Source organism: Rhinopithecus roxellana, chromosome 9, assembly GCF_007565055.1.
Source record: "Rhinopithecus roxellana isolate Shanxi Qingling chromosome 9, ASM756505v1, whole genome shotgun sequence".
NCBI lineage: Eukaryota > Metazoa > Chordata > Mammalia > Primates > Cercopithecidae > Rhinopithecus > Rhinopithecus roxellana.
Genome location: NC_044557.1, coordinates 38,726,048 through 38,870,226, shown reverse-complemented (window position 1 = coordinate 38,870,226; position 144,179 = coordinate 38,726,048). Strand labels below are relative to the sequence as shown.

The 144,179-nt window shown below is 38.6% G+C and overlaps 1 protein-coding gene across 1 annotated transcript; it reads right to left on the bottom strand.

The window, feature by feature from the left end:
* Positions 1–31,952: 31,952 nt before the first annotated feature.
* Positions 31,953–143,195, bottom strand: LOC104681666. The gene is made up of 17 exons (XM_030937492.1): positions 143,112–143,195; positions 140,624–140,702; positions 136,069–136,144; positions 135,128–135,204; positions 134,991–135,022; positions 134,688–134,817; positions 117,857–117,960; positions 115,760–115,933; positions 110,402–110,614; positions 89,608–89,785; positions 83,419–83,550; positions 75,167–75,366; positions 70,888–70,974; positions 54,010–54,142; positions 53,185–53,336; positions 49,605–49,759; positions 31,953–32,190 (listed from the first exon to the last, which is right to left on the bottom strand). Exons 1-17 carry the CDS (start codon positions 143,193–143,195, stop codon positions 32,118–32,120), a joined length of 2,079 nt encoding a protein of 692 aa, XP_030793352.1. The 3' UTR covers positions 31,953–32,117.
* Between the last annotated feature and the right edge of the window lie 984 nt (positions 143,196–144,179).

Below are 144,179 nucleotides of genomic sequence, written 5' to 3'. Positions count from 1 at the left end.
TAAATATTCATAGTTTGAGCTCAGAGATATAGAGAGTTGGAAGAGAGAGTCATTTTTACAACAAAGAAAAACCTGGAAAAACTGCAAATCAATGATTTTCCTGGAGAACTAGATTACAGGGTAAAAATCTAACCAAACTCTGGAGAGAGATAGGTTTCCTCAGGGAGAAACAGGACCTACGCACGTGCTCACCTGGAGTGGATGTCTACAGATGTCCTGTATACCGGTAAAGAATGCACCTAGAAATTTCCAACAAATTGCTTAAGGCTGGATGTGGGAAGCATAAGAGTTTGCACTCTCTTGCAGACTTTTCCTCCAAGAACCCCAACAGGCACTTGCAGGGAAGATTGGGGTGAACAGTGAGAAAGAGTCCTTCCTCATGCTGGCTGGGGGTAGGAACAGCAGCCAAGGCTGAAGCCCTGAATCTGTCTCCTCTATCTCACCTATGGAACAAAAGATGTAATTTGCAGAGGGAAGAGAAACAGAAACTGTTATCTGAGGGGCACTGATAGAAATACATTGCAACTGAGAAAGGGCAACACTGGAAAAAAAGTCTGTGATTCTGAGGGGAGTGGCAGAAACACATCTGAGGCCCGCTACGCCCGGAGGAGAAGCAGGAACACCTGTGAAGGTTCGCAACACCTGGCTGAGACTGAAGCTTAATCAGAACATCTGAGAACATACACCTGCCCCACCCTCTCAACACTACATTAACAGGTGTTGAGGAAAAATAACAGGGGAATACAGCTGTGAGCTGCAACAGACAAACCAGAAGAGCCAAAGCCAGGTAGACACACCCAAGCCAACTGGGAAGCAAATATTGAGAAAAACTCTCTAATTAGACTATATCCTAAACATAAGGTGTTACTAAAGGAACCCAAAGTTACACTGAAAGTAACCATAGCAACAACAGACTTTAAACTCAGCTCAAGTAATGGTTACATTAGTACAAATTCCTCCACTAAATGCAGAGCAGAAGGAAAGTGTGCTTATCTCCAAGTATTAACAGTATTTATTTCACTATCTACCGTTCTATACAACACATCCAGCTTCTAACAACAACAAAACCTACAGGACTTGGGAAAAGGCAAGAAAACCACAATCTGAAGAGTCAAAACAATAATCAAAATCAGACTCAGATATGACACAAATGTTAAAACTATCATATAAGAAATTTAATGTAACTATGATTAAATGTTTAAACCTCTAATGGAAGATGTGGACAACATAAAAAAAACAGATGAGTACTTTCAGTAAAACAATTGGAAACTATAAGAAAGAACCAAAGAAATCTCTAGAAATCAAAAACACAGTTACAAAGATGGATAATTCCTTTGACAGCCTCATTGACAGATTCAACATGGCCAAGGGAAGAATTAATGAATATTTAGATTGGTTAATTGAAACACAAAGATTTTGTTAATGGAAAAATAATAGAACAGAGCATCTGGGAACATGGGACAATATCAAACATGTAGTCTCGTATACATACAGTTGGAATCTTGAAAAAAGAAGAAAGAGAACAGGGTATGAGAAATATTTTCAAAAGATAATGGTCAAAAATTTTCAAAATTAGATACAGAAACCAAATCAGCTAAGAAGCTCACCAACCAGGATAAATATTAATACGCACACACCCACCCACCCACACACACACACACACACACACACACACACACAGAGGCAAATTATATACAAATTGCTATAAACCAAAGACAAAGAGAAAATCTTGAAGGTGGTTAGAGAAAAAGATACATTATGAGTAGAGGGAAGAATAAGAATTACATCATTGCTCTTGTTGGAATAAATGCAAACAGAAGACAATAAATTGACTTCTTCAAAGTACTAAAGAACAAAAGAACTGGCAATCCAGAATTTCATGTCCAGTAAAAACACCATTTAAAAATGAAGGATAAATAAAGACTTTCTCATATAAACACAAACTGAGGAAATATATTTCTAACAGACCTATTCAACAAAAAATATTGAAGGTAATTCTTCCTACAGAAGGTTTGTGGCATAGGCCAGAAATCTTGGTCTACACAAAGAAATCAAGAACATTGTAAATGGAATAAAAGTAAAATAAATATTATTTTTCTTATTTTTAATTCTCTAAAATATAACTGACTATTTAAAATAAAATCAGTTATTATATACTGTATGATTACCCATAAATAAAGGTGAAATGTATGACAACAATGCTATAAGAAATGGGAAGTAGAAATTTGGATTATTCTAAGACCCTTATACTGCACATGGGGTGTCATATTATTTGAAAGGAGACTCAGATTATTTTAAAATAGACACCCTAAACCATGGGGAAACCAGTAGAATGTTTTTAATAAAGAAAAAAATGTATAAATAATTTCAAAAAAGGAGATAACATTGATGCATTTAAAAAGTTCAGTTAAATCTTGAGAAGGCAGAAAAAGGGGAGAAAAAGGAGAGAAGGAAAAAATAGAACAAATAGAAAACAACTAGCAAGATGGTAGACCTTATTCTAATTATATAATAATCACTTTAAGTGAGAATGGTCTAAACATAGTGAAATGACAGATTGCCAGGTAGGATAAAAAGCAAGACCCAACTCCATACTGTCTATAAGAAACCCATTAACTATAAAGATACAGAGAAGTCAAAAGTATCCATAAATTTTAAAGAAAGTAAAAGCTGTTGTCATGGTATTTGGTAAAGAATAGATCGCAATAAATGTTTTTTGAATGAATATATTTGGATTCGTGGGAGATTTATTTAAGTTAAAATGGAAAATTATTACAAAATTTATAGAGTATTAAGTTCAATCACATATAGCTTTCTATTATTTTACTTTTATATTATAGTAGCAAATAACATCACCAAGATATTTCAGGGTTTCATCTTTAAAACAAAAAGCTTTTCTAATTAATTAACATACTCTCAAAATACGTAGACATTTATTTTCACTATATTACTTACATATTATGCTGTAGGAAAAACCAAATCCAAAAAAAAGTTGAATATAATAATTGTATATAAAATATTAACATTTTTGCTATCACAGTTCTATAGAAAAAGAAATGTAACAAATATTGTATATGTTAACATTACATATGTTAAGAGAAGATGAAGATAAAAATAGAGACTAATATAGATGTACAGGTATGTGTGATATTGTCGAGCCAGGATAGGAACAACTTTATAATTTACTTTTTCTTCCTTAAGTGGCAACTAAAATGATGAAGAATGTTTCCCGTATACGTTACAATAATTGAAATATTCTGAGGACAAATCACTTCAAATTTACCTGGCTCAACATGCAATAAGAACACTAATGCCCTCAAAATAAATCATCTGAGGATAATGATCTTTTGCCTCTATTGTCTCATGCCTGAAAGTTACTTGAGCCATAAGCTCAATTTATTAATTGACAACCTACATGATACAATTTGTGAATTTTTTGATAATTAAGTTTCAGGGAACAAGTAGATAATAGAACCAACAAAATTAAGACAATGTGAAGACTTCAGTTTCCCTTGTTTCCTTAATGTATTTCTGTTGTCTTCATAGACTTTCTAGTCTATCACTCTCTTTGTTCATTACCTTGAGCAAATGAAATTCCACTCATAGAAATATTGCTGGCTTCTTCTATACTTTAGAAATCGAACCACCAGCTGGGCGCGGTGGCTCATGCCTGTAATCCCAGCACTTTGGGAGGCCGAAGCAGGCAGATCGCCTGAGCTCAGGAGTTTGAGACCAACTTAGGCAACATGGTGAAACCCCCTCTCTACTAAAATACAAAAAAACTTGTAAAAATATAAAAAACTGGGGCATGGTGGCATGTGACTGTAGTCCCAGCTACTCGGGAGGCTGAGGCATGAGAATTGCTTGAACCCAGGAGGCGGAGGTTGCAGTGAGCCAAGATCACACCACTGCACTACAGCTTGGGCTACAGAGTGAGACTCTGTCTCAAGTAAAAAAAATAAAATGAAAGGGAAATCAGACCATCCAGGAGGAGCTCCTGCTATAGGTATAACCAGTTTTATAATGTGACACGTGTCCCTAAAATCACCACGCTGGAAAATTTTACAATAAAAACCATAGGCTTATGGTAAAAAAAAAAAAAAATAAGTTGGGAAACAACACTTGGAAACTTCATCAATGACATCAGAAAAAAGATAGGAACCTAATAAAAATGGTAGCACAGTTATATACATGCTAATGGTTAAGAAATACATAAATACTATAATAAATATGATATTTTATTTTGAAAAGACACAAAGTTTTCTCCTGGAAGGGGTGTGGAAACAACTGCAGCTTGTAAGTTATTTTCAAGTTGTGGAAGAAGGAGTATTTGAAATTGGAAGGATAGTTTTAACATCAGATGTGAATAAGTATGGTTCCTAACACATGCAGTGAACTGAGGTAGCTGGTAGGTGTTTGAGGTGTGTGTGTGCATGTGTGTGTGTGTGTGTAGTCCTATGTGACTCAATTCAGCTAGGTAGAGTTTTCTGCACTCATCTAGTGGTTCTTATGGATAAAACGTGCATAAGCAAACGTGAAATTCCACTTATGCTCACTGTTCTTTAATATATTGATTATGTTGGAACATATTCAAATTTCTAAAGCAACTATTACAGCCAAACTGTACTTTATTTCTACCTTAACGTCTATTATTACAACTATTTCCTAGCTTAATTTCTAGGCTCAAAAATGATGAAGAGGTGCTGTCCTCCTCTATAAAAGCTATTCTTCCAACCGCATCCTTGGTAGCTGTTAAGAGAGTAGATCTCTTGACTTTTGAAGGATCTAACTCTAACACTTACTCCAACTGTCTTCAGCAGTCTTATATACAAAAATGTCTCTCCACTGCCACCTTCTTCTCATGCAAAAATGGATAATTTTTATATTCTTAAAAAGGGTCCTACTCTTTACACTGTTGTGCTCTAATACCTGTTTCCCTCTCACAAATGTAATGGGCAAGTGGCTCTATGTCCAGAACCACCATTTCTCTTCACCCCATGATAGATTCTATCATTCCCTATAATATCTCTCAGCAAGATTAGTAAAACAGCTCTTTTGAAAGGCACTAATATCCTCTTTGTTGGCAAATTGATCCATTTTCTTTCCATTTTTGTTCCTCATTTCTGTGAAGCATCTGACTGTTGGATTCTATATTCATTTCCTAGGGTTTTCATAACAAACTGGGTGGCATAAAACAATAGATACTTATTCTCTCACCATTCTGGAGGCTGGAAGTCTGAAATCAAGAGGTCAGTGAGGCCATACTCCCTCTGAGACTCTGGGTGGAATCCTTCATTGCCTCTTTCTAGCTCCTGGTGGTGGCTGTCAATCCTTGGCATCCCTTGGCTTGCAGTTCACCAATCTAATCTGTGCCTCTGTCACTAAATAGTGTTCTCTCTCGATGCCTCTCTTCTCTCTCATAACACCAGTAATATTGAATCAAGGCCCTGTCTACTCTAGTATGACCTCATGTTAACTTATATCATAATTAAATCTGTAAAGAGCCTATTTCCAAATAAGGTCATATTCACAGGTATCAAGGATTTCAACATATCTTTTAGAGGAACACAATTCAACCTATAACTGTCACCTACAGTTTCCTGAAACATTTTTGTCTCTTTGCTTCCCAAACACAATAAAAATACTTTAAAAAATTTTGAGTATTGACTACATGCCCTTTTATATGCTGAAAATTTTACGTTGATTTTATATATCCACATAATCCTCACAACAGTCCTCTTAGGTACTATTATTTTTAATAATTTTACAGAGAATAAAATGGTAAATGTGCACAAACACACAGGTGGTCAAGAAGCTAAAATCTGAACCCAGGATATCTGGTTCCAATACTCACATCTACCACTGCACTGTCTGTTCACCCAATAATTCCTTGCCTACCAATTGAGAAAAATAGTTGAGGAAGAATCAGAATCTCACTGCTGATCCTAGAAAATGTGGTTTAAATAGAGTGATGAGATAATATTCCAAATTGCAAGATTAGGAGAGAATGGAAAGAGAAAGAGGTAAAGGAATGAGTATGGGTTAGTACTTTGAAGATCTGCAAAGAGAAGGAAAACTGTAACTTAAGAGTAGAGTAAGGGTCATATTTAGAACAGGAAAAACAAGCCTGTTGGCAGGTTGAAGGCAAGAGTTAATTAGAATAATCCTGAAGATGCAAGAAAAAATAAGGATGGCTAATGGGACACAATCTTGAGAGATAGAGGAGGATATGATCAAGTCCACAAATAAAGACGTTAGTCTTTCAAAAGAAGATGTCAACAGAGAGAGATTAGAGAAAGACATTTTTTCTTTCATGTTTCAGTTTTGCTAAATATCTGTCATCCAGCTCAGAGCAGACAGCAGCAAACAACCTTAATCTTCCCTCTCCACAAAGGCTTTTGGCTTCTTAAGGAGTAGGCCATGCCATATTCTTTCAGTTGTCTTCCAATAAATAAAAAATGATTGATATCTGAAGCCAATAATATTTTTGTTCTAAAATTTAGCCTGAGAAAATTTAACCCTTCTGAAAATCAATGATATGTTTTCCATAATATATTCTGCACCTGTATTAGGGTTTTTAGGTCTTTTTTGGCTTTATTTATGTTTATTCATTCATTGATGGAGAAATAAGTTGTTTTCTTGTCTTGGTTATTGTGAATGACGCTGCGATGACCACAGGGGTGCAGATATCTCTTCAAGATACTGGTTTTGTTTCCTTCAGATATATACACAGAAGCAGATCATATGGTAGCTCTATTTTTAATTTTATAGGCCTCTCCTTACTGTTTTCCATAATGTCTGTAACGATACATTCCCACAAACAGTATACAAGGGTTCCCTTTTCTCCACATCTTCACCAAAACTTATTATCGCTTATTTTTTTGATGATAGCCATGCTAACAGGCTAAATGTGGTATCTCATTGTGGTTTCAATTTGCATTTCCCTGGTGATTTGTTATTTGGAGCACTTCTTGGTGTACATGTTGGCCATTTCTGTCCTCTTTGGGAAAATGTCTACTGAGGTCTTTTTCCATTTTTAAATTATATTATTTAAGTTTTTCTACTATTAAGCTGAATGAGTTCCCGATATATTTGGGATATTAATCCCTTATCAGATATTTGGTTGGCAAATATTTTCTCCCATTCCCATTTCATTTCAACTCATTGCCTTTTTATTTTGTTGATTGTTTTCATTTCTGTGCAGAAGCGTTTTAGTTTAATACAGCCCATTTGTGTATTTTTGCTTGTGTTGCCTGTGATTCTGGTGTCATAGCCAAAAACATCATTGCCAAAACATAGGGAAAAGTGGGTTTTTCCTATGGTTTCTTTCTCTTCTAGAAGTTTTAAGTATTTAATTGTTTCTAATCAATTTCTGTGAAAGGTGTAAGACATGGGTCCAATTTCATCCTTTTGCTCATGGATATCCAGTTTTCCCAATACCACTTATTGAAAAAGGTAACATTTCCCCATTGTGTATTCTCGGTGCCCTTGTCAAATATTGACAAATATTGTCAAATATTGACAGTTTGCTGTATATGCATGGGTTTATTTCTGGGCTCTTGATTCTGTTCCATTTGTCTTTGTGTCTCTTTTTATGCCAATAAAATAAAAATACTGTTTTAGTTATTATGGTTTTAGAATATCATGTGAAATCAGGTAATGTGATGCATCCAGCTTTGTTCTTTTTTCTCAAGAATGCTTTGACTATTTAGAGTTTGTTGTGGTTTCATATAAAATTTTGGATTGTATTTTATATTTCTGTGAAAAATGCTATTGGAATTGTGACAGGAATTTCACTGAATCTGTAAACTGCTTTGGGTAATATGTACATTTTAATAATATTAATTTTTCTGATCCATGAACATGGAATATCTTTCCATTTAATTGTGCATATTTAATTTCTTTCAACAATGGCTTATTGTTTTAAGTGTAGAGATGTTTCACCTCCTTGGTTAAATTTATTCCTAATTATTTTATTGTTTCAATGGTATTACAAATGGGATTCAATTTTTTTTCAGATAGTTCATTGTTAATGTATGAAAATGCAACAGATTTTTTAAATGTTGATTTTGTAGCCTGTAACTTTACTGAGTTTGTTTATTCTAACTGCTTTTTGGTGGAATTTTTAGAATTTTCTATATATACGATTATGTCATCTGCAGACAGATGATTTTATTTCCTTCTCTCTGATTTGGATGCCCTATTTTTTCTCCCCTAATTATTCTAACTAGCACTTCCAGTACTATGCTGAATCGAAGTAGCAAGAGTAGGCACCCTTATCTTTTTCCTGATGTTTGAGAGAAAGCATTCAGTTTTTCACCATTGAGTATAATGTTTGCTGTGGTATTATAATATTTGGTCTTTATTAGGTTGAGATACATTCCTTCTATATTAAATATGCTGAGAGTTTTTATCATAAAACCATATTGAAATTTGTCAAATGCTTTTTCTGTATCTGTTGAGATGATCATATTATTTTTATCCTTCCTTCTGTTAATATGGTGTTTCACAATTATTGATTTGTACATATTGAACCATCCTTACACCCCAGGGATAAATCCCACTTGATTATGCTAAATGATACTTTAATCTGCTTTTGAATTGTGTTTGCCAGTATTTTGTTGAGGAGTTTTGCCTCTATGTTCATCAGGAATATTATCCTGTAATTTTTTTTTCTTCTAATATCCTGTCTGGCTTCGGTATCAGGGTAATGCTGGCTTCATAAAATGAGTTTGGAATTATTCTCTCCACTTGAAATTTTTTAGAAGAGTTTGAGATGGTTTGGCATTAATTCTTCTTTAAATGTTTGGTAGAACTCAGAATGAAGACTAAAGGTCTTGGTTTTTTCCTTGCTGTGAGATTACTGATTCAATCTCCTTACTCATTACTGGTGTATTCAGACTTTCTATTTCTTCATGTTTCAATGTTTTTAGGTTGTATGTTTCTATAAATTTTTCTCTAAGTTATTCAATTTGTTGACACATAATTGTTCATAGTAGTCTCTTATGATCCTACGTGTTTCTGTGGTATGAGTTGTAATGTCTTCTTTTTCATTGATAATTTTATTTGAGTTCTGTCACTTTTTTTCTTGATTAGTCTAGCTAGAGGCTTGCTAATTTTATCTTTTCCAAAAACTAATTTTTGGTTTTATTGATCTTTTCTACTGTTCTTCTACTCTCTATTTCATTTTTTTTTTCCTACTCTAATCTTTATTGTTTCCCTCTTTCTGCTAACTTTGGACTTATTTTGTTCTATTTTTCTAATCCCTCGAAGTGTGTAGTTAGCTTGTTTATTTGAGATCTTTATTGTTTCATTAAGCAGCCATTTACAGCTATAAACTTTCCTCTCAGCACTGCTTTTGTATCACGTAAGTTTTGGTATGTTCTATTTTCATTTGTGTTTGTCTCAAGTTATTTTTTGATTTATTCTAATCAAAAATAAATCAAAAAGTTGATTTTGACTCCTTAATTATTGAGGAGTATGTTTAATCTCCATGTATTTGTAAATCTCCCAATTTTCTTCCTGTCATTTACTTTGAGTTTCATACTATTGTAGTGAGAAAAGATACTTGATGTAATTTCAATCTTCTTGAATTTGTTAAGACTTGTTTCGTGTCCTAACATGTGACCTATCCTGGATATTTTATGTGCCCTTGAGAATAGTGTGTATTCTGCTGCTGTCGGATGAAATGTTCTGTATATGTCTGTTAGGTTCACTGGGTTTACAGTATTGTTCAAACCCATGGTTTCTTCATCAATTTTCTATCTGGATGATCTATCCATCACTGAGGGTTTAATATCGAAGACTCTTACTATTATAATATTGCTGCTTATTTCTCCTTTCACTTCTATTGTTGTAATTGTACTCACTTTATATATTTAGCTGCTCAGTGTTGGGTACATAAATATTTATAATTGCTCTACCTTCTTGATAAATTGATCCCTTTATCATTAAGTAATAATCTTCTTTGTCTCTTGTGACAGTCTTCGGCTTAAAGTCAATTTGTATGATATAATTATAGTCACCCATGCCAATATTTGATTATCATTTCATGGAAAGTCTTTTCCATCCCTAACTACAGCCTATGTGTGTCTTTAAAGCTAAAGTGAATCCCCTGTAGGCAGCATATTATTGGATCTTGTTTTTGAATCCATTCAAATGTTGTACATCTTTTCATCAAAGAATTGAATCCATTTATATTTAAAGTAATTATTGATAATTAAAAACATATCCTTGCCATTTGGTTAATTTTCTGATTCTTTATATTTCCTTTACTCCTTTTTTCCTTGCTTACTGTCTTCTTTTGTAATTGATGAATTTTGTGTTGGTATTCTTTAATCTCTGTCTCTTAATCTTTTGTGTATCTACTGCAGGTTTATTCTTTGTGGTTATCATAAGACTTGCATAAAATATCTTACAACCAGATAATTTAAATTTAATTGTCTATAAAATGACACTTTTAACTCACACCTAATATTTTATGTTATTGATATTACAATTTATATTTTATGTATTCCATATCTAATAGCAAGTTATTGTTGTTATAGTTATTGTTAATACATTTTTAACTTCTCTACTAGAATTGAAATGAGTTATGCATCACCATAATAAAAGTTTAGATAATTCTGCCTTTGACTATATATGTTTATTTTTATAGCCAATTTCACACATTCATATATTTTAGGTTGTTAATTAGTGTCCTTTCATTTCAACTTGATGAACTTCCTTTAGCACTTCTTGTAAGGAAGGTAAAGTGATGAACTCCTTCATCACTTTGGGATGGGAAATCTTTATCTCTCCATTTCTGAAGGACAAGTTTGGTGGGTACAGTATTCTTGGTCGACAGTTTTTTTCTTAGTATTTTGAATATCTGATCCCAGTCTTTCCTGGCCTGCAAGGGTTCTGCTAGAAATCCACTGATAGTCTTGTGGAGGTTCCATTGTATATAAAGAATCATTTTTCTTTCATTGATTTCAAAATTCTCTTTGTCTTTGAATTTTGACAATTTATTTATAATTTGCTTTGTGTTTAACATTTCAGATTCAACACGTCCAGTGACCCTCGGGGTTCACAAATCAGAATGTCTATTTCTCTCCCCAAATTTGCAAGGTTTTCAGTAATCATTTCTTTAAGTAGGCTTTTTGTCTCCATCTTTCCTTCTTCTCCTTCTGGAATTTTCATAATGCATGTATTGTTTCACTTGATGGTATCCCATTAACTAATAACCTTTCTTTGCTTTTAAAAATTATTTTGTTTCCTTTTTGCTCCACCGACTGGATATTTTCAAATGACCTGTCTTCAAATTCACTGATTCTTTCTTCTTCTTTATTGAGTCAAATGTTGAAGCTCTCTACTGAATTTTTCATTTCATTCATTGTATTCTTCAGCTTTAGAATTTTAATTTTGTTTAATGGTTTCTATGTCCTTGTTGAATTTCTATAATAGTTTTGATCATGTGTTGCTTATCTAACTTCATTTAGTTGTCTACCTGTTTTGTTCTTGAAGTTCACTGAACTTGTTTAAATGGATTATTCTCAATTTCTTGTCAAACAGTTCCTAGATCTCCATTTCTCTAGGATCAACTATTGGAGCTTTATTAGTTTTCTTTGGTAGTTTCATGTTACCATGATTCTTTGTGATCCTTATATTCTTGCATTGGTGACTGTGCATTTAAGGAAGCAGTCAGGTCTTCTAGCCTTTACAGGTTCACATTGGCAGGGAAAGACCTCCACCCATCAGCCCAGCCTGGGGTTTTAGACAGACCAGCTGGTAGCATTCACGGGTAGGTGATGCTTTCTGTCAAGGTCTGCAATTGGGCAAGACATCTGTCCATGCTCTGATGTTGGGTGGAGCTGCAAGCTGGTCTCTGCAACCAGTAGGTCTGCTGACCTGGCTGTGGTCAGGCAGAACTTCTGGTTGGGCTCCTGGCAATGTGGGGCCACTGGTTGGGCTCCACAATTGCCTCTGGTTGGGCAGAGTTATAGGCTGCTTTCCCTGGCCAAGCAGTGCTGCTGCTTGGACTTATGATTAGGCAGGGCTATAGGCTGAGTTCCACAATCACTCCTAGTCAGAGACCTAACCAATCTCTCTGGCCAGACGGTGCTCATGGCTGGACTTCACATTTATGCAGACTGAGCTCTGCAGTTGGGGTTAGCTGCAGTCTGGGCTCTGCAATTGGGTAGGGTCACAGGCTGTGTCCCACAGTTGAGCAGGGTTATTGGGTGGGTTGCTTGATAATGCAGAGTTGTTGGCTGTGCTCCACAGTCAGTGAGGACCTCTACTGGGGTCTCAGGTTGGGAGAATCTGTAGATTGTGCCCTGCAGTTTGATGGGGTTATAGGCTGCACTCCACAAGTAGGTGGGTTTGCTGTCTGGACTCCCTGCTTCATGAGGCTATGCTCTACAATTTAGCAAGATCATAGGCTGGGTTTTATTATCAGGTGGGGCTATAGGCTAAATTTCACAGCTGAGAGGGGCCATAGACAGGGCTTCATGGTAGGCTGGATTGCTAGCCTAGCTCCCTGGTTGGGCAGGGACACAGGCTTACCCCATAGTTGCACAAGGTCACTGGCTGTGCTGCCTTCCCTAGTGGAATCACAGGATGGGTTCTATGTCATGGCAGAGTCTTTGTCTGGGCTTGTTGATCAGGCAGGGCTGCAAGATATGCTCCAGAGTCAGGCCGGGACTTTGGCTTGGCTCATTGCTCAGGCAGAGCTGTAGGTTAGGCTCCATGGCTTGGCCTGACCACTAGTTTGGAACCCAAGACAGGCAAAACTGCAGACTGTATTCTCTGGCCAGACAGTACCACTAGTTTTGCTCCATGGTTAGGCAGAGACACTGACTAAGCTCTCTGGTTAGTCAGTGATAATGATAACAGCAGGGATGCAGTGCTATCACCAAGTTCTGTGCACTGGTTGCTGTGAACCCTGCCATGCTTCTTTGTTCCTGGCTGACCCCATAGAATCTAACCCTGCCAATTCCCCCAGTATACCCTGTAGGGCAAAGCAGAAGTGAGTTTCCCATGAAGCACCCCAAAATGTTGGAAAAGCTGGATGTCCATCTAGGACTAGCTTGGTATGATGCCATGCCAGCCTGAGGGAGAGGTGAAGCAGTCAAAGTGTAACTGCTTCTCTTACCCTTTTAATGAGAACTTTTCTCATTTCTGTGGGGTGCATCAACCTCACCCCCAGTTTCTGGGATTTTCACAAAGGCACTCTTCTCTGTAGATAATTGTTAGTTTGTCTTCCTGTGAGGAGTACTGAAGCTGAGCAAATTTTATTCTATTATCTTGCTGATATCATCTGAACTGGGGTTTTATTTCTGCAATTTATTTTCTATTTAAGGGGAGCAACGTTATTAACTTTTCTTAATAAGTATTTAGAAGTGAAAATTTGTAGAAGATGTCATTTTAAAAATATTTCAACTTTTGTAACTAAGGAAAAAGTTTAAGTTAAATTGTCCCTAGGATCTGCCATCCACAGGAAAGTCAGTCATGTCAACAGGGAACTGCATAGTGCTGCCACTCCTAAACTTCTGAATGAAGTCAATGTAAAATATCACCAATCTCCAAGTTTTAGGATTCCAAGAAAAAAAAGAGGAAAGAATGGAAAAGAAGATAAAGAAGAAAGAGGACAAGAAGGAGGAGAGAAAAGAAAGTCATCCAGAGTTGTGCCAAAATCAAAATGACATGCTAACACCCATCTAGCTAATAATGGCTAATAGTTTGTAGGTCCACATGGACATCTAACCTTTAAACATTGAAAAGACCCAGATAAACATTCTTGATATTACATACTCACCGACTTGCTCTAGCTCAGCCAACCTAGTCTTGTTTTCCTATGTTTCTTCCTCCCACTCCAGCCTCCAGACATTTCTACACATACCCCCATGACAGAAATAGCCACCCACAAGCCATCTGCCAAGCTGCATTCCTGCCTTCATTCATCTGAAAAATTATCTTAAACCCCATCCTATCAGGAAGTCTCCAACAATTTGTGGGCAGTATCATAAGAGTCAGCCTAAAGAGCATAATGATAAGAGTGTTTTATACTTTATATAAAGTGCATTGATTCTTAACTCTTTCAATCTGCATAGATATAAAGTATTGTTGCACGCATTTTACAAAGGAGGAAATTAAAGTTTACAAATATTAAGTGCTTTGTCCATATTTCATTATATAGTAAAGGGCAGAGTTGGAGGTCAAATACAGGTCTTCTCTTTGCTGCTGATATAAATTGTTTTTACAAAGGCAAAACTGTATTATCCATTTCTGTTCTAAGAAGCATAAGGGATATTCAATGATTAGGCAAGTGCCCTAGGAATTCACAATAAATATTAAACCTATTCATGTACAAAATTAATTGACTTCATACAATAGTAAATCAGAAGGAGAAAACGACTTTCTAGGAGTGAATGGTGTAAGCACTAACTTTTTCCAAGCAACAGAGAATACTACTTAGATTTCAATTTGCAAAAATGCAATAAAAAGCCCAACTAAATCTCTGGGCAGGTTTATAAGTAAATAATATCCATATAACATACATGGGTGCTTTTATGATTCCCTCAGAGAAGGATCACAAGAAAAATTCAACAGTGAATGCCCCCAAGATAAAGCAGCCAATATTAAACAAATTTCAGCCAAGTAATTTTTATTAAATTTTCATGATTTCAACAGATATTCATGAGTGTCTAGTCTATGTCAGGCAATGAACAGATTCAAGGGTTAGCAACTGAACTAGGTCTAGCCCCTGTTTTCTAGAAACTCCTCTCTGCCTACTCTCTCCAACTTTCTGCCATAATGGACATTCTGCTCTTAATTTTGCCTTGATTGTTTTCCTGAGGATGTTTAATTTCCTTCATTTTGGCTCTCAGTGACATTCTAGGTGCAACCATAGAGCTGAACTCTATAGTCTATAGAGGGTGTATATCAAAATTGCTACAAAGCCACTGACACCATTTTGCAAGCCCTTTTTGAAACTAGAATCCTCTTCTTTTATGAAGTCCTACAATCAAGTTCCTCTTCAAGGCCTATGATTGGGTCAGGAGAATATTACAGTTACCCTATGTTGTCACCTACCATATGAACCAGTTATATAAAAGGAAATTTTCACTGTTCTGACAATAAGATAGTCAATGTCTCAAGAGCCACTTGGATGGTGGTTCTTCTATTCCAAGGATTTGGTCACATGACATAGCCTCGAATCCAAATTTATATTGGGCCAGTTCTTGTTTATCTTCAGCAAGTATGGAAATCATGGAAGATTTAATGGAGAAACAGAAACTTGAATTAAAAATAACAAAATATGATCAAGATAGTAAGAGCAGAGCAGGACTTCCGAAATGGCAGACTGAGACCCTCCATGAATCCAGTGCTCCACAAAAGCAATAAAAAAACTATTGAAATGAAATTATGTAGAACTCTGAAAAATAGTCAAAGGATTATAACAAATTGAGGAGTATGTATTCAATGAAAATGATGAACATTGGTAGAAGCATAAGGGTTTGTGTATTGTACATTGATCTACTCTCTACCACCCTCCCCAACTCCACAATAGTCTTGAAAACTGGCAACCTTGCAACCACAGTAACTATTAAAACCAACAATAAGGTGATCTACACCTAAACACAACACAGTAAAATTTTTGAAAGCCAAAAACAAGCAGAGAATCTTGAAAGCAGCAGAAGACAAACAACTTATCATATGTACAGAATTTTTAATAAGGTTAACTCCTGACTTCTCATCAGAAATCGTAAAGGCCATAAAGAAATGGGATGACATATTCAAAGTACTGAAAGAAGAAAACTGTCAACCAAGACTTGGATATGCAAATTAAGACTTTCCCAGAAAAACAAAAATAGAGAATTCATCACTAGCAGACCTGCCCTACAAGAAATACCAAAGGGAACTCTTCAGTCTGATTTGAAAGGACACTAGAAGGTAACTTAAATCCATACCAGCAAGAAAGTTAAAAGGCAACTCAAAAAATAGGAGAAAAAATTGTAAAACATATATGATAACAGATTCATATTCAGAATTTATAAAGAACTCTTAAACTCATTAATAAAAAGATAAATGATCCAATTAAAAATGGGCAAATCATTGCTTCTCAGCCCTTTGGCTAAGATCAAGTATAAAAATGGGCAAGTCATTTGAATGGATATTTTTCCAGTGAAAACACATCAATGGCCAACAAGCATATGAAAAGGTACTCAACATCATTAGTCATTAAAGAAATACATATCAAAATCGCAATAAGATACTATTTTACATCCACTAGGATGGTTAGAATCAAAAAACATATAATATCGAATGTTGATAAGGATGTGGAGAAAGACGAAACCTTGTACATTGCTGGTAGAAGTGTAAAACTGGTGCAGCTACTTTAGAAAACAGTTTGGCAGTTTCTCAAAATGTTAAACATATGATTCAGAAATTCCACTCCTAGGTATATACCCAAGTTTATGTGTGAAATGATACATACATAGTGAAACGATAACATGTTCACACAAAAACTTGTACATAGATTTTCATAGCTGCATTGTTCACAACAGCTGAAAATGAAAACAACTCAAATCTGTATCAACTGATAAATGGATAAATAAAATGTGGTTCATTCATATAATAGGATATTATTTAACCATAAAGAATAAAGCACTGATACATGCTGCAACACTGATTAAGTTTTAAAGCATTCTTTACGCTACGTAAAAGAGTGTCAGACACAAATACTCCATATTGCATGATTCCACATATATGAAATGTCTAGAACAGGCAAATGTATAGAGGCAGAAAGTAGATCACTAGTTTCCTAAAGCTGGGAGATAGAAAAATGGAGAGTTTCTGCTAATGGGTACTGGCCTTCTTTTTGGAGTGATGAAAATGTTCTAAAATTAGATTGTGGTGATTGTTTAGTACATTCACAGAGTTGTACACTTTATACACTTTAAATGGGTGAATGTTTTTTACCCTGATTTGATCATTATACAATATATGTATGTATTGGAACATCATACTGTACCCCATAAATATATACAATTACATATCCAATGTATTGAATTTAAAACAAAACTTTAAAACATAAAAAAATTTAAAAATATTAAAAATGGATGAATGTTATGATATGAATGTTAGGGTGAATTACATCGCCAAAAAGCACTTTTAACAAAAAGAAATGAAGACAACTTCCATAGATCCACAGTTACATACTCTAACTTGCACAAAGAAACTGATAAATTGTAATTGAAATTATTAAACATGTTGTATGGCAGAAATAGATAACATGACTTGGGATGTCATAGGGATTTAACAACCATTAAAATTTACCAGTGTTTACTATGTTTTGGGAAGCAATGTGCTATGTAAATCAGATACTTTCACAAAGTAGTTTTTCAAAATGGCTCAAGAGTAATACCATTTCTCAGAGTTTGTCATAGGAAAATAGGTAGCTTTGGTTAAAAAAATAAGAAGAAAGCTAAGGTTAAAAGTATGTTTGTTGCAGCACTATTTATAATACCAAAAACTTGAAAGCCATTTAAATGTCCAACAACACCAAAGTGTTCTCTTTATTCATAGCATATTACTTAGTATCTAATCAATAAAAATTTTAAGTGGGAAGACTATGTAGCTCCTTTCATAAATGGCCATATTACATGTAATACAGGGTGCTACAAAATTGCCTATGTAGTGCAATATTAATAGCAAACATTTATTGAGCATTTCAGATACTACACTGAGGATTAATTTAATCCTCATTCTAACCCTCTGAAGTAAAGATTATTGAAGAAAGTGAGGCACAGAAAGGTTAAATAATATGTCCAGGTCACTATGCTTGTAAGTGGCAAAGTCAGCATTTTAATGTTGACTATTTGACTCTTTGGCCCATGTCTTAGTCATTAGGCTGCACCACCGTTCCATCATACCATCATGCTCCATCATATGTGTTAGTGTGCTTGTGGAAAACATGTATGGGTATGAACAAGGACTGAGACAGATATTCAAAAATGAAAATACTCAGCATGATGACAGGATTAGTAGTAAATTATTCCACTCTAATTTTTAAATGTTCTAAAATGCATATACTTTGTTGCCTTTATAGAAATAAAAAAATGAAGAAGAAACAAAAATCTTATGTCCCAGTTGTTATTACTGTTTCCCAGCTCCCATGGGATAAAACACGCCACATATACCAAGCAAATTTAATGTGAATGCAATACCAAAAGAACAACAAAAAATTACTCTCCATTTCATCTGCGGGGATGTACGTCACAATATATCTCAGCAAACAAGTTATCGCTATATCATTTCTACCTTGAATATATCTGCAGTGTTAGAGTTAAACAGCTGGTGTTTCCCAGATCCCAAAATAATAGGACCTGAACATTTTGTTTCTCCATAGACATAAAGGAACACTGTTGCCGTGGTGCCAGCATTTTCAGGATCCCCAGTGACAATAGTCACCTTCCAGTCTTCATCTGCAAAGGAAAAAGGAAATCAATATAAAAGTATAGAGGGAAAACACATTAATATTAAGAAAATAAAGATTTCTACTTAATTTACTTGGTTATGAATAGTTTGTGAAATCAAGTGTGAAAATAATTGCTTATCATGGATTTCCTTCTTGAATGCTAGCATATAAAGAAGTTTTGGAAATATTGTAGCTTAATTACAAAACAAATAGCAGTGGGCTTTTGAGAACAATACATATTTTGGGCAAAACAAGGAATTGGAGGCATTTAGAATTAAGTGTTTAGCTGAAATACTTAGGAATTTATTTAGGCAAATAACTGTCAAATTTGGGGATGGGAATGAATGACAGGCATCCTGATAACGTGACGTTAAGGCATCATCTGTCCTAGAAGAGTCCTATCAAGCTACAGTAGTAACACAGTTTGGTGATCCTAGTAGATAGTGCTAAGGATGTAGAAGACATAAAAACAAGGCAAAAAAATTACTAACTTTCTTTCTCATGAAAAATTGCTGGAGTTCCCTGAGAGCTGGAACAAACCAACAAGTAAGGAAAAAAATGCTGTACTGGACAAATAGGTCTTGGCAGAAGGAGTTGGGCTTGGGGAGGGAGGATGAAGAAAAGACACGTTTGAAATAGAGAAAGACAATGCATCGGGAAAGCATAGGAGATCACTGAGCTTCCTGCTGCAGTGATACTGAGAGCACAGAAAGGCTGAGACAAGCAGAGCATGGCAGGAAACAATTAAAAAGATGTATAGTATAAGTTGTTTTATGATTGGTTTAGTTAGAAAGACAAAATAGGTCTTCATTTTATTATTTTGTGCACTTCTTTGGGAAACTACATCATCAAACCCACAGCAACGAACCCCTCTCACCCTGAGTTCACAACACACAGCCAAGCATAGCAAAGGACAAAGTCCTGCCAGTCAGAACTCTGTGCAGGGCATACACTTCTACTCATCACAGCTTGTCCCTAGAGTGCAGGGGTAATCTGAAGATGTTGTTACTGTTGTTTTCCAAGGCTCCATAAACCTACTACCCTGTGAGTAATTCTTATATTTCCAAAATACGATTAAAACCACCACACTCTGCCCACCAAGTTCTCAGCAATTCTTCCATTAAGATGTGATTTTCTTTTTAAAACAACAATGCCTCTCCCCACCCACCACTGTCCGTATATCCATAAACAGCATTTGAAAATCTCTAAACAGTTTGATAAAACTTGCATCAAGTAAATTTTGCATAATGTCATCTTTGTTAAGAAAGATGGACCCAGTACCTCAAATGGGCAGCAGAACTCAAGAGGGTGCACTGCTACTTCTACCCTGCAGCCAGCCAGCTTTCAGGAACTACAGTTCATGTGGCAAAATAAGAAACAGGCAAATCTAAAACTAAGTCCCATTGAGAATCCTATCATAATTTAATTCTTACAGAAAACCTCACACCTGTGCTTTGATGCATAATTCAAGAAGTTGAAGGATCTCTTTCCTTTTTTGTAGGCCTTCTTTCCTATCTCATCCTTATCTCCTTCCCGGGCCGTCTGGACCTGCTGTCTACTACTATCATGATCCCCCCTACTATCATGGGGGCAAGGACGGGAATAAGTTTGCACAGAAGCTTGGATGTCTTGTTTACTGAAATAGAGGCAAATAGCAAGGAACCACTGATTCATATAATATGTCTGTGTTCCTCCTTTTTGGAATTAGCATGTCACGATGACACAGGCCTTAAGGGTGGGATAACTAATGAAACATCTTCTGCAGTTATTTTTATTCACTTTCAAGTTTTCCTAAGCATGTTTTTCTCTTTGCAATTGGAAAAAAAAACAAATTTTATATTTCATGCTTTAAAAATCTAATCACTGAACTTCTCTAAGAATGTTTCACTACCTTAAATACAAAATAGTTGAGAACACTTGTAGAAAATAACATAGAGGAACATTCTGAGTTTATTTTTAAATTAAAAGTTCCACTGCCCTATGAAATAATTTATTTATAACAGGGCTAAAAGTATGTTTACAGTTTTTGTATTGCTTGTATATGTGCCAAAATTACAAGTATTTTCTGTAATTTTCTATTGTAAAACTTTTTTCATCAAAAAAATCAAAAGAATATGCCTTCAGATATTTTATCTATACATTTCTTTTTTTTTTCCTTTGCCTTATAGCTACTGTTTATTCAACCCCAAGGACTCATATCAAAAAATGTTGTCATCTGTTAATCCCTTTGGAAAATTACTTCTATTAGAGTTTTCAAAGGAAGAAAGAAAATTCCATGTAATTGAAGTCTAAATATTTATCTTACATTTACCAATGTTTTGAAAGATTTTTTTAAAAGTTCGTTGACTATGCAATAAGCCATTACTGACAATCTACCTCAGGCTGTGCCCTTTCATTCTCTTTTCCAAGCTTAAATTGGGGGAGATACTATAGCAATGCCTTTCATTTAAATAAACCCTACTGCAGATAAAAGGAAATTTTCTTGGAAATCACAGCCTTAGGAGGCTTACTTTCTTTTGTGTTAAAAATACTTTTAAAGTAGTTCGGATATACTCTATGATCTCCAAATATTCCATAATAAATTCAGATTTCTTCTCAACAATGAAGTAAAGTCTAACAGGATCTTCCATATTTACACTGAGAAGTATGTGCTCTGCCATTTCCATTCTCATGTAACCAGGTGCAATCAGTGTACGTAAAACTGACCTAGAGAATTCCAAACTTCAGCCTACAGTTGTTCCTCAGTATCTGTGGAGGATTTGTTCCAGAAATCCCCATAGATACCAATGCCAATAGATGCTCAAGTCCCTGATACACAATGGTGTAGTATTTCTGTATAACACACACACATCCTTTTGTATATTTTAAATCATATCTAGATTACTTCTAATACCTAGTACTATATAAATGCAACATAAGTAGTTGTTAGAATGTATTGTTTAGATAACAATAACATGAAAAAAGTCTGTACATGTTCAGTACAGACACTACCTTCCTTTTTAAAAATATTTTTATTTGTTGTTGGTTGAATCCATGAATGTGGAACATCAAGTGTAATGTAGGCCAACAATTGGAATTAAATTGATATCTGTTAACAAGTTGACTTACAGATACTGTGTCCACATTATGCACAAACATTGTGTTCAACATTTGAGAGACTCTAAGGAACAAGTGAGTTTGATGATCAAATCAAACTCCACACAGTTTATGCATCTTACCTAATACCAAGTTTACTAATGATTCACTAGCAGGACCCAGGACAAGCATTCTTCCCTGCAGAGATCATAGTCCAGGGGTTGGCAAACTATGGCCCATGGGCCAAATCCGGCCTGCCACCTGTTTTTGTAATTAAGTTTCATTGGAATGAAGCCATGCTCATTTGTTTATGTATTGTACATGGGTGATTTCACACTACAAGAGCACAGTTGAGTAGTTGCAACAAAGACCATATGGCCTGAAAAGCCTAACCCAGGCTCATCAGCTGGCAGCATAGGGGAGCTATCTCTTCAGATGTCTGCAATTGCAGCACTAACTAAAGTTGTGTGAGAAGTTCCAAGCAAAAAATCACCTAGCTGAGTCACATTAACTTGCTGAAAGGTAGAGATAATAATAAATTATTGTTTTAAGCCACTGAGTTTGGGGGTGATTTTTCACACAGCAATAGATAACTAGAATAGCTGCTGAAAGCATTTCACAGATAAGGACTCTCCATTATCTTTTTACTTATAAATACCATTAGCATTTTTATCAGGATGTCCAGTTATTAGCATGTATGCACAGGGATTTGACTGAGTCACCTCTTTCATGTATCCCAGGTAGAGGAAAAAATTAGACTGCAGACTTGTCATTAACTGTTTCCTTCACAATGTTTTCTTATCAAGTGGAAATGCATTCTCAGGAAAGCATGGCTGAGTTATTTTGGTGAGCAAAGTTGCTACAGCTAGTAAAGTTCAATAGCCCTTCCTTAGATCATAACATTTTTTTCTTTACCTTATTCTGTGTATTCTGTTACAGGGGTTACATGCATTTGACTTTGCAGTTCAGAAAATTAACCCTGTTGTTGAATATAGAAACATCTGTGTCTAGACACGTTTTCAGTTACTTGGCAACTACCCACTGAATACTCAAAGAAATGCAGAGAGGATGCATTTCTTCCACACAATTGTTAGTTGGGCATACTGAGGGAAAACACTCTTCACATCTGCTTGCCTTAAGTCACTGCAATGCAATAAAAAAAAAACAATGGAACAGTCTGCTTTGCCTCATTAGACAGCAAACGTGGTCCCCATGACTCTTACCTTAACAGAGTAGGACACAGGAAGATTCAGTGAAAGCAAAAACACCCAGCGCGTCTCTGCAGACTGCAGTCTCTCACTTCCCTGACTATAATAATCAGGGGTAGATTGAGACAGCCTAAAAAGAGCAAGAGCCCTGTGCATGAAATGTTTGGCTCTTACTTGGTGGAGAAGTTGAGGGTTGTGGCAGGGAAAGATGGAGAAGAACTGCAGGTGACTTGGGGGATAAAACTCAAAAGTTGAACAGATCTACCTCCAAAAAAGTCCTGCAGAGTACCCCAGATTTTAGGTGGTGAGGAAGGGTCAGAATAAATAAAACTTTCTCAATCATTACATCCATGCTGACATAATATTACATATAGGTTGGTATGCCTGTCAAATGTCTAATCTAGCTCTTTTTATAATATTGATGCCCACTGCCCATAACACCCACCTCCAAGTAGCCACTGGACCCCTCTACAGCCTCCCTCTCACACGGTGACCTTCCCTTGTGCCAGCCTTCAGCTATCCTGAAAGGCTCCTTTCTTCCTCCAGGACTTGGACTAAAATCTTTCAGCCAAAATGTCCTCTCTTTCAGCTCTCTCCTCTAACCTGGTGAACATCCTAGCTCAAAGGTCAGCTTCTCTTAAGAAGCATTAACGTGGCCAGGTGCAGTGGCTCACACCTGTAATCCCAGCACTTTGGGAGGCTGAGGCGGGCAGATCACGAGGTCAGTAGTTCGAGACCAGCCTGGCCAATATGGTGAAACTCCATCTCTACTAAAAATACAAATATTAGCCGGGCATGGTGGTGCATGCCTGTAGACCCAGCTACTCGGGAGGCTGAGGCAGGAGAGTTGCTTGAACCGGGAGGTGGAGGTTGCAGTGAGCCGAGATCGTGCCACTACACTTCAACCTAGGCGACAGAGTGAGACTCCATCTCCAAAAAAGAAAAAAAGAAGCATTGACAAAGAGCCCTCCCTGTAATCAGAATGAACCACTCTCCCTCTCATGCCTATACTGGACCCAGGCACACTTCAACATTTGGACGTGCAAGTAAGTGCCTTAACAGATCAGGACCCTCTCCACCCAGATTTTAAGCCCCTGAAGGGCAGATTTTGGCCTTAAATGTCTCTGTATTCCCAGTGCCTAATACAACATTTGGCACATAACAGCCTTTCAAAAAATGAATGGATGATTTATGAAACGTTTTGGGATCCGTTAAAATGTATTTTGAAAAGCAAGGCTGCCTGTATGAGGAAGGATATTCAAGATACTATTAAGATTATTTCAGCACAATATATAACTACTTACCAATTAACAAAAACAAGTCCTTCTGATGACGTGTCATTAGTGTCATTTTTCATACAAAGGACAAGGACATTATTATTTGCCTCATAATTGATCTTATTATTAGCACAAAGATAATCAAAACAAATATTGACCTTGTATGATCCACATTTTCAAGGTCATATAAATATATTTATATGATATTTAGCAAAGATACTATAAACAAGACAGATCATTCTGATTTTTATTAATTTTATCTCTAAATAATTCTATGTATATAAATTCACAAGTCCTTCAAAATACAACCTCATAAGAGGATCATGAGATTTTTTAAATTTTAAGTGCTTTACAAATATTTTTATTCTTTCAAGAGACAAATATCATTAATCCTATTATACACGTAAAGCAATAGAGAAATTCTGTGCTGACTACCACAGGAGTTGGGATAAATTTGACACCGAATTAGAAACAGCTATGCTTCCTAGAATAAAATGGTTTTGAACAGTGCTCAATTTTCTCCACTTTAAGTCCAGAAAACAATCATAAAACATTATCAGAAATGAATCTGTTACCTATTTTATCTTGATATTGGTCTAAGATGAATCTCTTGTTATTCCTGTGATTATTTACCACTGATTATTGTATGATGTAGTAAAGAACACTCCACTTTACAGGGCTAAAGAGAGAAGACTAAGAAGAGTGACAGAGTCAGCCAACAGGGTGGGAAGTGCTTGCTGTAGTCCAAACATGTGCACAGTGGGACTACAGCCGCAGCACTCAAGACAGGGATAGGTTCCATTACAAGTGAAACATACAGCTTAAAAGCTAATGTTTATTGGATACATAAGATGTACTAGGCTCTGTTCAAGGTACTTTATGGATATTATTTAATTCTCACAACAATCCCAAGAGTTTCTACTATTACCTACATTTTATAGGAAAGAAACTGAGGCATAAAGAAATACACTGATTTCCCAAGCCATGCAGTGAGTAAGTGGTGCAGTCAAGATTCAGAATCTGCACTGCTAACTGGAACACTCAGCAGCCTCCCGCATGTGAGAGCTTGTTGTATCACTATTTAGGTAGGACAACTATACTTCAGTGCAGTTTACCATGCATCCCCTGCCTATTTAGTACATCTGATTCCACCTCAAATCTTGACCCTTAACAGGGAGGAGAGTGTGAAAATTAAATATCAAATTCTTTCCAGGTGCCCTAGGTTCCCTGTGATGATTTTCAACCTGGATTCTAGCAGCTCAGCCTTGGCATTTCCACCTTGTCCTCATCCCAAATTCCCTTCCATTGTATCCTTGATACTTGCTGCCAAACCCCTTCCATGTCCCATTGCCTCTTTAATCACCCACCTTATCTTGGCTTACATGGAAAACTTGACTTGCCTTCCTTTGACTACAGTCATCCTTCGGTGTTCCAGGGAGATTAGTTCCAGGATGCCCCCTCATATCAAAATCCAAAGATGCTCAAGTCCCTTATAGGAAATGGCCTAGTTGGCCAAGAATAGTAGCTCATATCTGTAATTCCAGTGCTTTGGCAGGCCAACGTGGGAAGATCAAGCCCAGCCTGGGCAATACAGTGAGATCTTGTCCCTACAATTTTTTTTTTAATTAGCTGGGCGTGGTGGCATATGCCTGTAGTCCCAGCTACTCAGGAGGCTGAGGCAGGAGGATCCCTTGAGGCGAAGAGGTCAAGGCTGCAGTAAGCTATGATCATGCCACTGCACTCTACCCTGGGTGACACGGCAAGACCCTGTCTCTAAAAAATAAACTAACCAAACAAAAACAACAACAAAATGGCACAATATTTGCAAATAACCTGTGCATATCCTCCCATATACATTAAATCTTCTCTAGATTACTTATAGCTAATACCATATAAATGCTATATAAATAGTATTTTTTAAATGTGTATTACTTTCTGTTGTTATATTGTTACTTTTTATTATTTGGGTTTTTTCTGGAACTTTTTGATATGTGGTTGATGGAATCCAGGGATGTAGGACCTGCAGGTACGGAAGGCTGACTGCATTTGCTAACAATTCCTGAGTGCTTTGTGTCCCAACATCCTAAGCAATCTACTAGGTTCAAATCTACTTTTCAGACCCACATTACTGTGCGCTGCTCATTAGGAAAGTAATTCATAATCTTCAATATATTTAGAATCCAAGTCTTGACCTATGTATGCAGGTCTATAAGAGCCTATCCACTACCAATTCTACTGCTACCATGATCTATTGCCGCATAACAAACTATCCTAAAACTTAACGGTGCAGAACAATGACAATCATTTCTTATGCCATTGAAAGTACAATTTGGGCCAGGCTTAGCAGGGAAGGATTATCTCTGCTCCACATAGTGTCAATTGGGGCAGTTCAGCTGTGGCCAGGAGGATTTGCTTCCAACATAATTCTCTCAATGTGACTGGCAAGGTGGTGCTGGTGGCAAACACAGCCAGGGGTCAGAGCAATGGCCTTAGTTCCTTTCCATGCAGACTTCTCCATAAGGTCCAGGCTTTTTCACAGGACAGTGGCTGGATTCTAAAGACTAACATTCCCAGAAAGTGAGCCAGGCAGGAGTGGTGTCATCTTTTATGACCTAATAGTGTACAGCAAAAATGTCACATACTATCATTTCTGCTTTACACAGTTATTCAAGGCAGTTTCAGATGTCTGCCCAGGCTGATTCCACCTTTTGTTGAGTTCAGAAGGGCACAGAAAATGCTGCAGTTACAGACGTTTTTAGCAAACAGTTCCCCACATCCTCCTTCCCAGACTTCCCCATCTCCACACCCCTCTGACCACTTTTCCAGCAGAACCACTATTTTCTAGGTCAGCAGTTCTCAACTGTGGGTGAGTTTGCCCCTTAGAGACATTTGTTGATGTCTGGAGACATTTTTTTTTTTTTTTTTGTCATCACAACTAGGTGCGTGCTATTGCCATTCAGTGGGTGAGTAGAACCCAGGAAAGCTGCTAAATACCCTGATATTTATGACAGTCCCCTACAACAAAAAATTATCCAAGCTGAAATGTCAGTAGACCCAAGGTTTAGAAAACTTGCTTCAGACTAACAAGACATACCCTGATTAAGTCTATTTCACTCCAAACCATTCTATGCTTTCTGTGAATTATTTATAAACACAAAGTGGTTGAGGTGCAGGCTGTTGATGGTGATGTTTCTGCATGGCTGTTGGATATCTGAAGATGCTGAGTATTACTGTTTCAGTGTCAAATCCATTCCATTCCACTGCTATGTTGAGTTATGGGTATTTTGTCTCAAACCAAAAAAAAAAAGGGTATGAGCCAATGTTCTAGAATCAAACAAAAACTAAACACTAGCTACTTAATTTGGGAGCAAATGAAGCTAAACCCAGCCAGGGCATGAGAAACACTGCACTGTATTCCTGGTTGCTCACTTAACACTTCCTGGCATGCCCATACCAAAGGTTTCAGGCACTAAACAGTAAGTCACAGCATCTGGCTTCTGCTGGGAGAATTCCTCTTGGCTCACCTTCTCTCTTTTTGATTCTAAACTTGTTCACAAGTTGACTTCTCTTTTCCCACTTAGCCCTGCTGGAATTCATTAACCTAGTTTCAGGCTCTGTATGTTGGGACTGACAAGGCAATCCTGAAAATGGTTCCTCTGGCATCTCAGCTTCACAAATTATGCACACTCATCTGAGACACTGATTCCTGAGGCCTGCCCAGGCTCCCCGGTGCCACAGTGTGTCTTCCTGTGGAGGAAATAAGGCTGACACAACAGACAGAAGGCTCCAACACAAGAGGTAGGCTGTTACTCTGTCATTATCCACACCACCACAGGAAATTGTACCCTGAATGATCAGAGTAGAAGGCAATACAAAGCCATCTATAGTTGACTCAGAATGCATGATGATGTGATAGAATATTTTATGTTCTTAATCATGTTTAACTGAGACTAATCATTAAATTTAATTTTCTTTCTTTGAGCAGACACTATTTGGGCAGTGAGGCCAGCCAAGCATGTACAGGCAATAGAATTGAGAGGAGAGAGAAAATATTTTAATAATCTTTACCACATATAATCCACCAAATTGTTAATGATACTACAAAGAGTTGGCATTGCCTATAAATAAATAAGTGCTCCAAGAATTTTTAAATCCCTGAAGTCAGAAATCCTTGAGTACATGTAGGAAGCTGAGTCATTAAAATCAAGCAGTTTTGTATAATGGTTAAGAGCTAAGTTCCAATATCAGTTCTTTCATTTACTAACTGCTTGGCTGATGACAAGGTTCTTACACTTCCAAGCCAGTTTCCTGAGATGGTACTTTATTTATTTAGTTTTTTGAGACAGGGTCTTGCTCTGTTGCCCTGGTTGGAGTGCAGTGGTGCCATCTAGGTTCACTGCAACCTCTGAAACCTGGATTCAAGCAATTCTTCTGCCTCAGCCTCCCAAGTAGCTGGGATTACAGGCATGCACTACCACGCTCAGCCAATTATTGTATTTTAGTAGAGACTGGGTTTCACCATGTTGGCCAGGCTGGTCTCAAACTCCTGACCTCAAGTGATCCGGCCACCTCAGCCTCCCAAAGTGCTGGGATTACAGGTATGAGCCACTGCACCTGGCCCTGAGATGGTATTTTTAAAGCCATCTCACTATAATACAATGAGATTCTGGATAAATCACAAAAAAAGAATTGTTTTTAGTACATTATTCTAATCTCAAGGAAGTAAGAAAAATTATCCACTGCATATTAATAATAAAAGGGGCCACTAGCTGAAAGTGAGTGGTGAGCACTCAGCAAACAAGAAGGCGAGGACTGCAGGTGTGATGGATGCCAACACTCCAAGCCAGGAGAATGAGTGACAATGGCCACACGAGGGTGGGAGCTGGACCTGAGACTTTTGAAGTAAGCCAAACGGGGATACACCCTTAGCAAAAGGTTGGGTTCCAAATAAGGGGTAGTAAAAGGAGCTTATCAAAAACCCAACCTATGCCCACAAAGGTTCTGGTTGAGAAAAGAGTAATTTGAAATATAATAACAATAATAATCTCCCCTGACAATTAAAAACATCCTTTCACTTGGATTTGAAACAAGGCTAAAAGCTAAATGTAGCTTAATATGTTAAAAAAATAACACAACAAGATAAATCCAAAGATACAGAAGATAAATACTCTCTCACGCACACATTTTTAGGTGACTGGGGGCAGTGGGCAGTGAAAATCAGTCCCTCTAAAGCAAGAACAGTACAGTCCCCAAAGTTGAACCGCTTGCATTCAAATTCTAAATCTGTTTGTGTGACTTTAGGCAAGTTATAAAATCTTCTCTGTCCTTTAGTTTCATCACCTGTGAAGTAGAATAATGATACAACCTACTCCATAGGGTTACTGGAGGATGAAATATATAAATTTTTCTGGAACACTTAGACTACACAGCAAATAATATACGCATTCACTATTAATGTTACCATCACTGCTTCTATTCCACATTGTACCAGGGACCTAGACAGCATATTAGGATAAGAAAAGGTGTTGTAATTCACATATGATATGGTCTTCATAGATCATTCAAATTGTATCTTGAAAAAACTTCTAGAACTAGAATTTAAATTTATTTTTTATTATATAATTAATATAAATTTATTGGAATTAGTGAAGGGGTTTAGCATAGTGGCTGGATATAAGAGCAATATGCCAAAGGCACGGATAACAATGAAGAAACTCAATCCAGCAATGGATACTGAAATATTCTCTCACAACCAAGTTCAGTCTAACTCAGTAATGTAGGTAGTTTTGCTATGAAGAATGATTTTACCTATATGAATTATAAATATTTAAGATTATAAGGTGTCAAAGTTTAGAAAACATGGCCTAGATGATTGTGGGAATTAATTAAACATGGCTAGGAGTTAGTAATGGTGCATAATTGTACTTAGTGTTGATCACCTCAAAATGAAAGTGAAATAAACTTAGTTGAGTCCTTTTTCCTTTTCTCCTTTAAATTTAAATAGCATTTTGGTCTACTTTCTTCCCCCGAAGCTACATAGAAAGGCATAAATGACATACATGTGCTTCATATACTTTCAAAATCTAAGACTCATGTTTGCTTTTCAACATTCTTAACCACAATGTAACACTGCCTCAATAGATTAGACTGCTTAACATTTCAAGGTTCTTTCCACACCATAAATTAGCTCATTCACATAACTATGAGATCACTAATGTATTTCCAGAATCATATCCCAAGAAATATTAAAGGTCACATTATTTAGAATTTAAAAATGAAATAAGACAGAACCATTCACAAACAATGACAGTGTATCATGAACTAACTAAACTCATTAGTCTTTGACTAATCCACTTTTGAACTATAAAAAATATACATTTTAATGAGGCCATAAAATAAGACAACAGAAATAATTAATTACAAGCAAGCATTTTAAAATAACTTATTTTAATCAAATTTGATGAAGTATATCTAACAAAATCCTAGGTCAGCACCTTCCCTGTACATTGCAACTTCATGTTTGACATCAATGACAACAATGACAGTGTATCATGAACTAACTAAACTCATTAGTCTTTGACTAATCCACTTTTGAACTATAAAAAATATACATTTTAATGAGGCCATAAAATAAGACAACAGAAATAATTAATTACAAGCAAGCATTTTAAAATAACTTATTTTAATCAAATTTGATGAAGTATATCTAACAAAGTCCTAGGTCAGCACCTTCCCTGTACATTGCAACTTCATGTTTGACATCACTGATGTTGATTACATGGCTTACATTATTGACAAAGGACTTCTGATATTTTCTGCCTTAATTATAACCTTCATTTTAAAACTATTAGCCTTTATTACCCACATATGCCCCACCAAGGTCTGGTATTAATGGATAATTTTCCTCCTTAGAATATCATTTCAAGCCTTATTACTTGATGGTTTATTATAAGACACAGACCTCTTGAGGTCCTTTAAAATTATTAAGAAATTCTGGAACATTAGCAAAATTATGACCATACTAAGAATCTGACACATGAACAGACTTTTCCTTACCAAATAAACAACAAAAACTAAGCTGAAACACAGTTCCTAATATAAATAGATAAGAATGCTAGTTTAAGCTTGAACTGTTTATGTCTCAGTAGCCATCTTCATCATTATAGGATTTCATGAATAAAATAATGTTAGCACTAACCTTTGCCTAGTTTCAAACCACTGTAGAAAGTATATCCATTTTTGAAAACACAGAGATATGGTAACCTGGTATGCATACTAGTAAACAGTATTTATCCATTTCATTCAGATCAATTTTAAAAATGTAACATATTAATACTATAATTGCAGATTGATTTGAAGAGGATCTAATAGAAAAAGATAATTATAAAAACTTTAAAAGAAAACTAAGAAACCAATATGCAAATAAGTATTTTAAAAAGTACAATTAAAAGAAGTTAATATAATTTAACCATTCAGACAATAATTATTTTCCCCATATATTTAAATTATTGAAGAGAAGCATTAAGGAAAAAAGCATTTGGGCCTAAAGTTGCTGTTAGTTTCTTTATAAATCAACTATACTTTAATGCTTATTCCTGTATTCATTTTAAGTATTTTTCAATCAACAACAGTTAAACTCAGTAAGAATGTACTATAAAAAATGTGTAAGGTTGGTAATCTTGAAACAGAAATGGGTTATTTCAGATGATTAAAAGATGAAAAGTGGCAACAACATTTACCATTTGCTTCCTCTTGTATTTTAGGTTGATGATTTATTTGCATTTCTGCAAAAATAAAAGTGAAGTGCAGTTAATAATAGATCTGTCTGATGACATCGTAAGTGGGAAAAGAAGAAACATGAGTTTAACTCTTTAACAGCGGCAAATCCTTACGTTGATTTTTAACTTCAAGTAGGGCATGTAACATTTCTAAGACACAGATTTACATATGTTTTTATTTCACTGTAAGGAATACTATAAATCCAACAATAAAAGATAAATGATCAAAGGGGCTGTTCTGAGGAAAACTGGGGAATAGTGTTCCATGATGTCCAGATGTAACAAAATCATCTTGTACTTTCTTCTACCGATGGTTTCAGTAATCCTCACCTTGAAGATAAAGTTCAATTTCTGAATGAATTATGCCCTGAGACATGAAAGGAAGCCATCTGAGGAAAAAGAGAGAGAGAAAGAAAGAGAGAAGAGAAAATAGAGAGAAAATTAATTTCTGATTTTCTCCATTTTAAAATGAGGTTGATTCTGCATTAATTTTGCACACTAAATGTTAACTATAAAATTGCTTTTTATATAGTCAAACACAATCCATCCTATTACATACTCATCATAGCACTAAGAACGGTATCATACCTCTGGCTTGAAGAATGAAATATATACGTTGCTAATCCTGCTAACCACCCACCTCTCCAGATTTGTCAGTCCTCTATCACTATCACCTGTAAAAGCAAATGGGACTCCAGCAGAGCACTCCCAGTACCAAGCTGGAGCAAAGGGCAAGGGCGGGTTTCAGATTTTGAGCATGGTACCTGGGCCAGCCTAGAAAACATGGCCTGCACATTGGTTACAGGGAAACTTGGCACAGAAAAATAGACTCCCTATTTTAATATTTCCTGTAAGAGAGTTTCTGTCTTGCTTTCACCTGACTTCCTCTAAAATGTCTTCCTCAGTGTTTGCAAAAAGAATATTACCATTGGCCAAGTGTGGTGGCTCACGCCTGTAATCCCAGCACTTTGAGAGGCCGAGGTGGGCGGATCACAAGGTCAGGAGATCAAGACCATCCTGGCTAACATGGTGAAACCCCGTCTACTAAAAACACAAAAAATTAGCCGGGCATAGTGGCGGGTGCCTATAGTCCCAGCTACTCGGGAGGCTGAGGCAGGAGAATAGAATGAACCTGGGAGGTGGAGCTTGCAGTGAGCTGAGATCATGCCACTGCACTCCAGCCCGGGCAACAGAGTGAGACTCCATCTCATTAAAAAAAAAAAAAGAATATAACCATAAAAGTTGGTGAAATATTATCATGTTGGAAAACGTGCTTCGGGTGAGCTAATAGCCGATCCTCTGGGCAGCTTCCCCCTAAACCAGGTAAACTTTAGCGTTATAAGCTCCCTTTTTGAAGAAAAGGTCAGGAAACCAGCTTTGCCATTTACTGGCTTTGTGATCTTACCCTCCTGAAGCTTACTTTCTTCGACTAAATTACCTGCCTCATAGCAGTGTTGTGAAGCTGAAACAAAAAGTCATGTACAAGCATTTTTTTTGTAGTATTACATGGTATATCAATTTTATTATTACCCACAAAAAACATGGTTATTGCTATCCGACACACTTACGCATACTGTCATTCCTTCCATCCTTCCATCTATCCATTCAATAGATACTTAGAAAGTGCCTTGTGTGTGCAGGCATTTTCCTAAGTGCTGGAGCTACAAGAAAAACAAAAGAGAGAAGAAACCTGACCTGAGGAGCTTCCACTGTAAAACAGAAGAAAACAGATATGTAAAGATAGAAATGTAACAAAGTGCGATGAGTGACTTAAATACAGATGTTATAGGAGAAGAAAGAGACTGACCAACTGAATGGCAGGAATGGGGAAGTGCAAAGGAATGAAGAACAAAAAAATTCAACAAAGAGGTGATACTTGAGCTGAAGGCTGGACAATAAGTAGGTCAGGAAGGGCACCGCAGAGGGAGACAACAGCACTGGCAAAGGTACAGAGTCCAATGGGATTCCCTGAGGCTGACGCACAGGAGGCTGCTGGACAAGATGGGGTAGGGGCATGGGTTGTGTGTGGGTTACTCAAGGATCTGACAATGTCAAGGAACTTAGAGTCTGAGCTGTAGGACTGATGCCACCACACTAGCCTTGCAATCAGCAGATAATGGGAAGGTGTGGGGTATAAAGGCGAACTGTGAGCTCGCAGTCCTACCCAGCTGTCAGGATTGCTCATCTCTCCATTTTTCCAGAGTTAAGAGAAATCTCATTTCCTTCTGACCACTTTAGCTCACAGTGGTCTTTCCTCCTCTGGAACCTAATAACACACATACAATATATTTTGCACATTTAGTCAGCCCCTAATTATGCAATCTTACTTTATTAGTTATGTTTTGGTTTATGTAACCCATCTTTCCAGTTACATTGTTACATATGTAAAGAGTTTACTTTATATGCCTGAATAAAGGCAGTCAGCTTCATGTTTAAAAATACAGACTTCAGGGCCCAGCGCAGTGGCTTGCACCTGTAATCCCAGCACTTTGGGAGGCCGAGGCGAGTGGATCACCTGAGGTCAGGAGTTCAAGACCAGCCTGGCCAATATGGTGAAAGCCCATCTCTACTAAAAATACAAAAATTGGCCAGGCATGGTGGTGCACACCTATAATCCCAGCTACTCAGGAGGCTGAGGCAGGAGAATCACTTGAACCTGGGAGGCAGAGGTTGCAGTGGGCTGAGATCGCTCCACTGCACTCCAGCCTGGGTGACAGAGCAAGACTCCATCTCAAAAAAAAAAAAAAAAAGAAAGAAAGAAAGAAAGATAAAAGAATACAGATGTTAAATTTCAAGTAGAGTCAGATTGCCTTGTTTCAAAACCTGGCTTCAACATCTACTGCTTGTGCAACCTTAACCCATATTCTTAATCTGTGTAACCCTCAATTTCCTCATTTGTAAATTATGAATAATTGTAGCTACACAAAGGATACAGAATTATACATACATAAATGTATTACAGTATAGTCGTTACTACTGCATTTTCTGACTGCCAAACACAGTGCCTTGTACACAGTTGGTGTTACAGAAAATATATTTGGGGTGACCGCCAGTCAACCAACAACCACCCTACTTTTCTCAGATGTGCCATAAAACAGTAGGCCTTGGATAGTGAAGCAAGTTTTTGCATTAGGACAAGAAAATTTCCCCAAAGCCAGTGAACAGATGGGAGAATTGGAGCAGTATGGCTTGAGAGGTGCAGTGATGATATTAAAGGAGTGGAATAAAAAGCAAGCAGGAGAAGGTTGCTTGACCAAGAACACAATCCATTCTCTGCAGCCATCAGCTAAAGAATGGCTAACACGGTGAAACCCTGTCTCTACTAAAAAATACAAAAAACTAGCCAGGCGAGGTGGCGGGCGCCTGTAGTCCCAGCTACTCGGGAGGCTGAGGCAGGAGAATGGCGTGAACCCGGGAGGCGGAGCTTGCAGTGAGCTGAGATCTGGCCAGTGCACTCCAGCTTGGGTGACAGAGCAAGACTCCGTCTCAAAAAAAAAAAAAAAAAAAAAGAATGCCTAAACCCCTCGGTCACCAGGGAGCTCCCTTTCACTGGCCTAGCTAAGAAACACAAAGACAGGGGCAAAAATTCTCTTAGTCTTTTAAGATTAGAGTAGACAACTGTGGAATGTGTTGGGGTGCTCTTGCCTTAAAACATGTAGGGTGTTTTGCCGGGGGAAGATGTATAATAAGGTAAAGAGTAGTACAGATTATATTTAGTCTGAGATATATTTTATATTTGTCACACGTTCACATTGAAAATGGCAGAAGAAATATTTGAAGATTCTATGTCTCCACCCCCATCCCAAAAAAATGAACAAGACTCATTGCTGCACCTCATTCTGTCAGGTTCCCACCATCACTACTTGTCACTTTCGCACCAAGGAATGGCGCAAACTGACAAAGAAGAGCACAGAAATCTGCAGCAGCACAAATACATGCTCAGAATAGCAAGAAATGATTAATAGTGGCCTCTTTCAGGAAAAAAAAAAAATCAGTAAAGTTAAATGATTGCTCACTGCCTCATGATAATTTTTATTATTCCCTTCTGCCTATAAAAATTGTATTTTACATTTCTGTACTTTATCAAAATTTCAACATCTTTTTTATCTATATCATTCATCATCTCCCCTCACCCTTCCCACCCCCACTTTTCCCAGAAAGGGAAAATAAAACCATTTGTAGACAGGCTGAATTATTTTGAAAATAAATAAATGCATAAATTATTTGTAATGAGACATCTGAGTATGTTACAGAGGGAACTCATGCAAAGATTAGGTGACCTCTAAGGTTTCTTCCAACTTGGGATTCCATTATGTTTTCCATCCATTGTCCTTACCCCCATTCCTCCTTCCTTCCCTTCCCCATTCCTATCTATAAATATTTGCTAAATCCATACTCGGTACAAGAAACCATACTGGAAAATAAAGAGAAATTTATGAGACCCTACCCTTAAGAAGCATATCATCTGGTATGTGAGACAAATACGTTCACAAACAATGGCAGTGCACTCTTTGGCAAGAATTGCACAAAGGTCTAAGTCAAGTGCTGGAGGAATTTAAAGAGGGTAAGGATGAACACAGTTCTGGCTGGCAAGCAGAGAAAGCTTCATGACATGGATAACATTTTGTCCGGGGCCTTGAGGGATATGAATTTCAATAAGCAGAAGAAAGAATAAAATGAGCTAAAACAAATGAGGGAAAAGAGTAACAATATCCCTGGAGAATGTCTAGGGACAGAAGCAAAACGTACTCTACTCAGGAGAATTGGAAGAAAACCCTAGAAAGGTAAATGGCCAAGGTAGGGGGATAATTCATTTTTAATTCACCACACACTAACACCTTCAGTCAGAGCTGGCCTAGGTGTAAAAGTTCTCTTGCCAACTATACTTACGCAGAAGAAGGATGCTGTTCAAACAGGGCTGCCCCTGCTTCTTTTCCTGACCCTCTCCACAAATGATATACTCAGTCCTGTTCTGTATAAGGCTCAGCTCATGATTTACTCACTCATTCACTAATTTAGCGCACACTTTCTGAGTACCTATTATGTTCTGTGTATTTGTCCTGTGGACACAGAAGGTCTTGATTACAACCTCCTAAGAGCATGTGCCTCATGTTTGCTTTTCATGGAATAACCGCCAGAGTTGCCACAAGGCAATTAAGCAAGGAGAATGCTTTGTGAATAATAATGATGGGATGGTAGAAGGGTGATTATCAGCCTTGCTTCCACGTAAGAATCTCACGCATGGAGATGCGGCCCTGCTGGTATGTGAGGCTGCAGTGACAGAGCAGCAGAAACGCAGCTCTCTGCCAGGCCGTCAAGGTGGAGCCCCCTTGCGGTGTGGTTGGTCAACTAGCCACTTCAGTTTTTCAAGAGTGAGATCCTGAGACAAGTAAACTGCGTTTTGCTTAAAAATCTATACCAGTGGCCGGGCGCGGTGGCTCATGCCTGTAATCCCAGCACTTTGGGAGGCCGAGGCGGGCGGATCATGAGGTCAGGAGATCGAGACCATCCTGGCTAACACGGTGAAACCCCGTCTCTACTAAAGAATACAAAAAATTAGCCAGGCGTGGTGGCGGGCGCCTGTAGTCCCAGCTACTGGGAGGCTGAGGCAGGAGAATGGCGTGAACCCGGGAGGCAGAGCTTGCAGTGAGCCGAGATGGCGCCACTGCACTCCAGCCTGGGCGACAAAGTGAGACTCCGTCTCAAAAAAAAAAAAAAAAAAAAATTCTGTACCAGTGGGACACGTTTTGTTTTGTTTTTTTTTAACTCAAGCTAATTCTAAGAATCACTCTTTGGCTTTTTGTTGTCATTAACACTTAAAAATGGGTATTAAGTGACAATTTCGTTTATATATGTCTTAGTGAGGTTAAGATACAATTAAACCTTTTAAGTTTTTTTTTTTTTTTTTTTTTTTTTTTTTTTATTATACTTTAAGTTCTAGGGTACATGTGCATAACGTGCAGGTTTGTTACATATGTATACTTATGCCATGTTGGTGTGCTGCACCCATCAACTCGTCAGCACCCATCAATTCATCATTTATATCATGTATAACTCCCCAATGCAATCCCTCCCTCCTCCCCCCTCCCCCCTCCCCATGATAGACCCCAGTGTGTGATGTTCCCCTTCCCGAGTCCAAGTGATCTCATTGTTCAGTTCCCACCTATGAGTGAGAACATGCGGTGTTTGGTTTTCTCTTCTTGTGATAGTTTGCTAAGAATGATGGTTTCCAGCTGCATCCATGTCCCTACAAAGGACGCAAACTCATCCTTTTTTATGGCTGCATAGTATTCCATGGTGTATATGTGCCACATTTTCTTAATCCAGTCTGTCACAGATGGACATTTGGGTTGATTCCAAGTCTTTGCTATTGTGAATAGTGCCGCAATAAACATACGTGTACATGTGTCTTTGTAGTAGACTAATTTATAATCCTTTGGGTATATACCCAGTAGTGGGATGGCTGGGTCATATGGTACATCTAGTTCTAGATCCTTGAGGAATTGCCATACTGTTTTCCATAATGGTTGAACTAGTTTACAATCCCACCAACAGTGTAAAAGTGTTCCTATTTCTCCACATCCTCTCCAACACCTGTTGTTTCCTGACTTCTTAATGATTGCCATTCTAACTGGTGTGAGATGGTATCTCATTGTGGTTTTGATTTGCATTTCTCTGATGGCGAGTGATGATGAGCATTTTTTCATGTGTCTGTTGGCTGTATGAATATCTTCTTTTGAGAAATGTCTGTTCATATCCTTTCCCCACTTTTTGATGGGGTTGTTTGTTTTTTTCTCGTATATTTGTTTGAGTTCTTTGTAGATTCTGGATATTAGCCCTTTGTCAGATGAGTAGGTTGCAAAAATTTTCTCCCATTCTGTAGGTTGCCTGTTCACTCTGATGGTAGTTTCTTTTGCTGTGCAAAAGCTCTTTAGTTTAATTAGATCCCATTTGTCAATTTTGGCTTTTGCTGCCGTTGCTTTTGGTGTTTTAGACATGAAGTCCTTGCCCATGCCTATGTCCTGAATGGTACTACCTAGATTTTCTTCTAGGGTTTTTATGGTATTAGGTCTAACATTTAAGTCTCTAATCCATCTTGAATTAATCTTCGTATAAGGGGTAAGGAAAGGATCCAGTTTCAGCTTTCTACTTATGGCTAGCCAATTTTCCCAGCACCATTTATTAAATAGGGAATCCTTTCCCCATTTCTTGTTTCTCTCAGGTTTGTCAAAGATCAGATGGCTGTAGATGTGCGGTATTATTTCTGAGGACTCTGTTCTGTTCCATTGGTCTATATCTCTGTTTTGGTACCAGTACCATGCTGTTTTGGTTACTGTAGCCTTGTAGTATAGTTTGAAGTCAGGTAGCGTGACGCCTCCAGCTTTGTCCTTTTGACTTAGGATTGTCTTGGCAATGCGGGCTCTTTTTTGGTTCCATATGAACTTTAAAGCAGTTTTTTCCAATTCTGTGAAGAAAGTCATTGGTAGCTTGATGGGGATGGCATTGAATCTATAAATAACCTTGGGGAGTATGGCCATTTTCACGATATTGATTCTTCCTATCCATGAGCATGGTATGTTCTTCCATTTGTTTGTGTCCTCTTTGATTTCACTGAGCAGTGGTTTGTAGTTCTCCTTGAAGAGGTCCTTTACATCCCTTGTAAGCTGGATTCCTAGGTATTTTATTCTCTTTGAAGCAATTGTGAATGGAAGTTCATTCCTGATTTGGCTCTCTGCTTGTCTGTTACTGGTGTATAAGAATGCTTGTGATTTTTGCACATTGATTTTGTATCCTGAGACTTTGCTGAAGTTGCTTATCAGCTTAAGGAGATTTTGGGCTGAGACGATGGGGTTTTCTAAATATACAATCATGTCATCTGCAAACAGGGACAATTTGACTTCTTCTTTTCCTAACTGGATACCCTTGATTTCTTTCTCTTGCCTGACTGCTCTAGCCAGAACTTCCAACACTATGTTGAATAGGAGTGGTGAGAGAGGGCATCCCTGTCTTGTGCCAGTTTTCAAAGGGAATTTTTCCAGTTTTTGCCCATTCAGTATGATATTAGCTGTGGGTTTGTCATAAATAGCTCTTATTATTTTGAGGTACGTTCCATCAATACCGAATTTATTGAGCGTTTTTAGCATGAAGGGCTGTTGAATTTTGTCAAAAGCCTTTTCTGCATCTATTGAGACAATCATGTGGTTCTTGTCTTTGGTTCTGTTTATATGCTGGATTACGTTTATTGATTTGCGAATGTTGAACCAGCCTTGCATCCCAGGGATGAAGCCCACTTGATCATGGTGGATAAGCTTTTTGATGTGCTGCTGAATCCGGTTTGCCAGTATTTTATTGAGGATTTTTGCATCAATGTTCATCAGGGATATTGGTCTAAAATTCTCTTTTTTTGTTGTGTCTCTGCCAGGCTTTGGTATCAGGATGATGTTGGCCTCATAAAATGAGTTAGGGAGGATTCCCTCTTTTTCTATTGATTGGAATAGTTTCAGAAGGAATGGTACCAGCTCCTCCTTGTACCTCTGGTAGAATTCAGCTGTGAATCCATCTGGTCCTGGACTTTTTTTGGTGGGTAGGCTATTAATTGTTGCCTCAATTTCAGAGCCTGCTATTGGTCTATTCAGGGATTCAACTTCTTCCTGGTTTAGCCTTGGGAGAGTGTAAGTGTCCAGGAAATTATCCATTTCTTCTAGATTTTCTAGTTGATTTGCGTAGAGGCGTTTATAGTATTCTCTGATGGTAGTTTGTATTTCTGTGGGGTCAGTGGTGATATCCCCTTTATCATTTTTTATTGCATCTATTTGATTCCTCTCTCTTTTTTTCTTTATTAGCCTTGCTAGCGGTCTGTCAATTTTGTTGATCTTTTCAAAAAACCAACTCCTGGATTCATTGATGTTTTGGAGGGTTTTTTGTGTCTCTATCTCCTTCAGTTCTGCTCTGATCTTAGTTATTTCTTGCCTTCTGCTAGCTTTTGAATGTGATTGCTCTTGCCTCTCTAGTTCTTTTAATTGTGATGTTAGAGTGTCAATTTTAGATCTTTCCTGCTTTCTCTTGTGGGCATTTAGTGCTATAAATTTCCCTCTACACACTGCTTTAAATGTGTCCCAGAGATTCTGGTATGTTGTATCTTTGTTCTCATTGGTTTCAAAGAACATCTTTATTTCCGCTTTCATTTCGTTATGTACCCAGTAGTCATTCAGGAGCAGGTTGTTCAGTTTCCATGTAGTTGAGCGGTTTTGATTGAGTTTCTTAGTCCTGAGTTCTAGTTTGATTGCACTGTGGTCTGAGAGACAGTTTGTTATAATTTCTGTTCTTTTACATTTGCTGAGGAGTACTTTACTTCCAATTATGTGGTCAATTTTGGAATAAGTGCGACGTGGCGCTGAGAAGAATGTATATTCTGTTGATTTGGGGTGGAGAGTTCTATAGATGTCTATTAGGTCCGCTTGGTGCAGAGATGAGTTCAATTCCTGGATATCCTTGTTAACTTTCTGTCTCGTTGATCTGTCTAATGTTGACAGCGGAGTGTTGAAGTCTCCCATTATTATTGTATGGGAGTCTAAGTCTCTTTGTAAGTCTCTAAGGACTTGCTTTATGAATCTGGGTGCTCCTGTATTGGGTGCATATATATTTAGGAGAGTTAGCTCTTCCTGTTGAATTGATCCCTTTACCATTATGTAATGGCCTTCTTTGTCTCTTTTGATCTTTGATGGTTTAAAGTCTGTTTTATCAGAGACTAGGATTGCAACCCCTGCTTTTTTTTGTTCTCCATTTGCTTGGTAGATCTTCCTCCATCCCTTTATTTTGAGCCTATGTGTGTCTCTGCATGTGAGATGGGTCTCCTGAATACAGCAGACTGATGGGTCTTGACTCTTTATCCAGTTTGCCAGTCTGTGTCTTTTAATTGGAGCATTTAGTCCATTAACATTTAAGGTTAATATTGTTATGTGTGAACTTGATCCTGCCATTATGATATTAACTGGTTATTTTGCTCGTTAGTTGATGCAGTTTCTTCCTAGCCTCGATGGTCTTTACATTTTGCCAAGTTTTTGCGATGGCTGGTACCGGTTGTTCCTTTCCATGTTTAGGGCTTCCTTCAGGGTCTCTTGTAAGGCAGGCCTGGTGGTGACAAAATCTCTAAGCATTTGCTTATCTGTAAAGGATTTTATTTCTCCTTCACTTATGAAACTTAGTTTGGCTGGATATGAAATTCTGGGTTTAAAATTCTTTTCTTTAAGAACGTTGAATATTGGCCCCCACTCTCTTCTGGCTTGTAGAGTTTCTGCCGAGAGATCTGCTGTTAGTCTGATGGGCTTCCCTTTGTGGGTGACCCGACCTTTCTCTCTGGCTGCCCTTAAGATTTTTTCCTTCATTTCAACTTTGGTGAATCTGGCAATTATGTGTCTTGGAGTTGCTCTTCTGGAGGAGTATCTTTGTGGCGTTCTCTGTATTTCCTGAATTTGAATGTTGGCCTGCCCTACTAGGTTGGGGAAGTTCTCCTGGATGATATCCTGAAGAGTGTTTTCCAACTTGGTTCCATTTTCCCCCTCACTTTCAGGCACCCCAATCAGACGTAGATTTGGTCTTTTTACGTAATCCCATACTTCTTGCAGGCTTTGCTCATTTCTTTTTCTTCTTTTTTCTTTTGGTTTCTCTTCTCGCTTCATTTCATTCATTTGATCTTCAATCGCTGATACTCTTTCTTCCAGTTGATCGAGTCGGTTACTGAAGCTTGTGCATTTGTCACGTATTTCTCGTGTCATGGTTTTCATCTCTGTCATTTCGTTTATGATCTTCTCTGCATTAATGAGTCTAGCTGTCAATTCTTCCACTCTTTTTTCAAGATTTTTAGTTTCTTTGCGCTGGGTACGTAATTCCTCCTTTAGCTCTGATAAGTTTGATGGACTGAAGCCTTCTTCTCTCCTCTCGTCCAAGTCATTCTCTGACCAGCTTTGATCCGTTGCTGGTGATGGGCTGCGCTCCTTTGCAGGGGGAGATGCGCTCTTATTTTTTGAATTTCCAGCTTTTCTGCCCTGCTTCTTCCCCATCTTTGTGGTTTTATCTGCCTCTGGTCTTTGATGGTGGTGACGAACTGATGGGGTTTTGGTATAGGTGTCCTTCCTGTTTGATAGTTTTCCTTCTGACAGTCAGAGGACTCTCTGTTGGTCTGTTGGAGATTGCTTGAGGTCCACTCCAGACCCTGTTTGCCTGGGTATCAGCAGCAGAGGTTGCCGAAGATAGAATATTGCTGAACAGCGAGTGTACCTGTCTGATTCTTCCTTTGGAAGTGTCCTCTCAGGGGTGTACTCCACCCTGTGAGGTGTGGGGTGTCAGACTGCCCCTAGTGGGGGATTTCTCCCAGCTAGGCTACTCAGGGGTCAGGGACACACCTGAGCAGGCAGTCTGTCCGTTCTCAGATCTCAACCTCCGCGTTGGGAGATCCGCGGCTCTCCCCAAAGCTGTCAGACAGAGTCGTTCGCGTCTGCACCGGCTCCCGCTACTTCCCCTGTTGGTCTTCAGCTGTGCGCTGTCCCCAGAGGTGGAGACTACAGAGACAGGCAGGCTTCCTTGAGCTGCTGTGAGCTCCACCCAGTTCGAGCTTCCCAGCGGCTTTGTTTACCTACTTAAGCCTCAGCAATGGCGGGCGCCCCTCCCCCAGCCTCGCTGCTGCCTTGCGGATAGATCGCGGCAGACTGCTGTGTTAGCAGTGAGGGAGGCTTCGTGGGCGTGGGACCCTCCCGGCCAGGTGTGGGATATATTCTCCTGGAATGCCTGTATGCTTACAGCGCAGTATTGGGGTGGGAGTTACCCGATTTTCCAGGTGTTGTGTGTCTCAGTTCCCCTGGCTAGGAAAACGGATCCCCTTCCCCCTTGCGCTTCCAGGTGAGGCGATGCCTCGCCCTGCTTCAGCTCTCGCTGGTCAGGCTGCAGCAGCTGACCAGCACCGATTGTCCGGCACTCCCTAGTGAGATGACCCCAGTACCTCAGTTGAAAATGCAGAAATCACCGGTCTTCTGTGTCGCTCGCGCTGGGAGTTGGAGACTGGAGTTGTTCCTATTCGGCCATCTTAAACCTTTTAAGTTTTATGTTCTAATTCCAAATCTGTCTTTTAATATGATTTCCCTTTGGGCTTATAGTGTCTTGATTAATGCATGCATTTTGGTTGAATTTATTACACATGTAAATTTAACTATTCTATTTCAAAAACAATGATAGGAGCTGAAAGTAAAAATATAAGACATCAGGCCAACCTTGGGGAAAAGTGTACTGAGCTGGAGAAGTAGGATAGACACATAAACACACACATATAATTTAATGTAGTAAGTGCTGAGTTCATGTCACATGCCTTGTGAAATGTGTACAGGAAAATGAGTTTCCCAACCTGTGGCTTCAGGAAATATCTCCTGGCAGAGGTGACACATCTTTTGTCAACTTACCAGTAAATATACACATGAAAGCCTACAGGACTCCAGGCACCAGGGAATGGCCAAGAGTTAGGTAAACTCAGATCCAATAGCACCAGCTGAGAACACAGTGAAGGCCTGTGAGGAGCAGAGAAGAACCTGTCTGCCAGGCCCTGGTTGATCTGTAGGCCTGCTGTGTGGCCAAGGCCAGCTTTTGGCTGCAAAGGTTCCCCTAGAGAGTGATCTCAAGGATGAAAGGAAGGCCTTTAATTTGCCTTGCCCAAAGGTCTGCCTCACCTGCCTGCAGGGGGCCCACAATTGTTTCGGTGGAACAACAGACTCTTTTTTTCAACAATTAGTAAGAAGGTGCTGAGGACTGTGAAAAGGGTGTGGGTCTGGAGTGGAAGTGGCATTCCACCTACCAGAGGTATTCATGATTTGCTGATAGTCTATTCTATCCATAGTGGAAAGCTTTTAAAGTCTTCTTTTCTTATACTTTGCACAAAGGAGATAATCTCAACCTTTCTCAAAATAAATAAATAAATAAATAAAATTTAAAAAGCCAAGAATCCTGAATAGAAATGAGACGGGAACACTTTAAAGGTGTTAGCTGCAATGTCAACTCTAAGGAACCTGTGCGGCATCACATCCTTATTCCTCAGGTGAATGTGCCTCAGGGTCACTCCACTTATCTGACCACAATTTGGTTTTGAGAGGACAAAGCTGATCATGCTGTCTTGCCTTGACAAGTCAGGTTAGATCATTTTATTTGTTTATTTGTTTTTGAGACAGAGTTTTTGCTCTTGTTGCCCAGGCTGGAGTGTAATGGTGCACTATGAGCTCACCACTACCTCCACCTCCTGGGTTCAAGCAATTCTTCTGCCTCAGCCTCCTGAGTAGCTGGGATTACAGGCATGCACCACCACGGCTGGCTAGTTTTGTATTTTTAGTAGAGACAGGGTTTCTCCATGTTGGTCATTCTTTGTAGTTATTTGCATTTAACTGATTGATTTCTGCATTTATAAATTCTTCTTCTATTTAGAATTTCCCTAGATATGGCCTTTATTTCAAATAACTTTGCTTCTGCAAGCTCGTGTCAATGTCATTTCCCAAACCAGTCAGGAGTTACGGAAGACAACATTAAGAGGCTTTTGATGCTCCTTGTTTCCAGGCCCTCTCAGGTCAAGCAGGTTATCAAATAAATATTGTGAATGGTATTGTTTCTATTAAAAGATAGATGCTAACTTATTTTTAATAACTTCACATTAAAGTCAAGACTCACATATACACATGCATACACAATAGTTCAAGTTTGTTAACACAGAAAAATCTGGAGATTCCCTAATTTAATGCTAAACAGTACCTTACAGAATCCACTCAAAAAGTATACTGGGTTAAATAGTGTTCCTCCAAAATTCGTGGCCACCTAGAACCTCAGAACATGACCTTGTTTGGAAACAGGATTTTTGTAGACGTAATTAGTAAAGATGAGGCCATACTGGAGTAGGATGGGCCTAGACCAACGACGACAGTGTCTTTAAAAAAAGATAAGAAACACAGAGACACAGACACACAAAAGGAAGACAGCCATGTGACAATGGAGGAGAGGCTGGAGTGATGCAGCTGCAAGCCAAGGAAACCCAAGGACAATCAGCATGCAGCAGAAGTGGGGAGGGCGAGGAAGGACTGTTTCCCAGGCCTTCCGAGACAGTGAGGCCCCGATGACACCTGGATCGTGGATCACTGGCCTCCAGGAACTGCAAAAGGATATATTTCAGTTGTTCAATGCAATCAAGTCTGTGGCAATTTGTTACAGCAGCCACAGGAAGCTAATACAAATACTAAATAAAAATATTTGCATTAATTCATAAAGTCAGTTGAATGTCTGCCTTATTCAAATACAAATTTTGTTTGCTGCAAACCTCAAATAGCCAAGCCTGCAGTGTAAATGGTAGAAATTCAGTGATGTATACCCCTATCTATATTAAATGTACAAAAGACAGAAAAATAATACCTTCAGGCATAGAAATAAAATAAAGCCATAAGGACGTGGGTGTTCAATTGAAGAGGGAAAAAGGAAAGGAGGATGCGCACACTCGCAGGCAGCCTCTGTGATGCACAGAAGCAGTCTCCTCCCGCGGCTCTGCTTTGTGTCTCACCTAATCATTTCCCCTGAGCCCACAAAAGGAACAAGCACTCGGTGGTCTTTCTCTCTGCCCTAATTCAGCTGTGCTATAAATTCTTGTTCTCTGAGGAAGCTCCAAGGATCATGAATGAGATTTTCTTTCCTTTTCCCTTCTGTGATGTGCACCTGAGCATTTTGGATGCCTGCACCCCAGAACGAACTAGCCACAATGAACATGCCCAGCATCATACCCTACCCAGCTCCCCTGCCAGGACTGTCCAGTCCAGCTCCTGTGTGCACCCACGGGTCTCCTTTCCCCTCAGAACAGCCTTCCAGGCTCCGTGGACACTGACCTTGACCTCATATGCACAGAAAAGTCTCTGGGAGCACAGAAGTAACTATAAGTGGCTTCAGAATAGTCTTTTTCTGCAGTAGAAAGAAACCTGCTGTGCCACAAGTTCTATTCCTGGTGTCACACTCTTCTGCTTCTTTAAGAAGTAAGGAAGTAGGACCTGTCCCATCTCTTTATAGCTACATAGTAGAAAGGAATTATTTTTGCAACTTACTTTCTTCATCAGGGTATTATATGAATGAGCACTAGCCACCATTTATTTAGGACCTACTATGAGCAGGGTATTAAATATTAGCATTTAATATTTTATATCTGTTACATTATTTGTGATTGTTCAATATATTTTGTAACTAAAATTCTTTCAGATACAACCCGTTGGAATTATAATAATTAAGCTATCACTTATGTTCCTTCCTTCCAAAGGAGGCCATGGTAGCACAGCACAAACAAGAAGTAAGGTAGTGCAGGGGCCGGGTGCAGTGACTCATGCCTGTAATCCAGCACTTTGGGAGGTTAAGGCAGGCGGATTGCCTGAGGTCAGGAGTTGGAGACCAGCCTGGCCAACATGGTGAAACCCTACCTCAACTAAAAACACAAAAGTTAGCCAGGCATGGTGGTACACACCTGTAATCCCAGCTACTTGGGATCATGAGGCAGGAGAATTGCTTCAACCCAGGAGGTGAAGGTTGCAGTGAGCTGAGATCAAGTCACTGCACTCCAGCCTGTGACATAGCAAGACTCCATCTCAAAAAAAAAAAAAAGTAAGGTAGCGCAATAAATGATGGGTGATGATGTGAAATGTATGTGTAGACATGGACAGTGGCAGTGAATGCATCTAAATTATCCACCAGGAGACTTCATATTTAAAAGAAATCAGCTAAGTTAATGTGACAAAGTGTATCAGAACATAAGATGAAAGTCCTGGATGAAGCACACTCTACCTCTTCCGATGCAGGGAATAAAACAGAGCTGCCACCAGTGCCCCAGAGATGCCTGTGTGCTGTGGGTGGGAGCAGGCTGGGAAATGACACCCAAGTCCTCTTCAGTGCTACATGTTACTCATCAGATGGGGGTGCCTGTGCTGTGCTAAGTTCTGAGTACACATTGAGAGAAGAGAAAAAATATTTGTAGTTTGGTCAATTAAGTCATACTACAGGCCAAATTGGAATTGGAACTTGAGGATGGATAGGATTATAACGGGGAGAATAGACCAAGGAAAGGTCCTCCTGCGTGAAGACTAGCACTCCAGGGGACAGAAGCAGAGTGGAACAGAATTTGTTTAGGTAATATAGGGGTCTAATTTCACTAAGATCTTGCAAGAGGACTGCTATAAAAACAAATTGGAGGGGGAAATATAGAGTCAGATGTTACAAAGCCTTGAATAGAAGTTATGTTTTGCTTTGCTTTTGTGGTAGGCAATGAGGATCACTGAAGGTTTTTAACAGGGGAGTGATGTGATTAAAATATAGCTTTTAGAACATTATTTTCCCCCACAATTTTTCTTGAAACATTTTCAGGCAAAGCTATACAATAAAATATTAAAGAATAAAATTCAAAATAAAACAAAGTAGAAATGAGAGAAGAAAAGCTAAAGTCAGAATGAGCCTAGTTAGTACCACAGAAGAGCTAGCTTGGAAGTTGTGGGTAGGTAGGCTGGGAAAGAAAGACACAGAAGACAATTGGGAGGCGACGGGGATGAGCTAGTCTTGATGAACAAGGGCATCAATCAGGGCAGAGGCAGTAGTAAGAGAAAAGAAAGGATGAATGAAGCAGACGCTCTGAAAAGGAATTGACTGAATTTAATGACTAAAAGGCAAAAAAGACGAGGGCTACTGTGGATCTCACCGCTTCTGTTCATCCGCAGTCAGCTCCAATCATCTTGGGTGTTTGCAATTTTTAGTGGCATGCCTTTAGGACTTTTAGTTGAATTGCCTCATTATTTTTACTTTTTGCTTAGTACTTAAAGTCGCAATTTTCTTGGCTAAATCCAGACCCTTGAATTTCCCCTCTTCCCTATTCTGCCTGCACGTTGTTATCTCATTTCCTGTTGATTACCTATTTGGAAAAAGAGGCTACAGGGCAGCCCTCGATATTGAAGATTCAAATTTTCAAAATGGAACCCCAAGTTTCTCATTCCCATGCCCACAACAGATTGGGTTTTAAATCAATTCGTAAGTCTGGGGCCCAGCCTATTTCCTGTGACTGAGAGACCAAGCAACAATAAACATGATTGGCCATCTAGCCGCAGCTAAGCATTTTCTTGAGAAATAGCAGAGCTCAGTAAAGATCCAGAGAACCAGCCTTCTTGGAAAAACAGGTGACACTTTCTTAAGCAAGAAGGTGTGGGATTTCTATGAGGAGATTTGAAGAAGGAAGTATATGTGGGACCTGTGTCTCAAGCCTAGGCAGTACAAGGCCAGGTCAGGAATTTAGAGAGCTGCTTTCAGGACTGATCCTCATGGGGCTCAAGGAAAGTCCAACTCATCCATAATTTAATGTTTGTCTTCCTTACATTCTGTTCTGAAAGTTCTTCTCTGTAAAATTCTCCACACTTAATTTCCTTATGAAACTGTTGTAACACTACAATTTTAGTAATGTAAAGAAACCAAGAGTTAAGCAAATTTTCTCACTACTTATGTAATAATTTCCAGTATTAAACTTTTAGTGCTTCTGTGACACACAAAACATTGTGGTAATAAGAAATTAAACATAAGCCTTCCTTACAATGCTTAGCAAAAGATTATTTAAGCAATCAATGAGTTATGCATGATGTGAAATCTGAGTTAAGGAAACAAATCTGTGACCTAAAAGATACACACACACACACACACACACACACACACACACACACACACAGCATCATCCACAGTGCAGCACATTCTTTTGAAGTACCTTGGAGACCAGCATTACCTTTGACAGGTGAAGATGGACTTGGATGTGGTGCCCGGCTCTCTGACTACGACTTGTTCACAGTACCAGTACTGTGATTTGTCACTGGCCTCACAGCGCAACAGCACCTTCTGCAGTTTTCCAAGCGACACTGCTGCTACTTGAAATTTATCAATCTGGTGTGGGAGACAGAGAAAAAAACTCACAGAAATAACTAGAGTCCGAGGCATGGCAAATGCAGGCAATAGTAATAGCCCAATGACTGCCAGAAGCAGCACAATACTTTAAAAGAGATAATGTTACTATAGTTAGCATCAAAAGGGACAATATGGTAAGAAAAATAAGCAAATTACTTTTTATCTATCAAGAATATATTTCTGGCTGTTTTCTTCGCTTTCACAGTTTTATTTTCTCCATTTGTAGTAGCATCTAGAGTAATAAACAAAGAAATCCCAACACAAAGACTTTTCTCATGTTAGACCCCTACTCTGAGAAGCAGTTCATTAAGGCATCAGGTTGACAACCATGCAGCTAATGTACAGCACATTTCCTTTCTTTCTTTCTTTCTTTTTTCTTTTTTGAGACGGAGTCTCGCTGTGTCGCCCAGGCTGGAGTGCAGTGGCCGGATCTCAGCTCACTGCAAGCTCCGCCTCCCGGGTTTGCGCCATTCTCCTGCCTCAGCCTCCCGAGTAGCTGGGACTACAGGCGCCCGCCACCTCGCCCAGCTAGTTTTTTGCATTTTTTAGTAGAGACGGGTTTCACTGTGTTAGCCAGGATGGTCTCGATCTCCTGACCTCGTGATCCGCGCGTCTCGGCCTCCCAAAGTGCTGGGATTACAGGCTTGAGCCACCGCGCCCGGCCAGCACATTTCCTTTCTATGAGTACTGATATACTGTGAGGCATGTGGGACAAATTTTCTTTCCTTCCTTCCTTCCTCCCCTCCCTCCCCTCCCTCCCTCCCACCTTCAATACATCCTTCCCCTGCACCTTCCTCTGTAGATGAAAATAGAGCACATTCTTGGGTTTGTTGTAAAAGAGCAGCCTGGACTCCTAAATAGAATTAGTTTGTTATATCAAAAATACACTGACATTTCCAGAGAGATTCAGGACCTGAAGTCAGTGCTATACTGATTAAAATAAAAAGAACTCCTTCACACATTACTTCCTCGTAGATGGTTGTTGAGAATAACTGTCCTAAAGTTATCTGAGGAAAGGATCATGAATTTAAGTAAGTCTGAAAAATTACCAGAAATGATAGTTGACTGTTAGCTACTGGCACTCTATGGTAAAAAATGTGACTCTAGTATCACTTGTATTGCCTATGTGGGGAGCTGTCTTAACAGCTCCCTGCATTGTTACCAGGTTGAATTTCGATTTGATATTTGAAGACACACTACCTGGGTCTCAACTATTGGCTCCATGTTGTTGATGGAGACCTCCTGTAGAGTCCAGACCAAAACCATTACTAGTTCAATAATGACAGTTCTGTAAACCAGATGATGAGTATTTGTGCGTCTTCTTATGTGTGCATGGATCATCTCATTGTCACTATCCTGCATTCTCAGCATGGCTTTACAAGCGACGTTCACGAGGCACGTCACCTGTTGTAGCAAATGCAAGTGATGCCCCATCCCATGTCCTCTGGATCCATTTCTAGGTGCATCTGCTGCTTTGATAAACAGTTTAGGTGTGCTCATAACTTTCTATCTCAATCCCCTGTCTCCTGCTTCTGTGTCTGAGGGCTTTCCCTGGTGGGACACATCTGAGGGATGTTTTACAGAGTTTCTCTGAAGCTCTCAGCAAGACGAGGGAGCCATAATAGTAACCAGCTCACAAATGTCCCTATATTGCTTTTCTCCTTTCCTGCCTCACTGTTCCCCCTCCTTCACTTCTCAAGTGCTTACTGGGATTATCTCCCAGATAAATTACCTTCACTAAAGTCTTTGTCTCTCAGTCAGCTTTGGGACAAACCCAAACTACAGTACCTTGAGGTCTGGAAAGACAGGCTGAGTCAGCTTTCTGGTCTCTTCTTGTATCTTAAAGTAACTTTAGGTTTGAAGACGGAATTAAATTGGGTCTGTTACATATATTGCTACGTTTTATTATCGTGCTAAGACACCTTGTAGAGAAAATGACAACTAGCCCAATGAGTGGTTTATGATGTGAGATGTGGCTGGTATGCACAAAGTCTGATAATAAAACTCTCAGACTCTTACCACAGTTTCTTGACTACAAAACTCTTGAAATTATTTGGACATTTCCATTACATCCCAAGCACTGAGGAAAATAACAGAAAATGTAAAATCTAAAATGAACCAGGGAAGAAAAACACTTTTACATCTCTGATTCTAAACTTAAAAACGGATACCACTAAGCCCTCACTGTACTCTTCTTTATAAACTGATGGCAACTATATCTCCTACCCAATTTTAATTTCAGTCCATAACACACCCTCCCTACTGTCTGGAAAATGCTAAACACAATGATGAACTGAGGAAGATCAATCATGAAGATGACTTGCAAAATCTCAGCAGGTAATGTCCCATGATACAGCACTGCTGCAAAATGATACATGCTGACGTCCAACTAGCAGGCAGCCAGGGGACATGGAGCCTCTGTCATTTATCCTCAAGTGGTAGGGTGAAAGAGTCTGGGGCTGATGTAAAGCCAGCAGGGTTCTGTAGGAGATCACTTCACTGATTACTTAGCATAATATTAAATAATAATATCATGGTATCTAAAATTTTGTTTCTGCTTAAAATTAATAATTCATTCCTGATAGCAAAAGTTAGGCCTAATTTTGCTTTAGACTCACTCAAAGCAAAACTAGCTTTCCTATTCATTCTGATGAAAGCTTTTGTGTAATCAACAGCGACAAATGTATAGGTGAGCTTCAAGATATCCAATGTTTCAAAATATTTCACAAACTACAACAGTCTGAGAAACAGCACTCTAACTGGTTTAAGGAGTCTTCTTTCTTAAAAACATGCCTTTAGATTACATAATCCCCAAACTTAATTTCAGACCCTCAAATAGTACTTTCTCTCCATATACAACAAAATAACATTAACAATATCCTACTGCAACTTCTCAAAGATCTAATATATAGAAAGACTTATGCTTGTCCATAAGGACAAAAGGAAATAAGGAGGGGCTTAGGTGTGAAAATAACACAGTTGACCCCATTCAAGATGTTATATAGATTAAAGGTCATTGTGTTATTATATGAAATATAGTATAATGGCATTTATATGGTCTTATCTTTTAAAATAATGCCTTGTATCTTTCCAGCCTGAGAGAGCACATTCAAAAATGTTTTCCTTGTCTTTTCAGTTCATTTTTTTCTTTTTCTCACACAATCACTAATCTTTAATATATTTTCTTTGTTCTATTATTTACTGTTGGTTTAGTATGTCCCATTTTTCTTGCAAGAACAACTTCCAAAACAAAGCACACCAGAAAGTCAGGTCAAGAAAACGTGTTTAAAGATGTCTTAAAACTAAAATTTGAAGAGTGCCAAACACCTTTTAAATTTTAAATCATAGATGGCCATCTTCAGAGAGATTGTTAAGAATCTGGGAAATTATTTGTATAGACTCACCTGTCCTCTTTGAAATTTTACTTGCATGTTAGATTTGTACAGCAGTCTGAGGCCAGAGTCTCCCCTCTCCCCAAAGAGACAGAGGAAAACCTCAGACTCCGTTTCTGCATGCTTCAGCTTCCCAGTGTAGACGTCAACCTGATATCTCACTACTGGCAAAGCAACAGGGAGAGAAAACAAGAGGAAATACATTACCTTGAAATCCATACAAACAGAACCCAGATCCATAGGTTTTCAGGCTATAGTGAAAAAAGAAAAACATATATGAGAATTCCTCTAATCTGGATTTTCTGTGTCTATTGAGAGACTTTTGAGCTTCAATTATTTTTAATCATACATGGGCATTTTTACACCATGAACAAAAGGCCAGAAGGTTTATTGCTTTTTCAGAAAGAGAAATAAAAGATTTTTTAAAAGGTTGTTCTTCTATATACGACATGAGGATATTTTATGCTTAGTATTTTAGTGGTAAGGGTGACTGTTATTGTACATTATGTTTAAAGTTCAAAATGATGTAAGGTTTGATGAGGAAATAAATCAAGCAAGGAGGTAAGCTGGCCCCAGGCAAAGCTAAGGTGAGTCGCAGTCATGGCATTTCTTGTCTCTCATAGCCTCAGCCTTTGTGACTGTAGCTGGGCCACAAGAACAATTTTGAGATTACATTTAATCTAAGATCCACCAGCAACTCATGCTGTGACATTAAAAACGTCACTTCTCAAGAGTAAAACAACTCTCTTAGAAGAACTAAATAGCTTAGAAGCAAATTTAAGCAACTACCAAACAATTTGTCTATGGAATAGATGCTACTGAAGATTAATAACACACATGGAAAAATAGCTTGTCCTCCTTTTACTACAGGAAGCTCACAGACAACATCCCCATCTGCCTGAATCCGAGAGAGCCACACGTTTGCTGCAAAATCTAGGATCTTCTTGCTTTTCGTATGTTGCATGGTCACCTGGAATTAGAAGAAAAAATGACCAAATTGTGTCATCTCCAATTTCTCAAAGAACTTGGAATTCAAAATGCATCCCAGGGATTTCAAAAATGTACTGCATACTTTGATGATGGTAATAGTGGTGATGGTTCTTAGTAGTAGTAGTAGTAGCAGTATTAGTAGTAGTAGTAGCAGGTTGGTGCAAAAGTAATTGCCATTTTGCCATTACTGTTAATGACAAAACCACAATTACTTTTGCACCAACTTACTAGTAGCATTAGTAGTAGTAGTAGTAGTAGTAGCAGTACCATCAGCTGTTTATTAGGCAATTTTTATTTGCCATGTATTATGCTAAGTGTCTAGTTTTAATTATCTTTTAACCTTAACCAACCAGACTTGTAAAATTCTTTCAATCTAATAGATAAGAAAATGGAGGCATGAAGATTTGAAATGGACTCTAGCAAATTCAAAGCTCTCAAATTCACCTGTCGTAGTGATTTGAAAAAAAAGCAATCTCAGAGAACTCGAAAGGAGATCTTGTGTTCATATTAGTCACCAAAGCAAGACATACATCAGAACTTGAAAAAAAAAGTGAATGCCTTTTGCCAGGTGCCGTGGCTCATGCCTGTAATCCCAGCACTTTGGGAGGCTGAGGCGGGTGGATCACGAGGTCAGGAGATCGAGACCATCCTGGCTAACACGGTGAAACCCCGTCTCTACTAAATACACAAAAAAATTAGCTGGGCGTGGTGGCGGGTGCCTGTAGAACCAGCTACTCGAGAGGCTGAGGCAGGAGAATGGCGTGAACCCACCTCCCGGGCTGAGATAGCACCACTGCACTCCAGCCTGGGTGACAGAGTGAGACTCCGTCTCAAAAAAAAAAAAAAAAAGTGAATGCCTTTCAAGTGTATGTATAACATCTGTAGGCTCTAAATAAACCCCCAGTTGACACAGACCAAATGCCTGCACCTTCCAGCATGCAGGCAGCTGCCTTTCCCCACAGCCCAGTGACTCCTCTATAGACCCCTTGTCAGCCCCTTTCGTGGCTGTTCCACACAAAGGCCCCTTCCCTTTATCTTCCCCTTCACATGCCAGCAGACTAGCAGAGGACTGCCCACAGTTGTTTGCCTTGCCTCCTATCACGATAGATAAAAATGTCCTCATACTTTTAAGATTCCAGCTAATCTTCTAAATAAGTCCCTGTCCCTCCTCAATTTTCTCTGCTTCCTGGTCTTAGGAGCAGGTGCCACCATTTCTCAGATGGCTTATTCTTCAAGCTTGCTGCCATAACCCATTGTCTGCTGTTCTTGCTCTCTTCCAATCCTGCCTTTAGCCTGTTTAAAGAGAGACTATTTTAAAACAGAAATATGATCATTTTGCACACTGCACACAACTTTTTTTAAGCAGTCCTTCCTATAGTATAAAATCCCAAATCCTCAATACAATGAGCAGTTCATGGCTGGGTCATAATCTTGCTAGATACTTCTCCCTCACGTGCTATGTTCTAGTTGTACTGATCTGTTCATGGTTCCTCAACCTGGCTACATTCCCTCTCATGTCAGTTTTCACATACACTCATAGCTCTGCTTAGAACAGTTTTCATCCCGACTCATTACCATGATGACTCTGCCTATCCTTCATAGCTTACACGTAACCTCTTCTAAGGAGTTTTTTGTGAGCCCCCAGTTTGGTTCAGCAACCCTACTTTGTGATCTGCAACAGCCTCCCCATTCATGATTCAACAGCTAATATTTGACTGACTTGAGGGAAGAAACCATGTCCTACCCATTTTGATACTACCACAAGCTTTTACAAGGCAGTCCTTGCGTCGTTTGTTGAATGAATGATCAAATGAATAACTACGTGAATTGCGTATTTGTCAACACAGGTTACAGACTAACTCCGCAAACCTGATTATTAATGAGTGACAACTGTATCTTTACTTGCTCCAGGCAAGAGGTCTTGAAAAGAACACTGGACAGCTAGAAAAACTGTGACCAAAGTCTAGCTCTGGCATTTCCAGCTGACCATGAGAAATCATGTAACCACTTTGAATATCAGTTTTCTCATCTTTAAAACAGAAATAATGACTATCTCATACGGTTACTGTGGATATTAAATGAGATTATATGTAATGTATAAAATTTATATAAACTATATAAATACTTCATATTAACATTAGTGAAATGAATATATGTATACATACATTAATATTAAAAAGGTTAATATAATATATTCTGCTGAAATTGGAAATTTCTCTTTGGATTATATCATTCTTTATTTAGACAGGGGCCAGTGTCTGTGTGGAATTTGCACATTCTCCCTAAGTCTGTATGGGTTTTCTCCAGGTCCTCCAGTTTCCTCCAACATCCAGAAGTTCTGCATGTTAGAGGAACTGGTGTGTCTACATGGTCCCAGTGTGAGAGTGTGGGGGGTGTGCGAGTGTGTGGGTATGAGTGTGCCCTGCAATGGGATGATGGCATGGCGTCCTGGCCAGGTCAGTTCCCGCCTTGCACCCTGAGCTGCAAGGACAGGCTCTGCCCACCCACAACTCTGAACTGGAATAAGCAGGTTGAAAAATGAACGAATGAATACAAATGATTGTCAAATAAAAATTTGTAACATCTATAATAATCATACAAATGTACAACAATAAACAATTAGGGGACGAAAACACTCAGTGAGTTGTCATGTTTGTGATGGTTTTTGAACTGCATGGTGGGAGGAGGTGGTCCTGACAATTTCCCTTCGCAAACATTTATTCCTTGATTTAACTCACCAAAACTACGACTGCTATCACTCACTAATTCACCAAATATAGGGTAAAACTTTCTTACTTGTTTTCATTAATCTTTATTAAATTTATGTATAGCTCACATTTATTTCAATGGTTAATATGTGAAGTGTTTTGGACTTTATAAGATTGGTGATGTTTTTGGGACCAGAAATATGTGCTAGAAATTTAACTCTTGTTTGTATCGGTTAGCCTGTGGTAAATTAGTTTCATTATACCAAGTTTTGCTTGAAGTCACAGTTTCCAAGAACCTAAGAAAATGTTAAGCGATTACAAGGTCATACTACCTAAAACTTCAACAGGTTCTTCCTCTACATTAGCCTCTCCATGTAAACTGGCAAGAAGCCTCTGGTTTCTAAGGCCCCATCTTCCCTTCATCCTTAGAAGAGCCCACTGATAAGAAAGTCTCACTGATTTGGCTGAAGTACAATCCCACCAACACCACTGAAAAGCCTCCATGGCGAGGGCTCTAAATGAGTTCCATTTACCTTCGAAGTCATGATGGCTCAAAACAGAAAAATAAAGAATCTAGGTAATCTCCAGTTAGGTTTGTTTTTATTTTCACAAAAATTTTTTCAACTGTTAAATTAGTAAGAAGGCAAAATTCCAGGACGACCACAATGTTTAAGCCCAGTTACATGATAGCTAGTGGCAGGACTCAGTAAAATGCATGTGGCAAGTGAAACAAACTGGATTTGAATTAAAAGACCTTGGTTTATGTATTGGCACTGCTACTTACCAGGTGTATGGCCTTAATCATCAACCACTGAAATAAATGTGAGCTATGCATACATTAAGAAAGATTAATGAAAACAAGTAAGAAAGTTTATTTTACCTCATTTTTTGGTGGATCAGTGAGCAATAGCAGTCTTGTGATGGTGAGTTAAATCAAAGATTAAATGTTTGCAAAGTACAAATTGTCAGAAGCACTTCCTCCCACCATGCAGTTCAAAAACAAACCAGCACAAACATGGCAGCTCACCGAGCACTTATAAAAGTTCCACAAGAGGACCTGTCATCTTCAGGCCCTCATTTGCAAAACTGCCATCATATTTCAACGAGCTGAAAAGTGCCTTATGTAATAAAATGAGATTAAAACACCTTTTGGAAAACGGTTTGTAAACTATAAATGATTACACATAGGAAGTTATATCCCAAAGCAGAACTTTCTCAAGAATGGGTGGCGGTGTGTCAGGAGTGGGTTCCTTCTGGTGGGTTCGTGGTCTCGCTGACTTCAAGAATGGAGCTGCACACCTTCACGGTGAGTGTTACAGCTCTTGAATACGGCACAGACCCAAAGAATGATCAGCAGCAAGATTTACTGTGAAGAAGGAAAGAACAATGTTTCCACAGCATGGAAGGGGACCCGAGAGAGTTGCCACTGCTGGCAGGGGTGTCCAGCTTTTATTCCCTTATTTGTCCCCTCCCATGTTCCATTGTGTCCTATCAGAATGCCCTTTTTTAATCCTCCCTGTGATTGGCTACTTTTAGACTCCTGCTGATTGGTGCGCTTTACTGATTGGTGAGTTTTACAGGGTGCCGATTGGTGCATTTTACAATCCTCTTGCTAGCTACAGAGTGCTGATTGGTACGTTTTTATAGAGCACTAATTGGTGCATTTTACAATGCCCTCGCTAGTTACAGAGCACTGATTGTTGCATTTTACAATCCTAGCTACATAGTGCTGATTGGGGTGTTTTACAATCCTCTTGTAAGACAGAAAAGTTCTCCAAGTCCCCACTTGACCCAGGAAGTCCAGCTGGCTTCACCTCTCGGTGATACCTAAGAACATTGTAAAAGAGCTTGATTTCAGAACATCTAATCTTCCAAGTTAGCAGTAAGAGGGTGGTTTTTGTGCCTAGAAGTAAGACCACTTCCTTCCAGATCCACATGCTAGCTATGTGACATGGGTACTGCCTAGTTCTCAAAACCTCAATGTTCTCAATTGGGATAATGATAGTATCTACCTTGCTGTGGTATAAACATTAAAAGTGATCATGTATATACCCTGAGTGCTCAACACGTTTATTGTTATTAATAATAATAGTATCAAAATTAATCTCAGAGATTAGAGATCAGAATTCTTAACAATTATTTGGGATTGTGGTTCCTCACTCTTTAACAACCTCCTAGAGACTGCACAAGGAAAACTTTAGCCAAATGTTCAGTTCTCTATTACCAGAATGAGAAACTCTAATCCAATTCCCTGACTCCTACTGTACTTGGGAGAGCTGACCACGACCATCTGGGAAGACAACTAATGGTCTCCTTTGGCTCTCCTCCCCTTAGCCAATCTGAAGTAGCTTCTCCTGCTTCCTCTCTCCTGGGCGCCTCCATGAATTCTCTAGCCCATCAGTCAAGGAGTTCATAAACAAAAGGCAAAACCTCTAACTTCAACAACAACAAAAAAAGAAATCTCCAAAGCTTTGGAATCCCAAAGCTGTCCTCTGAGCTAGGTCTCCCACTCATCCCATCCTCCCAAGAAAGCTCTCCAGCACTTCTAGTCTCCTGGGCCCCTAGATCACTGTGCAATCCTTGCCTGCTTTCCCTAAAATGGTTCCCATTCTGGTCCTTTGTACCTCAGGCAGGAGCTTTTAAGAAAAAGGAGGCCATTCCTCTCTAAACTATAAGGACTGGCACTGTCCCAACTCCTCTCAAAGGCTTTACCTCTTCTTTCATGTCCTTCCTGAGCCCCTTCTCTAACTGTTCTTAGTGCCTGCATTGAATGTCAACCTAGATATCAATGGAGCAAGGATCAGGTCCAGTTGGGTCAGAAGAAAGGTCATCACTGTGGCCAGAAGACTCGGGGTTGCGAGGGCAGAATGAGCCAACTGCCCTTTGCCATAGCCTCACTCCACATCCTGACTAAATGTAATTAATCACCAACAACAATTGCCACCATCTATATTTGTATTCTACCTTTTTTATAAAACACTCTTCACACATTTCATTTAAGCCTAACCAAAATAAATAAAATAATCTTATCTTTTCCTAGAAGAGAAATGATATAGAACCAGAGTCAACAAATACTTTCTGAGAGCTACCCATGTGGCCAGTTGTCTGCTTACCAGTGAATGCAAGATAAACACTGGTTAGAACACAAAGAATACATTAGGATGAGAAAGGATTTAGAAAAAAATCCTTTTAGAAATCCTACTCTGAAATACCATAAACCTTTGTTCTATAAAACAAAACAAAACAAAATACTTCTACTTTCATTACAGATTCCATACACACAAAGCTCTTTCTGAAAAAGTAAAGGCAAATAGTCACCAACATGTTTGTTGGACACAAAGTATTTACAGTACTCTATAAGATCTGATACTGGGGATGGTGGATGGGGCAGTCATGTCAGTCATTAATATTTTCTTTGTATAGCCAGAAATATGAAAATATAATAAGGTTTAAATGTGTTAACAGAGAACATTTTAAGTGTTCTTGCAAATCAGACACAAAGTCAAAGCTTGACTCTAAATGTCCTTATTTCTCATCCTGTGCCTTGTGATAACACCCTATTTGTTACAAGGACTGTACGAGGGGAACCAACTATGGTGTTTACAACTGACTGAGGGGCTATCAAATACATGAATTTATCTTTGGTTCAAATAAGCTGGCACAACTTTGAGAACGTTTCTATAAACTACTGGAGTCTTTTGAGATTAAACATTTGCCTGGAGATTTTGTCAAAAGAAGCTGGTGCTTCCTGCAGTTCACTGAACTAGAAAATCCTCAAAAACAAACTATTTTTCTTACTGCATTTCAGAACTTGCTCTTTCCTTTATGTGGTTCTTTCTAGAACCCTGAAGTGAAGAGGTAACTGGAAATGAAAAGGAACTAGAAATATTTATGAGATACTTTAAAACTTCAAAAAAATAAGGCATTTCTTACCTAATTTTGCTAATCTCAGGACTGCCTGGGGCTCATATCAAGTAGGTTACCATATCATATTAACCAGCAGTAGGTTAAAATAATAACGAATTCACCAAAACCTATGACCCACTTCAATTCAAAGACTTAGAATAATCAAAAAGTTTCGAGAGAATTCCTATTCTATTTGAGCCTATTTATCCAGTTAATGTATAGCAAATGTGCTGCAGAGGCAGCCCAGACATTGGAGAGAGCATTAGGCCACGGGCCAAGAGAAGGGGCACTGGCCTTATCTCGCCGCTAATTCTGTGTGAATGGGTCAAACCTCCAAGACTCTCCAGGCTATATATTTGAGACAGGGTCTCACGCTGTCACCCAGGCTGGAGTGCACTGGTGCAATCTCAGCTCACTGCAGCACGCCTAGCTAATTTTTTTGCATTTCTGTAGAGACAGGGGTCTTCCCATGTTGCCCAGGCTGGTCTTGAACTGGGCTCAAGAGATCCTCTGGCCTTGGGCTCCCAAAGTGCTGGGATTACAGGCATAAGCCACTGCACCCAGCCGTACTTCACATATTATAAATGCGTGTTAAATAAACAAAATGTGTTTTATTTGTTCATTCATTCCACAAATGTTTATCTAACATCTACTGTATGACAGGCAATACTCTAGGAGTTGGTATTATAACACTGAAATACAAAGCTCCTGTTCTCAAGTCACTCACTTTCTAGTGGAAGTCAGACAATAAACAAATGTAAAATATCAGATAAGGGATGCGTTATAAAGATAATAAACCATGCTGATGTGATCAAGAGCAAACGCGGGCTCCCTTGAGATTGTATAGCAAAGGATCTCTAAAGCAGGAGAAGACCAGTGTGGCTTCCACAGCATGAGAAGGGGCAGAGAAAGAGGTGGGCAGGAGACAGATTACATGAGGGGACATGATCTGACTGATGTTTATGAGAGATCACTCCGGCTGCTCTTTGAAATCTGGATACTGAGTCGGGGGGAAAAGAAGCTGGAAGGCTATCACAGGAGACCTTTACAGCAGAGAGAAGAGAAAAAATTGCAACTTGGAGTAAAGTGATGGTAATAAGATGGAGGAAAAATAGACAAAATTGAGGTATGTTTCAGCAATAGAGTCAGCAGGAGATTTCTGAGGGATTGGATTTTGGAGGGAAGGGAAATAAAACAATCTAGGAAAATTCGTAGGATTCTGGCTTATATAACTAGGTAGACAGTGACACCATCTACTCAGATGAACAAGACTGAAGGAGAGCAGGTTGAATGAGGGAATCAAAAAGGTCTGATTATGTTTTATTTATTTTTTTCACTGATATTCACAACTTGTGAGATACCAAGTACCATTGAGCCCTATTTTACAACAAGAAAAACCTAGAGAAAAAGTGATTTTTTAACTTTTTAGAAATTAAACATCTTTCAAGTCTTTTGACTTCAACTCTAAAGTTTATTACCTCAATTTGAAAGAGTCAAAGTCAATTCCAGAGAGAAAAAAATAGAAAACCTAAGATTTAAAAACAATTATTAGTTTTAACAGCATTTGCTAAAATGTATTCTTATCTTTCTTTCTTCAATATTCAAAGTTAATTAATTACTATCTGTCTATGTTCAGTTACAGCCATCTCGTTTTGAGTCCAAGCTACTCATTACCTGAAATCAGTATGGTCACTTAGATTAATATTCTACAACTGTATTTTGAATGCTAGACAGCACAGTTGGTTAATGTGTATTAATATGGCTGAAATAGCAAGTCAGACCTTCTCAAAGGTCTCTGAAGTATGATCAAGGAATACAAGTTTAAGAGTCTGAATGACATCACATGACCCACCACTAGATCAAAAGCCCCAAAGTACCAGAGTATCATGAAATAGGCAGGTGCTCCCTGCTCAAAATGCTATGTCAAAAACTAGATTTTCACCCATTTTAATTTGGGACACTGGGAATAATTTCAACAAACACTTGTTTAGAAACAACAGCTTCCCCCAAACAATAGCATTCCATAAGTGCTTGCGTTGTTCATCACAAGATGAATAATAGCTATTGGCTATAAATGGTTGATCATTAATGGGGGGAACCCTCATGGCATATGTCCTAATAATGGTAGACTTTCAGATTTTCCAAGTCCACAAAAGGCAGCCTTTAGTCACCGTAAAACCAATCATTTCCTTTTTGGAAATAGTATTTTCTTTTGGCTTTCAGACTGAGGCATCATCTAGTATTATTCTATCAATACTAAAAAGACCCAAAGCCTTGACTTTTGCTTTAGCTCTGATACAGAATTGCCAAATGTGAGTACTATGAAAGAGTCGATATGGCTGAGAAAAAGTGCACTAACATTAAACTTCAAAGCCAAACTTTATGTTGGGATAGATGAGAAATAGAAAAAGGGTGAATTTCCAAAACCATTTTTTCACTGAAACATGCATTCATTTTCCTTGCAAACAAACAAATAAACAAAGTGCTTGGGGAAAAAATAAAGGAAAAGGAAACAGCAGTGTCTTTATCACATAAAATATTCAGCATTTGTTTTAATTTCCTAAATGAATAGGAATAATTTTAGGAATGCCTTCAATAGAAACTAAAGTTCATTTGCTGAGCTCCCCCTGCTGATTTACAACAGCAAATATTAGTTGTTTCACAAGAGAACATTACCATAAAAACTCATTCTTGTTTCTTAGAAACTTAAAATTCCTGGATTACTTTAAAAATTTTCAACCAAGTGGTTAAATACATATCCTAAAAATAGTTGACTGGAACAGACAGATGGTGGTACTTACAATGTCTGAATTAACATGTTAGAATTCAGTAATGAGAATATAACATCTAGGTCAGGTTACCCAACCTTTCTGCTCAGAATCTGAGAAAAGGGAGAAATCAATTTAGTTCTCTCCATAAATCTTTTGGAAGACAGATGTAGAGACAGCGTGTGCCATTTTCACTGGGACAATTACAATGACAACTTTATGGATAACTAAGCACAATCTGGTTTATAGTTAGGTTAATGGTGGGATGTGTTCTTTGAAGACAAGAACTGCATCTTAGTCATGTTGGCATACTCAAATGACCAACAGAACTCTTCCAACTCTTACCAACTCTTCTAGTAATACTTGATAACATACTTTGAATACGAGTACAATTGTTTTCTGAATGAGTACAAATGTATACTTTTATATATCTGTGCTATTGGTTATTCTAGCACCAAAGTCCAAGGAGAGACTTGATGTGCTCTCTCCCACCCTGACACACTTAAATCTATGTATTTAAAAATTGCCTTGGTCCTAACCTGTCCTAAAATATAAAGCTAATTTGACTAGCATAGTCCATGCAATATAACAAAAGGGAAATACTGATTAAGAAGACTATATAAAAGACATAAAGATTACTGAACTTTGCCACTGAGCAAATGCATGTGGAGGAATAAAATTTTGTACTGTATAGCAATAAACTTCCAGTGTATTTGTGAAATACTGAGAGAAGAAATAATGACTGGAGTTTAATTATCAGACAGAAGATGGTAGTCATCTATACAGAATTTTTTCTATATGCTTGAATAGGACTGCAAGAGACGGTAATAAAATATTTGTAGGTCTATGTATTTATCAAGTGACTCTACCTAAACAAGGTCAAACAGCTTGTGTCTGACAAATTCCAGTCTATGTAAAGATCCTTCAAACACAAGGAAACTATTTCAGCTTTGCAAATAGATACTTTGCTTCTCATTGGGGAACAAATTATTTTACATATTTAGGATGCAATATTTCATAACCATCCCTTTGGGGCTCTCTGACACATGTCCCCACTGTGCACTCAGAGGCATCACCTAGGCTCCCTAGGGAGCTCCCCTACCCTCTTCCCCTTTTGAGTATAGGCCTGCACTGTGGCTTCTGGACAGATTACTGCTGGAGGGAACTTCCTCCATATGCAACCTTGTCACAACATCTTAGGTGATGTTGTGTGCTAATAAAATGTGTGCTACTGCCTCTGCACCATAGTCATATCTTTTTCCAAAATCAAACCCCAAATGCCTCAAACCCCTACAGTAATGCACAGTATTCCTTTCATAGAATGTTAATCGATTTTACCTGAAAAATATGGCCCCCTTGGTGAATTTAGTTTTGGAAATGCTGTTAAACAGATTTCCTTACCACAGGGCATCCCAGAGTCTTTACTATATTTATTTACATTGTGACCCTCCAAGAGAGGAGTGAAAAACTCAGTGTTTCCAAAACTCAGTGTTTTCCACACTGGAAACATTTATTGGGGAACATCTTGGGAAAGCAGAAGCATGGCTGGCTTTTCACATGATGGGAAGTGGCCTCAGGGATGAGGCGAGTGGGCATTAGTGGGGAAAGTAACTTATCTGAATGGCTCACATAAATACTGGTGTCTAAAAGACATTCTCCACTAAATTAAACTAGGGCTCCTTGAGAAATAGGTAATTCCAGGGCTAGGGGAAAAGAAAGTGCTAGATAAGCCTGAAACAACTTTTCAAATCAGAAAGTAAAGAAGTCCTCGTAGAACGGACAGTGACAAGTGAAAAGAATACAGGGGCTTACAGGAAAAAATGAAGGATGGTTTCAGCATCAAAGTAAATTATGTTAAGAAAGATTAGCCCATCAAATAAAATAAGGATCTGCAAGTACACGCTGGTATAAATAAATAAATGAAATTTTGAAATGGAGAGAAGGAAGGAGTTCTACCTTGTAGTAGAATGCCAATTAACATGTAGAGAAATAACAATAGAATATAAAAATCACCAGTTGGCAACCATCACAGTAATAACTGACTAAGGCAAGAATCATCAATGGATCCTAAAATTAGTGGGTAAAAATTTTATGGTGAATAAGATATTTACATAGCCGAAGAATCAGTGGACATCATGTCAGTAAATATTTGTCAAATGATTAAAACACACACATAAACACACATACATATATACATTTTAACAGGGAATGGCAAAGTAGATGGGGTGCAACCTTAACAATGGGGAATCTGGGTGAAATTTGAGTTCTTTGTTCCATTCTTGTAATTTTTTAAATAAATTTGAAATCACTTCACAATAAAAAGTAAAGTACGCTGTAGGAAAAGCCCCTTCTCTTACACTGCTTTGGTAATGACAGTTCGAGCTGCTCAATTCAATCAATTAATTAATGTTCTACCCACTTTACTCTTCACAGAAGCCTTTACCACTGACCAGAGGAATGGATGACCCCTCCCTTGGTTCCCAGGACTGAGCGCTCCTTCCTTGGATGGCTTCTGCTGGGGATGTTTTTCTTCCTCCAGTTGAAGAATCACTACGTAGTGATGTTGCTATACCTCTCAACCACTTTTTCACTCACAGGCCCCAGAGAAAGCACAAGCCATGCTATTGACTTCAGGCCCACTTAACTCAAGGGTAAGTTTCTTTTAAAATGTTCTGACTCGCCTTTCCCAGTAATTCACAGGCACAGAGCTTGTGATTTTACTACACTTTGTAGGTTCCATGGTTTTTGTATCTTGTTAAAAGGTCATTGCTTTTCTCTTCTTCAAATTCTTTCAATGCTTCTAAATAGAAAACTTTAAAGTCACCAAATGGTTACCTCAAATCCTCCATATCGTCTAGCATAATGCAGGGCATATATTAGGTGCTAAGTAGGAATTTCTTGACTTACTGACTGGAACATATTTACCTGTTCCTGTATGACTAGAAAACATTTCACTATATAGGCATATGCTAAGAAATGCTACAATAAATATTTCAGCTAAATTAACATTTTTCTCAATTACTTTCATTATACAACCAAAGATACAATAATAAAAATCACAGATAAAATTAAGAAACTGCTTAAAAAGAAAGAAATATTTTGCTAGACTCTATCAGTGGTATTCCAAATTTTAAACCCTCAAGCATTTTGGAATAACATATCATGTACTGTAAAGGAACCAGTGACAGATACTGCATTTAAAGCCAGAAAGCAAAGATGTTCTACGATTCAAACCATTTCATCTGACTCCACTATAATCTAGTGCTTCCGTACAGAAATCTCAAGGCTTTTAAGATTTTAATTACCATCTATTTTTGAAAATAAACTTAAGGTCCAATGATAGTGCTTAAGATCTCAGTCTCTGGAGTCCAACATACAATAAGACCACTTACTGAGGAACCTCAGGCAAATAACTTTATCAAGCCTCAGTCTCCTCATGTAAAATGTAAAATAGAATATTAATGGTACCTAAAACAAAGAGTTGCTATCACGCAGAAATACAATGGTATTTGTAAGGTAGGTGGCATATGTTAAGCACTCAACAAATACTCAGTATTATTATTGTTATTACTGCCATGATTAAATAAAAATAAAAAATAAAAAAACAGGATCCCAAAGTGCATACATAGCATGATTCAATTTCACTAAAAGGGCAAAGCACATATAAACATATATATACATGTATTTATATGTACATATTTAAGGTATTTATACATATGTTTTTATATATATTAATGTGTTAACAATGGGGATACTTTCCAAGAAATGCATTGTCAGGCAATTTCATTATTGTGTCAACATCACAGAGTGCACTTCTACAAACCCAGATGGAATAGCCTACTACACACCTAGGCTATATGGTATAGCTTATTGCTCACAGGCTACACACCTGTATAGCATGTTACTGTACTATAGGAAATTGTAACACAATGATAAGTATTTACAAATTTAAACTTATTAAACATAGAAAAGGTAAAGTAAAAATAGAACATAAAAGATTAAAAATGGTACACCTGTATAGGGCATTTGCCATGAAAGGAGTTTGCAGGATGGAAGTTGCTCTGGGTGAGTCAGTGAGTAAGTGGCGAGTGAATGTCCAGGCCTAGGACATTACTGTACACTACTGTACACTTCATTAACATTGTATACTTATGCTACACTAAATTCATTAAAAAAATTTTTTCTTCCATAAATTAAAATTTTAATTTTTAAAAATCCCTTAGACTCTTTTGTAATAATACTTGGCTTAAAACACAAACACACTCTACAGTCACACAAAAATATTTTCTTTCTTTATATCCTTATTCCATAAGTTTTTTTTTTTTGAGACAAAGTCTCACTCTTGTCCCCCAGGCTGGAGTGTAATGGTGTGATCTCAGCTCACCGCAACCTCCGCCTCCCAGGTTCAAGCAATTCTCCTGCCTCAGTCCCCCGAGTAGCTGGGATTACAGGTGCCTGCCACCACACGCGGGTAATTTTTGTATTTTTAGTAGAGATGGGGTTTCACCATGTTGGCCAGGCTGGTCTCGAACTCCTGACCTCAGGTGTTCCGTTCCGCCTCCGCCTCCCGAACTGCTGAGATTATAGGCGTGAGCCACCACACCCAGCCCATAAGCTTTTTTTCTACTTATTTTATTTTTTTTAAGATAGAGTCTCGCCTTGTTGCCCGGGCTGGAACGCAGTGGTGAGATCTCGGCTCACTAGGTTCAAGCGATTCTCCTGCCTCAGCCTTCCGAGTAGCTGGGATTATAGGCGCATACCACCACGCCCAGCTAATTTTTGTGTTTTTAGTAGAGACAGGATTTCACCATGTTGGTTAGGCTGGTCTCAAACTCCTGACCTCGTGATCCACCCACCTTGGCCTCCCAAAGTGCTAGGATTATAGGCATGAGCCACTGCGCCTGGCTCTCTACTTAAATTTTCTTTTTTACTTTGTAAGCTTTCTTATTAAAAATAAAGACACATGGCAGCAAAAGCAAAAATTGACAAATGGGATCTAATTAAACTAAAGAGCTTTTGCACAGCAAAAGAAACTACCATCAGAGTGAACAGGCAACCTACAGAATGGGAGAAAATTTTTGCAATCTACTCATCTGACAAAGGGCTAACATCCAGAATCTACAAAGAACTGAAACAAATATACAAGAAAAAAACAAACAAGCCCATCAAAAAGTGGGGAAAGGATATGAACAGACATTTCTCGAAAGAAGATATTCATACAGCCAACAGACACGTGAAAAAATGCTCATCATCACTCGCCATCAGAGAAATGCAAATCAAAACCACAATGAGATACCATCTCACACCGTTAGAATGGCAATCATTAAGAAGTCAGGAAACAACAGGTGTTGGAGAGGATGTGGAGAAATAGGAACACTTTTACACTGTTGGTGGGATTGTAAACTAGTTCAACCATTATGGAAAACAGTATGGCAATTCCTCAAGGATCTAGAACTAGATGTACCATATGACCCAGCCATCCCACTACTGGGTATATACCCAAAGGATTATAAATTATTCTACTATAAAGACACATGCACACGTATGTTTATTGCGGCACTATTCACAATAGCAAAGACTTGGAATCAACCCAAATGTCCATCTGTGACAGACTGGATTAAGAAAATGTGGCACATATACACCATGGAATACTATGCAGCCATAAAAAAGGATGAGTTTGCGTCCTTTGTAGGGACATGGATGCAGCTGGAAACCATCATTCTTAGCAAACTATCACAAGAACAGAAAACCAAACACCGCATGTTCTCACTCATAGGTGGGAACTGAACAATGAGATCACTTGGACTCGGGAAGGGGAACATCACACACTGCGGCCTATCATGGGGAGGGGGGAGGAGGGAGGGATTGCATTGGGGAGTTATACATGATATAAATGATGAATTGATGGGTGCTGACGAGTTGATGGGTGCAGCACACCAACATGGCATAAGTATAAATATGTAACAAACCTGCACGTTATGCACATGTACCCTAGAACTTAAAGTATAATAAAAAAAAAAAAAAGAAAAAAAAAATAAAGACATAAACATACACATTCGCCTAGGCCTGCCCAGTGTCAGGTTCACCCATATCATTGCCTTACACCCCCACATCTTGTCCCATTGGAAGATATTCAGGGGAACAACATGCATGAAGCCGTCATCTCCTATGATAACAATACCTTCTGGAATACTTCCTGAAAGCCTGCCTGAGGCTGTTTTACAGTTAACTTTTTGTTAATAAGTAGAATGAGTACACTCTAAGTGATTAAAAGTATATGGTATTATATGTATATATAGAAAATATATTTTCTATATATATATATAAATAAAACACATCCCAGTAACAGTTGCTTATATTAGCAAGTATTATGTACTGTACATAATTGAATATGCTATACTTTTATACAACTGGCAGCACAGCAGGTTTGTTTACACCTGCATCACTACAAATACATGAGTAATGCATTACACTAGGACATTATAACAGCTATGACATCAGGCAGTAAGAATTTTTCAGCTCCCTTATAATCTTATGGGACCACCATTGTATATGCAGTCCACTGCTAATCAAAATATCACTATGTGGCACATGGCTGTATTTTACATTGATATTTACACATATATATGTGATATATGTGTGTGTGTATGTATTTATATCTATATTGAGAGAGAGAAAGCACATGAGACTGCAAGGAACCATGAAAGAGATTCATAGAAAAAAGATTTGAAAAAAAAAATGCACCACCAGAGGGGTCATCTAATGATCAATGAATAAGAACTCATTTTTATTCTTACACTTCACCATATTCTTCAGATTTCTTCTATGAACAGATATTACCTTTGCAAATATAACCATAAATATGCTATTTTAAAAAAAAAAACCTTTCGCAAGGATGAACCATATTTGTTTACAGTGTTATGTCCACAAAAATTTTGTTCACATTATTTACAATACAGATGGCCCTCAACTTACCATAGTTCAACTTACAATTTCTTGAGGTTATGATGGGTTTACTGGGAAGTAATCCATCATAAGTCAGAGAGCTCTGTATGACCTCTATGATGGGTTACAGTTTCTACTGAGCTTTCATGCCATCACAAAGTCAAAAACTCTTAAGTCAAACTATAGTAAGTAGGGAACCATCTGCTTTGTCACTGGCATTAAATTCGTTTTTGACTTAGGATATTTTTTATTTACCATGAGTTTAGAGAGACATAACTCCACTGTAAGTCAAGGGGCATCTGTAATTAGGAAAATACCATTTTCACTGCTTTACATAGCCTGCTTGCTTCTTTTCATCAGAGAATAACTATGAAGAAAAAAATAAGTGACATGATTACCCTCTGCAATTTCCACTCGGGTTGCTCACTGGTTCCATCATGTCCTATCCTTATCTTATATATGTTTCCAATGCTTCTTATTTCAACCTAAATGAAATGCAAAGAAGAAAAAAATTATCAGAATGTTTTAAATTAAGCACATTAAAAAATTCTTTCTCTTTACACTAAATGCATTTTTTGTTCCTAATAGTTAAAAAGCTCTCAGGAACTCTTTCAGAGTCTAGAAAAGAAGTGCCCTCAAGAAACAATCAGTGAACTTCACAGACACAGAGTATGAGACAGAAATATCATGAGACTTGACTAAAAATATGCGGAAGGAGTCAAATGAGAGAACAGGATGAAGAACACACATATGCTCAGTTCTCCGACTACCACACATTTCTCACTGGAAGCCAACACTTTCTGAGTTCCAATGACAGAAAGATGGGCTTGTATTTTAAGAAATAAAAAAAAAAAAACAATTTTCACCAAAGAAAAGCTAAATATGGTGATTTCTACAAGCTTAAGGAAAGTGTGAGTCTAGAACTTCCTTGTACTCTGAAAATCCTATCGTCTTTGATGATACCTAGGTTAAGATATAGATGTTCTACGTTCAAGGAAGAGAAGCAAACCTGCCCACAGAATATGGGTGCTGCTTTAGTTTTTGATGAGGACCAAGAGTATTTGTTAATCCAGGTAGCACTGTGGAGAACTGGCTTTGGAATCACTTGGAGCTCAACTGGGAGCCTGACTGTTGTAAACTGAGTAAAATATGTTTTTTTACTTCTCTTATCTTCAATTTATTTATCTGTAAGAATGGTCACATAATGCTTATGGCATAAAATTTTCAGTTCAACTAAATAAATGTATACTGAAACAATAAACAATATGCGAGTCCACAGGTATGCAAAGATGAAAATGACGGCACTGTCTCTAACTTGGAGAAATACACAGCCTAGCAAGGGAGACAGACTTATAAGCAGATATTTTTAGTATAATAAAATATGTCCAGGTCACTGAACTGTGAGAATTTTTTTTAAATGTAATATACCACCTTATTACTTAATGGCTTACCTAATAGCCACTATCATTATTTCTACTATAGGTACCAATCTATCTCTGCAGACTAGAGATATAAATAGGTAGGCACTTGCATATTATGTCTGACTAGACATTGCCTACCTATGGACTAGACCCTGAAAGAGCTGGGACAGTCAAATCACCTAGAAACTATCAGAACTCCTCTTTCATACCCAGTTCCCATGCTTACAATTCTTTTTTTTTAAGTGCCCACCACCACTTTCCCCTACAGACTGCAGCAGCTAGAACAGAACTGGGCCTGTTTCAATACCAAGTCAAGAGAAATTATGCTGGTGTCAACTGGGAAGAAGGAAAATAGGGATGTTAATCCCCAACAGCCAATTTCCCCCACTTCCTTATTCCCAGAGCTGGTTTCAGTGGCAGAACTCAGAGGCTAGCTCTTCCTCCCAGAGAAAGCAGGAAGTTACCCTCCAGTTTGAGGCTACTTTGTCTCTAAAAGGTAAATCACACTTTAAATATCCTTTCATTGTCCCAAGAATCTATTAGCACTTAAGTGTAAACTTCCTTTCTCCACAATTTAAGTGAAAACAATAAAGGGATATCTGAACAGTCTGGTTACCAAGCATATGTGACTTGATACCTATCTGCCTGTTACTGCAGAAGAGCAGAACTAACTGCTACTCAGCTCTGTGCCAGCCAGGCGGGAAAGACTTGATATTCTTGTCCCTTACAATCCACACAGTCACCCTGTGAAGGGTGAAGGGTAAGGCTCTTTTAAGCACCTACTTTAAAAGATGAATAAACTAAAAGAGGTTAAGTCATTTGTCTAAGGATATACAGCTGGATACACAGAACGTTCCAAAAGTAAAATTTGAACCCAGGTTTAATAAAATATCCCACATTGTCCTCAAAAATGGCTATATGCTCACTTCAGGACTGGAAAGAAGGAAAAGAGAATGAAAGACAAACTTAGAACTGGCAAATGATGCCAATTAAAAGGAACAAGAGAATCAATACTCACAGAGGAGAGAGAGTAGAAATGTGTCAATTCATCCTAATTTAGGATTCTCAAACTATCATAAGGCCCCAGTCCCAGAGCCCATTAACCCCCAGGCCAGTGCTTCTCAAACTTTAGTGCACACACAAATTACATGGGGATCCGGTTAAAACACAGATTCTGATCCAGTAGGTCTGGGATGGGAACCAAAATTCTGTGTGTCTCACAAGCTCTCAGGCAATGCCCATCCTGCTGGCCTGGAGTCCACAAGACTCTACGCTCCTGGAAACTTCCACATGTAGCCCCACTCTCCACCACTGAGGTAATAATTTAGAGCTATTCACTCTTCACAGTAAATGACAGAGGCTGGTAGAAAACATATCCTGAACCATTTACCAGCAGAGCAAGGGTCCTTAGTGCCTGCAATCTGTCCCCTATAGAGCACTTCCCATTTACCGGGTGCAGCGCACGACACACACCTTCCCAGGCATTCTTTAAATTTCACAGCAAGGTTTTTAAGTGAGTATTATTACCTACCTTGTACTAAGTAGGAAACTGAGGATTAGAAAGGATAATCAGTCTATTTAAGGTCACAAAACTAGTGAAAGGGTGATTTGAACCTGGTCTCTGACTCCAAGGCTTCTGTTCTTAACCAGTTTATGAGTTTTACTATATGTCAATAGGATTCCTTTTTTAATTTATATACATTTTCTCTTTTTGTCCTCACACTACCTTAAAATTTAGAAAGAAAAGATATTATTGCTTGTATTCTATACGTAAAGATAATGCTAGCCTGGAGAAATTAAGTGGCATATTCAAGGTCACATAACTAACATGTGGGAAGCAAGGACTCTAATCTAGCTTACCTGATTTGCAGTCTAGTGCTATATCCAGCATTCTCAACCTTGGTTGCACTTTAGAATCAGTTGGGGAACATCTGAAAACCTCAATACCCAGACTGCACCTCAGGCAAATTAAACTAGAATTTCTGGAGGTGGAATCAGGCATCAGTAGTTTTTAAAGCTCCCTGGGTAATTCCAATGTGCATCAAGACTGAGAATCTATACCATTCATTCCAAGATTTGACCATAAGTAAATTTTTCAGAAAAACATTGATAGGATTTATCAGCATATAAATACATATACCACAGGTATATTATGGGAAAATTAGACTTTTGTGGGGTGACTTAGGGATCTAACCATACACACACATTCTGAATTCTAAACAATTATCTTCAAACAATCTTTTGAAATATGTATTTGTATAAGGTATGGCTGCCTGTGCAAGGAGCCAAAGTGCTCTTCCACAACTGCAGTCAACTGCTTTTCTTCAGTGAAAATTAACTTTAATGATCACAAAAGTAGAACGACAGGCTTAGGTCTGAAAATCTAGAAACCATTTGGGTATTAGTGATTGCCAGGTACTGTAGCCCCAAATAACCTTGGGTTCCTGGCAACACAAGTTGTCCTCAATCATTCTCTATTCTCTAGTCAGCCTTAGGATGCAAAAGGAATACCCTCCAGAGAAAATGACTGCTGTTTAACAGTGCACCAAAGAGCTTTCACAGGCAGTGGGAGTGGAAGGGTGGATTAGTGAAGTGGAATGTAATTGTCCTAATTGAAACTTGGCCAAAGCTCTGAGGAACTAGGAGAGGCAACCAGCCACATGCAAACTTAAGCAGCCCAGTGTTCTCTGACTCTAAGAAGTAAAAGAGAGAGAAATTAGAATGGGCATGGGCAGAGCTTCAAAACATGGCCTGTGAAGATGCCAAGGAAATTATTTCACTTTTAAGACCTTTTTAATTAAAAAGATGAAACAAATTTTATAAAAAGAAAATAATTTCACACCTGTATAGCTCAGCTGAGCAACATCTATAAGTATATGCAAGTATATAAAAGAAGAGTTTTCATTACCAGAAGAATCTCTACACAGCATATCAGTTGGTTATAAATTGAGTTGAAGTTGGTAGTTCATAGGGCCAGTTCCAAATCCATAGTTTGAAAATATACTAAAATAAACTGTCTTTAAAGAAAGCAGTTTTTTCTACAACTTTCCTTGCTCGAATAAGATATGTGAGCAAAAATATTTCCTTTGATTGTTACAATAAGCATTATTAACTTACAGGCATTCTAAAAGACCAGAGATTCATTTTAATAGGAGACACACACACACACACACACACACACACACACACACACACACTTCTACATTACAGAAATGCCTTTGAAATGTTCACAGGAAAATATCACAGTGTTGTTTACCTGAAACTCATCCTCCTGTCCTGGAAGGAAGAGCTGCTCTGAGCTGTCCTTGCGAAGACTTATTGGCCCAGTGACTCCTTTATCTCCATACACCCAGAGAGTGACATTGGCTCGAGTTCCTGTATTTCCCGTCAGCACTAACACCTTCCATTCATCTTCTGACAGAAGAGTCTTACCACTTTGGAAATGTCTGATTTCTTCTATGGGGGAATAAAGCATTAGTGGCAGATCAGATACAACATCAGGCTGACAGAATCCTTTGTCACATTGGAGCCAAAGGACATGAAAACTGGGCAGGGTAGGGTGAGGCAAGCAAGAGGCACTGCACTGTGAGGACTCCAGGGAGCGGATTTGTGCTTGTCTTCTCACAGCAAAGTTCTGGTCAACTGACACTCAACCACCCAAGTAAACTGGATTCCAACAATAAACATCTGACCTACCTGGCAATCTTTTACTTATCCAGGAGGGCAAACTAGAGTTTCTGTCCTATGTCCACAGATTTTTCATAAAGCTGCCTGCTTGACTTACATATTTTATATAGAACTACCACCATATAAAGTAACAAAAAGGGGGAATTAAAACTTGTTTTCACACACGATAAGTGGCAAATTGAGGGCAGAGAAAAATTTTCTGAAATATTTCCGAAAAAAATAAAAAAATACCTTACTGGAGTGGGCAATGGAAAGGATTTGGAACCAAAGAGAGAATTTTCACACACACAAATGGTTCCTGAGGTGCTCAGAGCAGTTGTCCACGAGAGCAGGGCTGCACAGCACTTGTGTTTCGCAATGCATCCTCTAGCAACCAGCAGTGCCCAAACACAGCCATGCCTGTTTGTAAAGAATGCCATGACGTCCCAAGCTAGAATGGCTGTCTTCTTCACACTCCCTTTCACCTGTGGTCTCATCTGAGGAGATACTGGGCCAGGCAGTGCTGAGGGCATCTCCCATGCTACTCTGCACTGGTTGTCTGAAAGTACCCCAACAACTGCACTTTAATTCTTAACTGATATTTCCACTTTGAAATCTTATACACCCAAGATGATGAGGTAAAAGTTCTCCATGTCAAATGGTTAAAAGGTAGCCAGAGCTGATCTCCTTCCTTTAATTCTGTAGCTTGAAACTATAGGTAGCCCTAGGCAGCACTTAGGATCTTACCGACAATGATGACAAGCCCAGCAAATATGAAATTATTCCTGCTAAGCTATAATGAACTAATTTTAAAACAAAAACCATGCAAAAATATACAAATAAAAACAAATGCTATGAAAGAACTGACATTCATTTTTTAAAGTTTTCTCTAGAATGTGCTGGGTAATCTCTGTCAGTATAACAGCTCTGGGTAATCTCTGTCTGTGGGAGTGACTGAACAATTTAATTGTTTTTAAGCTCCTAATATATGCAGGGTTCTGTGTTGCACCTTTCATATGCATTTCTCATTCAATCCTCATTCCAAACTCTTAAGGTGAGTCAAATTATGATGCCCATTTTAAGAAGAGGAAAAGAAGCAGGGAAATTAAATAATATGGCCGAGTCACATAGTAAGTAAACTATGGGATGTTTAACTGCAAAGCACCTGCACTTAAACAAGCTTAATAAGCATCCTGTATTCACCTAAACATAATTCACCAGGATGCAGCAGTGCTGCTAGCATATGAGGTTTTCTTCTGCGCTGCACACTATCCTAAGCACTTAACATTCATCATCAAGTCACTCTCACTCAACCCTCATACTACTCCTATGAAGTGCTGTCCCCTATTAAGCAGATGGACAAACTGGGGCTCAGAAGTGAAGTGACTTGCCCAGAGTTACACAGGAAGTAACAAGGAACCAAACTTCAAACTCAGGCAGAGCAAGTGTGAATTCCACGTCATTTACATCAGAAGTAGCTGACCTGGAAATGATCACAAAAATTGGTCCAACAAAATTTTATGACATGATCTAATTTTTAAAACTCAATGTTACATGTGAACATTTGGCCACTGTGCCTGACATTTCTAGTCAAATACACTTGGAATTTCCTCAGGCTCAGGCAACTGCATTACCAGATCTCTACTGACAAAGACTCCACAGCACATCCATGAGTTCCAGAGAGAAACTGGTGATCCTAGGTCAATGGCGAACATTATAGGATGTCGATCATTCACTCACTTACTATCTTGTGGATATCTTAGTCATCTAAAAGAATCACTTTTACTCAATTCGAGAAGACTTTAGTTCCTATTAATTGCTGGGCATTGTGTTAGGCTCACTGCTCTCATAATAACAGAACTGATGAAAAGTTTGAAAGATAAATAATGAGAGTCACGCCCTGGAGATACATGCTATCCAGTGGTGAAAACAGACATATAAATATCTGGATTTCAAATACTCAAATACCTTCATGGAAAACAAACAAACAAAAAAAAACTACTGAAAAGTTCTGGTGTAGCAGAGGGCAGGAAGTGAGTAATTAAGGAGTGGGCAGAAAAGGCTGCACAGAGGAAACCTCAGTGCTGGATGTAGGAAGATGGCTCAGAATTTTGCAGAAAGACAGGAAGAGCATTCTAAACAGAGGGAACAGCATTCCCAGCATGTACGTGGCTTGAAGCAGCAGGCATGCTGGAAGAACTGCAGGTGCCAATGTTCAGTTGAGCATAAGATACTATATGTGAAGAGGAGAGACAGAAACGTGAGGATCATGGAAGGCACTGGTCAAGCTGGAAGGGAGTTGGCACATCCTTTTGCAAGTAAGAGAGAACCAGTCACAATTTTAAAGTACGGTGGTGGTATGAGCTACGTATTAGAAAGATAGGTCCGAAACAGGGTGAACTATAGCAGGGACAGACTGAGGTAGGAAGGCCAGTGAACAAACAATAGACACAGGACAGTGAACAAACATACAAAGAAACAAACTCTGAAATGAAATCAAGAGACAATGGTTATTTAGTCTGAATTTTTTTCCATGTCTGTGCATGAATGAACACAAATCTATGTGTGTATGTGTTTAGCTTGTTTGTTTGATTTAATCTGCAAATGAGTTGATGTTTTCTAAGGTCCCTTATTCCTACGTTAACATGTTCTTGCATCACTTGCACAAAAATAACACATTGTCAAGGTACACTCATATTATAAAAATTGATGGCTAAATATGATATAATCTATAATACAGAATGATGTATTAAAGTTTGTACTGTTATCAATTAAATATGAATACCATGTAATACCACGATCTTTTGGAAATGAACCAACGTCCATTAGTCTCAGACTATAAATTTCTGCTGAGAACTGAGAACCATAAAAGCAGTTGCTTTTGTTGACCAGAAGTTTAAAATACTCTAAGCTAGGAAAATATTTAATGAGGACCCTGGATTAGTCAATAGACTTCTTCATGGTCACCCTGAATAAAATCTATGGTACCTAAGATGTATTCATATGACTCAAAAACATCCTCTGTGAGGGTGACTGAACAATTTAATTAAACACCAATCAGGTTGACTCAAACCAAAAAAAAAAAAAAAAAAAAATGTTAATCTACTTTGTGCTGCTGTTAGTCCACTGAAGCTCTAGCGGAAAAAATAAATTACTCATAGAAATAAATAACAAATTAGCTGATTCTAATAGTTCATGGGTTGATTAAAGTTGAGGTCAGCATAAGCATGAATTACCTTCAGAGTGTGGCCATAAAGGGACAGCTTGTATAGCCTCTGTATGCTATTCCAAGATAATATTTGAGAAAGCTGATTTATTCTAACATGTCATTGAAAACAACTGAAAACAAATGCTTCCTAATATCTGATAGTGTAATATCAGATATTTAAACCCTAATTTCAAAACATATAAATCTGAAAAAAAATAAGACAGTGAAAGCATTCCCCTATAGTTATCTTGCAATGGATGAAATCTATTTCTACAAAATTAACATAGTCTTGTTATATTCATAAATTTCAGTTTCTCAATGAAGGGATACAAAGCACAGGATGCACAAAGCTGGTGCAGATAACTAACATAGAAAACAGAATCAAATAATCAAAGGCATCCTAACATGCTTGCACATTGGATTAATACCAGGAAGATAAAAACTAACCAGTAACAAGGCAAAGGTCTGTGGCTTGGTTGAAAGATCAGTTATATGTTTTACACTGAAAGGATATTATGAATAAAATATCCTAATGATGTTACTATAAACCAGAAATGCAATTAAAATGCCCAAAACATGTATTCCAAGCTGAGACTGTATCAACTGATGTATAAGATCCCATAAAAGGAATACCATTATTCTAAACTGTTCAGATTATATGAGAAGACAGGTTCCTACTTGGAGATTCACACTTTAAGAGAAATATTCATAAAGGTGAAGAGTCTAAAACCATACATAAAAAGAAACTATTAAAGCAATACATTTGACACAGATGAGAATACACTAAAAAGAAATACTGAGAATCCACTTTTTGGTATATTTATATACATATAAGATGAATATACTAAGAGGAAATGAGAATATACTAAGAAAAAACAACAATGGTTGTTTTATAGAAGAAAATATTGATTTTTTTATAAACTAAAAGAATTTATGGGTAGCTTTTCTGCTCAACATAAGGAGGTACTTTCAAGTGATTAGGATGATTTGAAATGGAATGGTTTATTTCTGCACTCTTCCTATGAATCTCTATGTTGCTTATGATGTGTCAGAGGTCTCTTCAAATCCTCAATCTATGATGAATGAAAACTCACACTACCTTTACAATATAATTTACAACACCACGAGCATTAAAAAAAAAAAAACTATATTTCACTCTGGATGCCACGTGCTATTTTTTATATTAAAAGGGACATAAAAATTACGATGAGAATAACCATTAATATAATTAATATAACTACTTTGTAATTCCATTTATGGGAATTATTCTAATGAAATAATATATAGATGAGCATCCATTACAAATTATAAGAAAATAGGTAAATATGTTATGCTACATCAACACAATGGATTATTTATAGCTATTAAATTTTATTAAAAATACTTATTATGAAAAGTCCTTAAATGATTAATACCTTCTATTAACTGAGAAAGTTACAAAATGATATATTTAATATAATCTACAAGTGTGTATACATACATATATACACAAGTATAAATACATTTTTAAGTGATCTTCGGGGAAGTAGCAAGATGATATAATTTTAAGATTTTCCTGTATGCTTTATGTATTCTAATTTTTTTCAGAATGCAATTATTTTTAGTCAAAGATGACTACCCAAGATTTTTCAGAATAAATTTACTGACTACTGTTTTTAAGGAAGACTTCAACTAATAGATTTTTTTTCTGCCCAGGTTTGTTTTTAAAGTATTGGCACCTAAACATATTTAAGAAAGAAAATGCCATGGCTGAGACCTTGGCCCAGATTAGGATTTGCCTGGCAACACTGTGGAGCATGCCACCACAAACAGATGATGGACTGGCAGGATGGCTGCACTGCACTGTTCAAGTGTCCATGCACAGAGACAAGTGACTGGAGCTAAGACTTGCATAACATTCATCTTCCTGGGTCTTGATTTTCTCATTCATAGAAATAAGTAGTTGCTGGAAAGATATCTAAGGGCAATTTCAGTTCAGAGCATCAAATCATAAGTCTGCTCTTTTTATATTCGGTTTGAATGTGTTTAAATGCAGTGTTTCCAAACTTAAAATTATGCAGAAGTAATGTATATTCTCACTTAATTTTTAAAATATGAATTTCCAAAGTATTTATGAATAATATGGTGTCTTAGATTTGCTTTAAAATAATTAAATGAGGACATTGTAGGGCATAGCAGGAAGGACCATAACTAAAACAGGACTATGCCTATGTTGATCATTATTGAAGCTGAGTGATGGGTACATGGGGGTTCATTTGTCCATTCTCTCTACCTTTGTATTGGTTTAAAATTTTCCATAATAAAAAGGTTATTCTAAAAAAAATAAGATTCCTTCCTCAACCCCACCCCACCCTAACAAAATTAATATCATAATGCAGTTTAGACCTAAAGGAAAGCCTCGCAAATTTAATGACACTATATCTCTACTTAACTACTACAAAATAACTATTTATCATATATGTGCTATTTTAAGTTCTAAATTCTCTTGCCCCTTTGATGTAGATGAGAAAAGTTCCATCTTTCTCCTTAATAAATAAGCATTTTGAATGGAGAGAGAACCGTTTTATTTTTTCTATAATTCCTCATTTCCAAAACTATACATCTTGCCCTATCCCAAAAGTGGATGGACAAATATAGTCTCATTCTTAAGGAACTGAAATTTGGTTTTAGATATCTTTAAAAGTAGAAAATAAGTTTTCTAAAGTGTTTTTCAACGAACATATTTTAATATGAATGGCTAATGTAACCCAAATCTATCTTGACAGCTAAGCTACAAAACCAAGAGGAAGGTATTTCTTTCAAGAGGCAACTTTTAACTATTGCAGTCCTTTCATAGGTAGAAAAAAGACAACTAAAGGGAGTCATGATCTAATTACTCAGTAACAGATGAGAGAGAGCCTTCTAGGGAAATATTCATACATGAAGACATTTTTTCTTCACTTAAAGTCATGGATGCTATAAAACCACTCCGACTACAAACCGAGAAGGCAAAATTTAACCATATCGTTCGTGGGCATTTTATAGGTGGCGTTTGCCTTACAGGAGCCTCATCATCTGGACTTCCCAGATTTCATATCCAAGGCCAAAATCTGTGACAGGTCAATGTTTTAAAAAGTTCTTGAAGAAACTGAGCTCAGTCTCCATTTTCTCAGTCTTTGGCCCACTCTCCATTTCCACTGTATTGCCATTAACCAAATGAAGAAACTTATAAGTCTTTTTACAATTAATTAATGACTTAAATTTTATTTTGTGTCTCATATGCCCTGGGTATTTCTTTCATCTCAATTATCAGGTTTTAGCCTTCCATTTCTGTGTGATTGTTTAATGTTTATCCGAACAGCTCACCTATCAAATTCAAGAGGGCAGAGACCAAGTCTGTTTTAGCTATAACATCTGACATTTAATGGGCACACAATTCATATTTAATGTTTAATTAAATGAAATAATTATTTGAAAAGGTTTAGGTTTATCATGAAGCCTAATTTTGTCATTTTTACAAATTACTTGGCCTACCTCAATAAAAAAAAAATTCTTAAAAATTTCACAATGGTAACATTTTAAAAATATTTTTGCCAGAACAAATTTTCATAAGACGTATAGAAGGTTTTCTCATAAGCATTTTGCCACTCATTTAAAAAGTATTTATCCCCCAGGGATTTCGGCTAGCATGTTATTTTCAACCAAGTCAAATTTTACTTGAGGTGGCCATCCCTGATTTAGATACCATTACTTCCTGACACAAGACTGAATTCTGCTGTGAGAAATTTTAATTAAGCACATATTTCTCATTCAGTGTGATTCTTCACACTGCTCCATGGATTCATGACATGACATGGAAATAAAAAACTGAGACTAGTCCTTTGCAGCAAAAATCAAAAGGCTAATTTCTCTTCCCTATGTTCATGTGCTAATAGCTTAGGATGGTCAACAAGAGATGTCTATTATATTACTATCTGAAACAAAAGCTAGCATACCCAATAACTAATTTTTAAAAATCACTTTTTTAAAGGTAACATTATAATTTATCTGTCTCCCAAGATGGGTTTTTAAACAATGGTCCCCCAGAGACGGTCCTCTATTTCATTTTACCCAAAGATGACTAGATTCTGATACACAGAATTTGTCAGATATCATACATTACACTTTCCCGTCAGATAAAAGTTAATACATTTAAGAGAAAGAAAAATGATCAAACTAATATACAAACTAGGAATTTAAGCCTCTGGGACCGAGAGCACTTTTTTTCAAGCTTCACTTTCTATACCAGAGAAATACAGATTATTTTTGTCGTTGCTTAGACTTTGGTGAGAATTTACCATTTTTCATAAAATATATTCATAAAATATTGTGTAGGTAATAGTTCAATTGATGTTATAATTTAATACTATCTTCTTTTCAACACATTGTTCTGGATGAACATTAAATTTAAGACAAAGAAACACATTTAAAAATATATGTATTCTTTATAATATAAAATTAAGGCATAAAAAAGCAAGATAACAGCCTACAAGCAGTCCATGTGGTATAACATAATATATGCTATAAAATAATTTAATAGTGTTCCTGCGATGGCCACAGGAAGAAATAATGCAGGCAAACAAACCAAAAGTAGGAAAGCAAACGCTGTGGCTTACTTGCAGTTGAAGAAGGTAAGGGACTCCTATCCTCAGATTCTGGGGGTATTTTTTTCTGCTTTTTTGACTCATGGATCTTTTCTTCTTCTTGGCTGGGTGTTGCAGACATTCCCATTGGGTTTTCTCTGCCAACTGAAATTAAGATTTTAAAAGATGCCATCCTTTCAAAATCACTTGCTGCTTCTCAGAATACTCACCATATGTTCAGCTATGCAAGTTTAAGTTTTGTCATTGTTTCCATTTCAATGCCTAGTCAAATCTCTTTACTCAGAATTACGTAGTTAACAGAAAATGACTTCTTATTCTTACCAGCAGGCTGTGCATAGATGGCATCCCTATAAAACCTACTCATTGCTTTGCAAATCCGAATGATAGTTTAACATCACAATATGAATCAAACAACTTATTCAAAATGGTTTTCTTATAGATTCTAAATGGGAACTTCCTTAACAATCTTTTACTTTGCCTTCCTCAAAAGGGGAAACTAAAACGTCATTCAAACAGGATTTCATGTGACCTTACTGAAATATGTGAATCAACAAAATATACACATATCTATAAGCAATGAAAAACATTAGCTACTTTTCTACCTTTTACTTAGAAGCAAGTTGTTTTGGAGTCTTGTTTAGAAATAGGTATCTCTAAGTTAAATAATGACTTCAGCTTTATAGTATATGCTCCTAAGTGCTATTTATATTTAGGATTTCAAATTCAAGTTGTTTGTGTTCATTTTCTAGGATCAGGCATAGGCATATTGTTTTTAAATGGTGGTAATTCACACTATGAATGGCTTTAGGTTCTCATCAGCAACAAAAAATTATGTAAATTTCTGATTCTATATGATAAAGAGTAATAACAACTACTTCTTAATACCACAATTGCAGTCAACAATGTAAGATGACTCACAAAGTAAGAAAGCATAACAACCTCAAAGGTATGCTTAGTAGAAATTAGCAACACTTATCACACAGGGTGATGGTGCAGACTCCACAATACTGGTGGCTGAAGAACTGTCCATGATTACACTGTTATTTATATCCTTCAGGTGTTATATCATTTCAGACAATAATAAGCTTTTAAATACTAATCCTTATAAAACATAGTTTTTCCATGTGGTTTATATACAATAAAATGCTGAGACACTAAAAATTGATAATAAAGGAATTTTAAAACATTAAAAAGAAGATAGAAATAACTAGAAATATGTTCATAGAGAATAAATAAGTAATTGTAGAGGGAAAAAATTAAGATTCTTATATATAACTAAGAGTTCATTTACCAATGTAATGTAGAAATACAGAATCTACAAAAAGATAAACTATCTTCCAGTCACTGCATAGCACTAGGAATAAATCAATGTATAAGAAATGGCTTCTGACATTGATGGGGTTACAGCCCAGAAAGAGAACACATAAACATAACCTCTGATAGATACTGATGAGCTCTTTAACTGACACAAGCACAGCGTGCATAGGGAGCACAGAGGAGAAAACAATTAATGTGCCAGTCCATTAGAAACAAGCCCAAAAAGGGTTGCACAACAGGGCCAGTCTATGCAGAACTGTGAAACGAGAATGAGCATTTTACCTCTCTATCCTCCCCACACTGGCTTCTCATTAATTCTACCTCCGCTTCTCAAAAAGTACACCAATATCTCTTTATACGACACAGTAGTAGGGAATTCAGAAAGTGGAAGACATTTTCTGGAAATGTCATCCAGCACCTTCCTATCCCTCTGTAGAGAAGGCTTCCCACTTTGTCTTTAGGCCAGGTGGGTTACAGAAAGATGTTCAAAAGCCAAGTACCAAAGTGACCCTCCAATAATACAATACTTTGAACTGGAGCAACCCTTAGTAGCTCTTTGTCTGACTTTTACAATTTAAAAAAAAAGTGAAAACTCTATCACTAGCAATGTAAAACAGAACCTGTGGTGAAGGTGAAAGAACCAGAGCTGTCTAGGTAGAGATGTTATCAAAAGGTATATGTTACCTATACAGCTGGATTTGGATGATTAATGACTCACTTCAGGTAGTACCTCGTTATATCCAAAATTTAGGCTATATCAAGATCTACCAGACAATAAAGGCAGTAACTCTACAAAATCAACTAGGAAAAGTCTTTTGTTTTATTGAATACCTTCTATTTTAAAAGTAAAACAAGTGAAAACTTACATAATAGCAATGATTATAGTGTCACATTAGTGCATATATATTTTAAATCCATATAGTCTATTTTATCATCTGAAACATATTTTGTCATATTTTTCTAATACTGTAATATACATAGTCAGAATTTTATGACTTGGATATATGACAGTATTTCATTTAGATTTTTATGGTTGAATGATCTTAGCAGACTAGAATGAAGCAAAAATGAAATTTCCAAACATAGTTTAAGGCAAACTTCCTTCCATAAGACTTGAACCTGAAAGAAATTCTTATTGTAATAAAAACGTAACATCTGAACCATATCTTCAGTCCTGCATTTTTGAGGGGTTACTAATAGCCAGAGTCTCATGATCTATATACAGAGAATGGCTCATACCATAAAACTGGGCTGGAATTAGAGCAAGAGGAGGCAAATTTCTGTGCAAAAGTCAAGTCTCTGGTAAAGTACTTCTAAAAACTTAGATAGGTTCACTCTTTCCTAAGTATTCTATAAAAGTAATAGTACACTGAAGTTAGTGAAAAGTTACATGTTATATTGATCTACAGTTCTTTAAAACAATACCTAGCAGTGTGGCTGTATGGAATTATAAATGCAGGTTTATTATCTAGAGGAACAGAATGAAGAAAACTTTCAAATTGTCCAAATATCCAGATAATCAATGGAGAATCTTCTCCATAGGCTCAGTATAATAACTAATCACATAAGCCCAAGGGGTCAGATCTTTTCACACTTTCTCCTATATATACTGCGAATATAAATTCATGAAAATAGAGAATGAAGAGGTTTTACTGCACACGCTAGCAAGAACAGCTAAATGGTAGTGGGACAAATGACTTTTATTATAAATTCCCAATACACAGTAAATTAAACCAAATCCTTGCCAAACTCTAGATGAAAAAAATCAATCACAGAGAAATGAAATATGCAAAGTGATTAAAAGAGGTGATGAGACGGAATCTCTTGTCTTTCAGGAATCTATCGACTCTATTTAAGTGATAAAAGAAAATATGACGTGAAGTGCTCTTCCTCTCTTTAATAATCATAACAGCAAATACTTGCACAGCACTTGCTGAGTACCAGACAGTATTCTAATCATCTTACATATGTTAATTCATGTAATTCTCACACCACAACTGAGTGAAGGCACTCTTAGTCCTCATTTGACAGAACAGAGGCAGGTGGTCCAAGAGCTGTGAGAGCATACCACTGGCAAAAGGTGCCCTCCCAGGACCTGCAGTCTGGCTCTCAAAGCCTGTGTGCTGAAATCCTACCCTTGTCCCTCTACCCTGCTATACTTCTGAGCCTCTTGCTGTTTGGTGGGTGGAAACTGTCAATGAGACTGCCCTCGTCCTTGGCTGAGCAGAGCTGTGCCCTCCACGTGATTGTGTGCCATGTCAGACCAGGCAGCTTGTAGACATTTACTTGAGGTGCAGCGGCTTCCAAGGAAGCCAGGACCACTCATTCAGGTTGCATGCCTGGGGGCAACAGGTGGAGTCTCTTGAGAGTAACCTTATGATTCTCTTCCTACCACAATTTCTTACCCTATCCAAGTCCCCTTATCACTCAGGGTACCTCACAACTTTAACTCTGCTTTCTAGACAACTATGAGGAAAAGTTTATACTGAAAAAAAAAAAAGTTTCAGCTTAACGTTTTGGGGGGCTGCTCTATCTCTGTATTAGAATATAAACAATTCAAAATTCCCAAATGTTTTTGGGAGTGAACTTTTTTGGCACAGTAGGTTCAATCTATCATATGTAGATAGTATAGTTAGAAAACGTTCTATCGGGAGGCCAAGGCAGGCAGATCACGAGGTCAGAAGATCGAGACCATCCTGGCTAACATGGTGACACCCAGTCTCTACCAAAAATACAAAAAATTAGCCGGGCATGGTGGCGGGCGCCTGTAGTCTCAGCTACTCGGGAGGCTGAGGCAGGAGAATGGCGGGAACCCGGGAGGCGGAGCTTGCAGTGAGCCGAGATCGCCACTGCACTCCAGCCTGGGCGACTGAGAGAGACCGTCAAAAAAAAAAAAAAAAAAGTAAGAAAGGGGCGGGGAGGGGAGGGGAAGGAGAAAATATTCTAAAACAATAAAATGACTTGGGGAATTACTGTAACCTTTTTTTTTTTTTTCAGCTAGAGTGCAGTGGAGCGTTCTTAGCTCCCTGCAAACTCCACCTCCCAGGTTCAAGTGATTCTCCTTCCAGTAGCTGGGATTACAGGCATGCACCACCACGCCCAGCTAATTTTTGTATTTTTAGTAGAGACAGGGTTTCACCATGTTGGCCAGGCTGGTCTCAAACTCCTGGACTTAAGTGATCCACCCGTCTTGGCTTCTCAAAGTGCTGGGATTATAGGTGTGAGCCACCGTGCCTGGCCCTACAAACTTTTACATAAACATTCTGTCACTCTTCACAAAATCCCCTAAGATAGAGTTTTTAACACTCAGAAATCCTAATGGAATGCTCTTCTTGTGAAATTGGAAAGTATTATTTTGTATTTTGAAGAAATGTTGAAGCTTTCAAACCCTTCCTCAGAATTCCTAGGATTCATGAATCTTCAATAAAATTTCTAAAGCAATGTCTCTTGCATTCTTGCCCTTGTTAAAGCAGGAGGCTGCCTCTAGCAAATAGAGAAGAAAACAAACCATCCATGCTTTAGTAACAATTAAATTGTAGGAGCTGTAAAGAATGGCTTTGTTTCTATTGGTTCTTTTAGTACAAATACCCTAATGTTGACAAATGTGGCTTTTTATTATCTCTCTCTTATGTCCTGCCACAAATTACGTTTCTTCTTCTCATTTCTTTTTCTATTATTTGAATCTCTTCTTTTTCACCTTTTCATCTCTACCTGCTTCCTGGTCATTTCTGTTTTCTCCCTGTGCTCTTCCAGCATGGCAGCTGACCCCTGCTAGCTATTTCCCACTGCTCTTTTTCTACTCCTGTATCCTTCTGCTGGCTTTGAAGTCACCTGTTTCCCTTCAGAGCTCCAGAGGCAGATGGCATATGCATTGTGTCAAGGCAGAATGCCACTCTGGGCCAGCCTGTGGGAAAATGAAGGGTGGAGGGAGTGGTGGTATGGATGGCAGTCAACTCAGGTATACTAGCCCAACAGTTTACAAAATTTTTAAAAAGGCAGCTAAAGGCTAAAAAGTAGTTGATGCAGATAGAGTGAAGAACACGGCCAAATATACCATCATGTTACATTAGGATCATTTTATTCCTATTCTAAGCTATCTTCTGTGGGATATTATATATACACATACAGTAAACATGGACTCTCATAAGCCAACAGAAGCTAAACAAAAGTCAGACCAAGAAAATGACACAGATATTGAGTAAGCCAAAATTCAGGGAACCACATCAAGCAAAAATTAGATAGCAAACTAAACTTCAAGATAATTGAAAAATATAATAAAGTTACTTTATTAGCCTTTGTGTTGAAACACATTTTAAGGTTTGAAAACAAATACATGTTTAAATAATGTCCTCATATCTTCATTTCGATTTGCTAGAGAACATGAACTTAGATATGAGAGAAACCAGTTTCAAAATATTCACATTTCTGTCCTATCTTGAGATTTTTTCCAAATCCTATTTTTAATCCAAATCCCACTTGTGTTGATCTTTATTCCATCTCTTTTTATACTGCAACCATTAAAAATTAATAGCAATGAATCTGAGAATGTTTCTAACAGCCTCATTCCTCTCAGGGTATATGCTATCCTTAAAAAACAAAGATTCAAACATGCACATGTACACAGACACACGAATGCACACATACATCTTTCAAAGTTACAAAGAAGTTCAATGTAGCAAAAACTCTATACCTAATATTAATTTATCTGAAAACTTGAGGCAACCGTCTTCGTTATGTTTTCCTTCCATTGCTTCTGGAATGACAACAAACAAAAAAGCCTAACAGCAGAGATTTGCTTAGTAAAAATGTGATGAAATTTTCAGACACTGTACACAAACCATCATAAAGCAAACCAAAAAGCAAAGTATGTCAGAGTAAACATACATTGGATGACTTGTGGATAGAAGCAAACATTCTCATCCTTGGTATAAATCATTGGTTTTGCCTGCCCATCCGACTGAAGGCCAACAAACAATCCTGGGCTCTTCGTAGATTCCAGGCTTATGGATGCATTCTCCAAGTTCTTCTTAATTTTAAAATGACAGTAGACATCTCCTGTACCCTACAATCAATACAAAATGATTCAATAAATGTGAGCAAGTCCTAAAAGACAGAATTTAAAACCAGTCATTTTACAAGAATATAATTTTGTCTCGTTTCACATCACTATGATAAATCTAGAGACTTTTTACATAAATTGCCCTGTGTGCTTCATCCTATTTCACAAGATCCAGAAACAGAGACCACATGATGGGTTGAGGCAAGGACACATGCCTTTGGACAAAAAGCTCTGAATAGCGTAAGAGCTTCAACTAAGGAGAGTGTTGTGTATGCTGTATTTCATTTTAGAGTTGCTCACCTCTATGGGTGAATGTAGAATATTAAAATGTGGAACTTTTCTTTTAGAAAATACTCTAAAGTGGTGGGAAAAGGGCTATTCTTACCATAGGTCAATTTACATTTAAATTTAAACTAATTTTCTGTGCTACTCTGCATTTTCCAGATTGAATTTTCATAAACAGCATGCACACAAATGATGCAAAGACTGTAAGAGAAAAATATTCAAGAATTCAATGCCTAGCGGTAATCTACACACTCTCAGATTATTATAACACTTCTCCCTTCTTTAAGCCATTTATAATCTAATATTAGAAAATATTTTGCCTTTCATTGTTTTAAAAGTTTCCTTACAGGATTTCAGTCCTAACTAATGAGTTTTATAAGGATGGATTAAAATTTCCACTAGTAACTATTATTTTATTTGTAATACAAATGATATTCTAGTCTCCACTCAAATGTGAGATTCTTGTCAGTAAGAACCAAGGCAGTCTCTCTCTTTCTCTCTCTCTTTTTATAAATATAAAGTAAGCCATTTCTATCTTCTGTTCTTGTTCTAAATTCAATAAGATTCTGGCCTTGCATTGTACATGGTTGAGTAGAGAAGACAACCACGTATACAGATAAAAAGTAGGGAAAGGTGAGCTAGGGGTAGGGATAGGAAATTTCAGATAGAGGGGCACCATAAACTAAGGCAGAGGGGCCATAGGCAGCATGGTGTATGGATGAACAAGCACCTAAATGATGCTGAACAATAGAGAAGGTAAGTGCAGAAGAGCAGCTTCAGTTTGTTTGCAGCATAGGAAGTTTAGGCCTTATCATAGACCATCTGTTTTCTTTCCTGAGATTCCCAAACCTCCTAAATGATATATTTGCATACATTAAGGTTTACTCTTTGTGCTATACAATTCTGTGGGTTTTAACAAATCTATAATGTCTCGTATCCGTTATTACAATAGCATACGGAATAATCGTACTGCCCTAAAGATTCCCTATGCTTCATCTATTTATCCTTTCCATACTTCCCTCAAATCCCTAGCAAACACTGATCATTTTACTGTGTCTATAGCTTTGCGTTTTCCAGAACGTCCTACAATTGGAATGGGGTAATACGTAACCTCATCATACTGGCTTCTTACACTTAGCAATATGCAATTAAGTTTCCTTAATGTCTTTTCATGGCTTATTTCTTTTTACTGATGAATAATATTCCATTGTATAAATGTACCAAAATTTATACTTCACCTACTGAAGGACATCTTGGTTGTTTCCAGTTTGGGGTGATTATGAAAAAAGCTGCTATAAACATTCATGGACATGTTTAAGCTCTGGGTCTAGATTCATTTGTAGGCATATGGACATCCAATTGTTCCAGCACCATTTGTTGAAAAGTCTACCATTTCTCCCTCGAGTTACCTTTGCTCCTTTGTCAAAGATCACTTCACTGTATTTGTGTGGGTCTATTTCTAGGCTCTCCATTCTGCTCCACTGCTCCACTGAATTATTTAACTAATATATTTTCATTGCTAATTCTTCCAAGGCTCTCTTACCTACTAAATCAAAAATACTCATTGTGTTGGTGTAAGTAGAATCCAGCCTAGAGCTAAAAAATCTTTGCTCAGCTTTGAGTTTCCAAATGGAAGGGTTTTAACAAATCTGCAGTAAATTAAGATTTAGAAAGGTGCTTTTTATTTGTAAAAGCAAGCTTTATTGAGAGAGAAAATGGTTGATAAAAGAAATTCCAAAATTGAACTTAATATTCCTAGAACCTGGAGGACTGGACACCTGAGAGTTTAAATGATGAAGCCACTGAAAAGGTAGATACCATATATTACATAGAGAAAACTGCCACCCCACAAGAAGAGAGGTGCATCCAGTTCTGAGAGGAGGGGCCTGAGGTAAATGGCTAGAAGAGAGACATGGATTTTTTACATTAACTCCACTTGGAGTTGATTCTTGGTGTAACAAAGAAATAAGGGGCATTAGAGTCATCCATATATTTTGGGAGAGAATCTCAACAGCTGAGGGGTTATCCCAGGAAACTTACACACTCCACTTAGAGCATCCCAGTGTTTAGCATAGTACTAGAGCACAATGGGGACATCCAGAAGGTGGATTCGAAATGTTCGAGGAAGGAGTCTGAGAAAGTAACACTGACACAGCTTCCTAGTTTCTCCGCAGCTCACATGGAGACATCAGGGGATCTAGAAGTTATCCCATGCCTTCATGGCAGACTCAATTATTGAGAGGACTAGTAATCTGGGAGAGAGCTGGATTTGCTACAAGCTGCCCATTGAGTTAGGATCGTTAAGACCAGAGGTTATGCAAGACCCTCAAGCCCTATGTTGCCCAAAATGCTCTGATTATAATATCAGTCATATTTGAAATTAAACACAATTGGTATACCCAAGTTCAGGGAAAAACTAAATCAGCCACACTTCAGTAAAGACTAGTGTGGACCTAAAGAACGGTCTATGTCCCGTGGCCTTTTTCCATGACTTTTTTTTAAGTCTTTGTGCCAAGATATCAAACACGGATGAGGGAAAGGAGAAAAAAAGAATAAATAATTTAAAAAAAAAAACATTACTATTGCCCTGTAAAGGACTAATCTTTCAGCTAGATAGAAACCAAGATATACAAGCATATTCTGACAGAAAAAAAAAAATCCATCAGTCGAACTAAGCACACTGGAACACACTAGAAGTACTAGTGCACTTTAGATAAATTATGGGCTTTTCAGTCAAACTGTGTTTCATTATAGTAATCTCACAGTTATTCTTCCAAACTTCTGGCTCTCAATAAACTAGCGCATCTTCTACAGTGAGGCCAGATTTATGAACTTGAATATTATTCCCAAACCACTATCTCCCCAAACTTAGAACAGATAACATATTAAAAATCAACGTCATTTTACATTAAAGATCTCAAGCAATTGCTCATGACTCACATAACAGAAAATTCTTTCTCAGACATATCTTTTTCCAAACCAGCACTGAACTTGGTACTTACTTCTGGTATTGCACTTTGCACACTATGGTGTATTTGTCTATTTGTGTTCTTCTTTTCCCCTTTTAAATCACAAGTTTCCTGAGAGCAGGGAGCATGTCTTAGTATATCTACTGTAGCACTAATGACAAGCAGTTTCTGCCTTTCAGTAGAAACTCAGTATCTGTTAACTCTAAATTTCTTTTTACTAATTTCTAATCTCATAATCTGTTCATGTAATATCCTCTCCTCTCTTTGATAAAGAAAAGTGGAATTATTCTCTCCCTCTAAAATTCACCATTCCAGGAAACTTCTCTTACTCACCCACTCTGCTCAAATCAACCTGCCTCTCCTGAGCCTTTGCAGAAACACTTGAACCACAACTTGGAAGGGATTACCAATTAACTATTGTTCTCCAGATCAGTGTTGCATGCGTATTTGTCCCCTCTAACGGCACCTGAAGAAATGGTATTTTTAACCTCCACTAAGTATAATTAGTGAAAATAATAAAAATAAAATTGGATATAACTACATTTCAAAACAATAAACCTTTAGTTTCCTTTATTTCTTTTTTCCTGCTTTCATTTAAAAATCTCTGCTTCATCCCTAACCCAAATACAAACTGATTAAAGAGATGTAGATGGGAAACAAAACGTGAGTTCTGAATGCAAAAGGTGTGCCCTTCCTACACATCTGCAGCAAACAGCAGCTAGACAAAGCCAGGTTAGAATATCTGATGCATGCTCACACCACTGCAAGCTACCATAACATCTAATGCCCATTTCCCTCTATTTGGCTCCTTTGCGGTAGAACAACTCCTAGTTACCATCACCCAAGTGATATTTTAACTTCTCATACTTAATATTTGTTAAGCACGTATCAAATATCAGTTCTTGCTGTACAGTTTGGGATATTTAAATAAACAAAGCAAACAAAACTCTCCCCACTGTGGTACCCGCATCCTAGTATACATTCTATACACTGGAGTATTATTGTGCCTCCTCTTTTCCAAGATGAATCACTCAACAATTTATTCCTTTCTTAAAGCCTATTTTCCCCTAATAAGAGAAATCTTTGTTGCTGTCCTTAAGGCCCACTGTATATTCTTCAAATCTCTGTATCTGCTGTAAAGATTAAATACATAGACTGTGATCTACAACAATGTAACCACTGACAAGTTCATCTTGCCAGCTGCCCAGATAGAGCTAGTTTATGAAGATGGAGGAATTGCAACAGAGAATGCGTTCAACACATGCAGAGCAGGCTAAATGGGAGACTGGAGTTTTATTATTACTCAGATTAACCTCCCCCAAAATTTGGAGGCCAGGGTTTTTCAAGACAGTTTGGCAGGCACGAGGCTAGAGAGTGGGGAATGCTGACTGGTTGGGTCAGGAATGAAATCATAGGGAGTTGAAGCTGTTGCTGTCTTCAGTTCCTGGGTAGGTGACATATAACTAGTTGAACCAATTTACTAGTCTGGGTGGCACCAGCTGGTCCATCACAATGCAGGGTCTAAAAAATACCCCAAACTCCAATCTTAGATTTTACAATAGTGATGTTATCCATAGGAGCAACTGGAAAGGTCAGGAGTCTGGCTGCATGACTCCTGAGCCATAATTTTTTATCTTGTGGCTAATTTGTTAGTTTTACCAAGTCTGTCTGCTGCCTAAAGAAGGAAGGAGTTTGTTATAGAGAGGCACTGTTATTATCTTTCTTTCTAAGTTAAACTACAGGCTGGGTGCAATGGTTCATACCTGTAATCCCAACACTTTGGGAGGCCAAGGCGGGTGGATCACCTGAGATCAGCAGTTTAAGACCATCCTGGCCAATGTGGTGAATCCCCATCTCTACTAAAAATACAAAAATTAGCTGGGCGTGGTGGTGGACATCTGTAATCCCAGCTACTCAGGAAACTGAGGCAGAGAATCACCTGAACCCAGGACACAGAGGAGGACAGCTTGCAGGTTAGAAGCAAGATGGAGTCTGTTAGGTCAAATTTCTTTCACTGCCATAATTTTCCTGTGTCAGAATTTTCCCACTAACATAATTTTTGCAAAGGCAGTTTCAGTAATAGTGAAATGTAAGACCATTTTTTAGAAAATTAAAATGATTTATCTTGCATGTAGCTATGAAAGTAAACACAATTTTATTCAGATCAGGTTTTTAAAATATTTTGATTAGGTAAAACAAGATTTATAATTTTTACATAAAACTAAGACTTTCACTGAATTTTATAGTTTTCAACCCACTGGTCTAGCACCATGTAAACCTAACTCCATCTATATGCTTTCATGTATTTTTTATATTTCAACTTCTTATAAATATGAATTACCTTTCATTTTTAAATTATTTGCATGCATAGAATGTACTTTGAATGAAGAGGCAAAAATTAGACATCCACAATGAGAGAATCTTTCTTAGCTTCTGCAAACTAAACTCTTGCCCATAGACAAGCATCCTGGCAGTTTGGGGTATGTCTGTGTGCATATCTCGGATACAGTGATCACATTTGAACTTATTTTTCCTACAATTCCTACATCTTTTTTTCCTTTGTACTCATGCTTAGTGAGTTCCACCCATGTTATTCTGAAGTTTATTTTTCTTCTTTAAATTAACACCCTTACAAATGTCCCCAGTGAACTGCATGCTGTTTGTTGCTAACCTGAATTTCGATTACATCAAATCTATTAAGGTGATTTACTCATACAGGATAAAAACTTCATGGTAACAGAAATAGAAATATTTGTTATAGGATCAATGTCACTTGATTTAAATGTATTTGCCTATAAAAATGTTTCCAAATTTACAACTGCAGACATGTTGGGACCATTAATGTTTTTATTCAATTCAATTTAGTACATAAAAAAAGCATTTCTTGAGTAGCTACCAGCACTGAGGCACTGTTGGGTTTTTAAGGTATAGCAATATGACCATGCATTACCATTTACCATCTTAAATCCCTTTGGAAATTATAAGCATGCCTTACCATAGCCTCTAAACATACACAAACTAGGGTAATTAAGAGGACTGTTTTCATTCTGTTTTCAAGGGTAATGTCATTCCAGTCTAGTGATTCCTAGTCAGATATAATGAAAGTGAAAAATAATATGCTTCATCGTTATGTATCAATACTATTTCTTAAGAACAAGGAAGCACAGGCATTTTGAGTAAAATGACTCACTGCCAAAATTTCAGATGGAGAATTTTAAAGTAAGACCATGAAATCAATGAGTCATTAAGTCTAAGAAAACACTACAATGAAAGTAGCAGAAATAAAACACAAATGAGGGGTTTTCTGTGGAGGCTCTTCTCTATAAAAGTACCAGAGTAAAGGTTAAAAATCAATGTTGTCTGAGTGGCAGACACCATCAGGAGGTAGCCTCAGAGTGCTCCCTTAGGCCTCTGCTAATGACATGTTGTTAATGCACAAAACAACTGGCAACCCACAGGAGAACCCTGATGTTCAGTGACAGCATGTGTGAGAAGCCACACTCAAGGGCCAGATCCCAATGAAGAGCTAGGACACCACGGCTCTGGACCAGGCCTGATACTTATAATGGAATGCAGGAAACACTACCCTAAAATATGGCACCTTGGCACAGTGAGTATTTTAAGCTGAAGGAAATGAGAAACCTGTGGAAGCAGGAAGGTCTCCCTGACCCTCTCCAGCCCACTCTCTCCTGAAGCGGGCCATAGAAACTGAAATTCCCTCTCCCCTCTCTCCCCTGATGTAGGCCACAGAAACTAGAATTCCTCTTACTTCTTCTCCCAGGAACCACACACAAAACCTGGAAAGGTCACCTCTCTGACCTTCCCTCTCCTTGTTTCCCCTAAAGACCTTCATGTGACAGCTGTCTTACTTTATACCTGGAGGAAAGAAAAACCTCACAGTGACTCCAAGAAAAACCTGGACAGGCCTTACTAAGTTCCCCATAGTTCGTTACCATTAGATCACACCCTTTGGTTCTCCAATCATACTTCTGCATAAGTGTCTATAAAAATATAAAGTTTTCCCTAGGTCTTTGGATCATCATTTCTGAAGGCTCCTGAGCTACAAAGAACTTATTTAGGTGAATTTGTACACTTTTCTCTTATCAATCTGTTTTTTTTTTGTTATGGGGTCTCAGCTGGGAAGCTTGCAATGGGTGAAAAAAAAATCACATTTTGTCTCCTACATTTACAAGCATTAAATTTAGAACAGAAACTCTTCAACCCTGGCAAATCTTTTAATAACTACACAAAAGAAGTCATAAGATCATTTACATGGGTCAGTTTCAGGTGAAGACCTGCTACAGCTGTTTGCTTTCCTGATTGTTTGCTGTGTGAGCTTAGGGTTAAGGGGCATTACTACAAACCTAAGAGAGCTCGCTCAGCCTTGGAATACAGTAGACACTAAAAATACAGTCAGCCTCCTCCGTTTGTCTTGCTGATCTGGTTATAGTATCAGGGAATTCACCACTGGCCAAAGCAGTGCCACACTTTCTTATGATTTACAGAGTATTCAAGAGCTTCTGGCTTTATGGACAGCCTGTGTAAAATTTCAAATCTTTTAGCAATAACTTTCCAATGCAATAACTTTCCCAAGAACAGGTTTGGAATTTTTAACAGAAATAACAGGAAGCTAGAAACCTCTAGAGAATGTTTGAGCCTCTGAGCCTCTGAGTTTAGGAAGCAGAAGGGCAAAAGTTACTGATGTATAGTATGATATAGGCCAGGAAGACCTTCAAAACCTTAACCTTAAGCTAAAGATTTTTACAAAAGTCTATTAAAAATAAACATAGTAACAGTATTTCCTCTGTAATCCTCAAAGATTACACTCACCTCACCTTATTCTGAGGATTGATGCTGAACTGATACACACTGATAGAGCCAGACTCATTTTTTAAATACTGAAATATTGAGAGCAACAGGAGTAGGTCTCCTGAAATGCTAGGCAGACAGGAGCATGCCCCTGGCAAAACTCCTCCTTCGAGGTGAAAACCCTGAAATCCACAGTCCAAAGTGAAAACTTCCATCCTTGTGTGTCAGCTCTTTCCTGATTAGTTCTTTCTGAATTAGTTCTTTCTGAATTAGTTCTTTTTACTAGTCTAATGTTGCCTTTTCCAAAACTACCTATGACCTGCCCCGCTTCCCCATTCTGTGCCTATAAAGACCCAGACTCAGTCGGTAGAGAGGATAAGCAGCTGGACATCAGGGAGAGGCGACTTGACTCCAGAGACAGTGACTGGATGAGGCAGAGAGTTGGCTTAACTTCAGGGTAGAGTGATCTGCCCTTTCCATCTTTTTTCTAGCTCCCCTCTCCGCTGACAGCCACTTTCATTGCTCAATAAAATTATCCACATTCCCCATCCTTCAATTTGTTCATGTGACCTCATTCTTCTTGGGTAGTGGACAAAAACTCAGGATGCACCAAGTGCGAGTACCCAAAAAGGCTGTCACACTGAACCTTTGCCCTCACTGGTGGAGGGCAGCTGCCCCATGCAATGAGACAAACAGAACTAATAACACACTGCTGTCTGCAGACAGTGGAACTAACAGAGCATTGTAGCACAACCCTTGTGGGTCCTTGGGGTTGCAGGCACTCCCACCTGGATGCTGCCATGGGGCCTGAAAGAGTTTGCTCCTGCTGGTGCTAAAGCAGCCAGCCAGTTTTTGCACTCACTTGCTCCAGTGCCCACACTTGTTTGCTCACATGCTGCCTCCTATAAGGGGTTGAGCGGGGTGGGCTAAGTAAATGGGCTCCCCTGTTGCAAGACCTGCAAAGGGGTCAAGAAAATATCCTGCATCAATATTTTCATATTGGATGATGAAAAGCCATCGTCTGAGCCCCTTTGTGTCTCCCTCATGTTCTGGTTGCCCTAGAATGGGAGAACCCCTAGAGGTCACAGCCCACGCCAGGGTTAAGTGTCAGGGCCTGGATCCCAGCACAAAAACAAGGCGCCCTGTCCGGAGCCATGAGGCCCGGAGTTAGCCGACCTCTGTTGCTTGATCTCCGCAAAGCGGAGATAAGATGGCACATTTCCGGGTTCTTCATTATAACCTGTTCCCACACGCGCCTAAAGCTTTTCCCGCGTGCGCCTAAAACTTTTCCCGTGCACGCCGAAACTGTTCCCGTGCGCACCAACCTTTCCCGCGCACGCGCAAACATTTTCGCGCCCAGGAAGATATGCAGCCTACGGCGAAGGCGCGATCCCGCGCCCAGGAAAATTACAAACCCACGGCGCATGCGCGATGGTAATTTGAGAAAACGCGGCCCCCCGTCACCGCCCTGGCCCAACCTCTTCCTCTGCCAGCCTATATAAGGCATTGCACCGCCACCATTAAACGAGACTTGATCAGGCTATTTGTCTTGTCTCCATTTCTCGTGTTTTCTTGTCTCCTCCATTCCCACTCCCCCTTCCAGGGTCCGTTCGACTGTCCTGCGGGTCGGGACACCTGGCGCCCGAACAGGGACCTGGACACAGGGGAAGAAGTGAGGAAGAAGGCACTAGAGTCAGCCGAAAGTAAAAGTGGAAGAAATTCCTCCGGACGTCGCAGGAACCTGCCGCGTTGGAACCAGAGGTAAGTAACAGTGTCTGATTATGGGACAAGAATTAAGCCAGCATCAAATTTATGTAGGGCAATTAAAAGAGGCCTTAAAAACATGAGGAGTAAAGGTTAAAAGTAATGATTTATTTAAGTTTTTTGATTTCATAAAGGATACCTGCCCTTGGTTTCCGCAAGAGGGAACCATTGACATTAAGAGATGGCGTAGAGTGGGAGATTGTTTTCAAGATTACTATAGTACTTTTGGACCAGAAAAGGTTCCGATAACAGCCTTTTCTTATTGGAATCTGATCAAAGATATAATAGATAAAAAGGAAAAAGAAAAAGATCCTGAGGTAATGGCAGGTGGTTACTCAGACTGAGGAAATATTAAGAGGCAGCTCCCAAACCGACCTCGAAAAATCCATACCTAACAAAGAAATAGACCTTATATCGTTACAAAGTGATGAGGAAGAGGCTGGGGTCCCCTCAATAACAAATATAGAAACATCAAATAAGGAAAAGGCCAAAAAATACCCAGTTTTACCTACAACTAATGAAAACAAAAGTAAAAATAACCTTAACCCTTCAGAAGTAGACTGGGATAATATAGAGGAAAAGGCAGCAAAATGTCATAATTCTGACTGGCCACAAACTCTTACTTATCCTTCTCCCTATAATAAGGCTTCTGCCCCTGCAGTTATGGCAGTAATAGACCCAAAAGAGGAGCTTAGAGAAAAAATTGCACAACTTGAAGAGCAAATAAAGCTCGAAGAACTACATCAGTCTTTAATCACTAGATTGAAGAAATTAAGGACAGGAAGTGAGAGCATTCAATACCTTAAGGAATAGAGAAACACTCTCACCCTCAGAGACCCAGACAGCATGTCCCAAAAGGAAGGTCACTTGGTAATAGGGATAGGGAGGATTCCTCTCCTCAAGATGTTTCTCCAGTAATGGAAACTACAGATGCGCAGGGCCGAGCCTGGAGACACCACAATGGGTTTGAATTTACTGTAATAAAAGAACTAAAAACCACTGTCTCGCAATACGGAGCTACTGCCCCGTACACCCTGGCCATAGTCGAATCTGTGGCCGAAAATTGGCTCACTCCCATAGATTGAAATACCTTAGTTAGAGCAGTTCTTTCCGGAGGCGACCATCTGATTTGGAAGTCAGAATTTTATGAAAATTGTAGAGATACGGCCAAGAGAAACCAACAAGCCGGAAATGGTTGGGATTTTGATATGCTAACTGGCTCGGGTAACTACACAGAAACCGATGCTCAGATGCAGTACGATCCTGGACTGTTTTCTCAAATCCAAGCAGCGGCTACCAAAGCCTGAAGAAAACTCCCTGTTAAGGGGGATCCAGGAGCCTCGCTCACGGGGGTCAAACAGGGGCCTGATGAGCCCTTTGCAGACTTTGTACATAGACTTTTAACCACGGCCAGCAGAATATTTGGAAATGCCGAGGCAGGGGTAGATTATGTAAAACAGCTAGCTTACGAAAATGCTAACCTGGCTTGTCAGGCAGCAATCAGACCTTATAGAAAGAAAACAGACTTAACAGGCTACATCTGCCTCTGTTCAGACATAGGGCCCTCATATCAACAGGGCTTGGCTATGGCTGCCACCTTTAGTGGACAAACCATAAAAGACTTCCTTGCTAGTAAAAATAAAAATAGCAAGGGGTGCTTCAAGTGCGGAAAAATGGGACACTTCGCTAGGGATTGTAAGGGAGAGCTAGCTAAGACCTTAGAGGCAAAAGCTCCAGGCCTCTGCCCTAGGCGTAAAAGAGGAAAACATTGGGCCAACGAATGTAAATCTAAAATTGACAATCAAGGAAATCCCCTAACACCTCAACAGGGAAATGGGTTGAAGGGCCGGCCCCAGGCCCTGAAACAAGCTTATGGGGTGGTCGGTTTTGTACCAACCAACAGCAATCCGTTTCAAAACTTAGTAGAGCAACCCCAGGAAGTGCAGGATTGGACCTCTGTTCCACCTCCCACACAGTATTAACCCCTGAAATGGGACCCCTAAGCCTTAGGTACTGGGGTATATGGACCCCTACCCTCAAATATGTTTGAGTTAATCCTAGGGAGTAGCAGCGCCACTATAAAAGGCCTACAGGTCTTTCCGGATATAGTTGATAGTGATTATATAGGAGAAATCAAAATCATGGCCAAGGCTATTGACAACATCATTATCATTCCTCAAGGGGATAGAATAGCGCAGTTACTCCTGTTACCATTGCTAAAAACAGCTAATAAAGTCCAATCGCCCCTAAGGGGAAAGGGAGGATTCGGATCCTCAGACATCTACTGGGTAGAGCCCATTACTAATCAAAAACCCTCTCTCACCTTATGGCTAGACGGAAAGTTATTTACAGGACTGATAGACACAGGGGCTGATGTAACAATTATTAAACAACAAGATTGGCCCGCCAGTTGGCCCACTTAAGAGACCTTAACAAATTTACGAGGAATCGGGCAAAGTAATAACCCTAGACAAAGTTCCAAATATCTCACCTGGAGAGATCAAGAAAATAATTCCGGACTCATTAAGCCATTTGTTATCCCTGATTTGCCTGTTAACCTTTGGGGTAGAGATCTTTTCTCCCAAATGAGGGTCATGATGTGTAGTCCAAATGATATAGTCATTGCACAAATGTTGGCTCAGGGCTACCACCCTGGGAAAGGGTTAGGAAAAAGAGAAGATGGCATTTTACAGCCAATCCCAGCCATAGGAAAATTGGATAAAAGGGGGCTTGGAAATTTTTAACCGTGGCCATTGACATGCCTGCACCCCAAAAAGGTGCTGACCCAATCACTTGGAAGTCAGATGAACCCGTCTGGGTTGATCAATGGCCACTAACCAATGAGAAGCTTGCCGCTGCCCAACAGTTAGTGCAGGAACAATTAGAGGCAGGACACATTACAGAAAGCAACTCTCCTTGGAACACCCCCATATTCATCATAAAAAAGAAATCTGGAAAGTGGAGACTCTTACAAGATTTAAGAGCAGTAAATGCTACTATGGTCCTTATGGGCGCCTTACAGCCAGGGCTACCTTCTCCAGTAGCAATCCCTCAAGGATATTTTAAAATTATCATAGACCTTAAAGATTGCTTTTTTACAATTCCCCTTCATCCTACTGACCAAAAGCGATTCGCCTTTAGCTTACCATCTATAAATTTTAAAGAACCAATGAAGCGATATCAATGGAAAGTGTTACCTCAAGGTATGGCCAACAGTCCCACCTTGTGTCAAAAATATGTGGCTACAGCCATACACTCAGTTAGAGAGACATGGAAACAAATGTATATTATACACTATATGGATGACATTCTTATAGCAGGACAAGTAGGAGAACAAGTTTTACAGTGTTTTGCTCAACTCAAACAAGAACTAACCACAGCGGGGTTACAAATAGCTCCAGAAAAAATACAACTACAAGACCCTTACACATATTTAGGTTTTCAAATAAATGGACCTAAAATTACTAATCAAAAGGCAGTTATCCATAAAGATAAGTTACAAACCCTCAATGATTTCCAAAAGCTCCTTGGAGACATAAATTGGCTCTGACCCTACTTAAAACTCACCACAGGAGACTTAAAACCTTTATTCGACACCCTGAGAGGTGACCCCAACCCTAAGTCCCTTAGGTCGTTATCAAAAGAAGCTCTTTTATCACTTAATAGGGTAGAGACCGCCATTGCTGAACAATTTGTTACTAACATAGACTATTCACAGTCATTAAGCTTTTTAATCTTTAACACAACACTGACACCTACTGGTTTATTCTGGCAGACTAACCCTATTATGTGGGTCCATTTGCCTTCATCTCCCAAAAAGGTATCACTCCCCTATTATGATGCCATAGCAGATCTAATTATTCTAGGGAGAGACAATAGCAAAAAATATTTTGGAATTGAACCCTCTACGATCATACAACTTTATTCTAAGCCACAAATCCATTGGTTGATGCAAAACACTGAAACGTGGCCAATTGCTTGCGCCTCTTATGCCGGTAACTTAGATAACCATTACCCGCCAAATAAGCTTATCCAATTTTGTAAACTACATGCTTTTGTCTTCCCTCATGTCATCAGTAAAACACCTTTAGACAATGCCTTATTAGTATTCACTGATGGGTCATCCACAGGAACTGCTGCATATACCTTTGCTGACACCACTGTTAAATTCAAAACCAGCCATACCTCGGCTCAGCTAGTAGAATTGCAGGCCCTAATCACGGTGCTGTCAGCCTTCCCTAATCAGGCTCTTAATATTTATACTGACAGTGCATACTTAGCTCACTCAATACCTTTACTTGAGACCGTAGCACAAATCAAACATGTGTCAGACACAGCCAAGTTATTTTTACAATGCCAACAATTAATACATGACAGATCAACTCCCTTCTTTCTTGGACACATTAGAGCTCATTCAGGATTACCGGGACCTCTATCCCAGGGCAACCAACTGGCTGATATGGCAACCAAGACGGTAGCCATAGCTACAAATACAAACCTAGCCCAACCACAGGCTACTCATGCCTTACACCATCTTAATGCTCAAACTTTGAGACTGATGTTTAAAATAACTAGAGAACAAGCAAGACAAATAGTTAAACAATGTCAGACCTGTATAACATACCTGTCAGTCCCTCACCTAGGAATTAACCCAAGAGGACTAGTTCCCAACATGATCTGGCAAATGATGTCACTCATTATTCAGAATTTGGCAACTTAAAATACATCCATGTATGTATAGATACATTTAGTGGATTTATACTGGCCACCTTACAAACAGGAGAAGCTACCAAACATGTTATAGCTCATTTACTACACTGTTTTTCCATAGTTGGAAAGCCTAAACAACTAAAAACAGACAATGGTCCTGGCTATACATCCAAAGCCTTTCAAGACTTCTGTCTTAAATTACAAATAAAACACATTACTGGAATTCCCTATAACCCTCAAGGACAAGGAATAGTTGAAAGAGCACACCTATCCTTAAAAACCACCATTGACAAAATTAAAAAGGGAGAATGGTACCCTACTAAGGGCACCCCTAGAAATATCCTTAATCACACACTTTTTATTTTAAATTTTTTAAATTTGGATAACCTGAACAGATCAGCAGCCAATCGATTTTGGCATTCTGAGTCCAAAAAACAATTTGCCATGGTTAAATGGAAAGACCCCTTAGACAACACATGGCATGGTCCAGACCCAGTGTTAATCTGGGGAAGAGGCTCAGTTTGTGTTTTTTCTCAAACTCATGATGCAGCCAGATGGCTACCAGAGCGACTGGTGAGACAGGTACCTAACAATAACCAATCCAGGGAGTAACTTTCTCCCTGAGAGTACTCTTTTCCTCTATTGCAGAGATGAAATCCAACTACAAGCCCCTCTGGACCATGGTGCTGATTTGCCAAGCATTCCAGGTTTATGCCGGCTTTGGTAATCCCCATGAGGCCCGTGCATATATACGACAATGATACGGTAAGCCCTGTGATTGTCTGGGGGGATATATGACCTTCCCTCCAAATAAGTACCTCTCAGCTGTGTCCTGCTCCGCTCACACAGCATACCTGTCTAGCGACTCCCTTAAGTGGAGGTGTGTGTCAACCCCAAGAATATTTAGTGGAGGGGGTACCACAACCTGCCCTTGTGACACATTTGAGGCTGCTATGCATAGTTCCTGCAACACTACTTATCTAGAATGTACCTCTGGCAACAAAACATACTATACTGCTATCTTAACAAGGTCTAGAACCCCTACCATAGGGGCCAGTAGTGTCCCTACAGTTGTAGGAAATACCAATAACCTTATATCAGCTGGCTGTACTGGAATTGTAGGACAGCCTGTCTGCTGGAATATTCGCCCCCCTCTTCATATCTCTGACGGAGGAGGACCACAAGACAAGGTCCAAGAGATTATGGTATACAAAAACCTTGAGGAGTTGCAAAGGTCCCTGTACCCGGAAATTCACTACCACCCCTTGGCCTTGCCCAAAGCCCGAGGGAAAGAGAAAATTGATGCCCAGACCTTTGCCCTCCTCACTGCTACTCATAACCTGCTTAACAATTCCAACTCTAGTCTAGCTAATGACTGCTGGCTGTGTCTGCAATCAGGAGATCCCGTTCCTCTTGCCATACCCAGCAATGACTTAAATTATACATCCAATACCCCTTGCACCATAATTCCTCCCCTTAAAGTGCAGCCTTTAGAATTTCCTAGTTCCTCTTGCACCTACTCCCCTCCCCTTAATAACACTTACGACCTTGATGTAGGATTCAATGAGTTCAATAATTGTTCCACCATAGCAAATATTTCCCAATCGTTGTGTGCCCCAAACAGCTCAGTTTTTATATGTGGCAATAATAGGGCTTATACCTATTTACCCACTAACTGGACAGGATGCTGTGTCTTAGCCACACTTTTGCCAGACATAGACATTATCCCTGGAGATGAACCTGTACCTATCCCAGCTATAGATCACTTTTTAGGAAGAAACAAAAGGGCAATACAATTTATCCCCTTACTTGCAGGATTAGGCATAACTACTGCCATAGCAACTGGGGCTACAGGCCTAGGGGTTTCTGTTACTCAATACACCAAATTGTCTCACCAATTGATCTCAGATATGCAGGCCATCTCAAGTACTATACAAGATTTACAAGATCAGGTAGATTCTCTGGCAGAAGTAGTGCTCCAAAATAGAAGAGGCCTAGATTTACTAACTGCAGAACAGGGAGGCATCTGCTTGGCTTTACAGGAGAAGTGCTGTTTCTATGCCAACAAATCCGGGATCGTCAGGGATAAAATCAGGCATCTACAAGAAGACCTAGAAAAACGACGAAAAGAAATAACCGATAACCCGTTTTGGACTGGGTTCCATGGACTCCTTCCCTATCTTATGCCATTCCTGGGCCCCCTGCTTTGTCTATTGCTCTTACTCTCTGTAGGACCTTTGGTCTTCAATAACCTCATGACATTCATTAAGCAACAAGTCGAGGCTATCCAAGCGAAGCCTATACAGGTCCATTATCATCGCCTAGAACAAGAAGATCGCGGTGGTTCATACTCACACCCATTATGACCACCTTCCCTATGCGCTGAACTGGACAGCCAATGACAGGTAAGAGAGTATCATCTCTCACTAACCTAAGACAGGAGGGCCATCATAAGCTACTGCCTAATCCCATGACGGGTACCAGTGATGAGATGCATTGCTCCAACCTAAGACAGGTGCAGTTCCCGAGGGACAATCTTCTAGCCACAATTATACATAAAAAAGGGGGACCTGTCCGGAGCCATGAGGCCCGGAGTTAGCCGACCTCTGTTGCTTGATCTCCGCAAAGCGGAGACAAGATGGCACATTTCTGGGTTCTTCATTATAAACTGTTCCCGCACGCGCCTAAAGCTTTTCCCGCAGGTGCCTAAAACTTTTCCCGTGCACGCCGAAACCGTTCCCGCGCGCGCCAACCTTTCCCGTGCGCGCAAACATTTTTGCGCCCAGGAAGATATGCAGCCTATGGCACAGGCGCGATCCCGCGCCCGGGAAAATTACAAACCCACGGTGCATGCGCGATTGTAATTTGAGAAAACGCGCCCCCCCCGTCACCGCCCTGGCCCAACCTCTTCCTCTGCCAGCCTATATAAGGCATTGCACTGCCACCATTAAACCAGACTTGATCAGGCTATTTGTCTTGTCTCCATTTCTCGTGTTTTCTTGTCTCCTCCATTCCCACTCCCCCTTCCAGGGTCCGTTCGACTGTCCTGCGGGTCGGGACAGTGCCCTGACGGCATGGCCAGTCAATGCCTTATCCACATCTTGGGCCCTCAAGGCTCCTTGCTCCTTGCTCATCCTGAAGGTTGCACTCTAGGGGTTTCAATGTACCAAACTGTTTGTTAAATACAGTATTTTGAATATCACCCCAGCATATATGGACCTATTATTTCTGGTTTGCTCCTTTACACAGCTCCCCTTACCAATGTCTTTTGCATTTAGCTACTACTTTACACACGTGTTGCCTTCAGAGGCCTCAGAGGAGTGACCTTAACCCTCTGGACAAGCCTCATGTAACGTTGCTATGGTGTGCTTATCTCCAAAAGGCCTAGAGAATCTCTGCCTTATGTCCAATATTTCTTATTTTAATATTCTGTATATCAAATTCTGTGTAACAAACTCATTTATGCTCTTTCACCTTTATCAATCAGTTTCACTGGGTTCTCCATTTTGGCTATCTCTTCACCAAAGCAAACAGAACAAATGTCTCTGGTTTTTTACAAATTGTGAAATATCTCTAAGAAGAAGTGATACTTGGGTTTGAAACTCCATTGCATGATTGCCTGCCTCAGCTCAGCTCAGCATGATTGCCTTCCAGCATACACGGAAGTCCTGAACCTGACATTTCATCATGAGAAGCCCTTCAGGAGGGGAAAACAGAAGGGGTTCCCAACATTGATGCAAAGCAGCACAAAGTAGGCTGGCATGGCACAGAGTGTTCTCCCACCTATTTCAGAGCCACTCACTCACCTGACATACTGTCAACAAGGCTGGTTCTTGGGAAATTTCTAAAGAAAACCTTGGTTTTGTGTTTAGAGTCACCTCTACCTCATGTACCCTGACTCTGGTCTCCTCATGGGGGCAAGCCAGTTTCTCCATCCTGTTATTCTCAGTCCTCCACAACGGGGCCTTAGGAAGTGGGCAAACCTGGATGAAGCCTCAGCTCTAAGGCCACCTGGGGACTCTGGGTGAGCTACTTAACCAGGCTCACACTCAGCTTCAGCATCTGAAGAATGAGCATGCCAATAGTTTCTTTGTGGTAGGATAATACTTCTGTGTTTTAATCTGTACATCTCCACCCAACTTGCTGTGATCACCAGATTCTTTCAATTGAATGCCAAGGACTTCTTTCAGTCCCTCAGCCCCATCAGAGCTGAGTCACCCATAGCACAAATAGGAAGAAAAAGAAAAAGCATGAATATTAAGTGTAGGACAAAAAAATTCTGCTAAAAACTTACAGAGGAAGTTCACTCAATGGGAAGAATAAAATAACCAGCACACTGAGAAAAAAAAAATGGAAGAGTCAGAGAGAGGCACACATGCTGAAAGTGAAGAACCAAGAAATCACCATTCAGCTAGAGTATGAGGCAGCTAAATAGAAAGTGAGCAACCACTGAAAGGTCCCTTTGGTTCCTACCCAGGGAAGATACAAATTTCCAATGTTGACCCATTTTCAACTTTGGAGTGACACTTACCTGTGCCTCCAGAAACTCAAACACAAACACCAAAGCATGTATTATATAGTAACACATTATTTCATGGTTCTGAACACTCCTACGAGCCCCAGAAGGGAAAGGCTTGTATACCTTGTGAATGTTGAGGATAGGAAACCTACTTACTGATGTTCCTCCTAGGACACCCCATCCTAGGGGGTGACTGAGCATTAGATGAAATTGTACTCCTAACCAGTCTAGTCACAGTAACAATGTTACCCATTTTTATCTCAATTAGTCCATTTACCAGTGTAAAGACTACAAGCATGACAGTTTGTCTCTTAAGCTTGGCTTCGTCTTCTGTGAAATGGTGATAAAACCTACTTCATTATGCACTTGTGAGTAGATCAGGGATATTAACTACACGTGTGTATGTGCATGTGCTTCGCCTTTGCATTGTAAGCATCAGTGCAGCTCACCTGACACAAACTCACCAGTCTGCAGCACAGACAGGGACCCTGGGAACCATGAAAGGTCCAAGTCCTCCCTCCTCATACCCCAACAAACACATGCAGGTTCTCCCTTATAGCTAGACATCAAGACTGGTAAAAAGAGAGAAGGGGGACCTCAGAATTTATCCAGAAGACCTAATTTAAACTAAACTATTTTAAACAATAATAGATTGAGAGCATTAATAGGAAGGTTAAATGTGCACTCTTACTTGTTCCTCACCCCACAGAAGAATTATGAATATATATATAAGATGTTATGTTAGTTGTCTTCCACATCCCCTCCTAAGGCTCAAGGTGTTAAAGAAAAACCTTTGTCTGGGCACAATGTCTTAGGCCTATAATTCCAGCACTTTGGGAGGCCAAGGCAGTGGATCTCTTGAGCCTAGGCATTGGAGACCCGCCTGGGCAACATGGCGAGACCCTCTCTCTACAAAAAGTACAAAAATCAGCAAGGCATGGTGGCATGTGCCTGTAGTCCCAGCTACTCAGGAGACTGAAGCAGGAGGATCACCTAAGCTGCTGTGAGCCAAGATTGCACGACTACACTCCAGCCTGGGTGACACAGTGAGACTCTGTCTCTAAAAATAAAAATACAAAAAGAAAAACCCCTAATATTTAGAATTTAAAGTAGCTTCCTTAGTCAAGTACAGAGTTTCCAGTGGTGGAAATTCAGGCAGCAAAAGGAGCAGTAAGGAAACACTGTTGAGCTGGCCTTTCTAGAACCTTGGTTCTCAAAGCATCATTCATGGACCAGCTTCAGCAGCCACAGCTGAGAGCTTGTTAGAAATGTAAACACTCAGGTCCCACGCCAGCCTTCCTGAATCAGAATCTACTTCCTAACACAATTCCCATGTGATCTGTACATACATTACATTTCAGAAGCCCTGTCTAGAGGGTCAAGATTCCTCTCTTATCATACCAGGCATGTGGCTGCTCTCCTCACTTATTAAAAATACCAGTCAAGGGAGACCACCACATGTAACATTCAGTTTCCAAAACCCACTCAGAAAGTGCTATTCTCATGTCTACAACTGGCAAATGTCTTAAACATTTGCTGAGAGAAACAAGAGCAGATGCTTACGGTTCCATCGCATCGGCCATCCTTGATTCTTAGATACATTTGTGCATTTTTCACACTTTCAAACATACAAATCCCAGAGCTGATTTTATGCACTTTCCAGTATGATTTTTCAGACTGGCTTCCCACTCCAGTGCAGCTTCCATCAGGCTGTAGACATAGGGCCTGACACAGGCTTGTAGCAAGTAGAACCACAGCACTGTTGAGGAACACCCCCTTCAGAGCAACAAACAGAACAGAAAGGCAGTCAGTAACAGGCTCGTGTTTGCTAGAGGGAGACAGCTATAGGGGCAATTTTCTTTAGAATTGACCAGTGACCAGGAAGCTTGGTGGCTGAAAATGAGCAAAAGAAGTAAATAATTTAACTGCTATGCAAAGGTAAACAAAACTAAAGGAGGTTGATTTACTTCAGTTATCATTTGTTGACAGTATAAAGGCCAGCATCAGATGCTACAGAGATTTTTAAAAGATACAAAACACAAATATTTCTCTTAAGGAATTTACTATCACCTTAAACAAATAATGTTAATATTAAAATAAAGCACAATAAAAAGTATGCTATAAGTAACTGAATTATGGAATACCCTCTATGGATATTTAAATGTATGCATATAGGAATGAATTTAAAAAGATATCAAATACAAATAAGATATATTTAAGAAAATCATATGTAATCATTAACTTAAGAGGAATACATAAAAGACTCTTGAAAGTTAATTAGAAAAACACTAACACAGTAAAGAACTGATAATAGATAAATACTCAAATCACAAAAGAAAAATACAAATGGTGAATAAACATAAGGAAAGGTAATCCACACTAGTAATACAAAAAAAAAAAGCTAAAATTGGATGTTTATTCCTCTAGAAAATTGTCAAAGCCCTTCTCCTTAAGGACCATACTCAGTGACACTGAGGTCAGTGAGATGGATGTTTTTCTACACTGCTGAAAGTAGTTGGGTACTAAGACTTTAACTTTACCCCGAGAAGTCTGACCTTCGCCTCAGCTTCTGAGTGGTAATCTCTTTACCCTTGGAGTGTCATGCCTGATAGGAGTGTTGTTGTTTGCCTGCAGACCTTGGGCCAGCCAGATATTAATAATGTGACTTAGGTTAGGGGCTTTGAGTCAGAAAGTGTCAAGTGACCTCCTGAGAGGCTGGAGACGGACTGAGATCAGCCACATGGACTCCCTACAGGATGGAAGCCCACTAAAGACTCTGAATACCAAGGCTCAGAAAGCTTCCTTGGTTGGCAATACTCCGTGCATACTGTCACACACCAGTGCTGAGAAAGTACCTCTGTCTTGACTCCATGGGGAGAAAACCGTGCACATTCCATATTTGGTGCTTTTCCTAGACTCTGCCTTATGTGTCTCTTTGCTTAGCCAATTTTAATCTGTATCCTTTCTCTATAATACACTGTAACTTTGAGTATAACAATTTTCAGTGGGTTCTGTGAGTTCTTCTGGTAAATTATCAAGCCTTGATAGTGGTCTCAGTGTCCCCCAAACTCTGTGGTTGATGTCAAAAGTGAGGATAGTATTACCCTAACTTTATAGTTGGCTTAACTTTCACAGGAGTAAAAATTGGGACATCTGAAGAAATAAATTTGGCAGTATGTTCCCAGAGCCTTGAAAGTTTCACATTCTAACCCTTAAGTTCAATTTTTAATTTTCTAGGCTAAGAAAATAATAAATGATGTGGTCAAGGCATATGTCAAAATATACATTATAGTATCATATGCAGAAGTGGGAAAAGAGAGAGATTAAATGTTCAACAACAAAAAGACATATACGTGTGTGTGTATACATGTAATACTTACATTTGAGTATTATGAAACCATTAACTTTAACCTTAAGCTAAATAACATGAGATGTCTGAGTTAAAATTATGTTGTTTTGGGAGAAACAGTAATGTGAGAAAGTGCTTATTATAGAGTAAGTACAGCCATACCTTCTTTACTTGCACTTCACTTAATTGTGCTTCACTTTATTCGCTTCACAGATACTTTTTTTTTTTTTTTTTTAAGAAATTGAAGGTTTGTGAGGACCCTACATCAGGCAAGTCTATCAGTGCTATTTTTCCAACAGCATGTGTTCACTTCATGTCTCTGTGCCACATTTTGGTAATTATCACAATATTTCAAGCTTTTCATTATTATTATACCTGTTATTGTGATCAGTGATCTTTGATGTTAACCATTGTAATTATGTTGGGGGGACATAAACCATGCCCATATAAGACAGTGAACTTAATCGACAAATGCTGATTTTTGAATGGCTCCACTAACCAGCTATTCCACTATCTCTCTCCCTTGCCTCCCTATTCCCTCAGACACAACAATATTGAAATTAGGCTAATCAATAACCCTATAATGACCTCTAAGTGTTCAAGTGAAAGGAAGAGTCACATATCTCCTGCTTTAAATCAAAAGCTAGAAATGATTGAGCTTAGTGAGGAAGATCTGTCAAAAGCTGAGACAGATCTAAAGCTAGGCCTCTTGTGTAAGGTAGCCACGTTGTGAATGCAAAGGAAAAGTTCTTGAAGCAGATCAGAAATGCCACTCCAGTGAATACGTGAATAATAAGAAACCTAAACAGTCTTATTGCTGATATGGGGAAAGTTTTAGTGGCCTCGAAATAAGACCAAAACTAACCACAATATTCTCTTAGCCAAAGCCAAACCCCAAGAGCAAGGCCCTAACTCTTTTCAATTCTACGAAGGCTGAGAGAGGTAAGGAAGCTGCAGGAGAAAAGGCTGAAGCTAGCAGAGGTTGGTTGATGAAGTTTAAGGAAAGAAGCCATTTTCACAACATAATAGTACAAGGTGGCAAGTACTGATGGAGAAGCTGTAGCAAGTTACCCAGAAGATCTAGTTAAGACCATGGAATACTATGCAGCCATAAAAAAGGATGAGTTTGCGTCCTTTGTAGGGACATGGATGCAGCTGGAAACCATCATTCTTAGCAAACTATCACAAGAACAGAAAACCAAACACCACATGTTCTCACTCATAGGTGGGAACTGAACAATGAGATCACTTGGACTCGGGAAGGGGAACATCACGCACTGGGGCCTATCATGGGGAGGGGGGAGGGGGGAGGAGGGAGGGATTGCATTGGGGAGTTATACATGATATAAATGATGAATTGATGGGTGCTGACGAGTTGATGGGTGCAGCACACCAACATGGCATAAGTATATATATGTAACAAACCTGCACGTTATGCACATGTACCCTAGAACTTAAAGTATAATAAAAAAAAAAAAAAAAAAGATAGTTGATGAGATTATCAACAGATTTTCAGTGTAAATAAAACAACCTTCTATTAGAAGATGCCATGTATGACTTTCATAGATAGAGAGGAGAATTCATTGCCTGGCTTCAAAGCTTCAAAGGATAAGTTGACTCTCTTGTTAAGGGCTAATGCATTTGGTGACTTTCAGTTGAAGCCAGTGCTCATTTACCATTCCAAAAACCCTAGGGCCCTTCAGAATTATACTAAATCTACTCTACCTTGCTCTAGAAATGGAAAAGTAAAGCCTGAGGGACAACATATCTATTTATAGCATTGTTTACTGAGTATTTTCAGCCCACTGTTGAGACCTACTGCTCAGAAAAAAAAAAAACAATTCAAAATGTAACTATTCATTGACAATGTACCTGGTCACCCAAGAGCTCTGATGGACATGTACAAGGAGATTAATGCTATTTTCATGCCTACTAACACAATATCCATTCTGTAGCCCATGAATCAAGAAGTAATTTCAACTTTCAAGCCTTATTATTTAAGAAACACATTTCCTAATACTATAGCTGCCATTGAGAGTGATTTCACTGATGGCTCTGGGCAAAGTACATTGAATACCTTTTAGAAAAGATTCACCATTCTAGATCCCATTAAGAACAATTATGATTCATGGGGATAGGAGGTCAAAATACCAACATTAACAAGAGTTTGAAAGAATTTGATTTGAAACCTCGTGAATGATTTTGAGTGGTTCAAGACTTCGGAGAAGGAAATAACTGCAGATGTGGTAGAAATAGCAAGGGAACTAGAATGAGAAGTGGAGTTTGAAGTTGTGACTGAATTGCTGCAATCTCATGATAAAACTTGAACAGATGAAGGTTTACTTCTTATGGATAAGCAAAGAATGTAATTTGTTGAGACAGAATAAACTCCTGATGAAGACACTGTGAACATTGTTAAAATGACAACAAATAATTCAGACTATTAAATAAACTCAGTTGATAAAGCAGCAGCAGTTTGAGAGAATTGATACCAATTTTGAAAAGTTCTACTATGGATAAAATGCTATCAAACAACATTGCACGCTATAGAGAAATCTTTCTTGAAAGAATGAGTCAATCAATGTGGCAAACTTCATTGTTGTCTTATTTTAAGAAACTGCCACAGCCACTCCAATCTGCAGCAACCACCACCCTGATTCATGAGTAGCTGTCAACATCAAGGCAAGACCCCCACAACAGCAAAAAGATTACAACTTGCTGAAAGCTCAGACGATTGTTAGCATTTTTTGGCACTAAAATATTTTAAAATTAAGGTATGTACATTTTTTAGACATAATACTGTTGTACACTTAATAGACTACAGTGTGGTAAACATAACTTTTACAGGCAATGGAAAACCAGGAATTTGTGTGACTAGCTTTATTGAGAAACTCGCTTTATTGCAACGGTCTAGAAATGAACCTACAAAATCTTTGAGGTTTTAAATCTAAGTAGACTTTAGCTGAATACTGGTTTAATAACTATGCTATACTAGTTAAGATAATTATTTTCCTGAAAATCTTTTCCTTTGCCTTTAAAATATAGATAGTATCTGTTAGTATTTTTTGATGATTTATTTAGTCTCATGGTGTGGTGAAATTCTCAATAAATGCTCGAACAAAATGAGAAACCTCATAAATGCTATTATATTTATATATCATTTTAAGATAGATTCACAAACACATAAAGAAAAAAATAAGCATTATGAAAGGATCAAATGTATACAACACTCAAAGAGTATAAATTCTAATTGTTAGAAAAGTTCAATACACACATTTGTTTGACTTCCAAATGCAAGGTTCTTTAACTTTTTATTAAGAATTCCTACATTCATAGTTTAATCTCCAACTTCAATTAGAGGATATTAATCCCCTCAGAGTGTCATTGCTATTAAAGCTGTCATCCCTATTGCCTTTCAAAGTCTGGCAAACAGAATGGAAATAGGCACCAATGCCACCTACTGGGAAGTGATTCGATTACTGCATTATGACTCAATTTAAGATTTTTCCTCAGTAGGGCAAAAGAAAGTTGGGATTTAGCAATATAAACTTTAATAACTTTCCCCATTTTACCTTGACAAAAATCACAAATTCTTTTGAAAGGTTTGCATAGCCTGATGATGCATCAGCTATTTTGCCATGACGATCAAAAACAACTGTGTGACCAGGAACCAGTGCCGACTCAAGAAGTGCACAGCGATTAGGCTGATAAAGCACCCGCAGCTCAGTGGTGGCTTCACCACTAACCTAAAAGGAAAAACAAAAAACCCTCTAAATTAGCAAGAGAAAAAAATTTTTAATGTAATCACATTATATACATATACAGGTGTCTACTTCATTTCATGGAAACTTTGTACTATTTATAAAATCTCATGATTTTGAAATTCAATAGATTTTATTCCACAGACTTATTTCCAATGATTTGCTCCAAGGACTTCCTTCTCTTGATTTCTCAGAATCCATGGAAGAATGCTGGAAATGTTGGAACAATAACTTCATTGGCAGGATAATTTAATAACATGCTAATACGTATCCTATCTTTTTTTTTTTAATTTTCTCATTTGTGTCCTGCCAATTTAGGAGCATTTGGGACTAAAAACTGAAATTGATAGAAATGTTATCTCATTCCTAAATTTTGCTTTCAAAAACAAAACAAATTAAGAAGGTTATGCTACACTGAGACATGACTATTGTTCAAGACAGTGTTTTAGGTCCCTCCTCATCTCCCTCTAGTTCACCAGGGAGGCAGTAGGGCCTGAAGAAGAAAAGTCATTGGTGCCTCTTAAATGGTTAGATCCAAAACACTAAATCTATCAATGTCAGCAAAGTTCCATTGCCCAAGTATGGCAGGGAGGCAGCAGAGCTATTGATCTGCAAGAAACCATCTGACACTGGATGAGTACATCTCAGTAACCAGTGTGGTTCAAAGCTATGACAGCTGTCACCAGATATTCTGAGGCCCACCATACCAGGTGAAATCTTCTGTGAAACAAGATGAGTCCCATAGTAACTAAAATGAAATATCCCACCAACCTAATGCAACCTAGTAGAATAAGGGCTTTAAGGTAGCCTTAATTTGATTTTAGAAAAATATAGTAATGAGATATTTCTTCAACTCTTAATTCAATGGAGTAGATTCCATATCCACATTCATATTTCTTAAGCATTTATTATGACCAGGTTCCATGCTGATCAGAATGTGCTGTGAACTACACTGTAGGGTACCTTAGCAAGTCCAGAGCAGAGAAGAAAAGACTTCATGGAAAAGTCTGACTGATTGATCACTAGTCAGAATTTCAGGCATACAAATTACACAAGGTGGGTTTTTTTCTATAAGTATTCTTTTCCCTTAAGTTAAACAACATTCCATGAGTTGAAATCAGCCTGTAATGCCAGTATTTGGGGAGGCTGAGGCAGGAAGAATGCTTCAGCCCAGGAATTCGAGGCAGCAGTGAGTTCTGATCATGCCAACTGCCCTCCAGCCTGGTTAACAGAGCAAGACCTTGTCTCCAAAAAAAAAAAAACAATTATTCTATAGCATTATATGAGGAAGCTGTAGCATGAGTGTTAGTGTCAGATTGCCTACACTAAATTCCTGCTTTCACACTTACTAGCTTGTGACTCTGTGCGCTCACTTAATCCTTCTATTTTTCATGTTTCTCTTCTGTTAAATACAAATAATAATGGATTCTCTCATCTAGTAGATTGAAGAATGAAATATTGCAATACATATTAAGCACTTAAGACAGTACATTAAAGTTATTCTATATTGTATTATGCTAAAAAATAAATAACATGTATGCATTATATTAAATGCTACTTTTCAAATCTAAACTAAGCAATACAAGGTATAATTATATAAAATTATCATTTTTTCCCCAACAATACAGTCCCCAAAATGGCCATTGAGAAGTCAGTCTCCTTTTGAAAGCTCATTAAAATTTTGAATGTTATTAGAGAATGGGTCTACTTTTTCTTGTCTAAATTCCAATTGCTGAAATTTAGAACCATTTATACATCACAAGCTCAACAACTAATGAAACAAAACAGAATGAAAAAAGCACTAGTACAAGCCAAAGGGAAATGGTAATCTTATAAATGTATATTATACATAAATATATACAAACATAATACTATTGATATATGGCAAAAAGAAAATTTATTACACACCATTCCAGTGACAATGCCATTGTCAAGAGCAAGAGAAAGATGCCTTATCTCATGACTTTGGAAAATGCATATATTTCTTTCATTGAAAATAACATCAAAGACACCTGGAAAACATTTTTTAAGTATTAGAAAGCAATTTTTGCTTTTAAAACATTTTTATTCAATATATACTGAAATCTCTTAATAATTTACATTTCTCTATTAAATATTTTCAGTCAAAGGTAAAATGCTTCTCCATAGTATGTTCAATTTGTGAAAAGTCATAGTATAATGTATGCACTTTTCTCATCTATATGTATGTGAAAAAAATGATTTTAAAAACTGGTGATTCCTTGATCCATGACCTATTTCATTTCCTAGTCTGTGTGTCGTATGTATTTGAGTATGTATGTATATACACAGCTATATCTATATACATATGCAATATACTAATATATAAAATATATCAAATACATAACATGTAATGTACATTATATAATATTTATAAAATGATTTCATAACAAAGTTAAACTTTTTTTATTATACTTTAAGTTCTGGGGTACATATGCACAACGTGCAGGTTTGTTACATAGGTATACACGTGCCATGTTTGTTTGCTACACTCATCAACTCATCATTCACATTAGGTATTTCTCCTAATGCTATCCCTTCCCCAGGCCCCCAATCCCTGACAGGCCTTGGTGTGTGATGTTCCCCTCCCTGTGTCCATGTGTTCTCATTGTTCAACTCCCACTTATGCATGAGAACATGCGGTGTTTGGTTTTCTCTTCTTGCGTTACTTTGCTGAGAATGATGTTTTCCAGTTTCATCCATGTCCCTGCAAAGGACATAACTCATTCTTTTTTGTGGCTGCATAGTATTCCATGGTGTATATATGCCACATTTTCCTTATCCAGTATATCACTGATGGACATCTGTGTTGGTTCCAAGACTTTGCTATTGTGAACAGTGCTGCAACAAACATATGTGTGCATGTGTCCTTACAGTAGAACGACTTATAATCCTTTGGGTATATACCCAGTAATGGGATTGCTGGGTCAAATGGTATTTCTAGTTCTAGATCCTTGAGGAATCACCACACTGTCTTCCACAATGGCTGAACTAATTTATATTCCCACCAACAGTGTAAAAGTGTTTCTATTTCTCCACATCCTCTCCAGCATCTGTTGTTTCCTGACTTTTTAATGATCGCCCTTCTAACTGGCTGGAGTTGGTATCTCATTGTGGTTTTGATTTGCATTTCTCTGATGACCAGTGATGATGAGCATTTTTCCATAAGTTTGTTGGCTGCATAAATGTCTTCTTTTGAGAAGCGTCTTTTCATATCCTTTGCCCATTTTTTGATGGGGTTGTTTTATTCTTGTAAATTTGTGTAAGTTTTTTGTAGATTCTGGATATTAGACCTTTGTCAGACGGGTAGATTGCAAAAATTTTCTCCCATTCTGTAGGTTGCCTGTTTACTCTGATGATAGTTTCTTTCGCTGTGCAGAAGCTCTTTAGCTTAATTAGATCCCATTTGTCAGTTTTTTCTTTTGTTGCCCTTGCTTTTGGTGTTTTAGTCATGAAGTCTCTGTCCACGCGTATGTCCTAAATGGTATTGCCTAGGTTTTCTTCTAGGGTTTTTATGGTTTTAGGTCTTACATTTAAGTCTTTAATCCATCTTGAGTTAATTTTTGTATAAGGGGCAATGAAGGGATCCAGTTTCAGCTTTCTACATATGGCGAGCCAGTTTTCCCAGCACCATTTATTAAATAGGGAATCCTTTCCCCATTGCTTGTTTTTGTCAGGTTTGTCAAAGATCAGATGGTTGTAGATGTGTTATTTCTGAGGCCTCTGTTCTGTTCCATTGGTCTACATATCTGTTTTCCTATCAGTACCATGCTGTTTTGGTTTCTGTAGCCTTGAGGAAACGCTGGAATTTTTTCCTTCGAACCAGACTGTGATGAGAGGTGCTTGCCATGAACATAAGCTACTGTATTTTATTTTCTTTTTTTGAGATGGAGTTTTGCTCTTGTTGCCCAGGCTGGAGTGCAATGGCACAATCTTGGCTCACCACAACCTCCGCCTCCCAGGTTCAAGCTATTCTCCTGCCTCAGCCTCCCGAGTAGTTGGGATTACAGGCATGTGTCACCATGCCTGGCTAATTTTTGTATTTTTCGTAGAGACGGGGTTTCTCCATGTTGGTCAGGCTGGTCTCGGACTCCCGACCTCAGGTGATCCGCCCGCCTCAGCCTACCAAAGTGGTGGGATTACAGGCATGAGCCATCGCACCCGGCCAGATAATGTCTTTTTTTTTTTACCCTTCCTTTCCAGTTTTTGAAAATAATTCAGGAAATAATCTTCCCTGAAGATACTCGATAAAAATTCCCCCCCAAAAAAACAAAAACACATGCTTCCACTTCACTGATAAAAATTTACTACAGTTTGGCACCTAGGTCTCGTTCAGTTGGCAGATGAGCAGATTGATGCGTTCACCCCGATAACCCGGTGTGCCCATCTCCTTAAAGAAGCCCACTCTATTTTTGGTAGCGTGACGGGCCACTAAAAGGTATTAAATTAAGCTGAAAGCATCTGAGCAATCAGCAGCAACAGAAAGAAGCATTAGGCAGATACTCCAGGAACTACAGCTGTATTCATCCCCTTCCTGAAAATACAGGTGCCACTGGCCCCCACATTACTGGAAGTCCAATAGAACGTTCCATACTTTCCCATGGAAGCCCTAAACACACTCCCTTTTTTGTTGTGAAGTTGGCATATAAACCTTTACCTCTACTATTCAGTAAGTTACTCATTACTAAGTACTTCCACCTTACCTATGGTGTGCACATGTAAATAAACCTTGTATTTTCTCCTGATACGTGTCTATTGTCAGTTATTTCTCAGGTTCCCAATCATTCAAACCTAAAACAGTAGAGAAAAAGCTTTCTCTACAACATGAATCTGGATGTATGATTTCTAGTTCTGGCTCTGCCAATAAAGAGTTCTATCACTCATTCAACCATCATTTATTGAACACCTATGTTGTGCAAGGAATATTTTTAGTTATAACCTAGATAAAAATTATCAAAGTTCTTATATCTAAAATGTTCTGATCTTTAAAAATAAGGGTTAAGGCTACATTATCTTAAAGTTCCCAGCTAATACTAACATCCATTGGATCTAGTCACATTCACCAAAATAAACTTGAATTGGTCAAATCCAACAGAAGCATTTCAATCCTTATTGCACTTTGCCTCTTTACTATGTTTGAACCTGTGGATGCCGTTTGAAACTCCACCATCTCCCACCTCACTAGCTTCCTTCTTGGTCTCCCACTTCATTCTTTGTTCTATTGTAAGGTCCCAAAAAACAACATCCCAAAATGAAGTCCTTCAGAAGCGGTCTCAGAAGCAAAAGCTTTTTCTGACTTTCACCTGGCCCCACATTCTCCCTGGAGGCTAGCCACAGAAACTAGACTCTCTCTTCTCCAAGGCAGGTCATAGAAACCAGAGTCCCATCTCCCCAAAGCCAGTCATGAAACCTAAAAATATTTTTCTAACATTCTTCCTCCCTTTCTATGGAAAAACTGGCCACGAAGAAATGATCTTATCTGCCTTGACTGTAGGTCATAAGACCCCTAACCAGAGAGGGTCCTGTCCCACACCCAGAGGAAGGAATGTAGCACAGCGAGGCCAAGAAGAATCTAGACAGACAGGCCTTGCTAGGTTTCCCCACTCAGTCTATTAGTACTAGTTCATACCTTTTTTATCCAATCCTATTTCTACATGGCTGTTCATATTTTGTTAAATATATATATTTTAAATGGAGAGCTTCCCCTGTATCTGTGGGTCTTCATTCTGAAGGCTCTTGTGTTATGTAAAACTTATATGCTTTTTATCCTATTAATACTTGCATGCTTTTAAATACAAAATACTTGTTGCTTTTTCCACTATTAATCTGCATTTTATCAGTGATTTTTAGTGAATCTTCACAGGGGAAAGGGGAAGTTTTCCCTTGGCCCCTACATGCTCTTCACTCAAAGGTGTCCCTAGGTTTCTATCTTTAAATGACTACCGTTCTCACTCTTCTTCTCGCTCCCTGGGAAATTTGCTTTAATGATCTATAAATTGAGAAATCCCAAACCTATATCTCCACCACTCATCTCTCCCTCAACATCAGGTTCATATACTGTTGAATGTAAACAACTAGATGTTTCATGAGCACTTCAAACTTAGTATGCAAATTAAAACTCATAATTTTCCACACATTCTTAGCTTCCATATCTAATCCTTCTAAATCCTTCTACATTTCTTAATTCAGTTAGTGACTCAATGAATAACTCAATTACCCAAAGCAGAAACCTTAGAGTAATCCTTTTCCCTTAACATTCCTTTTCCAATATATCACCAAGCCCTGCCAATTTTGCTTGCTTGAAATTCTTCAAATTTTTCTTTCTTCTCCATCAGTACTTCCACTGAAGTACTCCAAGCCCTCATCACCTTTTGCTTGACACATTACAAAACCCTACTCACTGGTCTTTCCTTTTCTAACCTTCCTCCATATGCCTCAAATCTGGCCTCCACTTAGCTGCCAAAGTGTTTCTACTCTACTTCAAATCCATTCATGGCTATCTCCCAACCCAGGAGGGAATAAAGGAAGCTGATTTTAGACATGCAACTTCTCTCCCAGAGCCTTTTGTAGTAGGCAAAGAGTAGCCACGGAAGAGTAAAGGTTTAAATTACCAAATGCAGTTGACAGCTTTGGGTTGCTAGCAGACTGCTTTTAACATGAGATGATTATGTTTGTAGTGGTGGGGGAAAATGTTTAAAACTTATTTTACAGCTTCTAGAGCAAAACATAAGATTAAATACTCCCTGTTGCAACCACATGCCGTACAACACTTGAAACTAATGTTAGATCTCTTGCGAGATTCTGAATTGAGAAATTCAGCAATTTGATACAAATAGCCCCGATTTGCTGCAGTTCAGTAAAGGTGTTACACTTCATACTATATACTTAAGTCAGAGAGTTACAGTATACATCCCAGAGAAAAATCAGTAGCCATTCCCCTACTATTAATATGTACATGTATTTCTAAAACATCCAGAATCCTCTTCTCCCCTGACATCTCCTCTCCCCAAGGTTTCTTTCTGTATATGGGGATTGAAGTTCTCAGTGAAGGGGGCTGAACCAGACAACACCCAATTTAGAGCACATTCATTTCCAATCTAAAACAAAGGAGGTCTTTCAAACTCTGCTCAGAAAATAGAGGGGTTTGATTTCAGAGAAGTATAGTCAAGATGTGGTAAGAGCTGGGTAGTAGAAAAAGTGGACATTGTACAGTTAGTGTTATATACTAATAAACCTTTTTTCAGATTCTTAATTAAAACCAAGTACAGAGAACCAGACAGAGACAAGAATAGCAGCTAATCACCACCAGATATTCACTAGAAATAGGGCCTAAAACTATGTAGATTAACTATTGGCAATGATCTCAGAGAGGAACTGGAATTCCATTAGGTACAAAGGAGATATAGGTAAGGAGACCAAAGAAAATCTACACAGGTGGCAGGTATTTAAATTAGCTATATTTTTATCTATTCAAAGGGAATTAGAGAACAACAGGCACAATAACATTTATTTTTAAGTTGAAGCAAAGGGAGAGGAGGTATTACACTCTTCAATACACCATACAAATTATTTACTGAAGCAGTAATTTTTAAAATTCAGAAAAGTTTGTCTTGAAAGCACAAAGAAGATTTAAGAAGCTATATCCCCTACGAAATAATTCTCTTTAAATTGTCACTTCGCTTAAGTTGAAACTGGAACTGGAAATTTAAAAAGTATGTATTAGAGATATGGTGACTATATAACTCACTATCACTAGGGCACCACTGACAGTGAAAGGGGATGCCAAGTAAATAGAAAACTGTGTCACAAACAAAAATGGGTAGAGCATACAGCCCCATTAACTAGTTATGCTTTATGGAAAAAAACCTATATACATATACAAGTTTATGTATTTGTTATTACTTCTACTTTAAAGGCAAGAGTGTAGTGAGTCTAAGACTCATGCACCACTGATGACAGTGAAAACTGGTATAACTTCTGGAAAGAGATGTGGCAATATTTATAAAGAGACTTAACATCCTTTTTAACCTAGTAATTGACTTTGAAAGAAGTAGCTGTGTATGCCAACTTAGGCCTCAAGAAAGGAAATAACTTTTCATCTGAGGAATGCTAGTCCCTTTAAATTGTCAGGCCCAGAGAGGCATTTAAAATGTAACAAGACAGGGATGCCCTCTCTCATCACTCCTATTCAACATAGTGTTGGAAGTTCTGGTCAGGACAATCAGGGAGGAGAAATAAATAAAGGGTATTCAATTAGGAAAACAGGAAGTCAAATTGTCCCTGTTTGCAGATGACATGACTGTATATTTAGAAAACCCCATCGTCTCAGCCCAAAATCTCCTTAAGCTGATAAGCAACTTCAGAAAAGTCTCAGGATACAAAATCAATGTGCAAAAATCACAAGCATTCCTGTATACCAATAACAAACAGAGAGCCAAATCATGAGTGAACTTCCATTCACAATTGCTACAAAGATAATAAAATACCTAGGAATACCACTTACAAGGGATGTGAAGGACCTCTCCAAGGAGAACTACAAACCACTGCTCAACGAATTAAAAGATGACACAAACAAATGGAAGAACATTCCATGCTCATGGATAGGAATAATCAATATCATGAAAATGGTCATACTGCCCTAGGTAATTTATAGATTTAATGCCATCCCCATCAAGCTACCAATGACTTTCTTCACATAATTGGAAAAAACTACTTTCAAGTTCATATGGAACCAAAAAAGAGCCTGCATTGCCAAGACAATCCTAAACAAAAAGAACAAAGCTGGAGGTATCACGTTACCTGACTTCAAACTGTACTACAAGACTACAGTAAGCAAAACAGCATGGTACTGGTACCAAAACAGAGATACAGGCCAATGGAACAGAATAGAGGCCTCAGAAATAACACTACGTATCTACAACCATCCTATCTTTGACAAATCTGACAAAAACAAGCAATAGGGAAAGGATTCCCTATTTAATAAATGGTTCTGGGAAAACTGGCTAGCCATATGTAGAAAGCTGAAACTGAATCCCTTCCTTACACCGTATACAAAAATTAATTCAAGATAGATTAAAGACTTAAATGTTAGACCTAAAACCATAAAAACCCCAGGAGAAAACCTAGGCAATACCATTCAGGACATAGGCATGAGCAAGGACTTCATGACTAAAACACTAAAAGCAATGGCAACAAAAGCCAAAATAGACAAATGGGATATAATTAAACTAAAGAGCTTCTGTACAGCAAAACAAACTACCATCAGAGTGAACATGAAACCTACAGAATGGGAGAAAAGTTTTCCAATCTGACAAAGTGCTAATATCTAGAATCTACAAACAACTTAAACAAATTTACAAGAAAAAAAAAAAAAACAACCCCATCAAAAAGTGGGCAAAGGATATGAACAGACACTTCTCAAAAGAAGACATTTATGCAGCCAACAGACACATGAAAAAATGCTCATCATCACTGGTCATCAGAGAAATGCAAATCAAAACCACAATGAGATACCATCTCACACCAGTTAGAAAGGCAATCATTAAAAAGTCAGGAAACAACAGAAGCTGAAGAGGATGTGGAGAAATAGGAATGCTTTTACATTGTTGGTGGGAGTGTAAATTAGTTCAGCCATTGTGGAAGACAGTGTGGCGATTCCTCAAGGATCTAGAACTAGAAATACCATTTGACCCAGCCATCCCATTGCTGAGTATATACCCAAAGGATCATAAATCATACTACTATAAAGACACATGAACACGTATGTTTATTGCAGCACTGTTCACAATAGCAAAGACTTGGAACCAATCCAAATGTCCATCAACGATAGACTGGATTAAGAAAATGTGACACATATACACCACGGAGTACTATGCAGCCATGAAAAGGGATATGTTCATGTCCTTTGCAGGGACATGGATGAAGCTGGAAAACATTATTCTGAGCAAACTATCACAAGGACAGAAAACCAAACACCACATGTTCTCACTCATAGGTGGGAAATGAATAATGAGAACACTTGTACACAGGGCAGAGAACATCACACACTGGGGCCTGTCATGGTGAGAGGTGAAGCCAGCTGGGCTTCTGGGTCAGGTGGTGACTTGGAGAACTTTTGTGTCTAGCTAAAGATTGTAAATGCACCAATCAGCACTCTGCGTCTAGCTAAAGGATTATAAATGCACCAATCAGCACTCTGTAAAGGGAACCAATCAGCAAAATGGACCAATCAGTGCTCTGTAAAATGGACCAATCAGCAGGACGTGGGCAAGGCCAAATAAGGGAATAAAAGCTGGCCACCCCAGCCAGCAGTGGCAACCCACTCAGGCCCCTTCCACACTGTGGAAGCATTGTTCTTTTGCTCTTCACAGTAAATCTTGCCGCTACTCACTCTTTGGGTCTGCACTATTTTATGAGCTGTAACACTCACCACGAGGGTCTGCAGCTTCATTCCTGAAGTCAGCAAGACCATGAATCCACCAGAAGGAAGAAACAACTCCGAAGGCACTACCTTTAAGAGCTGTAACACTCACTGCAAAGGTCTGTGGCTTCCCTCCTGAAGTCAGCAAGACCACAAATCCACCAGAAGGAAGAAACTCCAGATATATCTGAACATTGGAAGGAACAAACTCTGGACACACCATCTTTAAGAACTGTAACACTCACCACGAGGGTCTGTGGCTTCATGCTTGAAGTCAGCAAGACCAAGAACCCACCAGAAGGAACCAATTCTGGACACAGCGGGGTGGGGGTCAGGGGGAGGGATAGCATTAGGAAAAATACCTAATGTAAATGGCGAGTTAATGGGTGCAGCAAACCAACACAGCACATGTATACCTATGTAACAAAACTGCACATTGCGCACATGTACCCTAGAACTTAAAGTGTAATAAATAAATAAAATAAAATGTAACAGTAGTCACATATCACTCCCCCTTGAGATAAGTAATTACCTCTTGAGGCCACTTGCTATTCAGGCTCTAGACTGATACCAAGTAGCCATAAAATGTCATGGTCATACACCCTATAGTTCAACCACTCACTAACCAATGTTATTTCTGTAAACCTGCAAGAATTCCTGAAGAATAACTTTTGTAGTGAGCTCTCTTTTGTTCTCCGGAGCACTCTCCAAAGGCAACCTTGAAGTGTGAAATGTGTCCTGAGCTGTCGCCCTTAACCTTGGCCCAAACAAATGTTCTATATTTTTTCTCATCTTCTTTCCTTTAGGTTGGCATCCGTAAAGGGATGGCACCCTCCTAGAGAGCCCTCCTGTTATGTTCCCCATCACCGGTAAGGGGCAGTAACCAAAGGGGACCCTAAGGTTGCCAAGACTGCCTACATGTGGGTGGGCTATCTTGCTTCCTTGTTAAAACGAGGAAATATAAGTCTGTCAACTTTGTTCTTCTTCAGTATTGTTTTGGCTATTCAAGGAACCTTGAAATTCCATGTGAAATTTATGATTAGCTTCTCCATTTCTGCAGAAAAGGGTGTTACGATTTTGATAGCAATTTCAGGCCAGGTCTTGTGCCTCACACCTGTAATCCCAGCACTTCCGGAGGCCAAGGTGGGTGGATCACCTGAGGTCAGGAGTTCGAGACCAGCCTGGCCAACATGTTGAAATCCTGTCTCTACTGAAAATACAAAAAAAAAAAAAAAAAAATTGTCTGGGTGTGGTGGTGCATGCCTGTAGTCCCAGCTACTTGGGAGGCTGAGGCAAGAGAATTGCTTGAACCCGGGAAGAAGAAGTTGTAGTGAGTGGAGATCATGCCACTGCACTCCAGCCTGGGCGACAGAGTGAGACTCTATCTCAGGGGCAAAAAAAAAGATAGCAATTGCAATGAATCTGTAGATTACTTTGGGAAATTTAAGATTTCCAGTTTACAATCATGGACTATCTCTCCATCTATTTAGGTCTTCTTCCTTTCAAAAATGTTTAATAGCTTTGAGTATACAAAGACTTGCATTTCTTGAATTCATTGCTAAGATTTTGATGCTATTATAAATAGTTCTCCTAAATTAACTTTTGGATTGTTCATTGCTACTTCATAAAAATACAAATAATTTTTCTGTGTTGATCTTGTATCCTACAATCTTTATGACTTCATGTATTAGGTCTAATATTTTTGTGTGGATCCTTTAGGATCTTCTATGTATTATATCATGTCATCTATAAATATAGTTTTACTTCTTTTTTTATTTGGATGCCTTTTATTTCTGTTTCTTGCCTGTTCTATCTAGAACTTCCAGTAAAATGTTGAATAGAAGTGGCAAAAACAGACATCCTCATCTTGTTTTTTATTTAGGGGTATAGGGGCAAAGAAGGAAAGCTTCCCCCTTCACCCTCTGAAGGTTCACTGAAAATGAACTGATGAAATGCAGATTAATAGGAGAAAAAAAACAAATTTATTCTAATGTGCATGCTACCCAATAACCAATGGGGTAAAAATGCTCCATAGGGGAAGATTAGGTGGGGTTGTAGCAGTAAATGATTTTGGGGAGGAAATGAACGGACCTGGAGGCAGGCATTATCTTATGAATGATTCTTTTTGGAAACTGAATGAGATGGGACCAGAGAACAAATACTATTAATAGTTGGGACAAAGTTCAAATTTCATCTGGGCTGTAATGGTGTTAAATTTTCAGTGTCTTCCTCTGTGATATGAGTTTTAATCTTCTCTGATTGATGAAATTTCAGGGAAGGAACTGAAGGCAATTGTGTTCCTCTCTGGGGTCCAGTTTTTAGGTAGAAAAGGAAACTTCAGAGAATAGCCTCATTCTCTGCTTTGGGAGAGACAGATGATTAGAGGGGTGGGGGTCAGAGAGACCTTGAGACTGCTTCTTTAGTTCAGCATGTCAAAGCACCATATTTCAGGATATTGTTTTCTGAGTTCCAACACGGAAAGCTTTCAGTCTTTAACCACTGATTACATTAGCTGTGGGTTTTTCATAAATGCTCTTCGCCATGTAGAAGAAACTCCCTTCCATTACTAGTTCATTGAATGTTTTTATCATTACAGCATGTAATTACTTTTATATTAGAAGTATTTTTTCCTAATGCTTGCAATGCCTTCTACAATGAATATTTTTTAAAATGTATCCATCATAAAATAGGCATCAATATTAAGACTGAATATTCAGGACTTCCCACTGCAGAATGTAGAAGTGAAACAGCAACATGAGAAAAAAAAAAAATGAGGATTACAATTAGAGATTAGAGTAACACTGCTCTTTCCATTCCTGGCCATAACTTAGTGTGAAAGGAAGGTAGAGCCCCTCCTAGTGTCCAGAGTAGCAAAATATTGTAAGCAATTACCTTACAGAAGAGTTTATGAACTGCTGCAGTTAGCGACCTAATGTTGTGTAAAATATTACTCCCAAACTTCCCAGCATTAAAACAAACATTTATTTCTTGCAATTTCTGCAGGTCAAGAATCTAGGAGCAACTTATCTGAGTGGCTCTTCATAAGGTTGCAATCAAGTTGTTGGTTGGGGCTGTAGATATCTAAAGGCTTGTCTGGAGCTGGAGGATCCTCCTGCAAGATGACTCACTCAAAGGGCTGTTGGCAAATGGCTTCTATTCCTTGCAATGTCAGCCTCTCCACAGGGCTGCTTGAATGTCTTTACGACATGGCAGCTGGCTTCCCCAGAATGAGCAATCCGAGAGACAGGGCCAGCAGGAATCTGTAATACCTTTTATGACCTACTTTTGAAAGTCACACAGTCATTTCCACCATATTCTATGTTTTAGAAGACAGTCACTAAATTCAGCTCATGCTCATGGGGAGAGGAATCAAGTCCCACCCTTTGAAGGGAGCAGTATCAAGTAATTTGTGAAATATTTTAAAACCTCAACATTGAAAAATGCAATTATCAGGTGGCTGGTAAGATGGCCGAATAGGAACAGCTCTGGTCTGCAACTCCCAGCGAGATCAACGCAGAAGGTGGGTGATTTCTGCATTTCCAACTGAGGTACCCAGCTCATCTCATTGAGACTGGTTAGATAGTGGGTGCAGCCCATGGAGGGGAGCAGAAGCAGGGTGGGGTGTCGTCCAACCCGGAAAGTGTAAGGGGTCGGGGAACTCCCTGCCCTAGCCAAGGGAAGCTGTGAGGGACCATGCCATGAGGAAAGATGCACTCTTGCCCAGAAACTACACATTTCCCATGGTCTCCACAACCCAAAGACCAGGAGATTTCCTCTGGTGCCTACGCCACGAGGGCCCTGAGTTTCAAGCACAAAACTGGGTGGCTGTTTGGGCAGACACTGAGAAAGCTTCAGGAGTTATTTTTCATACCCCAGTGGCATCTGGAAAGCCAATGAGGCAGAACTGTTCACTCCCCTGGAAAAGGGGCTGAAGCCAGGGAGGCAAGTGGTCTAGCTCAGCAGATCTCAGCTCCACAGAGTCTAGCAAGCTACAATCCACTGGGGAAATTCTTGTGGCCAGCGCAGCAGTCTGACGTCAACCTGAGATGCTCCAGCTTGGTGCGAGGAGAGGCATCCATCATGTCATTCCTGAGGCTTGAGAGTAGGCAGTTTTCCCCTGACAGTGTAAACAAAGCTTCCAGCAAGTTTGAACTGGGCAGAGCCCACCGCAGCTCAGCTAAGCTGCTGTGGCCAGACTGCCTCTCTAGATTACTCCTCTTTGGGCAGATCATCTCTGAAAGAAGGGCAGCAACCCCAGTCAGGGGCTTACAGATAAAACTCCCATCTCCCTGGGAGAGAGCACATGGGGGAAGGGGCAGCTATGGGCACAGCTTCAGCAGACTTAAACGTTCCTGCCTGCTAGCTCTGAAGATAGCAGCAGATCTCCCAGCACAGTGCTCGAGCTCTGCTAAGGGACAAACTGCCTCCTCAAGTGGGTCCCTGACCCCTGTGCCTCCTGACTGAGAGACACCTCCCAGCAGGGGTCAACAGACACCTCATACAGGAGAGCTCCAGCTGGCATTTGGTGGGCACCCCTCTGGGATGAAGCTTCCAGAGGAAGGAACAGGCAGCAATATTTGCTGTTCTCCAGCCTCTGCTGGTGATACCCAGGCAAACAGGGTGTGGAGTGGACCTCCAGCAAACTCCAACAGACCTGCAGCTGAGGGGCCTAACTGTTAGAAGGAAAACTAACGAACATAAAGGAATAGCATCAACATCAACAAAAAGGACATCCACACAGAAACGCCATCTGAAGGTCGCCAACATCAAAGACCAAAGGTAGAAAACTCCACAAAGATGACGAAAAATGATTGCAAAAAAGACTGAAAATTCCAAAAACCAGAATGCCTCTTCTCCTCCATAGGATCACAACTCCTCACCAGCAAGGGAACAAAACTGGACAGAGAATGAGTCTGACAATTTGACAGAAGTAGGCTCCAGAATGTGGGTAATAACAAACTCCTCCAAGCTAAAGGGACATGTTCTAACCCAATGCAAAAAAGCTAAGAACCTTGAAAAAAAGGTTAGAGGAATCGCTAACTAGAAAAACCAGTTTAGAGAAGAACATAAATGACCTGATGGAGCTGAAAAACAGCACAAGAACTTTGTGAAGCATACACAAGTATCAACAGCCAAATCGATCAAGCAGAAGAAAGGATATCAGAGATTGAAGATCAACTTAATGAAATAAAGTATGAAGACAAGATTAGCAAAAAAAGAATGAACAAAGCCTCCAAGGAATATGGGACTGTGTGAAAAGACTAAACCTACTTTTGATTGGTGTATCTGAAAGTGACAGGGAGAATGAAACCAAGTTGGAAAACACTCTTCAGGATATTATGCAGGAGAACTTCCCCAACCTAGCAAGACAAGCCAACATTCAAATTCAGGAAATACAGAGAACACCACAAAGATACTCCTCGAGAAGATCAACCCCAAGACACATAATTGTCAGATTCACCAAGGCTGAAATGAAGGAAAAAATGTTAAGGGCAGCCACCGAGAAAGGTTGGGTTACCCACAAACAGAAGTCTATCAGACTAACAGCAGATCTCTCTGCAGAAATCCTATAAGCCAGAAGAGAGTGGGGGCCAATATACAACATTTTTAAAGAAAAGAATTTTCAACCCAGAATTTCATATCCAGCCAAACTGAGCTTCGTAAGTGAAGGAGAAATAAAATCCTTTACGACAAGCATATGCAGAGAGATTTTGTCACCACCAGGTCTGCTTTACCAGAGCTCCTGAAGGAAGCACTAAAAATGGAAAGGAAAAACTGGTACAAGTCACTGCAAAAACATACCACATTCTAAAGACCATCGACACTATGAAAAAACTGCATCAACTAATGGGCAAAATAAGCAGCTAGCATCATAATGACAGAATCAAATTCACACATAACAATATTAACTTAAATGTAAATGGGCTAAATGCCCCAATTAAAAGTCTCAGACTGGCAAACTGGATAAAGAGTCAGGATCCATCAGTGTGCTGTATTCAGGAGACCCATCTCATGTGCAAAGACACACACAGACTCAAAATAATGTCATGGAGAAATATTTACCAAGCAAATGGAAAGCAAAAAGAAAACATACGTGTGCATGTATCTTTATAATCGAATGATTTATATTCCTGTGGGTATATACTTGGTAATGGGATTGCTGGGTCAAATGGTATTTCTGGTTCTAGATCCTTGAGGAATTGCCATACTGATTTCCACAATGGTTGAACTAATTTACGTTCCCACTAATAACCTAGGTGATGGGTTGATAGGTGCAGCAAACCACCAAGGCACACGTATACCTATGTAACAAACCTGCACATTCTGCACATGTATCCCAGAACTCAGAGTAAAAAACAAACAAACAAAAAATTAAATTTTTAAGAAGGAGAATAAAAGTCAAGAAACAACAGATGCTGGTGAGATTTCAGAGAAAAAGGAATGCTTTTACACTGCTGGTGGGAATGTAAGTTAGTTCAACCATGTGGAAGACAGTATGGTAATTCCTCAAAGATCTAGAAGCTGAAACACCATTTGGCCCAGCAATCCCATTACTGGGTATATACCCAAAGTAATATAAATCATGCTATGATGAAGATACATGCCTATGTACGTTCACTGCAGCACTATTCACAATAACAAAGACATGGAATCAACCCAAATGCCCATCAATGACAGACTGGATAAAGAAAATGTGGTACGTAACTACCATGGAATACTATGCAGCATAAAAAGAAATGAGATCATGTCTTTTGCATGAACATGGATGGAGCTAGAAGCCATTATCCTCAGCAATCTAATCCAGGAACAGAAAACCAAACACTGCATGTTCTCACTTATAAGTGGGAGCTGAATGATGAGAACAAATGGACACATCGGAGATTGGGGGTCCAGGTGAGGGAGAGCATCAGGAAGAATAGCTAATGGATGCTGGGCTTAATAACTAGGTAAAGGGTTGATCTGTACAGCAAACCACCATGGCCACAAGTTTACCTGTGTAACAAACCTGCACATACACCCTGGAACTTAAAAGTTGATTTAAAAAAAAAATATATATATATATATATATATATATATATGTACAAAAAATAAAAATAGAAAATAGAAGATCATAGTTTCCTAATATGCAAATTTCTCTCTTTTAATGTACCCGACTGCTTGTGCTGGTACCATTGGGACCTCACATTGTGATACTGCAGGACTGGAGTTCAGGGAACCCAACACAAGAAACTGCTCTGGCTGGTGCACTTGATGTGAGAAATAAATGGTCTTGGTCTCTGACCCAGTGGCTTCCTACAAATGAGGTACAATTTAGATCCTTCACAGTTTCTGATTTAACAATGGTAGATATTTTTGTGGCCATATCTGCAAATATAGGATACTAATAAAGAAAAAGAATAACAACAGTGGCAGCAGAGAACCCAGGGAATAGGATGAAGGGCCACTTTGACTGATATAAGTGGATAAGTAATCTCAAGTGGGAACCAATTTTTGCCAAGGTAAGGAAAATGTCTAAAGAATAATTTTGGAAACAGAAGCTCCTAGGAAGTATTTTTAGACAGATGCTTATTTTCATACAGGAGAAAACTGGTTGTTCCCTAGGATCTCAAATATGAGGCAGAAGGGGTTACATTTTGAGACATGCTGTAGGTTAGTAGCTCCAGCACATCCTCGAGACTGAACGGCACAGTTTCCAGCATAGTAAAGTACAGTTAAATTCACAGGTGTAGCAGGCAAATATTGTTTAAATAATAAAGGTCCAAATTCAAAAAGAGTTGGAGGTTTGGGTTTATAGTCAAACATCTACCATCATCAGTTTACTCTTTTGTTAATTCTCATGGTTATAGCTTCATGACATGCAGATATTAAACATCAAATCTAGTTTTTCCTTGCCTTGTTTTCCTTTGTACATTTATTAGGACACTAGCTACAAATAACAATTATTAGAATTGTTGTATTTGTCTTCTTAATTAGATTATGAATGTCTGAAATTTAGAATACTATTTTAATTATTTCCTCTGGCCCTCAAATTATTTAACATGGTGTTTTGATAACTGCCTACATTTTATTCTTCAATTAATTAATGCCAAATATACATATTTTTCACAATGCCCAGATTTAAAGCCTGTCATCTATTTATCATTTTTATTAATGCAGAGAGTAAATTATTTAAATGGCCTAACACTTGTGTAAAGCTATCTGTAAAAAGAACAATACTATAAATTAAACAATGTCTAGAAATCTACATTCCTTTAACTCCCAGAACTGTCCAGCACTACAAGCTTTGTATGATGGTTTTACCATATTTGTCTGTCTTCTCTCCAATGGCATCAACTGTGCCATCTGGATGCAAACGGACAAACCCTCCAGTCAGCTTGTTATAGAACTGAAGAGTATTTCCTTTTGTAAACTTCCAGCTTTCTGCAGTCCACTAAAAAGAAAAACAAAACAAAACAAAAACACCAGTATGAGAAGAAACAAAGAGAAGAAATTGCTAAGAAACAGTACTTACTAGACACTATAGGCTGTTTTGTTTTAACACATCAAATAGTCATTTGAACATTGTTTTTATGAAATAATCTTAAAGCCCCCAAAAAATCTTACTGTTTCTTTTCTCTTAAGTTCCAGCTTCTGCCCTGAGAAGATAAAGGAAAGAGAAGGTCATTAATTTCAGAGTGTCATGCTTTCTCCAGTCATCATAAAACATAGCTTTCCAGGAAATGTGTATACATGATACCTACTTGCAGAGAAGATACTGTTATCCCTGGCATACAGTTCTCTGACAATTTTACAATCATCTTCCCCCTGATCTAGCCATCTGTGAAAAGAAAAGTGCATCGATTATTTTCATATTTTGTATTTACGTTAACCATTGGCAATTATCTTCCCAAGTCAGAAATACAAGATAGCAGGAATTGAAAAAGACGTGACCATCTGGCTCTCAAAGGCAGAGCAGTACAGAATGGGAAAGAAAATCCTAAAATGACTACAAGACTGCAAGGGTGGTAGAAGAAGCAGTTACTATCTGGAAAGGCTAAAATATGTTTTTGCCTAATACACAGGTGAGTTACTCAATCGGCCTGCTGTCAAAATCATAGATGTCACATTCACTGGATCAATTTATCCTGTCCTTTGGTCACTAACTATAGTTTAAACTCTAATCAGTTATTTCATAAATGGTTATTATGGGTTCCATAGGAAAAGAGGCAGGACAATGTCAAAAAAAAAAAGCAAATCTATCACCAAAGCAAACTTATCACCACTGCTGGGAAAATAACTCAAAAATCAAGGTCCATTGACAGTGAGTAAGCACTACCATCTTTGTATAAAAAGCTACGTGAAACACTGTGTACATTTATTATTTTTGAACCGAATTTCGGACCTAGTCCAAAGGGAATACGTTTTCTTGTCAGAGACTTTCATTTTTCTTTCTGATATGAACAGAGAAGTCATATTTTTAAAAATCTATCTTAATTTACCATTAAATATTAAATTTGTATCATTGGGAATGATGATAAATATAATAAACGTCTTTCTCAATAGCATAAAGAGCCGCTAAGGTTAATATTCACAAAAGTTAACCAACAAAGCCTCAGTGACTAGGAACAACTAAATAAGCTACCCAGTTCTCAATGCATAAACTTGGAATGGATTTTTTCAATGTAAAAGTACACCTACAAACCTGTGACAGAAGAACACATATTCGTAATTTGTTGTGGGATCCTTGATAACAACATCATCAAGAAACCAGCCATTTCCTAAACACAAATTAAAGAATGAAAATGTAACATGAATAAATATGGTCCAATATTATTTCAAGTTTTGAGAAACAAGTTCTAACTTCCAAATATACATAAAGGCCTTGCACAATACAAAGCTTTAGTACTTCAAATAAAGCAAAGTATAACAGAAGTAAACTGTAAGAAATGTATTTCTTGTACATATAACAAAAGCAAAGCATTATTTTAAGGCTTCATACCTTATGATATCTATTTCAGTGTGCTTTTCCAAACAATTGAAAATAGAACAATTCTGTAGCTGCTTTTAATTTCATAAACTGCATTCATAATCACAAACCTAACATGTTCCAAATAATATATACTTGATGAGTTACCAACACTTTCTATTTCCAGGAAGTTTTTAAAGTTCAAATTTAAACAAAGTCTGCATAAAATATATATGTTTTGATAGACTAAAAATGAGTAAGCATTCAGAAATTCTGTCCAAGCACATAGACTCAGCTGGTATACATAAAGGTAGAAATTTCTTTTTAAATGTTTAATTTCATATTAATTTGTAAACTAGAGTTAGTTAAAATCATTTTTACTTACACATAAAATATTTTAATTAGTCAGAGTGGTTTTGTCTATGCAAAGATCCAGCTCAAAATACATACTACTCTAATTAAAATTATTGAGTTGGTGAATGTATACTCATCAGCTATAGGATAAAATTTATTTTTTTCTTTTATTTTTTATTTGTATATGTTTAGAGACAGAGGCTCACTCTGTCACCCAGGCTGGAGTGCAGTAGTGCAATCACAGTTCACTGTAGCCTTGAACTCCTGAACTCAAGCAATCTTCCAGCCTCAGCCTCTCAAGTAGCTGGGATTCCAGGTGTGTACCACCATGCCCAGCTAATTTTTAAATATTTTTGTAGAGATGGGGTCTCATATGTTGCCCAGGCTGGTCTTGAACTCCTGGCCTCAAGCGATCCTCACACCTCAGCCTCGCAACATGCTGGAATTATAGGCATAAGCCACTGTTCTCAGCCAAATAAAACTTTTTAACACAGCATACAAGACCCGACCCTTCAGCTTACTCTTCAGCTTCATCCCTCATCACATACTCCCATTATGAGTAGTGTTAAACTCCTCACAGTTCCCTAGACCAGTGGTTCCCAAACTTAGCATGCATCTGAATCACCAGGAGGGATTACAAAAGCACAGACTACTGAGTTCTACAGTTTCTAATTCAGTAGGCCCAGCACAGGCAGCCTACAGTGATCAAATGTCCCAGTTTACCCAGGACAGAGGGGTTTCCCAGGATGCAGGATTTTCAGTGCTAAAACCAGGACAGCCATAGGTAAACCAGAATAGCCACAGGCAAACCAAGATGGCTGGTCATCCTAGATAAGATCCCAAGCATTGAATCTTCAACAATTTTCACAAGCAATGCTGATGGCCCAGGAACCACACTTTGAAAACCACTGCCATAGATGATTCATATGCATAATTCTATACCCTTACATATGCTGTTTCCTTTACCTGGAACAAAATCTCCAAAATGTTATTTAATTTCATTTTTAAATGCTATCTCCCAAAAAAGAATTACTTGTTTCCTTTAAGGAAAAATAAAATGTTCCCAGAATTCTAAACTGAGTTTTAAGAACTTCTGGGGAGGCTGTAAAGAAAACTCTTAGAGGTAATGATACATTAATTTTAACAATACTTTGTAAGTTAATAAGTTAGTTTTTAAATTATTAATGTAAAAATACATTGTCTACATTTTTGTCATGTTTTTCCCATAAGAAAGAACCAGAACTGGATTTAGAAAACTAGAAAAGATGGGTTCCTGAAGAAAGCTGGGCTGTTCCTGCACGGATTAGGGAGAGGTAAGAATCTAGAAAAGTCTTATTAACCAGCATTGTTTACATATGTATGTTGGTGAGTAGGTATTTAGAGCAGGAATCATTTACCTTACTATCTTCTCAGATTATCTGCCTACAATTCCACTCCGACTGTTCTCCAGACTGCCCTTTCTTTGTGGCCAAAGGCAACTGAGAAAGCCTGCAGATTTTTATTGAAGTGGGGGTCATGTAACAAATTCTAGATGGCACACGTTCTTCAAGTGGTTTCTTCACAACGGAAAAACCCCTTCTCCCCCCTCCTATTACTGGCAGTTGGTATCAAAACTTACAGCTTTCATACTCAGTGGTGAACCCATAACTTGTTGTCTGTCCCTTCCTTCCTAAGTCCTGAATATGTAGCCTTGTGCCTACATTTAGGATGGTGCTGGGATGGGTCTAAATACATGTGTCCCCATAAAATTCATCTATTGGAACCTAAGATCCAATGTGATAACATTAAGAGGTGGAGCCCGTAGGATGTGATTAATTCATGAGGGCCCTCATGAGTGGGATTAGTGCCCTCATAAAAGGACTTCAGGGAACTAGCTAAGCCTTTTTGCCCTTCCACCATGGGAGGACAAAGCTAGAAGCCCCTCCCAAGACAACAAATGCCAGCAGTTTGATCTTAGACTTCTCAGCCTCCAGAAGTGTAAGAATAAATTTGTGTTCTTTATAAATTGCCCAGTCTAAGGTATTTTGTTACAGCAGCCTCAAACTAAGTAAGACAGATGGTGAGATCTTGCTTCTATTATTTTATTCTCGTCTTTTGAGACCTCAGCAGAAAATGAGACAGAAAAAAACACCATCATAACATTCTGTTAGACTGTCCTTATAGTTCTGATTTTCGCTTTGGCCCAAAGTCATGAAGAGGACTGAAACACCTTAAATGACTATTTTTTTTTTTACTTTCACCCTTTTAATTAAATTTTTGTTTTACTAAATTGTAGCAGAGAATGTGGCTTGGAGAAATTTAGTGAGATTTTCTTTTTGGCCTAATATCTGAGTCAAATTATAAAAATGTTTCATGAAGTTTTGAAATGAAAGTGTTTCCCTATCCAGACAGTACAAGCATCTGAGGAGAGTAACTTAAGTATCCAACTAACCTACCAAAATCTGAGACATATGATAAAATTCTATCCTATCTTCTTTCATTTCTTCTTGACTATCTAAGAGTATTTTACTTTATTTATTTGCAGTATTATCTATGGAATAAAGGCTCATGACTCTTATAATCTCATTGTGAATTATAAACTTTATCAAACAATTACCCTTCTTGTAACTTTTCATGCTTGTTGTCTTGAATTTTACTTTATCTTACAATAAGGTTATAACTAAGATTGTTTCTTTTATTTACATATTTCTGATACATCATTGCCTAAACTTTTATTTTTAATATTACTGGGTCATTTATTTCAAGTGTCTCTTTCATAGAGCATATAATTGGACATTGAGATTTTTTAGGTTGAAAATTTTTGCCTTTATTTCTGTTTAGAAAAATTAACAGAAACTCAGAAATAAGGCTAAAAGATGACACATGTCCTTTCAATATTGTAGTAGAATACCAACAAGCTTGTCTGAGAATCATTTGACTCACTGTGGGAGTGTAACATTATTTGACTTAATATCTACTATGGATTCAGGTCTAGGATCTGTAAAATTAGCTATCAACTGACAAAAAATAATATGCAAATAACTTACATCTGTTCAAAATATAGATATATTTTGTCTGAGAGAGAAGACAACCTCAAAAGCATATTTGTATTGTCTATAGAACATTGGTCATATTTTTTATTAATCTTATTCATAATTATTTTTTTCATGGATTATATGTACATATTTTTTAGTTTCTTGTAACCTCCCTTCAACCAGCTTTGTAAGCCTCCTAATTCCTTCATTAATTATCTAAACACATTGACTATTCTGTATTTGTATAACACTCTTGTTCTTACTTTGAAAATTATAATTTGACACATTTTAGTAAGAAAGTTTATCACCTTGTTTGATGCATTTGGGGTTTTTTTCCTTTTTCTTTTTTTGCTTTGTTATGTGCCCTTTAGTAGTCTGTCTTTTGTTAAATGGATTTTGTTTATCTTATAATTGTTTTATACAGTAGCAGAAAATAAATCTATTGGGAAGATGTGAGTCATCTCACAGAGTTGATGAGAAGACTGAGGAAAAGCATGAATAAAATGGCAGCCGAAAACAGCTGAGACCTCACTGCCATGACAGTCTCCTTAACATGCCACTATTGGACAATCAGTAGCCTTCAAGGAATATCACCATCAGGAGATATGACTGCTGCCTCCACCACTAGCATGCTGGAATGCCGCCACATGTCACAACATATAAATCCCCAGTCTCCTCTAATTTTTAAAATTATTCTTTCTAGCATTTAGGCCCATCCTAGATTATCCCCTATGTCATTTTGAAGAAAAATACATCTAGTTAAATTTTAAACGGTATTTGGAGACAATATTTTGATTTCACATAGTCAATACATAGAGATCCATTTTCTACCAATTTTCCACAGTATTTTCTAGATTTGAACAGAGTTTCACAAAAATAGAGTGAAATCAAACCTTCATGAACTCTCTGTGGAAGAGCCTTACCTGGGCCAAGTCCATCATGGCCTATCACAATCTTACACAAATCTCCAAGGTGCACAGCCTCCAGGAAAAAGGTGTCAGTCTATAACGAATCAAAAAGTATAATTAGATCTACACTATAACTCTGATTTATACCAAGAGTATAAATTAAGATGCAGTATTTTTTTTTTTTTTTTTTTGGTTTTTGTTTTGAGACAGGATTTCCCTCTGTCACCCAGGCTGGAGTGCAATGACACAATCTTGGCTCACTGCAACCTCTGCCTCCCAGGGTCCAGTGATCCTCCTACTTCAGCTTCCTGAGTAGCTGGTACTACAGGCATGTGCCACCATGCCAGGAGAATTTTTGTATTTTTTGTAGAGATGAGGTTTGGCTATGTTGCCCAGGCTGGTCTCGAACTCCTGGGCTCAAGCAGTCCGCCCGCCTCGACCTTCCAAAGTGCTGGGATTTCAGGCGTGAGCCACTGCACCCAGCCAGTAAAAATGATTGTAAAAATTAATTTACAATTAAAGGAGCCATAGTTGTGCTCCAATGGTTTACATATTCAGAATATAGATAAAAAGTGAAAATCACAGAATACTTTCAATAAAATCAAAGATAACGCTATAGGTTTCAATCCAAGAAAAATACATGATGTAGCATATCCATTAAAAAATGAAGAAAACAAAAAATAATCTTTGTATAGTGTATTATGTTTCAAAATATTTTCATATGCATTTATTTTATTCGCAAAAATTTGCTAAGTGAAAAAAAAAATCCTTTCTACAGATAAGAAAGTTGATGCACAGATCCAGGATTAGAGCTCAGCTCCTTCCTCTGACACGTAATAAGACTATTTTCTTTTGAACCTCCTTGTCTCTGCATAAATGCACTATTAATAATATAAATAATGAGAAACAAAACCATTAGCATTCATTAACAAAAATATACTGTTCATGCCTGGTACAAATTAATGGATAACATTGTTATCCCTTTATCCACCAAACAGAACAGTTAGAAAAGCAGGACTTTCGGGCCGGGCGCGGTGGCTCAAGCCTGTAATCCCAGCACTTTGAGAGGCCGAGACGGGCGAATCACGAGGTCAGGAGATCGAGACCATCCTGGCTAACACAGTGAAACCCCGTCTCTACTAAAAAATACAAAAAATTAGCCGGGCGCGGTGGCGGCGCCTGTAGTCCCAGCTACTCGGGAGGCTGAGGCAGGAGAATGGCGTGAACCCGGGAGGCGGAGCTTGCAGTGAGCCGAGATCGCGCCACTGCACTGCAGCCTGGGCGACAGAGCGAGACTCCGTCTCAAAAAAAAAAAAAAGAAAAGAGAAAAGTCTGCCATTTGTGATAACACTGATGATCCTAGAAGACATTCTGCTAAGTGAGATGGGCCAGACACAGAAGAAAAAATACTATAGGATCCCACTTCTATGAAAGAGACATTTACTTTTCAAAAAAGATCTTGGGATTGTTATTGAATAGCCTAAGAGTAACTCAAGATTAATCATTGCAACTTGTTGGCCCCGTTCTGGGGAAAAGGCATTTATTTGAAGTTATTGCATAGATAACCAATTTCATTCAATGGTTTTGAGTGATTTACAATCTTGGGGATTTCCGTTCTCCTCTGATTTGAAACAACAAGCATATTCAGGAGACGTTGCCCCATCCTGACTGTTTCCATCACAGCTATGGTGCCTGGGTAGTCTACCTTTCCAACATCAGCCTCTTGCTGCGTGTGTGAAAGAAAGAGATCAAAGCAGGGACAATAAAATCCAGATGCAAATTTACTACATAAATAAATGCTTTAATAGTCTGAAAATGTTTGTGACCTTTCAGTTTTTAAAACATCTGCTCCTGCATTAGTCATGCTCTCTTCCAGTAATAATTAGCGAGTCTATTTTTATAGATATCACTCAGGGCGAGCTCTTGTGATTTTTATGTTTCTACTAGGGCTTTCCATCCCAGCCCAGGAAGAGGGCCCCTTGAGAAGTTCTCCCTCCGATCCACCAGCACCCCTTTCTCCTTTCCCAGACTCTCCCTTTCACCTGACTCCTCCCAACCCCGTGAAAAGCTGAATCGTGTTTTTCTGCCACCCTCCTGAACACTGTCTTTCTGAGAGTCTCTGACCACTCTCTCACTCTATTTTTTTGTTCAAAAAGCTACTTCTACTCTATCTCTTAATGCACAAGGCTGTTGGTTTGCCTCCAGCAACCAGCAACCGTTCACGCTTCCTACACCCTGACCTGTGTGCAGGGGGGCTTTTCCTCTGTCGCTGGACACCTCTGGTGTACTTTTTCAGAAAGTCTTCTTTGACTCAGAGTAAAGTGATGCGGCCTGACACCAAGACCCAAACTGACCAGGACTTTCATATTTCATAGGCCTCAAAGTAATGGAAAAGAGCTGTTTAAACTCAGGAGATTTCCTCCTGGCGTGAAAGTCAGTGACACGTTCTTTCCTTTTTCTTCCTCGCTTGCCCCCAGCTGCAGTAATGTCACTCCCTTCCCACCTCCACCAGTGTCTTCTTCCTTGTTCCCACCCCTACAATTCCCGGTATGCAGTCAAAACGGTGATATTCCTGCCGCGCAGACATCCTGTGTGCAATCCCAACCACAGCTCATGAGGTGAGTTCTCTGAGGGTGCGATGCAGGTGTATCAGAAACAGATTTACAGACAACTGAGATGCATCCCTTTTTATCCCCGGGAGCAAAAACAGCTGCCTAGGGCTGCGAGAAGGGACGGCTTCACTGTCTCTCTAGCAAGTTCCCCCAGCATCAAGGTTCATTTTCCAATCCCCCCACTTCGCTGTGGTTGGCCCTGTGGTGACTACCTGTCGTGGCTTAGCACTCTAAGGCATAGTTCCTTAAATATTTGGTGCCTCTCATCTACCGGAGGAGAAGTACTAGAATTAGCCCCTCCTTGAGGTCACCCATTTCTTTTGCTCTCCCAGTATTGGTATAGTGTATGTAAATTTCTTTACTCTTGGAATAGGCCGATTTCAAAAGGAAGTTTTGCTGTAGTTGACAAAGTGGCATATTTCTAGTGAATTTGGACTTTTCCTTGTGTCTCACAAGATATCCACCCTTCAGAAGTGGGATCCCTGGACTTTTAACCTAGCTATCCTATTGGCAGCTTGGCCCCATCACCCCACGCATCTTCTTCTCTGTATCCCCCTCGGAAATATCCTATCTTTCCCTAAAGGGATGGAGAAGAACATCTTTTCCTGTGGAAATACGTCTCCCTCCTTGAATCCTTCTCCTGTCACACCCCATCAGTGCCCCACAGCTGAGGTGCAAATGTTAACTAGTCCTAGGCTGCAGCCACGTAGGAAGTGAACTCTCTGGGTTTAACCTCTCCTCCCACACCAACAGGGAGCATCAGATCTAGTCCAGTGAAGAGGAGGGTAGGTCCTTCAAACCAAGGTCTTTTCCAACATCTCTTAGTTTATGTTTTAGCTGGAACTCTAAACTAAATTAAACTAAAACATCAACATCAAAAGATATTACATTGCATAGCCATGTTGCAAGCACAACTTTAAAAAGAAGAATGTCAAACAGAGTGGTTTTGAGTCATTGTG

What these genes read in the sequence shown, in the direction of transcription:
- LOC104681666 (XM_030937492.1), bottom strand. Translation starts at nt 143,195, where the DNA reads ATGTCTGCGCGGCAGGAATATCACCGTTTTGACTGCATACCGGGAATT. An exon ending in GGAAGAAGACACTGGTGGAG is followed by an intron (nt 140,703 to 143,111) that starts GTGGGAAGGGAG and finishes GATTCGTTATAG; the next exon opens with ACTGACACCTTTTTCCTGGA. An exon ending in TATGTGTTCTTCTGTCACAG is followed by an intron (nt 135,205 to 136,068) that starts GTTTGTAGGTGT and finishes TTCTTTTCACAG; the next exon opens with ATGGCTAGATCAGGGGGAAG.